The sequence below is a fragment of the Pantherophis guttatus genome, chromosome 5 (genome assembly GCF_059756535.1).
Source record: "Pantherophis guttatus breed Tessera chromosome 5, ASM5975653v1, whole genome shotgun sequence".
NCBI classification, from domain to species: domain Eukaryota; kingdom Metazoa; phylum Chordata; class Lepidosauria; order Squamata; family Colubridae; genus Pantherophis; species Pantherophis guttatus.
In genome coordinates this window covers 23,768,248-23,912,426 of record NC_142067.1, presented here as the reverse complement: position 1 = coordinate 23,912,426, position 144,179 = coordinate 23,768,248, and the positions used below count along the sequence as shown (strand labels likewise).

Genomic DNA, 144,179 nt, shown 5'->3' with positions numbered 1-144,179 from the left:
ACATACGGCCTTCCTGCATGGTATGGGAGCAGCTCTGTAGCGGACAAAAACGCTCTACAGAGAATCATTAAAACTGCCCAGAATATCATCGGACTCCAGCTACCAGCCCTGGATGACATCTTCGAATCTCGCTGTTTGAGAAAGTTGCATAACATTCTCAGAGACTCTTCCCATCCTGCTTACAATCTTTTTGGACTGTTGCCTTCTGGCAGAAGATACAGAACTATTAAAACTCGGACCACACGTTTTCTGAATAGTTTTTATCCCAGAGCTATAATTGCACTCAACAATGAACTAAAGGGCCACCATCAGTGAGCTGTTGGACAGCATTATTTGGTCTATTGTGTGGATCTTTGGGTGGTTCAGGGGTGGGGAATTGTGGTGGGTGGGCGTGTGTTTGGGGATTGTTATGTGTGTTGGACCTGGTCTTTGGGTGTTAAGTGAATTTCGTTGTATGGATATACTGTGTATACATGTACAATGACAATAAAATTATTATTATTAACTTCTAGCATTTGGGCAGTATTATCGTTGATTGTATGCTGTTGTAATTTAGGCTTGGAAATATAACCTGTCTTTGTGATCCCAGTGTTGTATTTATGGATGGCAAAAATCCATTTACAGCGCAAAAATGCCATTTCAAAAACAGCAAAAGTCAAAGGGATTTTCAACCAGAAATCTAGAATTGTTTTATGGTTGGTTGCACAGTCAGCCAGATGTTTAAATTGGACTTGGCATTTTTATCCGTCTATCAAATCCTTCTCAAAGTCCTAGGATAAAGGTACTGTTGCGGGATATAAGCTGTTCCAAGCAAAGCTGCCTTTTGCAATTGACTAATGGTGATTTTTCAGTGTCAACAGTGTTCAAATGGTGACGTCCTTACATTTAGCTGAATTAAGGTTCTTTGTCTTGATAAATGGAGCTCGGCCTAATCTTGGCTATCTTCTCTAAACTTGTTGCATTGAGTGATAAGAGCCAAAAGGTGTGTCGATACGGAGAATCAATGTTAGACACTCAGGGCCTGGACTACACGGTGTTTTGTGTTCAACCTGTTTACAGAAAGACTGTGCAAACATGATTACTCAGCCCTGCAGCCATTAATAATTAAGCTTAATAGCTTTCAATTGATTTTGAGGGTAGTTTCTTTTCTTTTCAAGGAAAATAGCAATATTTCATGTGTGCAAGATACTGTATATATTTTGGCCAGGCAACATCTGAGACACGTAACACTTCTAGTGAGGTAAGAAGGAATCTGCTATCGCTATCTTTTATCTGTCTCCTCTCCGATGTATGTGGAATAATATAGACTCGCACTTGCTCGTGTGCAACAGACATGGTAGAAAAAAAATACACATTTGGCCGCCTTACAGTCTACAAGCTAGATACGGTGGACTTTACACCAACTGAAGAATTATGGGAGCTGAGGTCTATCATATCTGAAAGCAGCAGTTTTGGAAACTAAGGCTGTATTTCCATTATCTAAGTCTCAGAATTTGGCCTGAATTTGGACTTGAGGACCAGAAAGTGAATGAATTACATCAATATTGGCCAACCACATCTAATGCAAAATATGAGAACCAGCCTTTTACCGTGTTGATGGGGAAATCTGGAAATTGTAATGTCTAACACCTGGGGAGAATATTAGGTTAAGGCTATCTTTCTTAAGTCTAGAACTGTTTCTCTTATTTTCTGTTGCATGTTACCCACAATTTATACTCTAATAATTCTATCAACGTCCAGTTCTTCACGCATTCTCACTTGCAATTTAGCTTGAAACCTTAACCCTTCCAGGCATGTATTAAATCTTTTCTCCTTCCATGTCAAAAAATTACAATTTCCTAACCATTTTGGAAATTGCAGAGAACAAATGCAGCCTTGAGACATCAGACTGAACACTTCTGAGCCAAGGCGGTGGCTACTGTTGTTGTTGGCATTGCTTTTATTGTTCTATAGCTGCCACCTTTCTATCCAAAAAATCTCTTTTCCTCTTTCTTTTTTGTATTTTGAGATAGCTAAGAGTAGGAATTTATGCTGTCATTTTTAAGCAGGGACACTCAAATGTTAGGGCAAAGACCATAGAAATGCTTCTGGACACACCACAGAAAGTGATTGGAACAGATGCTCCTCTTTCCCATTGTAGGCAATGTCCTTTGCCAATTTAGTATCCTGCATGTGATCTGGCTTCAACTTCTACAATTTCTTGCAATAAGTATCCTATGGATTAATTTGAACTTGGATGGGATGATGCAACTTCCTAATTACATCCATAGCAGTGGTGAAATCCAAATTTTTTTACTACCGGTTCTGTGGGCATGGCTTGGTGGGCATGGTGTGGCTTGGTGGGCGTGGCAGGGGAAGGATACTGCAAAATCTCCATTCCCACCCCACTCCAGGGGAAGGATACTGCAAAATCCCCATTCCCTCTCCACTCCTGGGGGAAGGATATTGCAAAATCTCTATTCCCACTCCACTTCAGGGGAAGGATACTGCAAAATCTCCATTCCCACCCCACTCCAGGGGAAGGATACTGCAAAATCCCCATTCCCTCTCCACTCCTGGGGGAAGGATATTGCAAAATCTCTATTCCCATCCCAGTCTGGGGCCAGCCAGAGGTGGTATTTGCCGGTTCTCCGAACTGCTCAAAATTTCCTCTACCGGTTCTCCACAACCTGTCAGAACCTGCTGGATTTCACCCCTGATCCATAGTTGTATAAATTATTTCCTGACAGTTAGAGCAATTAATCAGTGGAACAACTTGCCTCCAGAAGTTGTGAATGCTCCAACACTGGAAGTTTTTAAGAAGACGTTGGATAACCATTTATCTGAAATGGTATAGGGCTTCCTGCCTATGCAGGGGGTTGGACTAGAAGACCTCCAAGGTCCCTTTCAACTCTGTTATTCTAAATGGTAATATCATCTGCAGAACAAATGAGATTAAACAATCTAAAACAAACTAAAATGAAGTTGGCTAGGTAGTGCAAACCCAGGAAATATAACAATGTAATGTAATGTAGTTCAGTATGCTGTCCAAATCCAGCAACTGTCTATCATCCATCCATCCATCCATCCATCCATCCATCCATCTATCTATCTATCTATCTATCTATCTATCTATCTATCTATCTATCTATCTATCTATCTTCTCTCTCTCTCTCTTTCTCACATCTCTATCTATCTCTCTATTGCTCTATCTATCATGTCATCTATCTATTATATTTATTTCCTTCTACAATGATACACAAACTCTTACAGGCTATTTATTAGTATTTATTAAGTAAAGCATTTATAATTCATTAAGTAAAACATTATTTAGTTTATTATGTGTACACATTTTTTGTGAAGCTCAATGGAGCAACAATGAAAGCCATCCAGCACCTTTGGGCATTCATAAATTTCATGCATTTCCATAGAAAATAAAATAATTTTGATGATAATTACTATAACATAGACTTAGAGAAATATGTGAAATGTAAGGTGAAATATTCATTGACCGTGGGATTTGTCTTTTAGGCTGGTATCATTAAAGTGCTAAAAGGAAAAGCAATTCCCTTTAAAACCAGAATGGGTATAACCCTTCCTCCCTTTTTGGCCACGTATAGCTGATACCATTTTGAAAATATTTACCTAAATTTACTTCACAAAGATTTAAGCCACATTTTAATTAAAGAGATAAAAATGCAACATTTTGGGTCTGTGCTGAAAGTCATAGTGAATAACTAATTGGTTCTTATTTATTTATTTATCATTTAAATTTTTATACTGCCCTTCTCCCGAGGGACTCAGGGCGATGCACAGCCAACAATAAAACACACATATACATAAAATTTAAAAACAATTTAAAATATATTAAATAATTTGCCCCCAGTATTATTAAAAAAAAACTAAAACAACCATTAAAATTCATGTTTAGGCCAGCCCAGCTTGTTGGAACAATAACGTCTTGAGGGCACGGCGAAAGGCGCGTAGGTCAGGGACCATCCGTATCTCCCGGGGCAATTCATTCCAGAGGGCAAGTGCCCCACAGAGAAGGCTCTTATTAGGGGTGGGCTTCAAAAATTTTAGCAAGGGGTTCTCTGCCCGGTTGCTGGGTGGGCATGGCCATAGTGGGCGTGCCCTAGTCGGCCTCCTGCACCATGGTGGGGGAGGGGCGTTTTTGCCGTCCCCAAGCACCAGAGGCTTTCCTTGAGCCTTCGGGAAGGTGAAAGCGGCCTCCCCAGGCTCTGGAGGCCCTCTGGAGGCCAGAAATGGGCCTGTTTCTGGCCTTCCTGAACTTCCAGTAGTGCCGTTTTTTGCCCTCTCCAAGCCTCTGCGAGCATCCTGCACTTACCTGCATCCAAAACGGGCTACGTGGGGACTCCTGGGAGGGGTGGGGTGGGAGGGGCCAGCCAGGAGTGGATTTTGGGGGTTCTCCGAACTGCACAGAATCTTAGCTAGAGGTTCTCCCGAACCCCTGCAAACCCCCAGCAGCCCACCCCTGGTTCTTATCTCTTTTTTGCCTGCCAAAAAGTTTTTGCTGCCAAAGATTTTCACACACCAGTAATTTATATCTGCTGATTTTTGGATGTCTTACATCTTTTCCCTGCAAAATGGGTTAAAATTAGAGTTATCAACCAATGGTGGAAAGTTACTTCTGAGAATTTATGTACCAACACTGTAATTGCAACAAGAATTCATTCATTATGTCTGCAGTGAATAATAAATTTTTGGACGTCACATCTGAACCCCAGTGATGGGCAAAAAAAGAAGAGTTGGCTCATTGACATCAAAACAATGTTATTCATAAAAAAAGGTCACACTACTGTGGCTTTACTCAGAAAGTGAATAACTCTCGATGTAATCAATTATCTGCACTATGTTTGAAATAAGTGTGTTTTAGATTTAAGGTAGCCGGTTAACAATTTTATGTTTTATATATTGCATAACAGCGACACCTACTGGTAAACGTTATTATGTCTCTGCAATTGTGGGTTCAGTTACCATCAATTCTACTTAACATGATAATCTCAATGGGGGGGGGGGGCTAACCAGGAAGAAATTCCCTCATTAACTCCCTTGGAATATAATTGAAATGTAGAAAAGAAGGAAGTTGCAGACTTTTGGAAAAATAACCATTTAATAAAAAGAGGACATTCACCTTGACTATCTCATAACCAACTCACTGCAAATGCACCCCATTCTACTCATCAGAATTACACAAAATTGTCCTCCTTTTCAAAATACATTTTCAAAAGGAATTGTATTACATCAAATTGAATGAAATATGTTTAAAAAATATATATACATAGAAGGAATTTTCTGCAGGATCCTAATTGTGTTACCATGGTTACTTCTACCCTGATTTATAGGGCCCCAAAGATAATGACTTGCATTTTAACTTCGCTTCTGTGAATGGGAAAGAGATTGTGTTTATCAAGAGATAGTTCCCATCTTCTCTTTGCAAACTCTCTCCATTCTTGAAAACCTGTTCCTAAGATTAGGGTGATAGTAGCAGTATAGCACAATGGTGAAATCTAAAATTTGTTACTACCGGTTCTGTGGGCATGGCTTGGTGGGGGAGTAATGTGACTGGGTGGGCATGGCCAATTTTTTTAAAAAAACTTTTAAAACCATTTTTTCTACAACCTCTTAGGCGAAGAGGTTGTAAAAAATGCTTTCAAAAGGCTCTGACGATCCCAGCTGAGTTGCCTGATTGGCAGAGACTTTTTTTCTTTTAAATGCCTCTGACGATTAGGCAACTCAGCTTGGATCATCAGAGGCATTTAAAAGAAAAAAAGTCTCTGATGATCAGGCAACTCAGCTGGGATCGTCAGAGGCATTTAAAAGAAAAAAAGGTTTTTCTTTTAAAAACCTTTGACGATCCCAGCTGAGTCACCCAATCATCAGAGGCTTTTTTTTTTAACTTTTAAAAGCATTTTTTGGCCGAAGAGGTTGTAGAAAAAATGCTTTTAAAAGTTAAAAAAAAAGCCTCTGATGATTGTGCGGCTCAGCTGGGCATGGGGGGGGGCAGGGATTTTTGCTACCGGTTCTCCAAACCACCCGCTTCCATCGCTACCGGATCAGGCGATCCGGTCCGAACCAGGAGCATTTCACCCCTGAACTGCAATGATTCACTGAACAACACTGGCAAGAAAGGTTGTAAAATGGGGCAAAACTCACTTAACAAAATGTCACTTAGCAACATAAATTTTGAGCTCAATTGTGGTTTTAAGTCAGTGACTACCTGTACATGGTTACCCTGTTTTCCCCAAAATAAGACAGCCCCAGATAATAAGCCCAATTGGGCTTTTGAGCGCATGGCAATAAGGCCAAGCGCTTATTTCAGGGTTCAAAAAAATATAAAACAGGGTCTTATTTTCAGGGAAACCCGGTATAATGCACAAAATGAAGAACAACATAGAATCCAAGATAATCCAAGTTAGACTGTGAGCACTGGAAATTAGTGCTGGCTAAAAAAATTGTCTTAAATGGTGATTCTACAAGGACAAATTTATATGGTTTGCTAATGGAATCACTAATCTACTTTTGCATCATATAATCTATTCCATTTGTTCAGGAACAAATTTGGTAAATGAAATTATTTAAAAGCCACAAGAGGGCGCAAAGGGTCTATGCTGTATATCTTCAATTGTTGACAAAATGAATAGAATTAATTGCAGGAGGATGGGCTGAATTTTTAACTTCCCTCCTCTCTCTCTCCCTCCCTCCCTCAGCCAATTTTCTCTCCATTTTAAAATGATCAAACTTGGCAAAACTTTATATTTGATTTAAATAAAAATTAAAACAATGAGAACAATCAACCAATGGAACGGAAGTTGCCTTCGGAAGTTGTGGGAGCTTCATCATGAGATTTTCAAGAAAAGATTGGACTGCCATTTGTCAGAAATGGTGTAAGGTCTCCTGCTTGAGCGGGGGGTGGGGGTGGGGGTTGGACTAGATGACCTATAACAGGTGGCACGCGGAGCTGTATCTGTGGGCACGCAAGTGTTGCCCTAGCTCAGCTCCAGCACTCATGCGCACGCTGGCCACCTGATTTTCGGCCCTTCCAGGCCCACTGGAAATCAGGAAACAGGCTGTTTCCAACCTCCAGAGGGCCTTTGGGGGGATGGGGAAGGTAGTTTTCACCCTCCAAAGCCTCTGGAGCCTGGGGAGGGCGAAAAATGGGCCTACCGGGCCCATTGTGCCAAAAGCGTAGAGAGCGTGGGGGGGGGTCATAAATGTGCAGGGGGACAGGGCGCATTGAATTATGGGTGTGGGCACACACGCACACAAACCCGCACAAACCCGCGCGGTCCTCCCACTTTTGGCACGCAATGGTAAAAAGGTTAGCCATCGCTGACCTATAAGGTCTCTTCCAACTCTGTAATAAAACAACAATGATGAAGATGACAATGATGATGAAGGTGTTCTATTACTATACAATGAAATCAAGTTGTATTTAGTACTATTTTATTAAGCCTTACAAATGGCTGTTCACAGGCCCATATATCTCTGCATTTACATGACAGGCAGAAAGAAAAAGGGGCAGGATATTTGGAATAGGAAACCCAATATCAACATTGAGCATATTTGAGGACATGTGTTGTTGTAATATCCCTGAAACAGAGGGTCAACAGAATGGTAGATTTCAGTGGCCGGAAGCAACTATTGCTCCAAAAACTTTGTATAAAATTTGTGTGCCTGAAGTCTCAAGAAAATAGGCATTATTTTAATAAATGCCCAAAACATTTTTCACAATTCTGACATTTGAATCAGATTAGAGTTAGTTTGCACAGACCTGCAGTGTACAGTACAGTATAGTCCTTAATTCAGAGTTTTCTTCTTCAACTCCCATGGTATTCAAATGAAAGCTTGATCGAGCTTATCATGCTTCTGCCAAATATATATTTACCGGTCCTTATGATGTACACCTCAACTCATCCCAGCAGTTCATCACCCAGATGGTTTCAAAGGTCAACTCTCTTTCCCAGTATAATTTCTGAAATAGGCCTTTCACTTGCACTATGAGCCATGGTGACACAATGGTTAGAATGCAGAATTGCAGCTTAACTCTACTTATCCACTGCCAGGAGTTTGATCCTGACCGGCTCAAAGTTGATTCAACCTTCCATCCTTCCGAGGTGGGTAAAATGAGGACCCAAAGCGTTAAGGGCAATATGCTGACTCTGTAAACCGCTTAGAGAGGGCTGCAAAGGACTATGAAGTGATATATAAGTTTAAGTGCTAGTGCAATCCTTTCATGTTTTTGTCCTCATTTATGGACTAGATTCACAGGGGTGTCAAACTGGTGGCCCAGGGGCCTGATGTGTCACACGCAGGCCATGCTCACCCCAGCTCTGTGAAGGGGGAAAAAAATTGCAAAATGTCACGCAACGGCAATGTGATGCCATGAGTTTGATACCTGTGGACTAGAAGAATTGATGAAAATACTACCTATGTCTTTAAATTCACTTCTGGATCTTCAACCATGATGATACAGTTATAGTTACTTTAAGTCCTTAAACTTTACTTTAATATTACTTTATTAAATATTTAAATAAATACTTTAAGCAGTAACATTTGTCTCTGTGTAAATTAAGCCATACATAGGGACGCAGTGGCTCAGTGGATAAGACGCTGAGCTCGTCGATCGAAAGGTTGGCAGTTCAGGGGTTCGAATCCCTAGTGCTGCGTAATGGGGTGAGCTCCCGTTACTTGTTGCAGCTTCTGCCAACCTAGCAGTTCGAAAGCACCTAAAAAATGCAAGATGAAAAATAGGGACCACCTTTGGTGGAAGGTAACAGCGTTCCTTGCGCCTTTGGCATTTAGTCATGCCAGCCACATGACCATGGAGATGTCTTTGGACAGCGCTGGCTCTTCGGCTTTGAAACATAGATGAGCACCACCCCCTACAGTCGGGAACAACTAGCACATGCGAGGGGAACCTTTAACTTTACCTTAAATTAAGCCATAAAAGCAGTGGTGGGATTCAGCCAGTTCGCACTACTTCGGGAGAACCGGTTGTTAACTTCTGAGCAGTTTGGCAAACTGGTTGTTGAAAGAAATCATTAGGGCAGAGAACCGGTTGTTAAATTACTTGAATCCCACCACTGCATAAAAGGAATAATTGTCAGTGGATTTTATTTGGCCACAGACCTGATCTCGGTCCCAACAGATAGCACACTTCACAGGCTAATGGGAGTAGGCTCATCAGATATTTGTGCCTTATAATTCAGTGGCTAACTTCTATAATAATGTTTGGAGCAGCTGGATTTAAAAGGATATATTTGTATATTCATGATATATTCATGTCTCACAAATTTCGGTTCCTGTGCATAAGTAATAGAATTACAGTAATTATTTAGGAAGGCAAAAAGTCACTCCAAAGTCATTCAGTGAGTAAGGAATGGCTCATTATAGATTACTGAATTAACAGAGTTTTTGAAATGAATAAAAAATGAAAAATAGTCTGGACTGTTTAGAGAATACAGTACAATCAAATATTTTGTAAACAAGCCATCTTGAATATTGACCTATTTATCCTTTGATCAGAAGTTTCCATTTTGAAACAAAACACATTCAAAAATTTAGTTCTTTCAGTTCATATGTAGCTTGAGAGACTAGCAATTGACAAATATGAAAGAGAGAGAAAGAGTGAGGGAGGGAGGAAGAAGTATCGGGTTTTTTTGCTTTCAATCCAGTTGCAGTAAAGGCAATTATCTTTGCTTCTTCAAACATGCTGGCTAATTTAGTGAAATTAATTTCAGTGCAATTCATTCTCATCTTCTCTTAATATAGCACACGCTATTTTTCTTAAACAAATTGCTTTAATCTTTGTCCCAAAGAAGCTGCTGTGAAGTGTTTACATATCTCATACCCTACAAGGCCCACAGTGGTAGTCAGCCAACATTCTGAAACACAACATGCAAAGTACTCGTAGGCTGTTTTATTACATATATATTTATTTCCAATTTCATAATGACACATCTCTGCTCGGTTTACAAACCAAAACAGTCAAAACCATAAATTTTATAATAACGCTAAGCTTAGTCTCCAAAGTCTTTTTGATGTTTTCATTGCTTTTTCAAAGATGGCAAGGGAGAGCTAGTGAGATCTCAAAGGAACATATTCTATCAAATCTAGGAAATAACAGCTATGCCAGAGGGTGGGACAGCAAGGGAAAAGCATTGGATTTGGCCCATTCACCCCCTAATCTAGAACATCTCAAGCAGACTGGAGAAACACCAGAGTAGATCTCTCCTGAGTGTTTTTCCCTTATGGTTTTCTAAGTTAAAAGTAACACTTTGCATTGCACTTACAAACTCAGTGGAAGCCAATGAAGCTCTGTAAATTAAGTATTATATCAAGTACTACATAATCAGGAAGAACCAGAGCTAATATAAAATAGTTCTAACCACCCATTTCTCAGTTATTCAGTATTCACTACAAGCATTTTTAAAGGACTAAATCAAAGGAGAACAGTATAAATCCATAGAATTATTGGTCATGATGCTCTGCGAGTAAGCATTCCTTGGATTAATGTGATTCCTATCAGGCCTGAGGGAAATAACTATAAAAATGCATTTTCTCTTTCCAGGCTGACAGTGTTCTGACCTAGGCTTCCTTAGTCATTAAAACACACGAGTAATCCCAGAAACCTCTTTTATTCAAACAGCTGTGAATTCTATTCATGCACAGATGAGTTCCAATTTATAACTAATTGGAAGAGTCCTTCGTGAGAAGCCCTTTGGAATAATCACCCACCTTTATCTCCCTTGACACGCTGTCAAAGACCTAATTGGCAAAGCCACACGGAGTCCAGAATCAAACAGAACTTCAGGCTTTAAGCTGAACCGAATGAACAAACGTTGCTTCCTGCAAAGGCCCACGTGCCTTTGCTCCTCTTTTAAGTCTTATAGGAGGGGCCAATCATCTCCCAGCCCTACTCCTGAGTCGTCCCTTTTGTTTTAGCTGTTCTTGCCTTGTGGCAGCTCTGCGCATGCGCGCACTGGGAACAGGCTCCCCCTGTTCCTCTGCCTCGCTGAGATCCAACTCTGGAGGCTCCGGAGGCAGCACATACCTCCCAGATGGCCCTTTCTCTGCCTCCGACACAGAGCCCTCATCCGAGCCTTCCCCAGACCCCAGGATTGGCGCATGGTCCTCTCCAGCCTCCTCACTGTCCGACTCTGCTGCCAGCTCTGCAGGCTGCTGGCGGACCACAACAGGCAGGTTTAGTATAAACATCTCTCTCTCCTTCCCTCTCTCTATCCCCATCCCACTCTCTCCCCCCATTTCTCTCTTTTTCTCTCTCTCTGAAATACACACTGAAATATTTTAAATCACAATTTTCAAACATCTTTTAAAACAGTGTTCCTCAACAGTGTCTCTCCAACCAGCCATGCTGGGTAGGGAATTCTGGGAGTTGAAGTTCATCTTAAAGTCGCCAAGTTTGAGAAACACTACTTGAATTCTAACCCGCAATAACATGTCACGACAGGTAGTATTTAAAGTTATAGCTAATACAGTGCAGTCAAGGATTGCATGGCTTCTGGAATTCTTCCCAATTTCTTTGTTTATTTCATAACTTGTTTATTATCAGCATGTATAACCTGCTCTGGATCGTGAACAACGGAAAAATAAAAACCACAGAAACAAAACCTCCGAGAAGAGTATGATAGCATATAGTACACTCAGTTTCCTGGTGAAACTCTGACCCAAGGCACCATGAAGTAGGGCTAATTTACTTGTGAAATACAAAGAGGATTAGGGCAGATGCACTTCCAGGAGAGACATTCCAAAGAGTGGGAATTGCCACAGAGAATGCTTCTACCCTGGGTAGAAGAAGAAGAAGAAGCCATCTGCATATGGTCTGCATTAGATCACATGACAAGAATGGGGATGGGCTTAGAATGGAGGAATCTCCAACATTCCAAGCCATTATCCACTTGTCGGTACATAGGGATCCATTGAGTAAAATTGGGGATATTTTTTTTCTCTTCAGCCCCCATTTGGCCTAGGTGCCAACTAAATCATTCTTTTCATGCCCCCTGCCCCAAAAAGAACATTTGCTCCAGTGGTGAAATCCAATTTTTTTTACTACCAGTTCTGTGGGCGTGGCTTGGTGGGCATGGTGTGGCTTGGTGGGCGTGGCTTGGTGGGCATGGCAGGGGAAGGATATGGGGAAATCCCCATTCCCTCCCCACTCCTGCGGGAAGGATATTGCAAAATCTCCATTCCCAACCCACCCTGGGGCCAGCCAGAGGTGGTATTTGCCAGTTCTCCGAACTGCTCAAAATTTCTATTACCGGTTCTCCAGAACCTGTCAGAACCTGCTGGATTTCACCCCTGATTTGCTCCCATCTTGTTCAGCTTTTAGATAGGTTAGAAAGGAGAACATCTGCATTTTCCTACCAGTTCTGTTTCTATGGGATGAAAGCAAATTTGCTTTCAGGATTTTCTTCAAAGAAGATGATTTGGGGAGGGAAACTTCTATATTCCCTACTTATGGGTGAAATGTAGGATTCATACACTAATTTAACAGCAAGATGGCCAAGAGAAATGCGTCTGTCTGTGGGTGTGAATGTCTTTCCTTGCATAATCCTGCTGCCTCCCCAGCTTCTCACACACGTCAATTAAATCCCAAGGAGAGGCACTACCGAGACATCTTCTCCCGTTGGGCTTTTGCAATTGGAAGAGCACAAAGTAATGTGTAACAGAAAACAGCAGTCTCTTTATCTTTGATAATAAGAAAGCTCAAAAAATAAAACCCCAAAGCCAAATTCTTAAGCACTTTGAGAATAATATTGAAGCCAAATTTTAATTCAGATTTATTCCAGTCACATTATTTCCAATTTCTTTTCGCACTTTATTTTGAATTAATCCGTTCACTTTCTGTGGTCATTTTTAGGCACATTCCTCATTTCAAAGTTCTTATTGAACTCAGATTCATAAAGATGCTTGCTATTTCTCTTTTGTCTGTTTTTTTTTTAATTATTAAGCAATGGCATCCCAGCCAAAACCTCAGAAATATTATTATGCTTACAGTAAAAGGTATACAAGTCATTCTTCTGAGATAAAAGAAAAGTGAACTCAGTTTACTTGCATGGCTTTCAGTTGACCTGTGTGAATAAGTCCTTCTGGAAAATGAGACAGTGCAGACTCACATTCTTTGTTTACGTGACCTTTATAAAAAAAAATTAAAAAGATTTATTACCCAAAAGAGACACAAGCAAAATACAAGATACTTGCCAGCTCTACTTAGGTATCTTTTCTGAAAGATCGGCCTCTGTTTTTCAGTTCCAGTAATTCAATTTGGCTATTAGCGACTTTTTTTCTCACAGTAAATGCTACGGAAATACCATAGCAGGGACTTAGAACTCCTGTAGACTGGGACCAAATTCAAGGCGATATATCTTCATTTGATTTTGGAACACAGACAGCCGCTTTAAAAAGCCTACGGCCTATGCCAAAACAGCAAAGGCCAAAAGCAATCTCTCATCATTTCTTAGATGCCTACTGAAGTTTCAGACCCCTTATAGCAGGGGTGTCAAACTCACATCGTCATGTGACTATCGGGACTTTCCCCCCCTTCGCTAAATCGGGCGTGAGCGTGGCCAGCATGTGACGCATCCACCCCATGGGCCAGGAGTTTGACAGCCCTGCCTTATAGAGTACAGATATTACTGTTAGATAATAGCATTCCTGCAATCATTTTTGGTGGCAATCTTCCTTAACACAAGTGCCTTCAGAGTATGATAGGATATCATATAATTGGCATCACCCATGGGCAGTAAAGTCATTGGTTATGCTGGCTGGCAATGAGAAGACTTTGCCTGACAGTACAAATCACTAGCCATCCTTCACCTGCTACTTTTAATGGGAGGAATACTGATACTGAAACCAGTGGGAGCTTTCTTCCATAGTAGAAAAACAGGCAAGCAGAAGGAGAATCTGAAAGCAACATAACCAGAAAAAAAAGACAAAAAGGGCTCCAGAAATATCTGCAGGATATGGTCAAAAAAAATCAAGATGGTAACCATGACTGTAGAACTGAAGCTCTGTTCATCTTTATGTGCAGTATAAACAAAAACAGACAAAACGTCAATCAAAGTGTCATGGCTTTATTCCGATTTTTCTTTTAAACCATACCTTTGGACATCCTTGAGATGGTCCATTGCTTCTGTACTAGAGCTCCCATTTCCTCATATTTATTTTTTTTAAAAATAATCTATGTCAAGCATGAACATCAGAGGTGGGTTTCAGCAGGTTCTGACCAGTTCTGGAGAACCGGTAGCGGAAATTTTGAGTAGTTCGGAGAACCGGTAGTAAAAATTCTGACTGGCTCTGCCCCCATCTATTCTCTGCCTCTCGAGTCCCAACTGATCAGGAGGAAATGTGGATTTTGCAGTATCCTTCCCCTGGAGTGGGGTGGGAATGGAGATTTTACAGTATCCTTCCCCTGCTACGCCCACCAAGCCATGCCATGCTACGCCCACCAAGCCATACCCACAGAACCGGTAGTGAAAATTTTTGAAACCCACCACTGATGAACATGATATGAAAAGTATTATTTTTAGTCTCTAGCCACAGTTTAAATTTAACAAATAGATCAAATATTTTTTTATAAAACCCAGGAGTTTTCCCAGAAGTAGGCTTGTTCCTATTCTGTGTGAAATTGGAATGTGCTCTTGTGTTCTCATGTGTCTTGTGTTCTCATTGCCTCTATTTTTATTTATTTATGCAAGTGAAAAAAGCAAAAGAGAACATTTCTTAAGAAATATGGGCACATTGTATGTTTTTTAAAAAATATATATTATTGCTTCATTTGTCACAAGGAAAAAAAAATCCTGCTGGGGTTTGGGATTATCACAAAGGGATTTTGTGCTGAAATCCATTTCTGGCTTCTATTCCTACAGTTGTTCATAAATTCACAAATTTCTGCTCTGCTTTTTCATTCTTGTCCTCAAGTTGATCTCAGGGAACATGTATATGTAGTGATACATTGTGCTTTAGAAAAGGAAGTTGCTAGAGAATGTTTATGTTATAATTATTGTGCACAAACAGTGAATGATCAGTTTTTCTTTCTATATGTCTATAAATAACACATTGCATTCCTGTAATCCATTTTAGGGTTTGAAGTTTTTCAGTCATTCTTATGGCATTATCATGAAACAGGATTGATGGAGTTATGTTGGGAGCTAAAGTTTCTCAAGGCAGAAATGCCAAACGTGTTAATACCAATAGCCTCTCCACACCATCAGAGAGACCAAACAAGATGTTTGACCATACTTGGAATACCACATCCAGTTCTGGTCACCACAATATAAAAAAAGATGTTGAGACTCTGGAAAGAGCGCAGAGAAGTGCAGCAAGAATGATTAAGGGGCTGGAAGAGAAAGAATGGTTACAGGAAGTGGGTATGTCTAGTCTAATGAAAAGAAGGTCTAGGAGAGACATGATAGACATGATATTTGATGGGCTCCTACAAAGACAAGAAGGTCAGACTATTTTCCAAAGCACCAAAAGGCAAGACAGGAAACACTGGACAGAAACTAACCAAAGAGAGAAGCAACCTAGAACTAAGGAGAAATTTCCTAACAGTGAGAACAATTAACCAGTGGAACAGTTTGCCTTCATAAGTTGTGGGTGCTCGATCACTGGAAACTGTCAAAAAGAAACTGGACAACCATTTGGTTGTCCAAATGGTTGAATGGTATAGGGCCGTAATGGCGAACCTATGGCATGCATGCCACAGGTGGCACACGGAGCCATATCTATGGGCACACGAGCATTGCCCTAGCTCAGCCCCAGCGCACATGCACATGCCGCTCAGCTGATTTTCGGGCCTTCCAGGCCACCAGTAGTCGGGAAACGAGCTGTTTCCAGCCTCTGCAGGGTCTCCAGGGGGGTGTTTTCGCCCCCCCCGGCTCCTAGAAAGCATCTGGAGCCTTGGGAGAGCGAAAAATGGGCCTTCATCAGAAGTCAGAAAATGGGCTGTTTCTGACCTCTGGAGGGCCTTCGGGGTGTGTGTGTGGGAGGTGGGGGAAGGCCGTTTTCGTCCTCCCCAGGCTCCTAGAAAGCCTCTGGAGCCTGGTGAGGCTGAAAAACAGGCCTACTGGGCCCATCATGCCATCACGTGCCAAAAGAATGGGGAGCACAGGGGGGGGTCATGCACGCATGCATGGGAACACATTGAATTATGGGTGTGGGCACGCGCACGCGCGACCCCCCTCCCACGCTCCCCACGCGTTTGGCACGCAATGGCAGAAAGATTAGCCATCACTGGTATAGGGTCTCCTGCTCAAGCAGGGGTTGGACTAGAAGACCTCCAAAGTGCCTTTCAACTCTATTATTCTGGGTTCTGCATATTTTGTACTTTAAAGCATAGAAAAGATGGTAAAAAAAGCACTGTGGGGATACGAGAGAGAGCTACACCTACATTTTGTCAGAGGACAATCAATAGCTTTTACTCCAGTATGCAATAAACATTTCTTCACCAAGTCTTATCAAGCATCTGGTTGACTTCGGCCAGCAAAAAGAAAAGTTTGACAAATACTTTTATTGTTTTAATATATATATGGCCCTAATCAGCAATGTCCAACCTTGGCAACTTTTAGAACTGGGCACTTTGCCTCCCTGAATGGGAAATTCTTACTTTTCTCTTTTTCCCAAAGAGGAAGAAATTTTAACATTCCCTGTCCATTTCCCTTGTTATTTTTAAAGCAGTAGGAAAATGTGATCTGAAGTGATAGATGAGTGTGTGCATGTGTCTCTGATGGATGTGTGAGTGTGTGTATGTGTTCTATCCGGAAGGCTCTAGATTCTAGAAGGATGGAAACAAAGATAAGAGGCAAGACAAAAATCGCTACTTTCTGCCATCTTGCATTCATAAACTGAGATTCTAACTATGCTAAGTAAATGACAAAACAACAACAATAAAATCAGTGGTAAAATCCAAATTTTTTTACTGCCGGTTCTGTCGGCGTGGCTTGGTGGGCGTGGTTTGGTGGGCATGGTAGGAGAAGGATACTGCAAAATCTCCATTCCCACCCAATCCAGGGGAAGGATACTGCAAAATCCCCATTCCCTCCCGGCTCCTGAGGGAAGGATATTGCAAAATCTCCATTCCCACCCCACTCTGGGGCCAGCCAGAAGTGGTATTTGCCGGTTCTCCAAACTACTCAAAATTTCCATTATCGGTTCTCCGAACGGCTCAAAATTTCAACTACCGGTTCTCCAGAACCTGTTTGACCCTGCTGGATTTCACCCCTGAATAAAATCCCTTTTTAAAGGAAAAGACATTTTTTAGGAAATAAGTGAAGGAAAACATGAATTAAGACAATAGTCAGCAACTTCTTCCTGCCCCTGAACATGATTTTGCAATGTTATGTCATTCATTGTCTGGGCATCTGTCTCCTTCATTAAAATTTTGCGAGCCTGCTGAAATACCACAAGCTCTTGCATGAGGCCACAAAAATCTTCTTCTGTAATGCCTCTTTTCAAGTGCTGTATTACAGAATGCTACACTTATTAGAACTATGCAAAATGTCTATAAGAAATGCTCCACCAAGTCAGTCGGCTTTGAAAGCTGTTGCTGGGCATTTAAGTATGTGTATGCCTACATAGACAATACTTTCACTGGGACCACGGATGAAGCAAAGTGCCTGTGCTGGTATTTGTATGCAGAAGTGGCCATGGATGGATAACTTTCAAGCCATTTTTGCAAAGAATGCAGATGATGTAATCCTTTGAAGAGGTGATTTGTTCATTATTGTGAAGCACTGGTTTACGAATTTTGCATAGCCCTAATTTTTAGTCATATTGTATCTCACACTGTATGTGCAGAGAAGACCAATGAAGATGATAAGGGGGCTGTAGGTTAAACCATACAATGAACAATTGAAAGAACTAGGTATGTCTAGTCTAACAAAGAGAAGGACTAGGAGTGATATAATAGCAGTCTTCTAGTTTGAGTGGCTGTCATGGAGAAGAGGGAGTCAACCTATTCTCCAAATCACCTGAGAGCAAGACAAAAACAATGGGTGGAAGATCATTAAAGAGACATTGTCCCAAAGGTGCTTTTTCTGGAGGCAACTGGACTTTCAATTGGACTTGGCAACTGGACATTGAAGCATTTCAACGACTCTCTAAAAGGATGCAAATGACCAGCTGTCTGCAAGAAATATAAATCCTTCCATTCCCCACTATCTGTCAGAGCTGAAGAAGCTTTTTGGATGAGAAGCGAAACATCTTCAAAGAAAAAACAAGGAAGTCCAGTTGCCTCCTGAAAAAGCACCTGTTGTGACCCCGGCCCCGGAGGCTGATTTATCTTCGCATGCTGAGTCAGAGGATGATATGGAGGAGGAGGAAGCTGTCACGAGCTATGTGCCGGAGGGGCCGTCTTCACTGGTGAGTCAGCAAGAACTGACAGTTGCTGATGTGCCTCTGGACCCCAGCCAAAATGAGGGGGAAACAGATGAGGGGGAGCCCCTATTGGATGCAAGAGAGAGACGTAGGAGATGTCGTCATAGGAGAACACTATTGACGTAGGAGAACAGCTATTGCCACGTCCCAAGAGGTGTGGTCAAGAGACGAAGGGCCACACCCTACAAAATATAAAAGGGGTGTGACTGGGCTGGAAAGGCATGGTGAACAATTTGTTGGTGTTTTGGATGCAATGGATTTACAACTGTTAGTTTGGAGTTTTTTTGACAAGAGTCTGCATTCCTGCATTAGCTTGCTGGCCATCTGCCAAGACCTTTGGAACATTGCCCGGTAACTATTGGACTGATATACGCTTTGGAAGAGAACTATTTATTAAAGGGCCAGCTTTAGTCTCTCTAGCCTGCGTTTGTTACTGCCTCTGCAGGCAGTATTTGAGCCTCTGCAAGGCCACTCGTGGGAGGGGACAGAACAGCACCTTCGGGACAACCATGACCTGGATGACTGAGAATCTCTACAGAAATAAAGAGAGATCCAATCTATAACTAAGGAGAAACTTCTTGACAGTGAGAACAATTAATCAATGGAACGGCTTACCTCAGGAAGTTGCAGGTGCTCCATCACTGTAGGTTTTCAAGAAGAGACTGGACAGCCCTTTGTCTAGAATGATAGAGGGCAGTGATGGCTAACCTTTTTGTTGTCGCGTGCCGGAAGCACTCGTGCGTGTGCACGACAGCCCGTGCACGCTCCTGCAACCATAATGCAATGCGCACAGGACACCTCCTGCACGCCCCACTCCCTGCACATGCACGTGGGACACTCCTGCACTCCCCCACCCAATGCATGTGCATGCGACTCCTTCGTGCTCCCCTGTCCCATACATGCAAGTGCGACCCCTCCTGCCCTCTGCGCATGCACATGTGTGTCCCGCATGTGCCCCGTTCCCTGCAGATGCATGGCAGACACCCAAAAATCAGCTGGCCAGCAGGAGGGGGTGCACATGCGTGGTGGTGTTGAGCTGGGGCGATGGCTCGCGTGCCCACAGAGAGGGCTTTGCATGCCTCCTGTGGCATGTGTGCCATAGGTTCACCAACATGGATATAGGGTCTCCTGCCTGAACAGGGAGTTGGACTAAAAACCTCCAAGTTCCCTTCCATTCCCTATAATTCTAAAAGCCCCCTTTCAGGTGTCTTCACACTGGGCCATGGAAACAACCCAGCTAGATTAAACTGAAATGAATGCAATATATCCGTGATGGCGAACCTATGGCATGCTTGCCACAGGTGGTACACAGAGCCATATCTGTGGGCACGTGAGGGTTGCCCTAGGTCAGCTCCAGCGCGCATGTGCGCACCAGCCAACTAATTTCCAGTCCCACCAGAAGTCGGGAAACAAGGCATTTCCAGCCTCTGGAGGGCCTCCGAGGGGGTGGGGAAGACAGTTTTCGCCCTCCCAAGGCTCCAAGAAAGCCTCTGGAGTCTGGGGAGGGTGAAAAACGGGCCTACCAGGCCCACCATGCCATCGCGTGCCAAAAGTGGGGGGAGTGTGGGGGAGTCACGCATGCATGTGTGGGGGGTTGGGGCGCATTGAATTATGGGTGTGGGCAAGCACGCGTGTGACCCTCCCCTGCTCCTCCAGCTTTTGGCACATGATGGCAAAAAGGTTAGCCATCACTGCAATATACCATATGTCAAGTTTCGAGGTCGTCTCAAATAAATTGCATTTCAAACAAAGTCTTTGAAGAAAAACTCCTATTTATTAAGCACGACATTCTAAACCCGGCTCCATCGAAGCCAACACTGACTTCCAGCCCCCAAACCCTCCCTTTCCGTTCCCCACTCCCCTGAACTCATTGGCCATCTTCCAAGTCATTCTATCCCTAATCTACTCCAGCTCAAAGGAATTTCCCCCCTCCCATCCCATCTCCTAGGGGATATTATCTCCAGGGAAAATAAGTAGGTGAAAAGTCAAACGTCCCTTTCCAGATGCCTTCGCTTCTCCTTCTTATGTCAGCACTAGAGTAAATGCAGCTTGAAGTGCTGACACCATAGTCTGTGTTACATTATATAGCCAATGTGGATGTTGCATTATTTAAAAACTGGCCAGGTTTAGTCTCTAACATGAAACTAAGAGTAATTTCTGCCGCCGCCCTTGAAGAGCTGGTTATTATTTATTACTTATTAGATTTTTATCCAACCTCTATTGCTTTATAAATAATTTGAGTCAGCAAACTTATGTAATCCTCCTCCTATTTTTCCCACTTGTAAACCTGACTGGTGGGTTGGATTGGAAGAGAATAACAGCACACTGGTGCTGATGTCTCCTTCAATTCAAGCTTCATGATTCATCAGTGTTGGGAAATAATGATTTATTTTGTTATTTTACATGCACATCTCAGGCTTAGTGTGCACATTTCATAGACATTCCTTCTAGGTCAGAGCAACCTGACTTCAGATTGGCATGGAGGTTATCAGTTAGCTGAATAGTATTTCCCATTTTGAACTGAGAGATGATGTGTAACCATATAAGGGGAGGAGGTGGAAATGTAGTGATTATAGTGATAGAAATTGTAATAAATAGATTCAGGTTACTGTCTGCTGATCTCATCCTCCTTGGCTCTCCTCTCCTCTCCTTCCCTTTTTTGTTCCTCTAGTTAATTGTAGATATTTTTATAGTCATATTTGTAAAAGTAGTGCATTCAGTGATCTAATGTAGTACGGGCAGACTACTGACCTTCTTGTCATGCAGAAAAAAAAAAATCATTTACTGTGCCAGCGATTTTATACACTGTACTGCTGGTGACTCACGGCTTTGCGTAAATGATGCATCTGTAAAAGCTTTGATAAACAGTGAAGATGTGGTAAACACTTCTTTCTCAAAGATTTCTCTGTGTTGTGGCACTTTGTAAGGATTTTTTTTTTTCCCAAGAGGAAAAAGGAAACACTACCTCCATGCAAATACATAAACAGATTTCAAGAGATGTTTTCAATACAATTTCCCCCCCATTCTAATAATAGAAGCATGGAATTGGAAGGAGCCGTCATAAGCCATCTCTTTCCATTCTCTCTGTTTGGTAGGAGCAGATGTAGGCAGCTCTATTTGCAGCCAGATAATTTTGTAGATGTGCAGTTTGTCATCAGCTACAAACATGGGAAGGCGGCCTCTTTGGATAGGTCTCCCTTGTTGGGAAAAGATGAATTTGAGTAAAACTTGAGGATTCATCCTCTTATGTCTTCCTCATGTCATAACTGTCCTGTTCTCATGTTATCTGGGCACTGGGCACTTCCACATGAGGCTTCTGCATCATCATTATTAGTGCAGTTGAGACTTCTGTGATCATGAAGAAAGCAATTTTATAGGACTGAACTGGTTTTCTGTTGCCTTTTCCTTCTTTTCATTCCGCATAGAATGGGAATAAGGAGAATTTGTCTTTTTGTGGTATACAACCTGCGACATTCAAGTAAAGCATGGACATTTTAGCTAACGGTTCATTTCAAAGTAATAGAAATAGCAATAGCACTTAGATTTATATACCGCTTTACAGTGCTTTACAGCCTTCTCTAAGCGGTTTACAGAGTCAGCATATTTTCCCCAACAATCTGGGTCCTCATTTTACCCACCTCGGAAGGATGGAAAGATGAGTCAATCTTGAGCCTGGTGAGATTCAAATTGCCAAATTGCAGGCAGCCGGCAGTCAACAGAAGTAGCCTGCAGTACTGCATTCTAACCACTGCACCACCATGGCTCTTAGTACAAGTAGTTCTCAACTTATGACTGTTCATTCAACAACTATTTGAAATTATAATGATGCTGAATGAAGAGACTTACAACCCCTTCCCGAAGTTACGGCAATTACAGTGCCCCCGCAGTCATGTGAACAAAATTCAGGTACTTGGCAATCCACCCGCCCTTATGACCAACACTGTAATGGTACTCCAGGTTATCTTCGCCCCCCCCCACATCCTCCCACCCCCGCCTTGGGCCTGCTTCCCACCCATTGGGTCCTAAATGTGTTCCTCCCCGGCCCCATTACAGCAAGTGCTTGATACAATGTAGATAAAAGCATCCACAAACAAAGCAAGCAATCCAGCCCAGCTCTGGTATAATGCTGTGAATGTATCTTAACGTTTTTCCCTTGCAAATGTTTCTTTTATTTATATTCAGAATATAATGCTTTTTTCAATCCTTATACATACTGTTGTGGTCCGCCAACGGCCTGCAGAGCTGGCAGCAGAGTCAGACAGTGAGGAGGTTGGGGAGGAACATGGGCCAGTCCTGGAGTCTGGGGAAGGCTCGGACGAGGACTATGCGTCAGATGCAGAGAGGGGGCCAGGGCCATCTCGGAGTTATGTGCTGCCTCCGGAGCCTCCAGAGTCAGACATCACTGAGGCAGAGGAACAGGGGGAGCCTGTTCCCAATGCGCGTATGCACAGAGCTGCCAGAAGGCAAGAACAATTAAGACAAAAGGGACAACTTGGGAATAGGGCTTGGAGATGATTGGCCCCTCCCATAAGACATAAAAGAGGAGCAAAGGCACTTCAGCCTTTGCAGGAAGCAACTTTGTTCATTCTGGTCGGTTTAAATTCTGAAGCTCTGTTTTGACTCTGTGCTCCGTGTGGCCTTACAAAGCTAATTTCCAATTAGGTCTTTGGCAGCGTGTCAAGGGAGATAAGGGTGGGTGCTCATCAGCCTTATCCCGAAGGACTGTGGCAGACTTCTGTCGGACTCTTTACAAACTATTTGTGACTCATTACGGGCTGTAAATGAACCTAAATCACAGCCGTTGAAATAAAAAGAGGGTTTTGGGGACTAATTGTGTGCTTTTTACTGTCTCAGGAAGCCTACGTCAGAACACATACATATTATTAGATATCTAATCTTTCATGAATACTGGTTAGATTATTTTTCCTAATCCAATGAACTTTAATTTTGAAGTTTCTGTGTTGTGCAAACTATAAAAGTAAAGGTAAGTCTTTCTTCCTCTAAGGCAGGAGTGTCAAACTCGCTGCATCATGTTGTCGTCACATGATGTATCATGAATTTTTTCCCCTTCGCTAAACCAGGGGTCGGTATGGCCAGCGCATGATGCATCCAGTCCATGGGCCATGAGTTTGACATCCTTTCTCTAAGAGAATCCTTTTTAATTGAAACATTTCAAATAAGTTGTAAATTAAAATGGTGTTCCTTGTCTTGATTGCTTAACTGGGGTCCAGCATACCGAGGCACAAACCTAGAAGCCTAGGCACAAATATATTTTTAAATATATTTGGCCATCACTGAAGATGATCTACAGAGTGGTGCGGTGGTCTAGAGGCGGAGCTCTCACCTCATAGTCAGGAGGCTGTGAGTTCGATCCTAGGTAGAGGCAGCTATTTCTCTCTCTGGGCACACTGAGAATATATCTGCTGAACAAAAATTCCGCACTGGTGACAGGAAGGGCATCCGGCTATTAAAACACTCTGTTAGCTCCATTCAGTTGCCCAGACTTCAGGGATTATGGGGTTGTTAAAAGATGATGATGACTGAAGAGGATCTACAGTACAGGAAAAGTTGAGAGGAGGGTGTGAGACCTAATGAAGTGGAAAGCAGGCCTAAGGGCTACAGGGACCTAGCTGGACAGGTTGGGGGGAAGATAAATGGGCGGGGGTGGGCACTGCAGCATCCAGTCAGACATAAAGGCTGGTGGATTGCCAGCCGCCCAATTTTTATTCATGTGACCACAGACACGATACAGCAGCCATAACTTTCAGCAGGGTACATAAATCCATTTGTTCATAATTGTTGTGGTAACTTAATAGCCATCAGCCAAAATATTACCTGTAAATTCTCAAAATATAAAATAAATCACTTGTTTTCTCTTAAAAGTGTCTTTTTTAAAAAATTTCAGGTAGACTTGCATCTTACTTTAGTAGCAGACAGCCTTCAGTCTCTTCAAACTTCTCTAACAATGTTCTATTATTTTTAAAGGTCAGGGAGGGGAAACTAGAACCAACAAATTGAAGGAAGGGTCTTACAGATTTCCTTTTATGATCCATGAATCAAGAATAATAGCGAAAGAAAAAGTCATTTGCTGCAACATACTGTATTCTTAATCGCTAAATGACTGGGAACTGCGATGCATTCAGCCAACTGTGTTCTCCTTGGTTCCAAAAGAATCAATAAAGAAACATAGCTTTATAAAATGAAGCACAGAAGATGACAGATTTATAGTATTTTCCCCCACCCACTCCTCAAAACTCAAATTATGTAATGTGTTTGGCCTTTCCATTGCCATACAGGAAACCCCACCACTCTGCAAGGATTTGCTGAAAAGGCATGAAAGTAGTTTAATCTTTTCTTTTATAGTTTTTGCTTTTGAAGAGAGCTTTTTCTGGAATTCCTTCTTTTGTAAGGTGAATGGTTGATGATCAAGCCCTACAGACAAGGTTATTTTTCTTTTCTTTTTGTTATTGTTCCTGCTATTATTTTCACAAAGAGATGGAACACCAAGCAGGAACAACATACTGTGCTTATAGAACATTCAGAGAGAGAGAAAGAAAAAAAACATCAAGTTGTTTTCACCGCCTAGCTACAGTAGAAGATTTTAACCATGAATGTGTGTATGTGCAGGGGTGGGCTTCAAAAATTTTAGCATGGGGTTCTGTGCCCAGTTGCTGGGTGGGCGTGACCATGGTGGGTATGGCCTAGTCAGCCTCCTGCACCACGGCGGGGTGTGTGTTTTTGCCCTCCCCAGGCTCCGGAGGCTTTCCTCAAGCCTCTGGGAGGGCGAAAATGGCCTTCCCAGGCTCCGGAGACCCTCTGGAGGCCAGAAATGGGCCTTCTGAACTTCCAGTAGGCCTGTTTTTCACACTCCCTGAGCCTCTGCACGTGCCCTGGACTTACCTGCATCCAAAACAGGCTGCGTGGGGACTCCTGAGAGGGGAAGGGCAGGATGGGCGGGGCCAGCCAGGAGTGGGATTTGGGGGTTCTCTGAACTGCACAGAATCTTAGCTAGAGGTTTCCCAAACCCCTGCGAACCCCCAGCAGCCCACTCCTATGTATGTATGTGTGCGTCAGTGGTGGGATCCTCTCAGTTCAGCCCGGTTCCACCGAGCCAGTAGCGGTGACGATATGACATCACCAAACCAGTTCTGCCCCCCTGACTCCCCACCCCCAGGTTATTCTTACCTTTTATTTGGCCCTATCCCCAATCTATTGCTGCCTCCTGAGTCCCAGCTGATGGGCTATAAAGAAAAAAACTGTTTAAACTCTTGCCGTGGGGCTTCAAAGGGACGCCCTACAGCTGATCAGTGGTAAAAGGCAGTTTGGTGGTACACCGGTGCCTCCAAAAACAAATGAGTAGACCGGTGCCTGCAAAAATAAATGGGTAGGTCAGTACCTGCAAAAATACATGAGTAGACTGGTGCCTGCAAAAATACATGAGTAGACCGGAACCTGCAAAAATAAATGGGTAGACCAGTGCCTGCAAAAATATATGAGTAGACCGGTACAGCTCTGCAAGCAGTTAAAAGCCTGGTAGACAAGTACCTCTGCTAAATCCAAAAGAATTGTCACATGACCATCAAGCCACGCCCACAAAATAAGCCACGCCAACAGAACCGGTAGTAAAACTTTTTAGAACCCACCCCTGGTGTGCGTGTCTTTGTATATCTTCTAAAATGCTTCATAAATTTTATTCCCAGAAGACTGTAACATAGTGGTGTTTATGGGAAAAAGAAAAATAGGTTGGTTAATTCCAAGTTATTTGAGACATATACTTGAGTGTTGAACTAAGAACCAAGAAAGACCTGGAATTCTAAGCAGTTTCCTTTATTGTTCCTCACCTAGAGACAGAAATATTGCCAAACTAAAGCAACTATTTGCATCACTGTAGATATCTTCTGAGAACTGCTAGGGAAGATCCTTCTTAACTCTCTTTCTCCTGACCAAACCATCTAAGCTTCACTGCCATTTGGCCCTCTGCTTCTCCCTCCAGAGAATCCAGACTAAATTTCACCACCGGTGGCAGCATGAAGAACAATGACTCACCCATTCTGCAGTCCTAACATTCTGTGGACCAGCCTTATCATTAGGAAATGCGAAGCAGCCACCTGGAAGGGTTAATCAGAGAAGGTGACAAATTGGGGTCAGCTCCATTGTCTGAAACCACAATTTCTTTAGATCTGAGCTTCAAAACCCTTTTATGTTAACTTTCTGAGCAGTTTGGCAAATTGGTTGTTGGAAGAAATCATTAGGGGAGAAAACCGGTTGTTAAATTACTTGAATCCCACCACTGCTAAGGCAGGACTAGAACGCACTCTCTCCCAATTTCTAGTCTGGTGTCTTAAATAGTAAACTAAACTGGCTCTTTGAATAATGAGAAGAGTGGTTAGGTCTCCTTCCACTTCAAAAAAGGGCTTTTCTAAATTTGCAAGTATTATGTTTGCCAGGCTTGTGTGGTAGTTGGATGAGAAGCACACCTAGGAATACTCACTCTATCTTTAGGTTAAAAAGGTAAAGGTTCCCCTCGCACACATGTTCTAGTCGTTCCCGACTCTAGGGGGCAGTGCTCATTTCTGTTTCCAAGCTGAAGAGCCAACACTGTCCGAAGACATCTCCGCGGTCATGTAGCCAGCATGACTAAATGCCAAAGGCACACAGAACGCTGTTACCTTCTTCCTGTTACCTGGCCCCTATTTTTCTACTTGCATTTTTTTTTTTTACATGCTTTCAAACTCTAGGTTGGCAGAAGCTGGGATATGTAACGGGAGCTCACCCCGTTATGTGGCACTAGGGATTCGAACCACTGAACTGCCAACCTTTCGATCGACAAGCTCAACATCATAGCCACTGAGCCACCGTGTCCCTTTAGGTTACATTACCAGAAAATTACCCAGAAAACAAGATTTAGGTCGAAAACCTATTGAGCAATTAATGCAAAAAGAAAACTGGTGGACATTTCTACTTCAATCTTATTATTTTAAATTCAGGCTTCTATTTTGCAATGGTTGGTTGGTTGGTTGGTTGGTTGGTTGGTTGGTTGGTTAGGAATGCTTTCATATAGTTATTTAAAAGACATATATAGGTACCAAACGTATAAACACAGTTCTCTGGATGGAAGGGTATTCCAAAGGTAGGGCCAGCTATGCTTCCTAAATAATCCCATTAAATTTAACAGAAGGGACTGGAGTATGATCTCCCTATTTGACCTGGTGGATCAGGCAGGGAGAAACAATCTTGCAAATAACTTGGTCCCATGCCATTTAGGGCTTTGAAAATGATAACCAGCACTTTGAATTCCACCTAAAAAATTCTAAAAGTCAGTGCAGCTCATACAGCAGCAGTGTAATTCAGCTAAAACTATACAACCGAGAGTAGTTGCATTTCTTGCCCTGATTACTTAAAATGATCAAGATCCTACTGGAATAGACATTTTTATTTTTTTGTGTGTCTGCAGAATTCACAGAAGTTGTCCTTCCTCGCCCCACCCCTGTAGTTTTGCATTGAACTATGAACCCTTATTTTTTCTCTCTTTGTAAAAGAATAAAAAGTAAAGAACACGTGTTTTGAATTCTCCTTGAATATACCAAATTTTATATGTTGTCAATTATGGCCCTGTTTGCAACAAACCTCTGGAATGCACCAGAGGTTTGTTGGAAGACGAACATTGTTATCTGATCTACTCTTTGTCAAACTGGAAAGCCATGACCATTGAAACATATGGTTGGCAATTCCTCCTTGGTGCTGTGCTTGTTCTTATGAATTTTCCACAATGAAGACCAAATACAACGGTTAATGCTTCACAAGAGCATCAAGTGATCAATGGAAGCTCAAAGCCCTTTAATTTTGCAGCCACACTCTTCTCTGGAAGACTGACAGATTTCATTGCTAATGTAGTATTTAATGATGTTTTTAAAATAACTTCTGCTCGCTGTTGCTGGGTTTTTGTAAAAAGATGGCATAATAAACTTTAAAGCAATCAATTCTTGAGATGGTTGTACATGTGTGTGGGCGGGTGGGTGGGTGTATGTGTATTTATGTGTGCATATGTTTGTTGTGTGCATGCGAGTGTGTGTGTGTGTGTGTGTGTGTGTGTGTGTGTGTGTATAGTCTCCCACTGGGCAGCAGAGTGTTTACTGGCTGCCAGAAAAAAAAAAGCCTAGAAACTAGTGGATTGTGATTTCACTCAACTAGGGCTGCATAAAAATCTTGGTTTACGTAGGAAGAACCTGGCTAAAGATATGGGTTTTTTACCTACTTTGAAACCTGTGCATTTTATTTAAGAATGTGTGTAGTTAGATAGATAGATAGATAGATAGATAGATAGATAGATAGATAGATAGATAGATAGATAGATAGATAGATAGATAACTTCTATATATATTTTCAGGAATGGGGGCAGGGAAATTGCTATTTCCCAGAAATTCTTGAAAGAGTCCTGTTGCAAAATGAAATCTATGTACACTTGGAATCTTCTCCCACATTCTATTTCAATACTGTGACTAAATATAGTTTCCATGGTATCAGCCAGCATCAATTTTCCTCTCTTCCCTGATTTTGCTTTATTTCAGATTTTTTTTCTTTAAAGAGCTCTCAAAGTCCCAGAGGTTTACCCTTTATTCTGTCATATTTCTTTTTGGAACACTTTTTGGATTAAAATGGATTTTTGAAATTTTCATGTGAATATTCCAAATAGATAATTTATTATATTGCTCCATTCCAAAAGACTGGATAGCTGAGAGCATCCAATCTACAATTAGAAAAAATGAAAAACACAACCCAAAGCATAGTAGCTCAGATAAAAACAAACATAATAAAGGAAGGAAGGAAGGGAGGGAGGGAGGGAGGAAAGATAGACAATGGCCTAAGAAGCAAGAGACTTCCAGAACCTTAAGCGTGGGTATCATATCTCTGTCTGGGAAGATGCTATTCTGGAAGGCAAGGTTTGCAACAGACCCACAAAATGACAATATTCAATTGAGAAGACCTGGAGCACAGGAGGACCCAAAGTTGTGAATGAGTCTCAAATGGGGAAATGAAACCCGATCCAAGACCACTGATGAAATGCTCCTCACCCGGAAGGTCAAACAATCACAGCCACAATCTTGTTAAAATTTGACCCAAAATCTATTCTTCCCCATTCAATCTTGAACAGCCTCCAGACCCTGACTTAGTGCACTGGCAGATTCATTTGCATAGCCTAGGGTTAAGAAGTATAGTTGAGTATAATCCACATACTACCAGTAATGGTACTGCAGGAAGTTAGCACCCACCCCTCTCCTAGGAAAATGGGATATTTTAGGAAATATTAAAAGGCCAGAATATTTCCCCTAAAAGGGAGGCAGAAACTCAGCCCCTCCACCACCTTTGTCAATGGGCCATTAAGGCCTGGGCCAGTCTATTCTACATGGGGCTGCCCTTGGGGTGCACCCGGAGGCTCCAACTGGTCCAGAATGCGGCCGCGCGAGTAGTTATGGGTGCGTCCCGCTACTCCCATATAACACCACTATTGCGCGAGCTGCACTGGTTGCTGGTGGTCCTCCGGATCTGCTTCAAGGTGCTGGTACTCACCTATAAAGCCCTTCATGGCATGGGCCCGGGGTATTTGCAGGATCATCTCCTACCGGCCTCCCACCACCCAGTGCGCTCACATAGGGCTGCCCTCCTCCGGGTCCCCTCGGTCAGACAGTGTCGGCTGGCGGTCCCCAGGATGAGGCTGTTCTCTGTGGTTGCACTGACCCTCTGGAATGGGTTGCCAACCGGGCTCCAGATGGCCCCCGACCTCCGCACCTTCCGCGCCGACCTAAAGACATGGCTCTTTCAGCAACTTCCCTGATCTGCCGTGGATTTTAACTTGGGGATTTGGGGATTTTAAATTGGTTTTTAATATTATTTCATCTTTATCTATTGTCTGGTTGTTTTATTGTTGTGAGCCGCCCCGAGTCCTACGGGAGAAAGGCGGCATATAAATCTGACAAATAAATAAATAAATAAATAACAAAGATCTACCTCCTTCGGGCAGAGCCATAGTAAGAATTGCCCAAAGCTCTTTCATTACATCATCACCCAGCAGGAGTCAACTAAGCCTGGGACTCAAAAGACAACCTACAAAGTTACCCCTGCATGGCCCCATGGAGTCTGACAACCAATCAGAACACAAGCTCAAATTCAAAGCCCAACAGAAGGCATAAAACCCAGGCACTCTCAGCATCTCTGCCCTTTTTTGCCCAGGATCTCAAGCCATGTGATCCTATTCATCAATAAACCTTCTTTCCAAGCAACTTCCATGAACCCAGTGTCTTTTCCCCCACTTGGAACTGAACCCAGATGGACATTTATTTCAATAGTACCAACCCCTAATCTGATGAATGATCTCACCCAACAATTGCATGTAGAGGTTAAATGGGAGGGAGGACAATATTGAACACTAAAGGATCCCACACATTAGGACAATCTCGCCCCTCCTGTCAACACTGACTAGAAATGACCACTGAGGAAATGAGCCACTGCATCACATTTCTCTCTCTCTCTCTCTCACACACACACACATGCGTGAGTAACACTCATTGCTGATCCAGAAGGATATTGTGGTTGACAGTTATTGAAAGCCATTAAAAAATCGAGGAGCGCAAGAAAGAATGCACCACCCCATTCCAGCTCCACCAAAGATCATTACAAGCTCAACTGGTGCTGTCTCTATAGCAATACCATTTAGACTTATATACCACCTCATAGTGCTTTACAGCACTGTCTAAGTGGTTTACAAAGTCAGCATATTGCCCACAATAATCTGGGTCCTCATTTTAGCAATCTCAGATGGACAGAAGGCTGAAAGGCTAGATTCACCTTGAGCAGGTCAGGATCAAATTCCTGGCACTCTACCCTGGTCTTAAACCAGTGGTGGGTTGCCCCCGATTCGCACCAGTTTTATAGAACCGGTAGTAAAACCGGTGGGAGGCTCTGCCCACCGATCCCGACATCATTAAAATGCTTCTGCACAGAAGAGCGTGTGCGCATGCGAGCGAAGACAGAGAATGTGCACAGCCCCATTGCAAACCGGTAGTAAAGGTAAGTAGAACCCACCCCTGTCTTAAACCCAAATGTAATGGATTAGAAAATCTTACTTGTTCATATCTTGAAGCAGCTACTATAGAGACAAAGAACTAGCTACTTTACAGTACTATGGTACTGTGCTTTTGGGGGAGAGCCAGGGGTGCTATTCAACAGGTTCTGACAGGTTCTGGAGAACCGGTAGCGGAAATTTTGAGTAGTTCAGAGAACCAGCAAATACCACCTCTGGCTGGCCTCAGAGTGGGATGGGAATGGAGATTTTGCAATATCCTTCCCCCAGAAGTGGGGAGGGAATGGGGATTTTGCAGTATCCTTCCCCTGCCATGCCTCCTAAGCCATACCCACAGAACCGGTAGTAAAAAAAAATTGAATTCTACCACTGGAGAGAGCTATTTAAATATAATACTTCATCTTAAATTTCAAGAAAGTTTGTTTCTTATTATATCCAAAGTTGAGTTTTGTATTGCTAGATTTCCTGAAATGTTTTATTACAAGTACACAGTTGCTTACACTTTCCTCTGAAGTGACTATTATCTGCCACCTCAATTGTACACTATTTTGAAGGTACTTTAAAGATTATTACACAAAAGAATAGTTTAAAATAGGAAAGACAGCAATAACCGTAATTTGAAAACAGTTCTGAAACTTTAGAGTGGCAAAGGAAATATTCACTGAAAGAACATAATATGTTTGTATCCAGGAAGGATTATTTTAAAATGTTTAAATCTAAAAATTGTAGATAAAATAGTTCACAAATAGTTCACAAATAGAACCCAAAATGATTCATTCAGCCTTTGAAGACAAGTAAATGGTCAGAAAATTACTCTTCAAACAACTGTAGGAAGTTCGCACCCACCCCTTTCCTGGAAGAAAGAAATATTTTAGGAAATATTAAAAAGGCAGAATATTTTATTTCCCTGGATGAGAAATGGAGAAACATTCCCTGGATGAGAAATGGAGAAACATGTTAAAAGACAAGCAGCTTTCTGCCTCCCCCCCCCCCCAAACACCTTTGTTAATGGGCCATAATCTGCAACAGAAACTAACACAATGGGACCCATCTAGGACAGAAACGCACCATATGGCACCTGGGAAGATTACATCAGCCAGCAAGGCTAGCTAAGACCCCACCCCCTGGGAGTCTGACAACCAATCAGGATACTCTTTCTGGGTCCCAGGAAGTTCAAAGCCAGAGAGAGCATAAAACCCGGGGACTCGCTGTAACTTGCCCTTTTCTGTTCAGGAACTCAAACCATGTGATCCTGTCCACCATTAAACCATCTTTCCAAGCAGTCTCCATGTTTCCAGTGTCTTTTCCCCCCACTTGGAGCAGAAACCAGAAGGATATTTCTTCCTACACAACAGAATATAATAAATAGAGAACTTGCTTGCTTTAATGTCAAGGATATAGCAATGTACAGTATATTTCTAGCCAACCTCTAATCAGCCAGGAGTCAAGCTCATCTTAAGGAAATATTTACCTTTTTTGTTTGTTTTATGTACTTGTCCTTTCAAGTATACTGTAATGGAAAGATGATAAAGTCCTTTTATTTTAGAGGAAGTGTAGGAGAGGGTATTCTTCTCCTCTTGTCCTTTCTCTTCTTAAGTATCTGACTTTAAGAAACACCAATTTTAACAGGACTGTAAAGGGAGCACTGGTAGGTCCATGTGGTGTATTGATTACCTCCAACAAGTCCTCATAGGTCAGTGGGTGGAAGGATTCTTTCTTTTTCTCCTAATCATTTTTCTCACAGTTGGTTTGTGAAATAATAATAATAGAAATAACAAACCGGTGGTTAAAGTAGATATTGGGGGATGCTTGAAGTAAGCTTAACTAGTGAAAATCTGGAAATATTTTCCTCCTGTTAATTTTTTCCCCACACGAGGCACTAAAAAACCTACAGGTAGGTTGATCTTATGACCATGGTTGAGCCCAAAATTTCTGTGGTTAAGTGAGACATTTGCCCCTTTTTATGACTTTTCTTGCCATAATTGTTAAGCGAATCACTGCAGTTGATAAGTTAGTGACCCACTGTTCTGCCCCAGCTACGGACCCCAAAGAATGCAGCACACACAAAGTCCATTCAAACCTTAGTTTACTGAATAAACCAGTCTTTTACAACAACGGCTGTTAATTAATGGCATTAACAGCCGTCAAGAATTCAAAGAATAATAACTGAAAACTTACTATGGTTGGCAGAATGCCCAGAAGCAATTTGCAGAAAGCTGATAAGATAAAGCAAGACAAGACAGGAAGGTATGTGAACCAAGTTGTTCCCTGCAAATTGCTTCAGTCGGCGTTTCTCCTTAAATAGGCTAAGGGAGTGGCCAATTAGCCCCAAGCCTTACTCTCGAAGAGACCTCCTCCTGAGGAGCCACTCCTGCCTTTTGGCAGCTCTGCGTGTCCTTGCATCGAGAAGAGGCTCCTCCTCTTCATCCTATTCACTTAAGGAAGCTTCTGGAGGTCCTGGCTGAATCCCCGCCTCTGGCACCACATCTTCTCCAGCCTCCTCATTGTCTGACTCGCGTGCCAGCTGCACAGGCTGCTGGCGCAGCACCACACCAGCCTCCTCGCTGTCTGAATCAGCTACTAGCTGCACAGGCTGTGTATGGGCCACAACACCTGGTTGTTAAGTGAACCTGGCTTCCCGATTGACTTCACTTGTCAGAAGGTCGCAAAAGGGGATTACATGATCCTGGGACCCAGCACAAGTCATAAATATGAACCAGTTGCCAAGCATCTGAATTTTGGTCACATGATCATGGGGATGCTGCAAACTATAAAAAAGGGTCATAACTCACATTTTTCAGTGCCGTTGTAACTTGGAACAGTCACTAAACAAACTGTTGTAAGTTGAGGGCTACCGGTATTTTATTGAGTATGTATACTTAAGGCACACATGGCATATACCTTTTCTTCCACTTTTAATAACATTAATTATTCATTAACTTTCCTTTTTGTAATATGGAAAGTTGAAGAACTGGAATCACCTTCTAAGCATAGGCAGTTGTTAGTTATGTGTTTAAATATAGGCATAAAAATGGGGACAGGGGAGAAAACTCGTATCAATTCAAAGGATAGAGGGGAAGTCAGTAGATAATACAATACAAATACAAAGCAATGCAATCCGGTGCAACGCACACAATGCAACACAACACAATATAATACAAGGGTTCTGAATTAAAACAAAAATGGCTTCTCTTCTCAATTGCAACACTCTCTCTCATCTAAATTGCATTCTCTAATTTATAATGTCTTGCAAGATTGCATGCGTACATCAGCGGTGGGTTCCTCCCAGTTCGGTCCGGTTCGGCTGAGCCGGTAGCGGTGACGATATGATGTCACAGAACCGGTTCTCCCCCCCGCCCTCCCACCCCACCCACCCACCCACGTTATTCTTACCTTTTATTTGGTCCCACCCCCAATCTATTGCTGCCTCCTAAGTCCCAGCTGATGACTAGAGGGAAAAAAACTGTTTAAACTCTTGCCACGGGGCTTCAAAGGGCCGTCCTACAGCTGATCAGTGTTAAAAGCAAACAAATGAGTCAGGTTGTAAGTGCGAGGACTGGTCGTAAGTGCAAGGACCTTCCAGAAATGACTCTGACCAGCTAGCCACGCCCACCTAGTCACATGACCTCCAAGCCACACCCACAAAATAAGCCACGCCCACAGAACCGGTAGTAAAAAATTTAGAACCCACCCCTGGCGTACATTCTATCTAAAAAAAACTCTGACATTTATTCATTCTTCCTAAAATGAGTACATTTTTCTTTTTACTGGACATAGCTGTTTTCCTTTTAATGAGCCTAGTTTCATATTCTTTCACTGATTTATAAGAACAGGAAATCAAAATGTCAAGTATTTCATTAATATCAATTTCATCCAACTCTCCAGCATTTTATAATATGAATTACTGGCTTCAGAGCTTCAACTGAATTCTGGGGAACTCTAGGAGATGAAGGCCACACACCTTAAAGTGGCCAAGTTTGAAAAACACTGCTTTAAACATTTTGCTGAATGTCATTGACCAAGTTTTCTGGACCATCAGTAGTAACCTGTAACAGATTTCTGTTGGAGTAGTATTGAATTACACTTCAAATATTAGCATTTTAGTGCTTCTTTAAATATGTAAGTAGAAAGAAATTATCTACTTATAGAATTGCGACCCAGCTTTCCATGCTTTTTTGGAAGCAATAGGAGCAACCCTATCAGCTATCAGACTATACTCTCTGTTGACCAGGGAGAAAAGCAAGTTAGTCTTTCCAGAGTCACAATGGCCTATAACAGGAGTCAGCAACCTGCGGCTCTGGAGCCGCATGTGGCTCTTTCACCCCTCTGCTGCAGCTCCCTGTCAAAATATGTGTCACAACCGCCAATGTGCGACACCTGCCCGCACGCGATTTATTGAGCTTTTCAACCCCCGGTAGGCCAACCATGGATAAATCCAAAAAAAGAAAAGTTTCAGAAGAAAACAGAACGTTTAATTCAACTACATTTGCTAGTTTTGTGGCCGCTCAAGAAATAGTCAGGCACGGGAAGGGTTTTGTGGCTCCCAGTGTTTTCTTTTCTGTGGGAAATGGCTCTTTGAGTGTTTAAGGTTGCAGACCCCTGGGCTATAAGCTGTTTAATTTTCCACTGTGACTTACGCAAGGTATCCAGCTAACACAAGAATTGTACCCATTCCTGGTAATTTTTCAACATCAGACCAATATCATTTGAACAGAACAGTGTTTCCCAATCTTGCCAACTTTAAAATGTGTGTGTCAGGGTTCCAAGTAATGGATCCGTATCAAGCAAAACTCCAAGGCAAGGAGATTCCTCAACGAATAGCTTTATTGGAAAGAACTTATTGGCACATATCTGGTGAAAACCGACTCTGAAAAGTCCCCACAGTTTTTCACCTAATTAAAAGTAGACATTTTCCTCTCAACCCCAAACTATCAGTCACATGGTCCAATCGGGCTGTCTAGTAGTCTGGTGACATCACTCCTCCTTCTTCCAATCAGGTGTGCGATTATCCTTGGTTCCCAAGAGAAAGTATTTTATTTACACAACCCCAGGTATCTCTAATCCTGCCTCCCTATCCCTCAGCTCCAGTGTGGCAGCACTGAAGCTCCTAGGGTTGCCAGGTCTGCTTCCAAAAAATAGTGGACAAGCGGGGGGGGGGGGGTGTTTAAGTAGTAAAAAAATAAAAAAAATATTTACAATTAAATTATATATTTTCTTACAAACATTTTAACACGTATTAAAATAATCACTTCAAAACTTTATTTAAAATTCAAAACATCAAATATATTATAATAATATGTAAAATATTAAATTACATTTTAATTTCATCATAAAGCTTTTGAATAATAAAAAATGTCCACTATTTTGTGAAAAAAAATAGTGAACATAATGTGAAAAAAGTGGACTGTCCGCTCAAATAGTGGACACCTGGCAACACTAGAAGCTCCTTCAAGATGGTTTCAGCCAGGCCAGTTTCAGGGTTGACAGTGTGGACTTCAACTCCCAGAATTCCCCAGCCAGAGTTGAAGTCAGTGGTGAAATCCATTTTTTTTTACTACCGGTTCTGTGGACGTGGCTTGCTCGGGGTGGCAGGGGACAGATATTGCAAAATCTCCATTCCTTCCCCACTCCTGGAGGAAGGATATTGCAAAATCTCCATTCCCTCCCCACTCCTGGGGGAAGGATATTGCAAAATCTCCATTTCCACCACACTCTGGGGCCAGCCAGAGGTGGTATTTGCCGGTTCTCCGAACTATTCAAAATTTCCGCTACTGGTTCTCCAGAACCTGTCAGAACCTGCTGAATTTCACCCCTGGTTAAAGTCCACCCAGCTTCATTTTTGGCAAGAGTTTAGTAAAGGGAATAAACGAAGCATGTCTTCACAGGCTCATCAGCCATACCTCTTTCCTAAATCATTTTCTATTTTCTGAAGAAAAAAAACCAAGTCTGATCTGCCTGCTAAGTTATATTTCCCATTGGGGAACAACCAAAGCAACTATGCCCACGTCTGAGTTGAAATGGGACATGCAAAAAGTATAATTATTTACAGTAAAAGATGACAATAAGGTGTCATGAGTGTAAAGCTGTTACCTCATGCTCTTCTGTTATTGAAGGGAGAATACACCTGTTTCATTCTCTCATCCCTCTTCAATAATAAGAACTCCATTTCAGTGACAGGAAGAAAGGCGGGAGAACACTTTTTCTGTCAAGGACTTCACACAACACAACCTGCTGTTAAAGCTATGATTATATCCCACTCAATTCCTCCTGGTGTTTATTTTTCTCAGAATTGCCTCTAAACACTTCACAGAAGTTTCAAACAAGGTTAGAAAGGACAATCAACCCTATGCATACAAACGATAATGACGTTTCGATTTCCCGTTTTTAAAAAATGAAAACTAATACAACATTTCTGAATAAAAGGGTTTCCCCACCCCCACCCCCCCATCACTATCCCTGTGGTCTTTCCCCATATTATTTTCCTGCCCTAGTTTGCCTTAAGGGACGTGGTGGCTCAGTGGCTAAGACGCTGATTTTGTCAATCGAAAGGTCGGCAGTTCAGCGGTTCAAATCCCTAGTGCCGCATAATGGGGTGAGCTCCCATTACTTGTCCCAGCTTCTGCCAACCTAGCAGTTTGAAAGCACGTAAAAAATGCAATCCCATCCTCCAGCAAAAAAAATCTGCACTCCTTTGCTGTCTCTCTATTCCTTACTCAATCTAAACCAAACCAGGTCAGGCTTCCTTCACTCTTTATTTTTCTGCAGAGGGAAAGCATTTGAACAGGTGTTACTTGGCAGCCTAGGTTTCATCACTCATGTTCGTTCCCTTCACTATATTGCAACAAGCAGGATTTTTGTTGCACGGAGAGCTTATGTACATACAAAGGATCTGTTGTAACAGCAAGGCAAAGAAATTGGCAGGTATTTCTTATCTCCGAAGGAAGCCTGACAGTGGCAATGTCTCTTGCTGATTAACACATTTATTCTACAGTCTCCATCTTGAAACAGATTATAACACTGCAGACTTCATGGTTTGAGACCATTTTTGCCTCTTCATATTTTTCTTTTGAGACATTGTGGAGAGAAAGTCTGAAGAATTTCACACTCTTATTGAACACTTTTGGGTAACAAAGGGATTCTGGATTTGTCCCAAAGGTGCTTTTTCAAGAGGCCATTGGACTTCCTTGTTTTTCTTTGAAGACGTTTCACTTCTCATCAAAGAAGCTTCTTCAGCTCTGACTGGGTGGTGGGGAATGGATTGATTTATATTCTTTGCAGAGAGCTGGTCGTTTGCATTCTTTTTAGAGTGTCGTTGCGGCCACTTGGAAGTTTGCCTGTGTCCTCAGTGGTGCAAATGGGTATGGAGCAGTAGTGGGTTCCTCTTACCTTCGCTACCGGTTTGGAATCATGGAGTGTCCGTGATGACGTCTGGGTGGGTGGGCAGAGCCTCCTGCCACCACCACTACCGGTTCGCCTAAACTGGGGCGAACCGGTAGAAACCCACCACTGGTGTGGAGCCTTCTTGGAACTGCTGAAAGGACTGTGTTGTGGAGCTGTGGTTTCTGCAGGATGTTTTCTGCCCTGTGTCCCTTCACTGTTGAACATAGACATAGGCTGTTGGGGATGAGTCTGTCTTGTTTGCAACTCAGACGAAATGCAAATGCTTCCTGTACTCTGCAATTTTTTTCTGTAAATCTATTCATACTGGATTTCTGACTGTTTTCTTCTATGTACCACCAAGCTTGTCTTTGACTTTTTTTTTAATGCTATGGACCCAATCCTAATGCAAGACCTAATCATGGAGGTCAAATGGATGCTAGAAATCTGAGCATTTTATCTTCTCAGTGTCAAACCTGGAAGCCATCTTTTACATTTGGGCCTTCAGGCCTGCCACATTTTCTTCTATGGGAAAATGGGAGGGGGGATTGCATAGAGTATGGGTAATATGTAGTCAAAATAACATTCCTTTCTCAGAGAGTCAAGGATGTATTGCCCTGGCATCTGGAGTCGGATGACTGGGAGGTGCCCCCGTTTGGATGGTGGATGATTGGACCATGTGATGGATGTGGGTGCTGGGCAGGGACTTGAACTTTCACTTGGGTGGGGAAAACCTGGAAACTTTCAGATTTGGGTTTTCCCAGATGTGCCAATAAGACATCTTCAATAAAAAGGAACTTTGAGGAAATTCAAGCCTTGGAGTCTTCTTTCGTTGGGGGTGTTACTTGGAACCCTGACACTCAGGCAACTATTTGGTATGATGTGGGGGGGGGATTTTAAACAGTGGCATCATTTCCTTCTATTCAGTATTAGTTTGTCCTTTTCTGAAGCCAGACAATGAAGCCTCTGAGTCAGCCCCCTCTTTAAGCAGATGAATTGCTTCATAACTAACTTGCCTTTTTGGAGGTGTGTTAAGGCAGTGCTCTTTATTTTTACATAAGACACAGAAATGAATAGGTCTTTTTTTACCCTACAACATATCCCAAATTAGAAAATGTTTTCATCTCTTGAGATTTGATTGGCAATCAGCTATTCAAGCCTTGAACACTGCTTGATGAAAAGATGAGAGGGCCAAGCAATGCATTCTCCTTAGTTCATGCTGTGTAAAATGCAATGGGTTAGAAAATAACCACAATACTGAAATCTTATTGTATATAAGGTATGTATTCATGGTATGCATTGATTTGATATAGGTAATCCTCAACCTGCAACCACAACTGAACCCAAAATTTATGCTGCTAAGTGAGACATTTGTTAAGTGAATTTTGCCCCATTTTACAACCTTTCTTGCCACAATTGTTAAGGGAATCACTGCAATTGTTAAGTTAGTAACATGGTTGTTAAGTGAATCTGACTTTCCCATTGACTTTGCTGATCAGAAGGTGTTCCCATGATCAGAGGATGCTGCAACCGTCATAAATATGAACCAGCTGTCAAGCATCCGAATTCTGATCACGTGACTATGGGAATGCTGCAATAGTCATAAGTGTGAAAAACAGCTGTATACAACATTTATATACTACAGGGGTGTCAAACTTGACTTCATTGAGGGCCGCATCAGGGTTGTGTTTGATCTTGGAGGACTGGGGGGGGCATGTGGCCAGGGTGTGGGGGTGTGTCCATGTTGGGCGTGGCCATGGTGGGCATGACATAGGACCGCACCTCCACACACATGGTTTTATACACTTATAAATATAGAGAGGCATACATTTCTGTGATTTTATTTTTTTAATACATACTTGATCTACTTGATCACCTTATGAAAGAGACCAGATTAAGAAAATAGGAAAACTATAAATTATTGACATAGGCTACTGCCATGGGGCCTATATGATTCCTAATGATTAAAAACAATCAAATAGCCAATTGGTAAGAGTTATTAAAAACAGCAAATTAAATAATGGTGCTCAGTCCCAGTTAACTGTCAGTTAACTCTCAAATGTTCCCCAGAACAAGGGGTGAAATTCAGCAGGTTCTGAAGGTTCTGGAGAGCTGGTAGTAGAAATTTTGAGTAGTTCGCAGAACTGGCAAATACCACCTCTGGCTGGTCCCAGAGGTGGGAATGGGGATTTTGCAGTATCCTTCCCCTGGAGTGGAGTGGGAATGGAGATTTTGCAGTATCCTTCCCCTGCATGCCCACCAAGCCACACCATGCCCACCAAGCCACGCCCACAGAACCGGTAGTAAAAAAGTTTGAATTCCACCACTGCCCAAAACATTCTTGTTTTTACAGTCTTTCCAGGATAGGGGTGCCAAAGGAAAAGGGCTACAGGGGAGTGGGGGGACTGCTTCCAGAGCCTCCCTGTATGGTAAGATTTTAAGCTTTGCTTTCTGAGTTAACCACATGGAGCAGGCTAGTTCTACTTGAAAGAGGCAGTCTTGATGATTGTTGAGAATCACACCATGAAGGGTTCTAGAGATTAAAATCAGCACTTGGATCTGAAAACTACAAATTTACTGGAAAAGTTGGTCGGATGAAATCCCTTACCAGTAAGAGAGAAGACGGTATCAATGGTATTTCCAAATTATTTTTAAAAGCAGCCCTATATAAATACATTGCAATAGACTAGCTTTAAGAAACCATGACAGGAATGACTGTCTGTTAATTCTCTGAGCTTATCATTCAACTGAATGATTCACACAACAATAAACAAAACCAAGGATTAGATTGGGAATTTAATAATGCCATTTGACATATATATATGTTAATAATAATTATATTATTAATTATTATATATTATTATATATTATTATATATTATTAATATTATATTAATAATAATATATATATATTATTGTTAAATATCAACTCCTATAAAAATTGCTAATTACATACATCAACTTCGTTAAGATTTTGCAACTTTGTGACAATGCAAATAGATCTATATTTAATCTTGGACATTTTATATACTATTGAAAATCTAATTGTCATGACCTTTAACTGGGCAAAACGATGTATCACAGGGCAACAAATTTTAAATCATTATGAATGGGATAACTTATGGAATGTTAGTTATCTGGGATCCATGACTCCCAAGGGAATGAAATTTGGGGAAGTAGTGGCAACTTCAGTGCTACTGGCTGTTGCTATGCTGCTGGCTGCTGGGGCAGTCATGTGATTTTCATTTTCAACATTCTGTGACAGTTTCCCAGCCAATCTTGCAATCCCTCACTTCCTTCCCCCGCCAGGCAGCAACTGCTTACCTGTCTGTGGGAAAGGGAAGGGGAAGGAGAAAGGGAAGGGAAGGGAAGGGAATCCGTGCCAACTTCCACATGCACTCCCAGACTTGTGCTGTTCTATTTTGAAAGAACAGGCAGGGAGACTGAGGCAACAGTTAACAGGAACGGTTTATTAACGTATTAACAGCAACAGCAAAATGTCAGAACCAACTCAAACCTCTTTCTCTCACAGCCGCTATTTATATGCCGGCTGGTAAAAAACAGCAGCCAATGGCATCTCTTTTAATTGTCCCGCCGGCTGAGCTGTCAAGTCTCAGCCAATCGGGAGCGCTTCCTTGTTGCCGGGTAGTGAAACGTCGCGTCTGTAACACTCCTTCCCCCTTGGATGGCACAAACGTAATCCTTAAGGAAATACGGACGACTGCGCATTCGTCCTGACCGACGGAGTTCGCTGTCCTGGGACAGGGCTAGTTCCGGACTCTCAGAGAACGTCTCTGCAGGTTGCGCTAGCCCCTGAGCCATTGGAACTACCGGCGACTGAGTGGATGCAGTAGCAGGAGGCTCAGAGGACGGAAGAGACACTGGTTCATCAGGGAAACAGGATGGCCGAGGCACTATTATTGGTGAAGCATCGTGGGCCTTATCGTCCCATGGAGGTGGGGGCGAGGTCGTCTCTGGCGGATGGTCCATGGTCGGATCCGCATCTTCCGGGGTCTGGTTGGAAAGACGACCCCTTAATTGATCTATATGGCGCCGCCAGGCTCGTCCATCCTCGAGCTCGACTCTGTAAGAACATGGTCCTGTTATTAGAATGATGCGTCCAGGCAGCCACGGAGGGTCGCCCCCATAGTTTCTGGCATACACACAATCGCCAACCCCGAAAGACCGGGGGCGGCTAGATGAATCTACGGGGGCCTCAGGCGTGAAGCATGGGTGTAGCCTGTCCAAGGTGGTCCGTAAACGCCTGCCCATAAGGAGTTCAGCAGGGCTTCGATTGGTCAGCGGGCAAGGGGTAGAGTGTTGCGCCAAGAGATATTGCGCCACCTTTTCCTGCCAGTCCCCTGGGCCAAAACGGGCTAGGGCATCCTTGGCCGAGCGGACGGCCCTTTCAGCCCGGCCATTACTGGACGGATGATAAGGTGCCACCAAGGCATGGCGGATGCCCAACCCCGCAAGGAACAATTGAAACGTGGCCGAGGTGAATTGGGGCCCGTTGTCCGATACCACCACATCGGGTAAGCCGTGGGTGGCAAATAAATTGCGGAGGACCTTAATCACAGCGTCTGAAGTGGTTGATGCCATGCGAGCTATCTCCACCCACTTAGAGTACGCATCAACCACAATCAATAAGTTCTGTCCTATGAAAGGTCCAGCCAGGTCTATGTGGAGCCGGGACCAGGAGGACCTGGGCGTTTCCCACTCTCTAGGCGTGGCAGCAGGGGGCACAGGTCGGGACTGCTGGCATCGCTGACACCTGGCTACCCATTCAGAAATGGCCTGGTCCATTTTTGGCCACCAAACATAACTGCGGCCCAATGCCTTCATTCTATCGGTGCCTGGATGGCTCTCGTGCAAACGCTGTAAAACAGGCCTACGTAGTGTGGGGGGAATCACCACCCTGCTACCCCACAATAAACATCCCCGGGAGATGGAAAGTTCATGCTGACGGGTGGTAAAAGGTCGGAATTCCCCTGGGACCGGGCCCAGTGGCCACCCCCGACGAACCCAATCCAGGACCTGCACTAGAGTAGGGTCTTTAGCTGACAGTTTGGCAACGTCTGATGCTGTTACTAAATCAGGGAAATCATCGATTAACAAGACGGAGCGGTCAGGAGCAGGGTCATCAACAGCTATGGTAAGAGGACAGCGACTGAGACCGTCAGCATTCCCCAGATGAGCCCCTGGGCGATAGACCAGCTGGTAATTGTAGGCCGCCAGAAAAACTGACCACCGAGTCATGCGGGGGGACATAATTTGTGGGGTCTGTTTATCGCCTGCCAACAAACCCAAGAGAGGCTTGTGGTCAGTGACTAATTGAAAAAAACGACCATAGACGTAATCGTGAAACCGCTTTACCGCGGCCACGAGCGCCAATGCCTCTTTATCCAATTGCCCATAATTCCTCTCAGCAGAGGACAAGGTTCTGGAGTAATAGGCAACTGGAGCCTCGGTTCCATTTGGCAATACGTGGCTCAATACAGCACCAATGCCGTATGGAGAAGCATCGCAAACTAATGTGAGGGGGAGGTTGTCATTGTACTGTATTAGCACAGCATTAGATGTGAGTAGGTTTTTTACAGCCGTGAAGGCTGTGGCATGGGGTTGTTCCCAAACCCAGGGAGCCTTACTGTCCAACAAGCGATGAAGGGGTTCTGCCACAGAGGCCTTATGTGGAAGGAAGATGCTGTAAAAATTAAGCAGGCCCAAGAAAGCCTGTAACTCCGCTTTGCACGTGGGAGTCGGGGCCTTCTTAATGGCCTCAACCTTTGAAGGAGTAGGGTGGATGCCAGACCCATCCACAAGGAACCCTAAAAATTCAACTTGTGGCACTCCAAATTTGCATTTGGCCTTCTTGAGTTTCAGGCCATTTTGTTGGAATCTAATTAGCACCTGACGGGTGCGTTCTAGGAGATCTAGTTTGTTGTTGGCAGAAATTAAAACGTCATCAAAATAAGGGATGACACCGGGGATTCCCTGTAATAATCGCTCCATAAGGCTTTGAAAAATGCCGGGTGCAACACAGACCCCAAACTGCAGGCGGCGACACTTAAAAGCGCCCCTATGGGTAACAATAGTCTGAGCGGTAGCCGTGGCGTCATCAACAGGAAGCTGCTGATATGCCTGGGTCATATCTAATTTAGCGAAGATGGTACCATGACCCAAAGAATGTAGTAAATGTTGGACTACTGGGACTGGATAAGGGTGTGCCTGCAAAGCACGGTTGAGGGTGCACTTAAAGTCACCGCATATGCGGATAGACCCGTCCTGCTTAGTGGGAATGACAATGGGGGTCTCCCATTTGGAATAATCGGTGGGTTCAAGTATTCCCTGGGCCAATAGTTTGTCTAATTCCGCATCCACCTTGGGGCGGAGGGCAAAAGGCACCCGTCGGGGCTTGAGTCTTATGGGTGCCACCTGAGGGTCAAGGTTAAGGGAGATGGGGGTACCCTTATAGTTACCCAGAGAGCCATCGAAGACCTCAGCAAACTTGGAGGTTAGGGCCTCGAAACCATCAGCGACGGTGGTGTGGACGCCCGAGACGGTGAGCCCCAACGCCTCGAACCAGTCTAACCCTAACAAACTGGGAAGGCTACCCTTAACAACAAGAACTGGGAGGGACCCTGAGAAATCTCCTTTCTCAACTAGGAAATTGCCACAACCCAAAATGGGAATACTATTCCCCTGATAATCATGGAGCCTGGTGTTGCAAGGCTGTAGCTGCTCAGGTGAGATGGTCGGCACCAGCTTCTTTAGTGTCTGCCAGGCGAGTATGGATTTGGAGGACCCGGTGTCCACTTCCATTCTGCACGGCCTTCCTTCAACCTGGACAGTCAGGAAGATCTTCTTGTGCTGTCCCGAAGACGCATGGCTGACAGACACGGAGGGGATTGTTCTGTCCCGGGAGATGGCAAAACAATAGTCCTTTGAGGGGGGAAACCCCTTCCTGCCGAGTCTGCCGTTAGCTGGAGCGCTCGTGGTAGCGTCCTGAGGAACAGAACGGCAGACCTTGGCCAGGTGCCCTCTCTTCCCGCAGCGTCGGCAGACAGCATTTTTAAAACGACAAAAAGCGCGGGGATGTTCTTCCCCACAGCCGAGGCAGGGCGCAGAAGTCAGTCTCTTATTCGGTGGCCTCTTGTTACCCCCAGCTGCTTTAAGGCGGTTCACCTCGTCTTCGTCATCAGAAAGGTTGTCGGGGCAAGCATCCCCGATGTGAATAGCGGCACAGCGGGTGGCTGGTAGGGCGGTTGGAAGTCTACGCATCTCTGCCGCCGACCTGTCCGACATTTCAAAAGCACGAGCTTCGTCTACAGCCGACTGCAAGGTGATATCAGTTTTGGCTAAGAGGCGGCGCTGCAGCCGCAAGTCGTGCACCCCGCAGACCAATTGTTCGAGGAGGGAGTCGTCAAGATTCTCGAATTTACAATTAATTGCTTCCTCCCGGAGGGCAGCAAGGTATGTGTTAAGGGATTCCCCCTCCTTCTGCAATCTCTGACGGAACAGGAACCGGCGGGCAATTCGAGAGGGGGCGGGTGCGTAGTGGCCCTTCAGTTTCGCCAGCAAGGTGGGCCAGGGAACCGTGGACACAGAGAGGGGAGCTACTAGAGCCCTGGCCGTAGCAAAGATTTGAGGCCCACAAGCATTTAAGAAGTGGGCTCGCTTCCTGTCATTAGAAAAGTCAGTATAATCATTGGCTTGTAGGAAGCACTCAAAACGCTCGATGTAAGCGTCCCATGTCTCTGAAGCTGGCACAAAAGGAGCGAATGTTGCCGGGTTAGCCATCGTGAGAGAAGAAAACTGTCACGAAAATTTTTTTTTCCCTCAGAATCAGGAAATATCTACCTTCCGCAGTGGGAACTGAGTTCAGGATACGCGATGCCGTTGCTCAGTGAGAGTATCCCATCCTCGTCGCCAATGTTCTATTTTGAAAGAACAGGCAGGGAGACTGAGGCAACGGTTAACAGGAACGGTTTATTAACGTATTAACAGCAACAGCAAAATGTCAGAACCAACTCAAACCTCTTTCTCTCACAGCCGCTATTTATATGCCGGCTGGTAAAAAACAGCAGCCAATGGCATCTCTTTTAATTGTCCCGCCGGCTGAGCTGTCAAGTCTCAGCCAATCGGGAGCGCTTCCTTGTTGCCGGGTAGTGAAACGTCGCGTCTGTAACATGTGCCATCACCCAAGTTCCTTCCCTGATCTATCCCACCCACCTGAATGCCTTCCCTGACCCATGCAGCACCTTTTGGGTACCTCCATGCACCTTCCCTGACCCATGCCATCCCCCGAGCACTATCCCTGATCCATGTAGTACCCAAGTGATCCATGCCATACATCTTGCACACCACTCCCAAATCCTTACTCCTACCACGCACCTTCACTAACCTATGCCTACTTCTTATGCACCCACACCTTTCTTGATTACCCCTCCTCCATGATTTCCTGACCTGCATAGCACCTCTTGTGTACTCAAACCACACCAGGCCCCAGCACACCTTTCACATACACACCGTTGTGACCCCCATGCATTCTTCTTGACCCACACTGCCCCAAGGAAGGAAGGAAAGATTTTTTTAATGATCCCTGCCAACTTCTCACCAGGCAACTCAATGTGCAGGCCAGCAAGAAGTTGGAAGTCGCTCCCACTCCCCCTTCTTTTTTTGCCCACCTGTTGTCATTCTTTTCTGTTTAGATAAGGAAATATCGTTGAAACAATGACCCAACAGGTAACCTAGAACAGAAGTTGAGTTCAAAGCACTAAAAGTTTATTATATGCAATTTATACACAAGAATCTGATCTACTAATGGTCAAACCAAACTGGCACTAATTAAGGGTTAATGGAATTCATAGGGTGTTGCACTTGGGTCTCTTGTAGAAGCATAGCAACTCCAAACTAATGATGCATTTGACCCCTACCCTCGGGCTCAGCCTATTCACCTTCTACAGACTCATTCTTATCTGATACTTTGAACAGATTCTGCTTTTTAGTATAGTCCGATGTAGGCAACCTATGGCATTCCAGATGTTGCTGAATTAAAGTTCCCATCATCAGCATCCAAATATATTAGACTATAATTTCCATAATTCCAAACAGCAATAATTGGCCATGTCTCCTAAGGATTCTAAGAATATAATTGAGCAGCATATGGAGCCAGTTTGTCTATCTAGATGTCTTCTAAGCTAGCCATATTATATTAATTCCTATTATCTCAGGCAGCACGTTGTCTAGGGAAAATGGGCATTCCAACATATCTGGAAATTATAGATACTAGCTGCAAGAGCAGATGTTGAAAATGCTGAGCTAGAAAAATAAGGGACTGATTCAGTATTCCCTGAAGAAAGCACTGACTGGATAACAGATAATGACAATCTATAACATTGTGGTTTAGAAATAACAATGGTTTGGCAAGATGGATATTCCAACACATTGAGGCAAAACAAAATATTCAGAGTGGGTTTTTTTGAAGGATATTTATGTGCTATGGTTTATGGTTTTAATATTATTGTAAGTGCATACTGAGTTATAATAATGACTCCATCAAATCATGGTTAAAAAGAAGCATGGGTTAGCACCAGACAGCTTCTTATATTCCTGATAAGATTAGATTTAAGGATAAAGTCTTTGCAAAGGCTATCTAGAGAACCTGATGGATGAACATGGGTGTTTAAAATAGTACAGCTTTCTCCTGAGTTTGATAAGGCATTGCAGATTTCAACTGAAATCAATCAGCAACTATGGGAGTAATATTCAGAATACTCTACAAATCTACTAAAAATACTACTGATTCATAGAATTTATTCCTGGGTAATATATTTACATGTAGAAATTTTGCACACTCATCTGTCCACTGACTTTGTTTGGATGTTAGTTCCATTGTTATGGGGCGCATAAAAAAATAAAAAATAACCTTTAAAATTTTCCCTTTAGTTTAGAGAAGCCTGAGCTACTGTACAAATATGACAAAATTGCCCTATAAATGAAACCGATAGATACCATACAGCTGTTTGAATAAACTGTAAAATACACATCATAGGTCAGTGACTAAGAATTTAATCCCTATTTCATTTTGGAAGTCCATTGGCCTTTGCCTCAAGTAAGTGCACATATGAATTGAAGTCTTAATCTAGTATCTAAAATCATTACTCAGGCACACTACTCAATTCCAGACTTTTTCCCTTTTAAGAACAAATGCTGGAAGCTGGAAAACACTTTGAAATATCATTTAGCTAAATCAACAAAATAAGAAATACTACTATAGTATCCCATTAATTCCCCCGATTCATACACAGCCCTGGATTATCTTGCCTATTTTCTGTCCAACTATTATGCAAGTACAATCTTGGTTAGCTTTCTCACAACCGCCCCAAATCAGCTGGAGGTTGAATTCAGTGGCCCTTTTAGAGCATTTTGCAAAACAAAGCCTGTTGCCATTTCTTTCTACGTAGGGAGGAACCAGCTTAAAGTATAATCAATCAAAAGTCATAAATGTATCTTATAGACAGAGAAAGAATTTAATCCTATTGGCTATCCAAGGAAACTGAAATACTAGATCCTACATTTTGGAATTATCAGAATTTGACGAGTTATAATTGTATAATTGTAGCAGTTAAAGCATTGAAGAAAGAGGAAGACCCAAATTTTAATCACTGTCAACCATGGAAACTCTCTGACTTGCTTGTTTTCTTCCAGATGTTTCATTACCAAACTAGGTAACATCATCAGTGCTAGTTTGGGTAATAAAAAGTCTGCAAGAAAACAAGCAAGCTCAGAGAGCACCGACAACTCATTTCACACCTGAGCTACAAATATTCTCCTTTAATGGAAACTCTTTGAGTGACCTATTGGTTATTATTGAAAGAGAGTGCTTTGAGCTCCTGGAGAAAAGTTGGGGTATAAATCTGGTAAATAAATAGTTCCCTTCCCTTATTTAAACAGTAAATCTCTATGGAACAGAAATACAGCTTTCAATCATTCAATCATTTTTTTATTTTATTTTGTTCCAATAGGTAGGGGAGGAAGAAAAATTCATATGAAAGTAATTCCAAGGACGTTGTATATTTTTATCTAGATAGATAACAACAGCATCAGTACAAAAATAAAAATCTTCTTATAAAGGTGTAATCAATAAAACAGTTTTGAGCAAAGGTCATTTCAAGTTTATTTCACTTTGGATGAAAGAGCCTGTTTAAAACGTCTCTTGAGGTCTTGCACATTTGGAGATTTGGGACGCGGGATGATGGATGACCTTCTTTTGTCTCGGCTGCCATAACTGTGCTGTTTACTAACTTCTTTACAAAGGTATTGAAAGACATCGCATACACCTTGATAATTATCACTTGTCGAGACTTCCAGAAACACAACACCCAGTTCATTGGCCAACTGTAGGCCATCATTGGCTGCAACCTGTCGGGAATGCATCAAATCCCCTTTGTTTCCTACAATGATGACTGGGATTTTTGAGTCAGGGCGAATCTTCTGGATGTGTAGAAAAAGTGGCCGAATGAACTGGTAGCTATGACGGTCGGTAATTGAGTAGACCAAGAGAAAACCATCTGCCCACTTGAGACAACCAGAAACCGAATCCAGCACTTGCGGTAAATCTTCTTGGATCTGAAAAGAAGGAATGATTATTTTCATACATTTATAAAGAAGAGAAAAGGTTTCAGTTGCAGACATAGTTTCAATAAAGAAGCTCATCTCACAGTTGAACTATTCAGTGTTCAACCTTGATCATCATAATACAATGCAGTTGGATGCCTGGATGGCACAGCCTTGAAGCATCAAAAGAAATAATGCTCTTGGGAGTGTTCACATTTAATCCCAAATGGATCATTTAAAGGTCAGATGCATTTCTTCCAGCATTACCCAGAACGACACATAACTATAATTCCTATTAATGCTGCAATGAAAAGCAAGTATTTCTTGAATCGAGCCCAGGAGCTTTGTACATATTAAGGCACACATTTTAAATAACCCAAGAAATGGTAAGATGTTCCAGGAATTGCAGTCCTAGGAAAATTGATCTGGGGCACTTTGATTATGTGGGATTTATTTCTAATATATCTAGAATGTGTATCTGCAAATTACATCCTAATTTAATTGGAAATCCCAATTATTATTATGGGATACTTCAGATTGAAAGTTCTGAGAACAGGTAAAACTATTGGCAGTGACAATATTTGACTTCCTGGCTCTTTGTTAATGCAGTAAGAATTATAGCTTTATAGGTAATCCTCTACTTACAACTAGTCACTTAGCAACCAGTCCAAGTTACAACAGTTCCCCCCCCCAAAAAAGCTACTTCATCCCAGTTCTAAAGTTACAATGTCCAGTGCCCCCCAGTGTCACGTAACATAAATTTTGGGCACCCGGCAACCAGCCCACATTTGCTCTATGGTCATCTGACCACAATTTACCACGTTTTTTCTGGAAACTGGTATTTTTTGTTTCCACAAGAAAACACCCCGTAGCAAATATAGATTTGCTTAATGACCACAGCATTCATTTAACAACCAATGTGTTCATGTAATGACCATTGCAAAAAAAAAGTCATAAAATCGGGTCTGGTCACATGATGACCAGCTTTACTAGTGTCAGAACTTATGACCATAATTGCATAGCTCAGTTCCTATCAGTTGGAGACTCTTTAACAATGGAATACTGCTTTAAGCAGCAAGAAATATTGAATAAATGAGGCAGGATGACTGCATAATAAAAGCCTAATTAGCTTTTCCTATATTTGTTTCCCCTTCATAAAAAGTAATTTGAAGCAATGAGCAAATAAAAATAAAATGAATAAATATGCAAAATGCCATAAAGAGCCCACTGTGTTTCTGCAACATAGAGAGAAGCAATCCCATTTGGCCATCAGAACCAACATATTTTAAGATTATTTTGTACCTCAGGGCATCCCGGTGTATCTTGGATCTGCAGAAACATTTGGTCACCTTCTATATGAACAAGTCTTGAATATAGATTCCCTGGAAAAATGAACATGAAATAAGCAAATGACAAACTTGTACTTATATTTGGCAAGAAATAACCTAGAGAAACAGGACAACTACTGGTCTCCTTCATATTGGCCCACGACACCCCAGAAGTGGGAAGTCCAGAAACCCAATACTGATTGGGTTAAGCCCACCTAAGAATATGACTGCCAACAATTATACTGGTTTAATTGCTCCCCATTTTGAGTTGTCTGAAAACTGGTGTAAACCTTAGACACGAAACATCTGACCAAGATTTCTTAAATTCCACCCAAATCTTGGGGGAGGGGAAGGAAAATCCTCCCCTCGCTTACTTCAGATCACTATCCTACCTGCTGCAGCTCTTGTACACCCCCCCCCAAACATTAAGTACAGCCCCCCCCCAGCCACCATAAACCTGCTTCCCAATTTATGCAGAAAAATCAATGCGGTGTAATGTTAAGACTAAGCTTCAGAATGGGATTCTGGCGCTTTAGTAAGCAGTTTTCAGTCTGATTTCTTTTTTCTCCTCTTTTCTAGGACGGCTAGGTAGGAAAACATCTGCACTCCCAAGCTTTCTAGAGGTCCCTAAAGGAAGGGGGCCAAAACAGATTCCTCATGGCATGGATGCTACCCTCACTCAGACCTCACAGCTGGCTTGTGGGAAGGAAGAATCCTTAAGAATAAAACTCACCATAACAATGTTAGCATGAATTGAATTAATATAAATGAAACTTAGTTAAATTTGTTCATATATAATAGAGAAATGTTTATATAATAGAGAAATTATATTATAAATTATAAATTATGAGCCTCGGTGGTGCAGCGGACTAAAGTGCTGTTAAGTGCTAGCACTTAGCTGCCAGCTGCCTGCAATTAGTGCAAGTTCTAATCTCACCAGGCTCAAGGTTGACTCAGCCTTCCATCCTTTCGAAGTAGGTAAACTGAGGACCTGGATTGTGGGGGCAATAAGCCAGCTTTGTATAGAACAACACCGCTTGGGGGGGCCGAAAGCCCTAATAAGCAGGTATATACAAAAAACTATGCAGGCTATTGCTATAATGTATTGTAAGCCACCCTGAGTCTACGGAGAAGGGCGGCATATAAATTGGACTAAATAAATAAATAAATAAATAAATAAATGTTTAGATAGAACAGGAAAGATATAGATGAAGGTAGAGATCAAGATGAGGAGTTAGGCATTTTTTGAATATGTATGTTTGAACAATATAATGAGGATTACTTAAATTTGAGAAATGTGACAGAGATTACTAATATTGTTATTGTGAGTTGGATTAATATGAATGATACCCAGAACCAATTCCCTTGGTTCACAATATAAATGTATAATTAAAAATAATAGTAGTAAAAAAATATTACCAAAGAAAAGAAAAAGAAAAAAGAATAAAACTCACCAGTGTTGGGTTCATAGTCTCCAATAAACCTTTTGGTGAGGAACCGGACAATCATGGCTGGGGGAAAAAAAAGAGACAATTTTTTGTTTGTTAAATGAAAACAGCTGGAGAAAAGACCAATCTTAACCATTTGTAGCAAGCAGCATGGCTTCCCAGGAGGCGACTTGGGCTGCGGCATCTGGATTTAGGAAACCTAATGAAGAGCTTTGGATGCCTGTGGAAGCATGATGGAGGAATTTTCTGCTTAACTGAAGAGTAATTCATGTTCTGCTTGAAAAGGGACGGTTTAACCCACCCAACCAGTTCACCGCTTGCCCATCCCGAAGTCCTTCCAGACAGCTGGGTTTTCATTCACCGGCTGATGGGCGTTGCATTCCTGCATATCTGGACGGCATTGGGATGGGAACGGTAGACAGGACTTCACCTATCAGGGTTTTTTCCCCCTCGACATTCCCACCTTTTCCCGGCTTCCACACAGAGCATCCTTATTTTATTATTTCCAGACCCTCATTTTTCATCTTCTCTCTTCATCTTCATCTCGATCGCCGCGCGGGATCCACCCTTTCCCCTTCGCCCACCCAGATCCCCCAAGCAGCCGAGCCGAACCTCGCTTCCTCGGCACTTACCGCTCTTCCCCACGCCCCCTGTTCCGAGCACCGCCAGTTTCACCTCCTTGACGAGGAACTCGGACGGGCATTCTTGGATGGGCGCTAAAAGATAATTTTGGGACATGATCGAGGAGAACCGCATGGGAAAAGCCGGCCCTCCAGCCCCAGAAAGAGAAAGACGGGATCGGTGGCGGCGTTTGCCCCAAAATGCATTCAGAGCGCGGAGGCGAAGAACCGGCACAGCATCCAAGCGAAGCCCTGCAGCAGCTGCCGGGGACCCGCGGATCGCGCGGCGCTTTTAAAGTCAAGCCCAAGTGCGACAAAAGCGCCGCCTCCATCCTCCGCCCCTCTTTTGGGAAGGGCCGGCCCTGAGTACGCACAAGGGCGGTGAGCTCTACGCACGCCCCGCAGCCCTAGACAATAGAAATAGCTGGCGATGGTCAAGAGATAGCAAGCGGGCGAGCTTATGGGGACGGCTACCTGCCCAAGGATTTCACCCGTGCATCGTAAAAGCCGGGTTTTATTTTACGGTACTTGGGCTGGCTTCCGGTGGGAAGGGGATGAAAGGGCTTCTCGTTCGGAAAAAAACCGCAAATGAATTTCCCCTTCTCCATTCGTGTGAAATGGGCGGGAACGCATCCTTGGCCCGTTCTCTACAGATAATATAATGTATTACGCACAGGGCCGGATTTTCCTATAGGCTAACTAGGCTTCAGCCTAGGGCCTCAAGATCAAGAGGGGCCTACGTTCAAATTGTTAGCAAAATTAAAATTGCACTTTCACTATAGGTGAAAGGGCCTCATAAGTGGAATAGCCTAGGGCCTCTTTTCATCTAAATCCGGCCCTGATTACGCAGTATGTAATGTAGATACAGATATCTACAGTACAGACCCCTCATATCCTGGGCATAAATCGTTTCAACTTCTACCCTCAAAAAGACGCTATAGGGCACTGCACACCAGAACAACTAGAGACAAGGACAGTTTTTCCCCCCAAATGCCATCACTCTGCTTAACAACTAATTCCCACAACGCTGTCAAATAATTTACTAAGACTGTATTACTATTATTCTTCTCTTTCTTACTAGTATCTATCTCTTCCCACTTATCACTATAGCCATGTTGCTTGTATCTTTCCATTTATATTGTTTTTATTTGTTTCCTAGTACGATTTGATAGCTTATTAGTAACCTTGACTATCACTAAATGTTCTATCTTTTTATTCTTGGTGAATTTTATTTTATTTATTTTATTCTCCTTATGTACACTGAGAGCATAGACACCCAAGACAAAATCCTTGTGTGTCCAATCACACTTGGCCAATAAAGAATTCTATTCTATTTAGGTTCTCCCGTGTAGTAAGCATCACTCGCTCCTCAATTCACATGAAATGAATGAATTAAGCTTCGGGTGTGAAATTAGCCCCGTTTTGTTCACGTGTTTTGTTGCTTATCTGTGGGGACATCACTGGTAATGTGATTACTGTCATTGGTTTCATCTGTTTTTTTGGTTTTTTTTAAAGGAGAGAAGATATAGCTTACTTTAAGACGACTCTTCTGTGTTTTATAAGAGGAGTGTCTTGTCAGGTGCAGAGATGTGTCACACAGGTAATCTTCAAAACATTTCATTTCCATTTTTTATCTAATTTCCCTGAGTCTGAATAAAGGCAATGTCCTTGGGAAGCTTACATTGCTTTGCAGTTGTACATCAACATTGCAAATAGTGTAATTGCCATGGAAACAATAGTAGGCATAGCTTTAAAAGGCCTGGGGGTGTGTATGTGTGAAGGAAAGAGAGGTTACTCAGAATACCATTTGTATGCGAATTAAAAGCATAGTAATGCATTCATGCAAGGAGAATCTTACTACAGAGACAAAAACTGAAGGTCATTCACAAAAGCATTTTTCTAGCATCTACTAGCAAAACCTTATCAAATGGATTCCAAAAGGAATCATGTATATTGGGATGGGACTATCTATAAATTATTTTATAAATTAAATTATTTAATTTATAGGTATGATGACCATATTTTCTTAGGGGGAAAAAAAGGATAAACTTGAAAGGGGCAAATCTGAAAGAGGTTCATTAGAATAAAAATAGTCAAGGATTACCGGTATATTGTTGGAAGATCTGAAGGACCAGATCCAGCTAGGATCAGTTTGTCATGTAGAAAATTTAAATGTGTGGTCCCTAAAGATGAACAACTTGATAACCCATAATCCTATTGCTTTCATTTTATAATAAACCTGTATCACAAGAGATACATCGCATGACTAAGTATCACTGCCCAAGCTAAAAAATTTTGCTGAAGGATTAAAATTACGAATCACATTTTCTCCTATGAATGAAGATAATAAGCACACATCCAATCATAATAAATGAGGCTATATCCCTCCAGAGAAGCACACTTCATGGCAGCAAATTTCACTGAAATTTTCAGGAAATGTTGATCTAAAATGGATGGAACTATCATAATATCAATCCACATCAAACATCATAATCCACAGAGACTCATATTCTGAGAGGCAGCCTAATAATTGATCAGTTCCCATTCTAAATTGTTTCAGTATGAACTCAGTGTTTGGCTATGGAAATCATGATAGTAGGCTACAAATGTGGGATGTACTAGCAGTTGCCAAAGAAATGGAAGAGGGGGAGAAATCTCTAGAGATAAAGAAGAAACTCTTCAACAGAATGCAGTATGAAATGTTCACATTCCCGATTCTAATGAGTCATCTAAGTCCTCTTCCCGGGCACTTCTAGAGCTATTTTCCTGTCTCTGGTTTGCTCTTCAGCAATTAGTATTTCATGGCCACTAAGCATTCTCAATTTTAATAGGGCTAAATCAGAAGTATATCAACCTTTTTCAGCCTAAGGGCCACATTTTGCAAAATGTGATTGGTGATAAAGATTACTGTACACCCAACATTTTATGGACATCTACCGTGTTTCCCCGAAAATACGACCTACTTTGAAAGTAAGTCTTAGCTTGATTTTTACATGTGCACCCAATATAAGCCCTACCCCCCAAAATAAGCCCTAATTAAGACCCCACCCACTCCAGAGTGCACAGGTAAAAATTAAGCTAGGGTGGGGATGGACCTGCCCTACTACTTACCTTCGGACAGTTGCAGCCAAGCCTCGCATACCCCGACACCTGCCTTGCCAGCCCATTTCTTCTGCAGCTGGCTTTCCTGAAGGCCTCTGTAGCCAATAACAGCGCTCCGGATCGATCCAGAGGTCTGTTATCGGCTGCAGAGACCTTCAGGAAAGCCTTGCTGGCCGAAGAAGTTCCTAAAGCAAAAAGGAGGCTGAGGGCAACGCACGCAAGTGAGGTGAATCAATGGACGACATTTCCCCCTCCCCTGAAAATAAGACCTGGTGCCTTTTTTGGTGGCAAAAAAAAAATATAAGACAGGCTTTTATCAGATTGAAGGCCAATAAAATACTTAGGTGTTGACCATGGAAACTAACTAGAAATCGACTTATTTACTAATTTTACCAGGTTATATAAATTATGTAAGTTATGTAAATAAAAATACAAGAGAGAGGACTGTGTACTGTATACCATATAAAAACTAACACATTAAAACATAATCAGTAGGGGAGAAAGCCTTCAGATAACATGAATATGACTTATACAAAGCCATTAGTTGCTCTCTATGTAATCTACTTTTTATGGTTGATCAGAATTACATTACTATTTTGTTATTGCTCCTAGCAGTAGTAGTAATACTACTAACGTCAAAATCAGGAGAGAAATAACCATATTGTAGAGGGAAGATGTTGTAAAGCCTCCAACCTTTCCGCCCCCAAATAATTTTTATAGCAAAAGAAAAAAGAATTTTGATCAGAATTCCAAAATGCATTTTAATTGTCCAATCACAGAACGTTGTCTCCAACCCTGTACCATGGCAGAAAAATCAGAGTCATGTAGTTTCCATGGCATATACTGCAAACTGATTTTGTATATAGTTTTCATAGTGTTTATTACATCATATCAATTAATATCGCTGCCCAAATATATGACTCTGGATGGCTCACAAGCCATTTAAAACAGCAAAACAATTCAAAAAGCTGTACAAAAAAGCGAAAATATATCCTGTTGTTATCATCCATCAATCGCAGCTGAAAAAATTATTACCTCACTCTTTTTCCCAAAGTACTCTAGCTGTGTGAAATTAGATGAACACACAAATGGGTATTATCATCTTTTTTTAGTTTATAGTTAGCATCCACTTGCTTCTGTCCACAAGCAGATTCAATATAGCTTGTTATCAAAGATTCAAGTCAAATGACTATTTTGGAATATTTTATAACAGGAAATTTCCAGGTACATGGAAATACATGACTTAAAACATAAACATGACTTAAAACATAAACATAGGAGCATGCATAAGATAAGCCATGATTTGATTTGGTTTGTTTAGGTATTGCTTAGTGTATGTTTAGTAAGCTCAGTAAATCATGGTTTATTTAGTGAACTCTGGTTAAGCAAGCAGACTTAGTGTACTGTATGAACACTGGCTTTGCATGGACCAGATGTGCATCATACTAGCATTGCAAACGCCCAGTTAATGCTGCTGTAACAGTCACCTAATAAAGTATCCAAGGAGGAAGCCAATTCTTCACACTTTAGAGTCTAAAATCTTGTTTTTCCCCAAGAAAAGCTCTTCCCCTTTACAAATGCCTTTGGCTTAGCCTGCCCTACTCGTTCTCAACAGCTGCCTTTGTAGGTAGATGTTCTTGAAACATGCATAGCCCAGGAAAAACTGCCTTTTCTTTTATTGCTGTTTTGCAGTAACAAAATTAGCTGTCTGTTGTGTGAGAAAGAACAATGACTCAAGTTCAGAAAAGAAGGTTAAGTGACAGATGTGGGGGTGAGAGAAAGAACTGATACAAAATGAGATGAAAGATACAATAGGAACAAATAAGCAGGAGCCTGTGAAGATTCAGAAACATTAAAGAAGACTTGAAAATGTGAAGTTCAGTGAAGAATACAAAAGAGAGATTCACAGAGACAAAAGCCTACAGGTGACAGTGTACACTCTCAACGTTACAAAACATGACATCAGAAGTTCAGTGACTAATCATTACAAATTAAGCTCTCCTGCAAGCTTCCTATGCAGCTTTTTTGCAATCACCACTCCCCACTCCCTAATTTTCACTAATGATTCATGCCAATTGGGACTAATATATGTATGGCTTTTAGTAATGGGGGGAAGCAGTGGTGGGATTCATTTTTTTTACTACCGGTTCTGTGGGTGTGGCTTGGTGGGCATGGCAGGGAAAGGATACTGTAAACTCTCCATTCCCTCCCCACTCCAGGGGAAGGTTACTGCAAAATCCCCATTTCCTCCTGATCAGCTGGGACTCGGAGGCAGAGAATAGATGGGAGCGGGGTCAGTCAGAGGTGATATTTACCAGTTCTCGGAACTACTCAAAATTTCCGCTACCAGTTCTCCAGAACTGGTCAGAACCTGCTGAATACCATCACGGGGGGGAGGGGGGGAGGACATATCAAGCAACTTTTGGAGCCTTCTCTGATATTCCAATTTCAACCAGATCAGCATTTCTTTAAAAAAAGTGCTATTGTTGGGAAAGGTGTAACAATATATTGAAAGATCTGTGGCTCAAGAATGAACGCTTCAACCATTCTAGCCATAACTCAATGCAGTGGTATTTTGTTACTACTTGGCAACAATGGACAGAAATTCCTTAGAGGCCATATATCTAAATTAAGGTGTGCATCAAAGGTAAATCGTAAATCAGTTCTAACCGAAACAAGAATTCATCTGAAATGAACTAAATGCAGGCCTCTGTGATCTTGGTTAGGGATAAGAATGGCAGTGTCCTGATTCACACAATATAGGAAATTGTTTGCTGGATTTAGGCTTAAAACTTTTGAATCCAATCATTATGATTTGTGAATCAGTTTATGCCTTTGTATTGAATGAATTGTACCATACTCCATAAACCATGAAGTCTTCAATTTATGACTGTAATTAAGCCCACAATTGATTCCAAGTAGTGACAATAGAAAAGCAGACACAGATTTTACAACCGGTTTTGTGGCAGTTATTAAGCAAGTGCCATGGTCATTAAGCAAGTCCAGTTTGCTATAGGGTTGTTTTTGCTATAAATGAGAAGTAAACATGGGTTTCCATCAGGTGAGCATGGGGCACTGCAAACAGCCGTAAACGTGGGTGGATTGCCAAGTGCCCCCAAAGTGGTCATGTGATGTGTACGTGTGCTCACGTGCCAAATGCCAGAACTTCAAATCCGGGTCATAAACTATCTTTTTCAAGTTATATTTGGAAAAAAAAAGTTGCTAAACAACCAGTTGTAAGTCAAGCATTACTTGCAAGGTTAAAATATTATGCACAACTGTATCATGAACATTTTCTATCACTCTTAAAATTTCATTTTTTGTGACTTGATTGCCCATTGACTGTTATTTTGCAACTGTCCAAACCTTTCATTTTTTTGTTTCCTGACCCAACTACGATAGCAATAGTACTTTACAGTCCTAAGTGGTTTACAGAGTCAGCATATGCATATATTGTCTAAATACATATTTGAGGAATGAGGATAAAAAGCCATTCCATTTTTCTCTGCAATTAAATGTTTGAAATATTGTGGGATTATATAATTTCTATACTGTTCTGACATGCTCTTAACTGCTCAAAACCCCCAAATCAGCTAAGCAACCTGTTGAAGTGTAAAAAGCTTGTTCCAAAACTTGTTCTGTCAAGGCGGTTGAAGTCCCACCATGAAGTCCCAAGGCACAAAGCACAAACACCTGCATTTATTTTGCTGGGAATCAAACATTGTAGTTTTATGAAGCTTGCCTGATTTCAAAGTTTCAAGATCAGAAACCTTTCCTAGGTCTCCCACAGTAGAAAAATTGAAATTTGTGTGAAGAGGATTGCCTTATGTATAGTAACCAGTCAGAATACCTGTTTTATATGCACATCACTAAAGTATAATCAGGTTTACACATTATATATGCATTAATCAGGCCAAACATGCAGTTTAATGGTAGATTCCAGTTGAGTTCAACTTTATGAAAATGTCTGTCTTGTCAGATGTAGTAGAGTTGGGGATTCTCTTTGCCATTGCTTTCCTCTGGAATATTTTTTTGGCTTTCTAGTCTAGTCCCCACCATAACATTTCCTGGGAGAGTATCCCATTAAAGTACTAACCTGAGTTAACTTTGAGGTAAGTTAATATGTGCTGCCACTTTTGGCTTGGCTTAAATTTGCCTGAATGTTACCACAAAGGAAAGGAATCTTGTCCCCAGATGGACTATCAAACAATGCTGTCATATTTGATATCAAGCATAATAGATGTACATGATCTATTCTTTGATTAGTAACACTTTATCAGACTTGCTAACTTATAACAACACATATCTTATCCATATTTTTTCTTAGATTAGAAAATTAATTCATCTTCTCAGGGTTTGCTTCTACCTGTCACTCATTCCTGTTAAAACTTAAAAAAACAACAAAAAAACCCTAGAGCTATTTTTGAGTTTTTCATGTTCATCCATGTGGGGTATGAAGCTTTTAAATGGGAAAACATTTTTTGAGTACAGAATACAAGTGGACAATATTTTTTTTTTTTTTTTTAAATTTGATTTATATGCCGCCCTTCTCCGGAGACTCAGGGCGGCTTACAGTGCGTTAAGCAATAGCCTTCATACTTTTGTATATTTATACAAAGTCAGCTTATTGCCCCCACAAACTGGGTCCTCATTTAACCTACCTTAGAAAGGATGGAAGGCTGAGTCAACCTTGAGCCTTGGAGAGATTCGAACCAGCAGTAAATTGCAGGCAGCTGTGTTAATAACAGGGTGCTTTAAACCACTGTAGTACCAAGGCTTCATTTAGTAGTTCTCAAGTCAGATTTTTACAAATACTTGTGATCTGAATTTCAGGGTCAATTTCAGACTAATTCATACTACTAGGATTCCCTGACATTGGTGGGTGAGGAACAGAGAGGGGAGATATTTTTAGTAGTTCATGGAAATAACAGAAAGCTATAGTGCCAAATCATCAAGAATGGAGAGTATCTTATTAGAAAACCAAGAAAAGAATTTGAGAAATGTGCTACTTTTGTCAGAAACAATTGAAATAGAAGCATTTTTATTTTTAAAAACCTCATTCTTTAGAATTATAATTCCAGTATTTTCTATCTGTAACGTATTTTTCATTCAGAAGATACTGGGGATTAATTGTTTATATATAAAAACTAGTTGCAGGCTACTAACAGACAACTAATTCATGGTTCACAGAAACATAGCTGCCTCTTAGATGATAGTTTCTGCCCATAATTAATTGTACGCTGAATTATAACATATATAATAAATAATAGGAATACAGAACTTTCAATTCAGAAATAACAACTTTGAATACACAAACAAATACTTCAAAGGTATTTTATTTTGTTCATACACACTATGCCATGAATTCATAAGGAATTGGTTCCAGCAACTCTGGCTCTTTGCCATTGGTTCTAACAAAGTGAGCTTCTCTTGGAGGTGCAGGCTGTAAACAAGAATACAAAAGAAGTGTGAGTTATAACAGTGCAAGATATATTTAAAAAAAACTGTTTTAGAGTGTTTTCTACCACTACACACTTAATAATTAGGTCACTTGTCTTTCCTCAAAATTAGGAACGTATCTTAAGAGCAAAAACAAAAAAATTATATTGTCTTTTACATTTGACAGATTAAACTAGTTCTTTTAGTAAGGACTGACCACTCTAAAATCTATTTTTTGATTTTATGCAGCTTTATTTATTTTATTTTATTTTATTTTTGAATTTGTATACCGCCCTTCTCCCTGAGGACTCAGGGCGGTGAACAGCCAAATAAAAACATCAAATACAAATATTAAAACACAGTTAAAAAATATATATAGATTTGGCCCCATTAATTAAAACGATAAACAAAACAAAACAATTTAAAAAAACCCTTAAAAAGAAATTAAGCCAGCCCGGCTTGTTGAAAAAAGAAAGTTTTAAGGGCACGGTGGAAGGCACTGAGGTCATGGATTCTCCTTATCTCAGGGGGCAACTGATTCCAGAGGGTGGGTGCCCCCACAGAGAAGGCCCTCCCCCTGGGGGTCACCAGCCTGCATTGTTTGGCTGATGGCACCCCGAGGAGGCCCTCTCTGTGGGAGCGCACGGGTCGGTGGGAGGTCGTCGGTGGCAGTAGGCGGTTTCGAAGATAGCTAGGCCCTATGCCATGGAGCGCTTTAAAGGTGATAACCAACAGATTTTAAAAGCTTTGTTTTCTGATTTAGCTTGCTATGACAGTAGACAATAAATTAAGTCATGCAGTAACATTTAAACACTATATAAATTAAATTTATATATGCCATTTATAGCATCCCATAGTCACCTAACTCCAAACTGCTACATTTTTCACTGGTTTCCAGCAAAAAATGCCCATTGGGGAAAACTGATTTGCTTAACAACTATGATATTTGCTTAACCATGCAATTTACTTAAAAATCAGGTCTGGTTATTTGACTCATGACTGCACTTCCAAGCTCAATTATGATCGCAAATTGAAGACTACCTGTATGTCAACAAGCTCTCCCTTGCGTGAGATCTGACAGGGATAATATATATGACATCAGATAATGTAACATTTTTGTCTTGCTACAAATTTAAACAACTTTCAACCTTTTTGCCCAGTTACACACAAGGTGTTTCCCAAAGTAACTTTAGATTTCTTTTAGTACCAACTACTTGAGATATATTCTCAATGTTACCTGGCGTTTTAACTCAAACCAAGTGCCCTTTTCCTTTGCTTCCTTTTTCTTCCTTTCATTTTCCTTCACACGCTGCAAAAAACTGTCTCTGCTCTTAGAATGCTTAATGTGTTCAATGCGCACGTTGATTCTCTTAGCAAGGATTTTGCCTCTAGGAAAAAAAGATATGGGCACAGTCAGAGGTTTAGCATTTTCTTTTTTTAATAACTAAGAACTACATCACCGAGATCAAGTTAGCAAAGTTCTATTGACTGACATTCTATATAACTATATTCTATATATAACTATATATTGTTGCAGAAGAGACTTAGCATCTGTTTCCTCTGACAGGATCCAAGCCAGTTAAATGTAATCTGGCTGGGTTTTAAAAGGATAGTTGCTGTAACCCCCCCTGAATGACCAATTAAGACAAGAAATGTCTAATTGGTAAAGTGAAGGGGGAAACAGACATATTTTAACATAACATTCAGTAATAAGGAATAAAGTCGAAAATAAGGAATGTACTTACTTAACCTTCTTGTTCACAATAATGCCCACAGCATGCTGAGTAATGTTATATACTCTTCCAGTCTTGCCATGGTAACATTTGTGGGGCATGCCTTTTTGAACTGTTCCTGTGCCCTGTTAGTACAGAAAGTTATACCATTAATAGCTATAAATAAAAATGCCTGGGAATGTTTATTGAAAAAAACCTTGGGAAAGGACATCAATGAATTATTTACAACTGAATGCCTGTGTTCTTAAATTCATGAATATAATTGCTGCTCTGCCCACAATATAAGCTTTTCTAGTCAAACCAGAACAAGCTTACTCTCTAAGTCAGCTACTCAAGAATGCTTAGACTATTTTCCGTTTTAACTGAACTCCAGTCTTCCAGTAATTTTATTAATCAGCCACCAAATTATGAATGGTATGGGCATAATTTATGAGCCCAATGAATCACACATGGCTTACTAATCACATCAAATCTTTATTACATTATAAATCAGCATAACCCCCTATCATAATTTTATTATTTTGTCTGAGGGCCTAAGTTTCCTGGAGAGCTAGATAATGTCTCTGGTTTGCTTTCAGTGCCGGTGAAATGTTTTGCTCAGTTTGCTTTAGTTATTACAAAGCAATCATAGGAGAGAGTCATCATCAAGCACCAGAGCATTAAAATAATGTAATGCAGCCTTACAAAATCAGACAGCCAAATTAGACTTTGTACTAAGAGTTCAGCAAAATTTTAACACAGATCATTTGATTAAACGTATACGTTAGAAAAAATATCACTAGTGTTTTTCAAGAACCAAAACTATATCCAATCTCAAGTGAAGTACTGCACATCTGATTACAGATGCTCTATTACAACCACAAATTTTACTTTTTAAAAAATGTATATTTTTCATATTTTTTAAATAAATATTAATACAACAAATTAAATATTAAATACCCAAGCACTCACGAAGCTCAGCAATATAATTTCAAGGCAACTGTTTATCCTTTTATATTATGGTGCTCTACACTTTTATTTTAATAAGGTAATAAGAGCTGAGTAACATAATTTGTTTCAGGAAAATAATTTTTAAAGAAACATACCTTAATATCAACAATATCACCCTTCTTATAGATTCGCATGTAGGTAGCAAGAGGGACAACACCTTTTTAAAAAATGCAACAATTATTTTATATTTTAGTTAATATAATTTTAATTTCATGCACTTTAATATCCCAATCCCGTATTAAGGATTAAAATTAAAAATAGAATTAAATTATTTCCCCCAATAATGATCAACAGTAGGCATTAGGCAAGCTTAATGGTGAACTTTAAATTATGTGATATTGGTATTCCTTTAACTATAGTGCAGGTTATATAATTCACACAGGTTGGGATTCAACCAACATTATTTCCATCATTTTATTAAATTTAACTGGCTCAATACATTTTACTTACCATGTTTGCGAAAGGGTCTTGAGAACATATAACGTGTCCCTCTCCTCTTTCCCTTTGTGTTTGTCATCTTGACAGATCACTATAAGAGTAAACAATTTACAACAAGTCAAGACAAAAGAAATATAAAGATAGTGATGCTTCCTTGTTATTGAAGACATGACTATAATCAAGAGAATTTATGTCAGAAAAAAACATTTTCAGCTCTCGAAATCTTGTTAAATTAGATTGAGTTTGGTATATGAAATAAGCAAGCCCTGCCAAATACAACTTCCACACAAAAGAGCCTTGGTGGCGCAGCAGACTAAAGTGCTGTTAAAAAGCACCAGCTGCCTGCAATTACTGCAATTTCAAATCTCACCAGGCTCAAGGTTGACTCAGCCTTCCATCCTTTCGAGGTAGGTAAAATGAGGACCCGGATTGTGGGGGCAATAAACTGACTTTGTATAAAAAAGAACACCGCTTAATGGGGGCCAAAAGCCCTACTAAGCAGGTATATACAAAAGTATGAAGGCTATTGCTTAATGCATTGTAAGCCGCCTTGACTCTCCGGAGAAGGGTGGCATACAAATCGAACCAATAAATAAATAAATAAACAATAAATAAAATCCTTTAAGTGTCAAATTCTTATCAGGTCCCCCAAGTATGATTGGGCAATTTTTTATGGCTTTCTCAGAAGGTAGAAAGATGGCCTATTGTAAAGACAGACTCTGACTTATTCAGCTAAAATGGATATACTATACACATGGGATTTGCCTGTGACAGCCAACACTAGATCAACCTTTCCGTATTCAATACCCTGGATATTTGTTGTCCTACATCACCTACCATACCCAGCAGCCAGGATGGAGTAACCTAGTATACAAAGCAAGTGTCTTAAATGTTAATCTGTTCAAGATACACTGTTCAAAATTTAATTCTCTCCATCCCAAACTATCCAACTGAATAATTTGAAAGCGGACAAAGCTTAATAAAATGCAAGTACAGAAAAACAAAGTTTTTGGTTTAGTAATCTAATTGTACTTACTTTGATGTACACTAGAATTGTAGCAATAATTAGGACTCAACTGAATGCAACAAGTATTTCTTAAATTAAAAAGAGCAATGTCCATTCTGATCCAATCACATCAGACTAACAAGCAAAGGATTGCAAATGTAGCCTCTCACTTAAGGAGAGGGAGCCTTTATCGCCTAGGAAAAAAACATTAGAGATCGGAGCTTTGTCTTTTCTGAATGCTATAACCCAAGGGTCTCCAACCTTGACAACTTTTAAGACTTGTGGACTTCAACTCCCAGAGTTCCTCAGCCAGCTTTACTTTGCTGGCTGAGGAACTCTGGGAGTTGAAGTCCACAAGTCTTAAAAGTTGTCAAGGTTGGAGACCCTTGCTACAACCTATGTAAATTTCCTCTTGTAACCTCTCCCCACACTTACTGCAATGCAATCCAGAAGAAAACAAATGGCTTTTTCTATTAGCAAAAGAACTTAACTAAACTTCAAGCAATGCAAAAGATCGTGGATTGAAGCATAAAGGACATCCATATTTTTTAAGTCTTTTTTTTTTAAAGTTCAACCGATGCGATGGATCACTTCCCAAGACCTATGATCATGTCCTTTGCACCTTGAGCAGGAATATTCTCCCAGTGGATGGCCTCCCAAACAAGCCACATCCCAACCTACCCTGTTTTCCCCCAAAATAAGACATCCCCTGATAATAAGCCCAATCGGGCTTTTGAGCGCATGGCAATAAGGCCAAGCACTTATTTTAGGGGTTCAAAAAAAAAATATATGACAGGGTCTTATTTTCGGGGAAACACGGTATCTGATGGCAGGCACCAGGTTAGAGAAACCTACATCGAGCACTTTTAACTTCTTGGAGGGGGGGGGAATACACGGCACTCTGCCATGCCAAGATAGCAGACTGGCTCATGATGGACGGGTCGTGTTTGTGCAAGGCTCTGATTTTTGTGATTTCTAGCTTTCGAGGCTGGAGGGGACATCCCTTCCCCCTTCTCCCCCCCATGCTACAGGGTCCCCTGCATTCAAACTACCTGCTTCAAACTACTAAGCTTTAGTCAGATAAAGCCGTTACATTTATTAAATGTAAATATAAAGCTATACTCTTCCTTCTATCCTGCTCTACGGAGTAGAGAGCTGGTCTCTGACAGAAAACCATTTGAAGAAACTAGAAGCATTTGAAATGTGGATTTACAGATAGGTTACTCCATCCTGGCTGCTAGGTATGGTAGGTGATGTAGGACAACAAATGTCCAGGGTATTGAATAGGGAAAGGTTGATCTAGTGTTGGCTGTCACACGCAAATCCCATGTGTATAGTGTATCCATCTTAGCTGAATAAGTCAGAGTGCAAGCCTGTCTTTACATTAGGCCATCTTTCTACCTTCTGAGTATAAACTGGGTTAACAAAATCACAACTGAGGTGGTGATAAGAGCCTTGGTGGCGCAGCAGACTAAAGTGCTGTTAAGTAACACCAGCTGCCTGCAATTACTGCAAGTTCAAATCTCACCAGGCTCAAGGTTGACTCAGCCTTCCATCCTTTCGAGGTAGGTAAAATGAGGATCCGGATTGTGGGGGCAATAAACTGACTTTGTATAAAAAAGAACAGCGCTTAGGGGGGGCCGAAAGCCCTACTAAGCAGGTATATACAAAAGTATGAAGGCTATTGCTTAACGCATTGTAAGCCGCCCTGAGTCTCCGGAGAAGGGCGGCATATAAATCGAACCAATAAATAAATAAGCAATAAATAAATAAGCCGCCTGGGAAAGCCAAGGGAAATAATCAAAGCCATTAAAAAAGCGAAAGTTAAGAGTATTTATTTTGGACATGTGATGCGACACCTAGAAAAATACAGCATCCTTTCACTTAATCCTCCAGGGAAAAATTGAAGGCAAAACGAGGCCCAGGCAGAAGAACATCATGGCTTCAAAACCTAAGGGACTGGTTTGGACAAAACACAGCAGCACTTTTTCATACGGCTGTTGACAAAAAGAGGATTGCCAACACGATCGCCAGTTTGGCACAAAAAGAATAGTCTTCCCAAGCGCTGGGCTACCAGAGGGGGAGGAAGAGGAGCAGCAGCCCTGCCGCCAGCACGGCTTTTGCCTTGGCCACGTGCGCCTGGATGCCATCCCTCTCCTGCCGCTCTCGGCCCCCGTACTTCGCTTTTGGCTCGGTCGAACTCGCCCCTTTCTCTCGCTCTTCTGCCTTTCTAGCCTCCCCCACCCGCTCCTCTCCTCTCCTCTCCCTCGCTTCCCTCAGGTTCTCCCCACGCTCCTTGCCCGGCCTTGATCTCTCCGCGCCGCCCCGACCCCACGTTCTCAACACCGCCCAGGCCGGCTTCCCGGATTCCAGCGAGCCGAGTTTTCTTTCACCCGTTTCTCCGGCCGGCCTCAAAGGTACCGTTCCCTTCCCGCCACCCTCCGCATACCGGGCCCGACGGCAAAAAAAGAGGAGCAGCCGAACCGCCGCGGGTACCTGCAAGATGGCGTCCACAGGCCAAAAAGAAAGAAGGCGGGGCTTCGCCGGGTCTCCGCGCCTTCCTTCCGGTTTAGCGCGTGAAGGGGAGGCCTGACTTGATCCGCGCTTGTCCTACAAAGCGCCTGATTGAAAAACGGGTCAGCGGTTGGCGGAAGTACCTGGTTGGGAAAAAAAACAAAAAACCCCGAAAATTGACTATATTCGCGCAGCAAGTTAAAGAAAATAGGAAGGAGTCGAACAGTTAAGTCGCCGCAAAATAAATGTTCTGGGGTTTCCTTAGATGTTACGATACTGAAGCTGAGCAGGCACTGTTTTAGACAGCTTTCTGCGAGGGCAGTCAGGAGGCTAAGAAAGAAAAAGCGGGGTGTTTGTACTGTCGGCGGGTAAGCTGGGATGGGGTGCGATAGGGAGCAGTTGTGCGGTCCTGTTTCTTGCATAGTGGATTAAGGTTGAAGATCTCTCAGACAGGGTTAAATAAGCCAGCACTTGAATAAATTAGCTCAAAACCAATGCCTATGGAGATTCTCAATCCATCCAGGTCAGGGGTCTCCAACTTTGGTCGCTTTAAGACTTGTGGACTTCAACTCCCAGAGTTCCTCAGCCAGCAAAGCTGGCTGAGGAACTCTGGGAGTTGAAGTCCAAAAGTCTTAAAGCGACCAAGGTTGGAGCCCCTGATCCAGGTCATGGTTGTCTCAAAGATGCTTTTCAAAAGGCAGCTGGACTTTCTGGTTTTTATTTTAAAGACGTTTCACTTCTTATCCAAGAACAGTTCTGACTGAATGGGGGGAATGGAAGGATTTTTATATTTTTTGCAATCATCTCATTGTTAGCTCTCTGAGAGTCGTTGAAACCACTTGGGTTTATCTGTACTCTCAGGGTCACCTGAATCAGAGTGCAAATACAGGTAAATACAAATATAGAGGCCAAGTGGCCTCAACGACTCTCAAGAGAGCTAACAAGATGATTGCAAAAAATATAAAGCCTTCCGCTCCACCCCCACCCATTCAATCAGAACTGTAGAAGCTTCTTGGATGAGAAAGGAAAACATCTTCAAGAAAAAAACCAGTCCAGTTGCCTTTCGAAAAGCACCTTTGGGATAGTTTTAAGTCACGGCATGCAAATCGCAATGGTTAAGATTCATGCAATACGCTATGCCAATATGCTATGGTTCACTCTTCATAAGTGAATCCAGCTTAATACAATATAGTATGGGCTTTTAGGGATTGAAAGTTGGAGGTTTGCCTCAATAAACGAGGTTTTAATGTAGGTTTATTTTTGGGTTAGCATAAACTAACCACTAATTTGTAAACCATGGCTTCAGATTACATTGAATCAGACGTCTACGTCTTCATTGACAAAACAATGGGTTAGAGTGATTTGAATCCCGTGTAGATTTTACAGCAAGGTTGGGCAGAAATTCAATTACGATTTAGCAGTAGGTATAGTGTTTAGGTAGATGCTAAATAATTTCAAATAATTTGATATTCTGAGTGGACTTCTAGTTGAAAAATATTGTCGGGAGAATTCTCCTTTCAAAATTAAGCAGAGGACAATATTTCAGATTTGTATTTGTAAATGCCTGTCATAATTACACAATGTTTCACAAATGTTTCACACGTAAAAAAAAAAGGAACTCTAACAACAACATGGCATTTTACAAACTTATAAAACTAAGTAACTTATTAAGATTTTATTCATTTCATTGCATCCATTTCTCATCTTATTAGTGAAAGCTATTACGCACGTTCATACTGTATATAATGCCAAATTATAGACCATGTTAAAAAATGCAAACAGAATTCACAACACATAGGAAGCTGAAACAAAACAGACCATGCTATAGCAGCCTACAAGTCACTCACTGCTTTGAAATATTGACTTTTTAAAATTGTACATCTGTCTTTATTCTCTTTATATAGCTAAGCAAAAGGATATATTATCCAATGAAGCTTTCTCCCAGTTCATTGTACATGGGAATATATAGCCTATTCTTTCCATGTCCAATATTAAGATATTTAATAAATTTTAACAGCTTCATCTGACTAAACTCTCAATGTTCATATGATTTTGGAAAATTCAAATTAATTTTATAGCAAGTTCATGAGCATATCTTTAATGGGGGTGGAATTTGATTAAAACGCTCTTATGAATTGCTTGTACAATTGAATAACATCCCAATTTTGTCAATGGTTTTTCATTTTGTAGAAAAATAAAATACATTTATTTATCCATATTTGCATTATGTAAGTTATTTAGGAAGGATAACTTATTACTTCATTCAAGCATTGTATACTAAAAGCCAAAAAAGGCTGCATTTTTTTTGCATAATGTCTTTCAGTCAATTCCAAAAATCCTTAAAATGCTAGAAAAAACATATTAACAACATTCCAATATTTTAGAGAGCTATTTGGTATAAATAAGAATTTGCACAAGCAATACTTGACTCCTTCCAATCAGTGTTTTGATGGTCTTTCATTTAGTTTAACAGTAGCATTTCTGATACAGATATGTAAAGAAAACTCAAACAGATAGAATCTGTTCATCAGGGTGTATTCATAACCAATAGAGATTTTTATCCTTGAATATAGCCAGATGGGAAGTTTAAATTAGCTGACCATCTGCAAGTAATTAGGAAAAAAAGTACAGCAGATTTTTTTGAGAGGAAATAGTATAGTATAATCAATCAAGATTACAGTCTTCCACTTTTCTTCATAAGGAAGACAGCATTGCTTAAACATTTATTGTAGCATAAACATAATAATGGCTGAACAATCAGCAAAGAACAAACTCCTTCTAATTAACATGTTTTGTGTTACAGGAAAAATTACGCCAAACATCAGCATTGTATCCAAGTAGGAAATTTTACTGAATATATAGCATAATCCTATGTATATTCCAAAGAAATTAAAATAACATATAAGGAAAAATACATGACCATATAATTCAGTACATATTTTGCTTAGAGGACATCTAGGACGTAAGGAGCATTATAAATTAAATTAATATTAGTTCCAATAGTTATATTCAATTACTGACACTTCCAAATAAATTTAAGTAATCCCTGGTGCTTTAAATTAATTAGGTGCTATCAATTTGAGTTGACACCTGATGACTGTATGGGCAAATAACGTCTGTCCTTGTTAGTTTTTCCAAAGACATTTAAGCAAACTTTTGAATCTGTCGTCCATCTTATCACTCAACCTAAGTATCTCCTTTGTCTTGCTGTTTTCAGTCAGCAATATTCACAATTATATATTAACCCTGGAAAAACAACTGGATGGTAGTTGTCATCGAAATGCCCCTATTATTCATGATCTTGTCTAAAATTATCATTACAGGTAGACCTCGATTTACAACAGTTCATTAGTGATGGTTTGAACTTACAACAGCACTGGAAAAAGTGACATGACCGTTTTTCACACTTATGATTGTTGTAGCATCCCCATGGTCATGTGATTAAAATTCAGCTGCTCGACAACTGGTTCATATTTATGATAGTTGCAGTGTCCCAGGGTCATATGATCACCTTTGGAACCTTGTGAGATGCAGTCAATGGGGAAACCAGATTCACTTAATAATCGTGTTACTAATTTAACAATTGCAGTAATTCACTTACAACTGTTGCAAGGAAGGTGGTAAAATGGGGCAAGATTCATTTAACAACTGCCTCACTTAGCAACATAAATTTTAGGCTCAAATGTGATCGTTTAGTCGAGGACTACCTGTACTTTCTCCTCTAATCATTTTTATTTCTTCAGCACATTGTTCAGCTTTCTATTCTTAAGCCTCAAAACCAAAATTATTGCTATCCTCTATAGATTCACTAACCACTTGGGATGACAATATCTGTTTTTGCCATGTCTTTAATATTAACATTTTCACTTTCATTGTGAGCTATCTAAAATCTTTACTCTTTGCTCACAAATGCTACCATCTGTATATTTCAAGGTGTCTTTAAACATTGTCACTATTCTATTCATATTCTATAATATATGTTACAGGGTATGCTCATTATCAGATTTCAGTTCTGTCTTCTTTGGAAATCTGTTCACTTCACATTCCTCTCTCCATATATGCATTTATGTTTATTCACAAGATCTTAAAGAAAACTTTCCTTCCTCTGAAATTCTATTCAAGAGAAATTATTGTAATAATTTACAATAATTATTTGATTTATACATTCAGTACTCCATTTTTACTTGGGGAAATACTCTCTTTAGGATATCCTGCATTTTCTGCATTATAAGGAACAAATATGTCCTTTTAATCAACAAAAATAAATTGGTTGGTAAAGAAATTTATTTCTTTTTTGCAAGTTTAAACAGTTTAGTGGATATCTGTACCTGACACTTTCTCATTTGAAGCCTAATCACAATTCATTAATCAAACCAAGTAAACCAAATCTCCCCATGCAGTTCATTCATTTCATTTCATTTCATTTATTAGATTTCTATACCGCCCTACTCCCGAAGGACTCAGGGCGGTGCACAGCCAAACAATAAAAACACATACAATACAAAATTTAAAAAATAGAATAAAATCAAATTAAATAATTTTGGCCCCGACAAATTTAAAACCCCAGACTTTTAAAACCAATTTAAAATTGAATATATAAATACTAAAAAATGTTTAAAATTTTAAAAATCTTTTATAAAAGAGGGGGAAAATTAGGCCAGGCCGGCCTGGTGAAATAATAAGGTCTTTAAGGCGCGGCGGAAGGTGCGCAGATCCGGGATCCTCCGTATCTCTGGGGGGAGCTCGTTCCAGATAGTAGGTGCCCCCACAGAGAAGGCTCTCCCCCTGGGGGCCGCCAGTCGGCATTGTTTGGCTGACGGCACCCGGAGGAGCCCCTCTCTATGGGAGCGTACCGGCCGGTGGGAGGCTATTGGTGGTAGTAGGCGGTCCCGCAAGTACCCGGGTCCTAAGCCATGGAGCGCTTTAAAGGTGGTAACCAAAACCTTGAAGCGCACCCGGAAGACCACCGGGAGCCAGTGCAGCTCGCGCAGGAGAGGTGTTACATGGGAACGCCATGTCGCTCCCATTACCACCCGCGCGGCCGCACTCTGTGCCAGTTGGAGCCTCCGGGTGCTCCTCAAGGGGAGCCCCATGTAGAGAGCGTTGCAATAGTCCAGGCAGGAGGTGACAAGGGCATGAGTGACCGTGCGTAAAGAGTCCCGATCCAGAAAGGGACGCAACTGGCGAATCAGGCGAACCTGATGAAAAATCCTCCCGGTCACGGCCGTCAAGTGCTCTTCTAAAGACAGCCGTGAATCCAGGAGGACACCCAAGTTGCGAGCCCTCTCCGTGGGGGCCAATGATTCGCCCCCAATAGTCAGTGATGGCGTCAACTGACTATATCGGGACGTCGGAAACCACAGCCACTCAGTCTTGGATGGGTTGAGCCTGAGCCTGTTCCTCCCCATCCAGATCCGTACGGCCTCCAGGCACCGGGACATCACTTCAAGGGCATCGTTGGGGTGATCTGGGGTGGAGATGTACAGCTGGGTGTCGTCAGCGTACTGATGGTACTCCACCCCGAAACCACGGATGATCTCGCCCAGCGGCTTCACATAAATGTTGAACAGGAGAGGCGAGAGGACCGACCCTTGCGGCACCCCACATGAGGGGCCTCGGGGTCGACCTCTGTCCCCGTCAACACAGTGTTTATAGTGCTCCCGAATTAAGAGGGAGATGGGTCCTTAAGTAACATGAAATATAAATAAATCCTACCCATCTGATCCCATGTTAATGTCTATGGCAGCTGAGCTGATTTATTTATTAATTTAGCTGCAATTTATTGAGAACTGTACAGGGCTTTGGATAGGCCATTTTCTTATGGTAGAATCCTCCCAGGCTGTCTTTATTCCCACATATTAAATGGTTTACATGGTTTGAGGGCCTGGGCAATCGAGTACATGGAAGATATTTATATTTATACCCTCTCTTGGGCCCTGCCTTAGAGCTTCCTGTTCCTGTGTAAGGGCAGGTATCCTGACTGGTTGTCAGACTCCCATGGGGCCATGCAGCGATAACTTTGTAGGTTGTCTTGAGTCCCAGGATTGGTTGATTCTTGCTGGGTAATGATGTAATGAAGAGGCTTTGGGCAATTCCTATTATGGCTTAATGGCTTTGTCCTGGTTTGGATCTTGAGTGAGAGCTAATCCTATCGTCCTGAGGACCATGTCTTTTGTTTTGTAGATAAGCTGGCCCAGTCTTTGTCTTGTAGATAGGCTGGCACTAAAATATCTGTTGGGGGGGGGTGCAGAGAGCTGAGGCTCTGAGTTTGTCTTTAGAAACATGTTTCTCCTTTAGGGAAAATATAATATTCTGCCTTTTTAATATTTCCTAGAATATTTCATTCTTCTAGGAGAGGGGTGGATGCTAACTTTCTACAGTAGGTATAAACACAGGTGATATACATGTCATTTAAATCCTTTCATATTGCTAGACTTCGAAGTACCTGAGGCTATCATCCCTGTCACCCCAAAATCTTCCTTCTGTACGAATATGCATATATTGATACAGGTTATCCTGTTTAATTAATCAGTAGATTTGATGAAACCGGTGGAATATATTGTGCCAGTTTGTATAAAACCATGATTAAGCTGTAACTTAAACTACTTGCAATTATATTTCAAGAGTGCAAACCTATTGCAAGAAATCCCACACACGGAGAGGACTATAGGTAAAGGTAAAGGTTCCCCTCGCACATATGCGCTAGTTGTTCCTTACTCTAGAGGGCGGTGCTCATCTCCGTTTCAAAGCCGAAGAAACGTCTCGGTGGTCATGAGGCCGGCATGACTAAAGCCCAAAGGTGCACAGAACACTGTTACCTTCCCACCAAAGGTGGTCCCTATTTTTCTACTTGCATTTTTTACATGCTTTCGAACTGCTAGGTTGGCAGAAGCTGGGACAAGTAACGGGAGCTCACCCCATTATGCGGCACTAGGATTCGAACCGCTGAACTGCCAACCTTTCGATCGACAAGCTCAGCGTCTTAGCCACTGAGCCACCACATCCCCATATATTATATAACATATTATATATTATATCCCCTTATAGTCAAAGCTAAGCGGATAAATAAACCTTCGGCTGATAGAAGTGAATCCTTGTGAGGATTTTATTGGCTGTGATATTTCATCATGCTAAGCCAATGGTCAGATAACACGCAACTGGACGATTATCCCATAGCCTATTAAGCCATAAATCATGGCTTATACACTCCACGTTAGTACCCAAGCAAATTTGAGCACGGCTTGAGGCGCGATCCCAGATGTTTCGCCACCCCCGTTGCCATTAAAACAAGACCCAGCAGCTTGGAACCGGGTATCTCTAAGACCTAGAATAGCAAGGCCGGACAGGGAGAGCGCTAGGTATAGCGAAACCCGATTGGTTGAGTTCGAGAGCCGGGGCGAAATCCAGAGTGCAGCCCGCAGAGACGACCAGGCGCGCGCGCATGTGTGGGCGGAAGAAGGGCCGGTCCGCGCAGTGGCGCGCGCGCGGGCGCGTGTGTGCGTGTGAGTGTGCGCGCGCGCGGATCCTGCCAGAAGCGAAAGCGGGGAGGGGACGGTTGGTCCCGAGGGCAGGACGGGGAAGTCGTCGAGCAGCGCGTGCCGCTCGCCTTTCGACGGTCGGATCGGTGACGGGGCCGTTTCGTTCAGGCGGGCGGAGCCCTTGGTGGGTTCCGCTCTAAGCTGCTTTTGAGGGTGGCGCCGCCGCCGCCGCCGCCGGGCTGCCCTCTTCCTTCCTCCTCAGGCGGGACTCCCCCGGCCGGGCTCGACGTTGTGATTGGGTGGGAGAAGATGGCGCTGCGCGGATGGAAATCCTAATGACAGTCTCCAAAATAGCCTCCATCTGTACCATGGTGAGTGTGAGGGGAGGTGGCGCCCCCCCCTCCCCCGTTCGCTCGCCCTTTGGGGCCCAGGCGCCGCGGCGGGGTGAGAGGCGGGCAGGCGGGTGGGGGAATCTGGGCGGAGCCCGGGCGAAGGTGTGCCTGCCTTACGCTCCATTGAGAAGGGCGGGGTGTGTGTGTCAAGGGGATGTGGGGGGGGGGCGTTGGGGGTCCCCTTTTCCCTGAGAAGGGTTTCTTCCAGGCAGCAGAAACTGGAGACTTGCGTCCTCCTCGTACAAATTTACTCCCAAGTAAAAAGCCCATGGAATCAGACCAGTCTTACATACCTGTCAAAAAGGGCACCTTAGACTTAATAGAAGGCGATCTCGAAACAGGTGTGCAATGATACCTGATGGGATGCAATACCTTGATCTTGGGGCAAAAGGCTCGTATCTAAAGAAATCCAACCCTGCAATTTGGTATGGAATGGATTTTGCGAGATTTCCTCATCAAAGTCGTCTCTAGGAATTCAGTTTTAGCCAAATTAAAGGTGGGGGGGGGGAAAGGGGGGAGAGGAATAACTTCGTATTGAAATTTGGTGGGGGGGAAAAAAATAACTTGTTGATGCCTTGGAAATTATCAAGAGCATTTCCCAGGAGATGTTGCTCAATTTTGCTCAAAGCTCTGGAGACAGTGAAGAGGCAGGAATGATACAAAAACAGGAAAACTTGAGGAAAGGAGAAGAATTTTGGAGGTGGGTGTGGTGGTGAAAGGAGAAGTTTAGGTAAGACAAATTTGGCACACGTAGTAGTAGTAGAGGGGTCGTGTTGCAATATGGAATTTTAAACAAGAAGAATGATGGGATCTGTCCCAACTTGTTGAAAATGGTTCAGTAGTGCAGCAGAACAGTGAAGTGTTTTTATGTTTATATACACGGCATTTCTGGATTTTTAACCAGTCTGCAATTTTTTAAAAGTATCTTCCTAATCACGTCAAAGTCTCTTAGTAGCAGACCTTCTTATGAAATGTGATTTAGAAGGTATTATATACACCTTTGGGTGTGCTGATTGTGTTTTTTTATTTCATCCTTTACTCTTTGGCAGTATAGTTTAAAATAAGTATGGAGATGTTTAGAGCGATTATACTGTTGTTTCTTTCAATGTAATGCAAAAAGTTCTTTGTGAAGCAAAGTTAAAAGCTCCTTTTCCTCAGGAAACAAAATAGTTATTATTTTACAGAAGTTTGTAAATTATTATCTAGATCTAGTTGATTCATAATACATTTACCTTACACAGTCCCCTATTTCTCAGACAAATTACTTTCTCTTGTTCATTCTGCCCTTTAAACAAATCCCATACCCTAGAGTGACTCCAAGAAGCATAAATGGGTTGCATAAAGATTGTAGGTTGTGTGCCCTTCATTTAGATTACTTTTTCCAAAACATAAATGAAACAATCATTTTTGTTAGTATTAACTTTCTCAGATTAGTTAGCAATATTTTATGAAAATCAGTATTCTCAAGACAGCTACCCAGATCAAAGTGGCTTGTAAATTATTATATTGAATTATCAGTTTTCTGCAGCTATATATAATCTTCACAATAACAGTCAACAAGAAGGGATTCTGACTAGTTATTCGATAAAATACCAAAAATGCTTGGTAAGTAACCAGGAAGACAAGGATAACTACCATAACAGGTGCTTTTCAAGTGAAGTAACAAGAAAAAGAGAAGATAGGGACTGCAAAAAACTACTATATTCTCTGATAGATTATGTGCTGAGCTGTGAGGAACTGTGAAAAGGTGATTTTCTTGAGTAGCTGTGGATTGTAAGTAGAGTGTCCTGAGAGCTGCTGATTGCCAAATAGGAATGGAATTATTGTTTCCTGTTTAATAAGCAAAGACTAATAATGATTTAAATAAACAGGTTCCAGAGAATGAGATCACTTAATGAGAAAACAGTGAATAACAGCAGATTGGTGAAAAAGTTTAGGGAGGAAATCCCTAAGAAGATTTCTTTCTACATAGAGTTAGACATTTTTGGTTAAAATAAGAACCTGTAAATGGAATAAGAAAAAATAAAAGCCTTCCTATTGGGGTGGCCCAAAAATTGGTGAAGATGAATGAATATGGATATGCAGTTATGACCAATAGCACACAATTGCCAAGAATTCCAATTAGGAAAAATGGAGGACAATAGAACACATCAATATAGTTACATAAGTTTAATAAAAATAAAGTTATATTAATTGGGTTTCACAAAGATACATTTTGAGTGTACTTCATCAACAATTGTGTTAATAATTGGATGAAAGGAATGCTTCCTAAGCTGCAAATGGTACAAAACTGAATGAGAGTTAATAACTTAGAAGACAAACCTCAAAATGATTTTAGCAGGTTAAAGAAATGGATTGAAGTAACATAATGAAATTTACCATATCTTTACAACTTTTTCAAGTAGGAAACAAAATGAAGTATAGGATGGAGTAGTTGACTTAGTAATAACATTAAGTAGTTGATTGTGAGCCAAAAATATGATAATGTGATGGACTGCAAAAAAAAATGTACTTCTAGCCTGGGTTAATAGAAGAATAATTTCCAAATTATGTGCGTCACTTGGAGTAAGGGTTAGGGTTCCAGTTGCCGCCATTAAGCAAATCCTACACTGTTACAGCATCCTGTAGTCACATGATTGCCATTTTCCATCTCCTCTTGGCTTCCCCATTGGCTTTGCTTGTTAGAAGCCAGCAGTGAAGGTTGCAAATGGTGATCACTTGACTGCAGAATTCTCTGGCTGTTGTAATTGCAAGCTGGTTGCCAAGTGCCCAAATTGCAGTCACGTTACCATGGGGATGCTGTGACAGCTGCAACTATGAGAAACATTGTAAGTTCAGCACTGTCATTACTCCAAATGGTAGCTAGAAAAGTGGTCACTGAACAAGGGCTGCCCTTATCATATTTCTCCTTCCTCTCCTCTTCTTCAGGCTAAACACACCCAATACCTTTAACAGTTTTTCTTTCTAGTCCCTTATCATGTCTCATCTAGACATAATCTAGGTTATTGATGTCCTTCTGAAAATATAGTGCCTGGAATTGAATCCAGTATTGAATCCAATATTCTAGGAGCGGTCTGACTAATGCAAAATGAAGAAAAGGAATGACTTCTATTGGTCTTGATTTGGTACCACTGTTGATGCAGCCGAGGATTTTGCTTATTTTACATCTGAATCATAATGTTGGTTCATGTTCAGGTTGTGATTCACTAAGGTGCCCAGATTTTTTTCTGCATATACACTTCAGATGTGCCCTTCTCATCCTGTACGTATGTCTTTGATTTGTCCTACCCAGATGAAGAACTTCGCATTTGTTGCTGTTAAAATTCATCTTTCAGGTTTTTGTCTAGTGTTACAACTTATTAATGCTGTCCTCTAAAATGTTAGCTACCTCTCCTCCTCCTATCTGCAGAATTTATTATCATATTTTATGACTCCTCATTCCTTCAGGTCCTACAAGCTCTGATATTTCCCATGATGTTTCCCTTCAGTTTGAAGTAGGGTATTGTTGTACACTCATTGAATATGATTGTACATCCAGTTCTGTATCCATTTAATGATAGTAAAGCCCAATCCACATTTGTCACCTTCTCTAGTAGAATATCATGTGAGACTTCGTTGAGTGTTTTGCTAAAACTACTCACTTGCCTTTTTACAAATCTTGTCTTTATTCTTCTAATACAAGTAGTCCTTGACTTAAATTTAGTGCAAGTTACAACAGCACTGAAAAAAAGTGACTTATGATTGTGTTTCATACTCGAGCATCCCCATGGTCATGTCATCAAAATTGAGACGCTTGGCAATTTATTCATATTTATGATGATTGCAGTGTCCTGGTGTGATCACCTTTTGTAGCCTTCTGACAAACAAAGTCAATGGGAAGCAGGAGTCACTTAAGAACCATGTTACTAAAGAAACAACTGCAGTCATTCACTTAACAACTGCGGCAAGAAATTTCAGAAATAACTTTAGAAAAATATTTCTTTTTTAGAGATAGCCTGATATCATACGTTCTATCTAGAAACATTAGTGCAAGAATGATACATGTGTGCAAACACACGTTATTAGGGGGGAAAAGTTCAAAACATAACAATTTGAAATATTTTTATTAATGTAAACATTACCTTTTGGATTCTTATTTATTTAATCTAAAAATTCATATTAATTGACAATTTGTATTTTCATTTTTCTTTATACATGTATAAGTGAAAATACCTTGTGGTATAAATTATGTTATCCATATCAGCTCCATTATGTACTAAATATAGTTCCAAAAAATTTTTCTAGTGTTTTTTACCTTTGGGTTCTGATTTTTATCTTTCAGCTCTATAATATATTTTGGTTTTTTTTTAATTTTAGAAAAGCATGTAGTCTATTAATGTTAGGTATATAGTTGATTGGAAAAATAATAAGTTTACAATAATAACATTAACCATAATTATAGATGCCTGGTAGAAGATTCATCTACCTATATACACACAAAAGCTAATTACATGGATAAATATTCTTTATACTGTAACTAATATTAACAATTTATGGGTTTGTATTAGTATTATAGGAAAAGTTAAGCTGGGAACAATGGCCACGCCAGTCTAATTTCCTTTTTGGTATACCATGAACTCTATTATTTATTAATCAAATTTGCTTGAAATTTTATATCTTACAAAATGTTACAAATTATACCATTATTATTGCTTCCCACAATTTATTTAGTTCTTTCTTCAATAAACTACTTAACTTATATAATCAAACTGTGCCAGAAAATAATTTAACAATTGCTCCTAAATACTATTTTTTTCCTCTTAGGGCGCTAATGCCTCAGCCTTAGAGAAAGAAATTGGTCCAGAACAATTCCCAGTCAATGAACATTATTTTGGTTTAGTAAATGTAAGTTTCATGTTTTGCTTGCTTAGAAAAAAGTGGAATTAATAATGTAAAATAAGAAAGTTGTTGAAAAATGGTTTGCCAGTACATTAGAGATTGATAGTTTTGAGAAAATAATAATAAAAGTGACTATAATGTTTTAAAATTAATTTTAATTAATTCAATGTAATGAACAATGCTTAATGTATTTAATCTTGATACAGGTCACAAATTATCCATAACTGTAACTCTAATTTATATGCTAAGGTAATGCTTTTCAGAACAGTATAATTTCTACCAAGTCAATTGGAGAATCCTTAAGGAAAGTAAAAATTCATAATATGCTTTAACAAATTTCTGTCTGCATGCCATTTGCTTACTTAGTCTAACTTAATTGACAATTTGTTTTCTAGTTTGGAAATACATGCTACTGTAATTCAGTTCTTCAGGCACTTTATTTTTGTCGACCATTTCGAGAGAAAGTCTTGGCATACAAGAGTCAGCCCAGAAAAAAAGAGAGTCTTCTCACCTGCTTAGCTGATCTCTTCCACAGTATAGCCACCCAGAAGAAGAAAGTTGGAGTGATACCTCCTAAAAAGTTCATAACAAGACTACGAAAAGAGAATGGTAAAGTTTTATTTTGTCATTGTGAAGACTTTGCCTTTAACTAATTTAACCATAAAATGGGCATTTTCTCTCCATTATTCATTGATTTGTTCCCAGTATTCTTACTTGGACTTATCTTCATAATCCAAACCTTTAAAGTTTTGTCATAAAAGTCCTATACTTTTCTTTCTAAATCCAATCTTCCTTACAACACATTTATTTTAAACAAATAAGATAGTGCTTGATAGCATCTGATTGAAGAAAGGTTGAAAATGCCTGAAGACACAGTTTTAGTAAAATAGCAGTCAGTAAAATTTTGACTACAAAATAATTGAATTTGATTAGCACAACTAATATAATAAAAACATTCTGGTAAACAAAACCAGTCTTAACTTGGTGTCTAAATGGTAACACAGAAGATGACGTTGAAAATCCCTAAGGAAGCCAAAGTTGTTATGATTTACTGTAAACACCAGTGTTTTGAATAGAGTTTAGAAATGGATTTGTAGATACTGAAGATTTTTCCTATTAGTAAAATGCAATCACAATAGGCCTCTGAATAACTTATTGAAAATAATTGCTCACAGATATAGGTTGCTCTCTCCCTTACTCAAGAATGCACAGCTAGCACACTAGACTAGGTACTCTATCCAATACAAGTGAGACATTATCATTCACAACAATGGGATAATTCATTCAAAGAACTTCTGTTATCTACTAATTCCAGGCACCTATTCAGTTTATTCTAACTGAAATGAAAATGAAGTGAAACTGTGTTTTTAGCTTGCCGATCTTCAGATGACCTTTCCCTCAGCTTCACACAAATATTATTAACAAGGAGGGAGAAAATGAAACAATATATTGCCAATAACAGAAGCATAAATTCTCCAACTTCTAAAAATAACTGTACAACTGGAATTGAACATTTGTTAAACTGATTCAGAAAGATACCATGCTTATTTATTTTATACATTTGCAACTTTCTCCTTTAGTGAAATTCTTCAGTTCTGCTAGGATGCAAACTTTTTTTTTTACAAGCGACCAGTTGGAGACCTATTTGTCTCTTTGGTTTATTGTTGCTCCTCAAATACAATTGCATTGTGAAGATGTTTTGCATGGAATAAGGAACTCATGACTATTTCATTTGACCAACCTTTGAACAAATCATTTATATCTTGGGGTACACCACCTGTTTATTCCTAAAGGATACCATTTTATTAATTTGATTCAATGTCTACTTAGTTAAGACAAGCCCATAGGTGAATTACAGGTGTAATTATTAAGCAGTTGTGAGGAGCAAAACATCAGGCAATTACTGAAAAAATTACTATTCTCATAGGCATTGGAGCTGTGCATTGTTTTGGATTGGCTTCTAGAAAGTCCTTTGAGCACTCAATCCAAGAAAGCATCTATCTGTAGCTCTTTAAAGCAGCTACATCTTTTCCCAGCATCATATTAAATAATAGATCATATCTACTATTGGGTGGAAGGCTTGGGTACGGCAGAGATCCTTTTCTGTTGTTTGAAAAATATTCTCAGTCTTCTTCAATATTTTTTTTTTTTATTTGATTTATATGCCGCCCTTCTCCGGAGACTCAGGGCGGCTTACAATGCGTTAAGCAATAGCCTTCATACTTTTGTATATTTATACAAAGTCAGCTTATTGCCCCCACAAACTGGGTCCTCATTTCACCTACCTTAGAATGGATGGAAGGCTGAGTCAACCTTGAGCCTTGGAGAGATTCGAACCAGCAGTAAATTGCAGGCAGCTGTGTTAATAACAGGGTGCGTAAACCACTGTGCTATCAAGTTTAAGTATATATAGAACCAAGTTCCAATAACACGCCTGAAATAATATAAAGTATTGGAGTCTAGAATATACGTTCCATCCTGTTGCAGTTGGTTTTAGGGTGTTTTGGATCACACTAAATGTATGAAGTAAAGTTGGGAGATTTTGGTTGGAATATTGAACAAAATTCAATCTCAAAGCTTAGATAGCTCAACATTCTGCTTTATATGAGAGTTCTAAGATATAGAAAGTTGGTTTGGCAGGATGTGTGTAAAGCTTTCTGACATTGTTCCCAGCAATTGCTTTTTAAATGTACTTACAGTATCTATCCAAGAAGTAGATTAAACGTATCAATTTTTTTTATAGAGCTGTTTGACAATTATATGCAGCAAGATGCACATGAATTTTTGAACTATTTGCTGAATACAGTGGCAGATATTTTGCAAGAGGAGAAAAAACAGGAGAAACAGAATGGTCGTCTACCTAATGGCAGTATCGACAGCGAAAACAATAATTCCCCAGATCCAACATGGGTTCATGAAATCTTCCAGGGAACATTAACCAATGAAACAAGGTGTCTCACCTGTGAAACTGTAAGCATCTTCTACAAATCTGTCTTAATTTTCAATATTTATTCATCAAATTTTGAAACTGGCCATCTCCCTTGCAGACGGACTCTGGGTGATGTACAAATAAAATATTAAAACAGTATATAAATTTAGAAAGAGCCAAGACTGATTAAAATTCAAAGTTAAAATTTAATTAAAAGGGGGAGAGGGCTTTCGGGATGCCAGCCCCATGGTTATGTATTCCTCTGTGCGCCCAAAGCAAGGCCTCAGAGCCATGTTTTCACAACCTTCTAAAAGGCCAAGAGAGAGGAGGCCCACCTGACCTCTGGGCAGGGAGAATGTCTGCCCAAAGGCAACAGGAGACAAGTCTCTCTTCCTGGATCCTGCCAGTCAGAATTCTTTGGCTGAGAGAGTCCACATTATACCTTCCCTGCCTGATCGAATAATATATAAAAACAAAATATTGGTTTTGGCCATGGATCAAAAGCTGAGTATAAAATATTGGTACGAATTTGAGTTGTGTGTGATTTCAATAAACTTTTTGTCATAGCCTGACTTAATAGAATGGTACCACAGATGTTTATTTGTGTGCAAAGATTTTTTTATAGTAACGTAATCTAAATTTTTAATATAAAAAAAGTTAGGTAACATGACATATAGAAAAAGTGAGTATGGAAATACTATTCCTTATGGGAAAAAATTGTTTGGCACTCATTGTTTTTGGTACTTATTGTGCCTCCCAGAACCGATAAGTACCGAGATACCACTGAATTGCCAAGAGAAGTGAATCAGTTTCTTTCAGTGTAAAAGGATAAATCAAGAGAAAATCCCTGAAATTATATGGCATTTACTGTGCTTTCAGTAATGGAATATTAACAAATGGAGAGATGAAAATAATAGCATTCTTTCTCTAAGAAGAGTGAATTTTGTTAAAAGTTTCATTACCATTATTAATTACCATTATTGCTTTAAGCTAGTTCATCTATTTTTAGTTTTAAGGTCTTTCAAAAATATATATAAATGGATAATTATACAATTATTTTTAACATGCAGATAAGCAGCAAAGATGAAGATTTTTTAGATCTTTCTGTTGATGTGGAACAAAACACTTCAATCACACATTGTTTAAGGTATGAGCAATAACTTATCTCTGATTCTGTCCTCATAAGCATATAAATTTAAGATTAAGTAAAATGGTTTTATTAAACCAGTTTTAGATTAATAGACTTCATAACACTTTTTATATTCTCCCTTAATTGAACTTGAACACTTATCTACTTAGTGCATATGTTTCAAATATGCCATATACATTTCAGTATGAAAAATATTTCAGTGAGTAATAGTAGTTGGACTTTAAATATAATTTATTCAAAAATTATTCATTTTTTTTTAAATTCCCATTTTAGGGGTTTTAGCAACACAGAAACCTTGTGCAGTGAATATAAATATTATTGTGAAGAATGTCGCAGTAAACAGGAAGCACACAAAAGGTACCATATGCATTTATTTTGAATATTAGCAATATATAGGAATATAAATTAACTGCATATTTTGAGTTTTTGCATTATGTAATTGCCTTGTTTAAACTTTCAGCAACTGGTAATATTGAGATAAATTGATAACAATTCTATTAATTTTTTGTGACTTTGCAGACAGGTAGCAAAATAGATTTTGAAATCTAATTAAATATGGTGATCAGTTTAATTTTGTTTCAGAATGAAAGTAAAAAAGCTGCCCATGATTCTTGCTCTCCATCTGAAAAGATTTAAATACATGGACCAGCTACATCGATATACAAAACTCTCCTATAGGGTAGTATTTCCTTTAGAACTTCGGCTGTTTAATACGTCTGGTGATGCCACAAATCCTGACAGAATGTATGATCTTGTGGCAGTGGTAGTTCACTGTGGAAGGTAATAAAATATATTACAATCTGTTTTTGTTGACTTATTGGAAAATAGTGCTATGTATGTATATATGCTAAAAGTCCTAAACATAAAGTTTGAAATTTATTACATATGTAAAGTGACATTAGTGCTAGGTGTATAAATGAGATAAGGAAATGCATCCATGTAACTCTATCCTTTTAACTCATGCCTTATTCTTATCTGAGTGATACAGATTTATTCACCGTATGTCTGAGTAATATGGAATGGTAATAGGTGGTTGCCTATGATGTAGCAACCAATTGTATTTCTTCTTCAAAAAAATTTTCTTCAAAGTAATAGTAAGCAGTAGTCATGCTGTTAAGGTAGAGTAGAGCAGCATTTTTATATAATAAAAGGTAAAGGTTCCCCTCGCACATGCTAGTCATTCCCGACTCTAGGGGGCGGTGCTCATCTCCGTTTCAAAGCCAAAGTACCAGTGCTTTCTGAAGACGTCTCTGTGGTCATGTGGCCGGCATGACTAAACGCCAAAGGCGCACAGAACGCTGTTACCTTCCCACCAAAGGTGGTCCCTATTTTTCTACTTGCATTTTTTACGTGCTTTCGAACTGCTTAGTTGGCAGAAGCTGGGACAAGTAACGGGAGCTCACCCTGTTACGCGGCACTAGGGATTTGAACTACTAAACTGCCGACCTTTCGATCAACAAGCTCAGCGTTTTAACCACTGAGCCACCGTGTCCCTCCCCTTTTATACAATAGTCCTCACTTAACAACACACATCTCCCCTCCCCATCTCTGCCCTTTTGGCTGTCCTGCTCTGAGCTGCCCTAGTGCCCTATGTTCTCTGCCGTCACTGTCCTGGATTACAATACCCCTGCCACCCTCATGGCTCTTTGGTTCTCCTTGCACCCTCATCATCTTGCACTCTGCCACCTCATACACTGCTGCGCATGCCACTCTGTGCAATACTCCCCCTGCTGCCCACCTCTCCCTGTATCTGTGGCCTCTCCTTCCCCCAGCTGACCTTCATTGGGTTCTTTCTCCTATTGCTAATGAGATGCATTCAGCCTGGCCTATCATGAGCAAGACAGCTGCGTAGGGCCTTCCCAAGGCCTTGCATGGCCTGCAGCCACCTTGCAAAAAGCCAGGCCTGGTACAACTTGGCAACTGAAGGAAAGAGAAGGTGATGGTCAACTGGAGGTGGGAGAGTGCAGGATGGCCCAGAGGACGGACATGGGGAGGGTGATAAATGGGTAGGGGAAGTTAAAATGGAGGTGAGTGTAGCAGGGCAAGAGAAGCATGAGTTTCTCATCTAATGATGTTCAATCCTGGCCTAATGATCACAACTATAATGACTGAAACTACACTAAATGTTACTTTTAACAGCCTTATAATCTCTTAACATACGAGTGCCATTGCAGGACAAAAGTTGTATTTTTCATTTTTTAATAATCTCCTAAATATTAATAGATAATTTTAATTCTCATTATTTCAAGGGCTTTTATGAGTGACCCTTTTAATTGCCTTCATTTGAGTATCACTTTTTGTCTGAAAGTTGCATTTTAAAAGATATTAACTGTCATTGTTTGGATGTATAATTTTCTATACCTTCCATAACAAGAAAAATATTTGTTGTTACTTCTTTATTTATTCATTAAATTTTTATGCAGCCCATTTTTTAGATTAGATTAGATTAGAATTCTTTATTGGCCAAGTGTGATGGGACACACAAGGAATGCAGCCCATCTAACCTATACGGTAATTTTGGGTAGCTTATAAATTACAAGATAAGTAAAAAAAATAATAATTAAGATATTAAAACATTAAAATTACACAGATTATGATTTTCAAACCATACTGGAACCAGAATCAAGAGATGGACGGGGATAAGATATTCTTACCCTGTCAGCCATCTCCAGTAGTGAGCGTCCCCCTTGGGGGTCCAGGCCAACCAGTAAAGGCAAGTTTTGATACCCTTCCGGAAGTCTAAATGGGTGAGAACCATTTTTATCTCCAGTGATAGAATGTTCCAGCAGGGTGGAGCCACATTTTTTTCTTTAGAAAAATCTTCAAAAAAGGTTATATTGGGTTTTTTTAAGAAAAAAGCTGTATAGCTAACCAAAGATTCTCTTTAGTATCATTTTATGTAACCCCTCACCCACATAATATTGAATTTAAAGATGACATAGCATTAATTGCTTTCTTTTCACAGTGGACCTAACAGAGGACACTATATTGCTATTGTAAAGAGTCATGATTTTTGGCTGCTCTTTGATGATGACATTGTAGAGGTAAGAATTGTTATGGTTCATTGCTTGCATAATGTATTGGCTGTATGTTTTTGCTATTTGGTTTTAGATAATCAAAACTAGAAATATTTGGGAGCAACTTAATTTGTTGCTCTTGATATAGATCTGTTATTTACTTAAAAAAATTGATAATTATGCATGTTTTTCTCAATAAATATTTCTGTTGCTGCAAGTGACAAATTATTTTTAATATGCTGGTGCTAGAGTCATAGTTTTGCTACAAAATTACACATTATTGTTTTTGATAAATGTATACACCTCTATTTTGTTTCAGAAAATAGATGCCCAAGCTATTGAAGATTTCTACGGGTTGACATCAGACATTTCAAAAAACTCAGAATCTGGTTATATTCTCTTCTATCAGTCCCGGGACTGAATGTGTCTAGGCAAAAAGTTACTTCCTGCCTCACTTTTCTGAATAACATGAAAACGACTTCATTAGAAGACAGTAAAAGCAGAGACAAAAGAACAATAATGCGGTTTGCGCTGCGACAAACCCAGTTATTCAGAGAGGCTTTCAAAAATCTTCATATTGTGCTCCATGAATTTGCTCAGGGGTCATAAGGACAAGGCTGATACATCACAAATCCACTGGAGAAACAGATCAGCTACTCTTGTAAGAATTTCCCATCAAGCAAATTGTATCTAACAGACTTGATCAAAAGTCCAATTTTGTGGATATATTTTCATAATCTTTGGCATCTTTGATTTCTTGTCAGTGTTGCATCGAATGCAAGTGCAACAAAGCAATATAAATTTGGCACATTAATTTATTTGGTATTACTAAAAATGCACATGATTCTTGATCTTGATTTTACCAATATTCAGTTTCTAGATTTTTTTGCACACATAAATAGAGAATTAGCCTAACAGTTGCTTTCTTGGCCAGAATAAATTTTAGCATATGGTTTTGTGACTGGAACCAAGAAGTCAAATGTGTTTTGCTTCTTGTAAGAAGCTTACATTACAGTAATAAGTACCTTTATGGGAACAGTTTTGAGTTTTAAACTTTCTATGGGGGAAGAACTTGATTTATAATTATAATTTTATTTTTATTTATGTGTTACTGCAACTTCTAGAGTTTCTGTGTTTTATATTTCCACAATTTTTGGAACCTAGATTTGTATATTAGATTTTATTGGATTTAAATACTCTTTTACATTGTTCATCTACAAGATTTCTCAGAAAATATACTTTCAAAACCTAAACTAACCAGGGGAAAGTATGGAATTTGCTTCTTTAATAAGGAGCCAGTGTCTCTTGCTATATGTTTCATGTGTGTTATTTAAAGAATTTGAAGTGTCTCTGATGGTATAAAACAGATTTTCTGTTTTATCATTGCTAAGATGGTATAGGTAGCCCACTGTACCAGTTTTTCTTTTCTTTTAAACACTCTGACTGCAATATAGGCCAGGATTGCCCATGCTGAATAGAACCAGGAGGGCAAATATGTAATTTTGGTCTTCATTGTAGGGTTAATTAAAATGTAAAATAGCTTCAGGATATCTCAGTTTCTGTGAATGCAATGGGTATGGATAGTTGAAAACTCCCAAAAGTCTTGTGAAGGTTTTACCCACTAAAATTTTAAAATTAAGAAAAATAATATTCTAAATTTGGTTATTTTGATCCTGAAAGCAAGGGATCACTACATCATTGTTATGTTGTCTGAGTGACAGTGGCTGAATGTAATTTGATGAAATAAAGCTAAATGCATATTTCCAGTTAGATCAATTGTGCCTTCATATTTTGGCACTCCTTCCTTTTCATCATAGTTTTGTTTTGCTGGCAGTGTTAGTATGAAACTGTTTTTGTCTGCTGCTATAATTAATGCATTCAGTTTACCTATACAATTTAGCTCAGGAATTTAACATCATCAAACTGAACAGATTTTTAATGTAGGTTGTCTTATTTAACTAATGTGAAAAAAATCATGTTAAATTGTAAAGATTTTTTTATTAAAACATGTAAAGCTTTGTTTCATTTATTCTATCATCTTGCTGGGGGGAATTCCACTATTACAAAGACTTCTGTAAGAACTCTTGAGGAGAATGAATATTCATTTTTAAAAGGAATTTATATAAAAGTACATATTGTTTGGATTATTTATGGATGTTATGACTGCATAAAACTTGAATTCGGGGTTACTGTCTTTGTCTGGTTGGAAACAACAGTATAATTTATTGCTTTCTACACATTTTGGAATATAACAACCATAATCCCTAAATATTGGCCATGCTGTGGACTTGTGTTGTTGTGGTTAGCATATGGCATTGTTACAATAATCAGGAGACCATAATGCTGTTGCAGAGTAGTAGTTTGGCTTGCCAAAGCACCAGCCCTGTTATAGGACACGTTTGCATGCTTCCCAAAGTGCGCCACAGGAGGGCGAGCTGGCTTTGCACTGGAGAGAAAGTCCAGCGGCTCTTTCTGCAGCATCACCCAAAGCCCCCTTCCCTCTCAGAACTGCCTCACATATGGGCATTGCAACGGGAAGGTTCAGAGCTGCTAGGAATCTGATTGCCTGCACAGAGCACCAGCTCATCTCCCCACCAAAGTAGTACCTATCTATCTACTTGCATAGAAGAACATGCTTTTGAACTGTTAGATATACAGAAGCTGTGACACTCTGCCATCAGAACTGAGGTCATCTCCACTGTCATTAAGCCACTGAGCCACTGCGCCTCTTGAGGGTTGTCTTGACTCCTGGTGAGTTTCCTAGGCAAGATTTCAGAAGTGGTTTGTCATTGTCTTCTAAGGCAGAGAGAGAGAGAGAGAGAGACTGGCCCAAGATCACCCAGCTAGTCTCATGCCCTAGGCAGGACTATAACTCAGAGTCTACCAGTTTCTAGCCTTAATCCCTGCACCAAACTGGCTCTTTTTTTATCCTAAATATCACACAAATTGCTTATCTCTTAACAATATGCTCAGCTGTATCCTTGCTGGAAATCAGAAGATGGTTAACTAATTTTGGAATGATTCAACAATTTCAGTTTAAAATGCTGTGTGTGACTCACACAAGTTTCATCAGACATGTTTAAAATTAGTTACATGTATTTTTTTGATATTAGATACCTTGATGGTTAATCTAAAATGAAAGTAGGAGTTTCTGCTCAATCCATAGAGAATTCAAGATGAAGGTCTGCTACAGTTTGTCCAAGTAATTTTAAATTATAAAACTCTGTAGTATGTCACATTCAAATGGAAACATTTGGAACACTGACACCCATGTAGGACTTTTAACAGACATACCTTAAAATAGATGCCTTTTATTTATTCATAATTTACATGTGAAATGTTTACATTGCCTTAAAGCGGGGTTCAAACGCAGCCACAGGCCAGATGTGTCACATGCAGGCCACGTCCACCCCAGCTCCGTGAATGGGGAAAAATGTGAAATGTCATGTGACACGGCAAGTTTGACACCCATGCCTTAAAAGATTCTGTGCCATTCAAAAGGGCAATAGCAACAATCCAATGCGATAATAAATTTATAGAAATATAATTGACAATATTTACTCATCTAGGCATCAATTATTTCCTTCTAATTAAGGCCATTAAGTTTTAGAATAGCCATGATTTACTAGCTTCTTTTTTTTTTTTACATATCAATGCGTGAACTGTGGCACCTGGTTGTCATATATTCTAATACAAATAAAACTAGTAAAATTAATCATAGTTATTACATTAAACCAATTTATTTTTAATAATACACATTTATATTAATGTGTATTATTAGAAATAAATTGGAAATGATAAACTACATTAATTATTCCATGTTTTTATATATTGATCTAATGCCACTCACCATATCATTTGATCATACATCATAATAACGCCATTCAATTTCTAAGCTTCCGTCTTGTTATTGCTTTTATTTTATTATGGAAAAATGTATACACTACTATTCCCCCTTTCTCTTATTTCTATCTCTCTTCTAACTTCTAATCATGTCACCCTTTTATTAAAAGGTGTTTTCTTTCTATCCAACATCTCTTGCCCACTTTGGTGCTTTGAATCCTGTAAATTTTTAACTTACCTCCCATATTTCACTCTTTGCATCTATTTGTATTAAGATTCAATCATTCATTATTTCATATTTCAATACATAATTCTAATACCAATCCCAATATTATTTAGATATACAAAATTATTCTAATCATATTTTTACAATCATCAAATCTATATAATTCTGATAGTAATACACATGTTTACATTAAAGTATATTCTTTTTTTTGTAAAGTTTTATTTTTTTAAACACACACAAACATACAATACATCTTTTCTGAACAGAATATTGGCCCAGTCTTAAATTTATACAGATTTTTGTTCATCTTTAACACAATTTTATATGTTCAATTTTTCTCATAGCATTTATTCTAATTTTAAGAAACCAATATTACCCTTCATCTTAACTTCTCATCCTATTATAGTTCAATTTTTCTTTTCCCTCCTTAAAATTTGAACTCCTAAATTTAAATTCACATAACATATTACAATCCCCAATTATTTCCTTAAAATCACCAATGATTCTTTTATCAGCTATTCCAAATGATACAATTAAATATATATCTTAACCCAAATGTACCGACTACTACAATTTAATATATTAAACTTCTTATATCTGGGTCTTATTTTTAATTCTTAAACATCCCTACATTTTGTCATTTCTTCATATTGACTTAAATAATTCATTATTACCATTCTATTACTTCATCAATTATTTGTATTCTTATTTCTTGTTTTAAAAATAATCCATTTATCATAATTTCACTAATTAGTTAAACATATTCAGTAAAAAATCAATTAAGTATCAATGTAACTCCTGTACCCCTAAATTTTAACTCAAACAACATTATACAATTCCTAATTATTTTCTTAGAATCTCTTGTTCCAATCTCAAATATTTTTTTCTTTATCAACTGTTCCAAATAATACACTTCAACATTTTTATAAAAACCAGTTAATTATATCTAATTAATTCATAATCCAATATCATTTCAGCTTTCTTTTCTTATTTAGTTAAATTCCAAATATGTAATTAAGAATATTCCAGTTATTAAAGTCCCCTTCATTAATTAAAAATATTCCAATTATTACATTCATCATACATCCATATAGTTTAAAGTATATTCTTTATTTAATTGCTCAGTGTTTCAATATGTTATTACAATGCTAATCACAATATTATTAAAACATACTTAATACCATCATTCAATCTCTAGCTTTCCCATTTTATTGTTTCTTTTACTCCATCATATAAAGGTATGTATATACAAATATTTCCCCCTTCTCTTATTTCTACCTAACTTCTAATCATGCCACCATTCTAAAAAAGAAGGGAAACAAAGAGAAAAGGAAAAGCAAATCAAAACATCAAAGAAAAAAGAGAAACCCTTTCCTTTCTAACCATTGTCTCTTGCCCACTTCAATACTTTAGTTGCTATGCTTTTTTTGACTTGCCTCCCATATTCCTCTCTTGGATCTTTATCTCTGTCTGCATCTACTTCTTGACTATACTGTACAATTTAAGTAATTCTCCCATTTCTACCCTCTTCCACTGCCTAGCTTCCAAAGTACCTACCCAACCCCTATCTCCCGTTCAAGAGTATCTTCCTGTATTCCCAATTTTCTTTGCAACTCTCTTAAAATATTTTTCCCCTGGTTTAATTCATCAATCACTGTTATTTTTATTATTATCTCCTCCTTGTCTTCTTTTGTTCACTGGTTCTTTGGTTCTATCTTTTCCTCCATTCCTTCTGTTGGCTCCTCCCTTTTCTGAGCGTCTACATCTTTACTCAACATCCTTTGTATAGTATTTTCCATTTTTTCCATAATCTCCTTAAATCCTTTCTCCATGATGCCCTTTGTGCTTTGGAAAATCAACTAGCTTCTTTACTAGCTTCTGAATGGCCATTAAAATGGGAGTTATCCTCACCTGAGAGGTGTAGATCCTATTTTTAAGTCCCCTCCTACCATACTTCTCATTAGGTGGGAACCAGGAGGCACTCTGTTCATTAGGATTGGTCAGGAAGAATCTGTTTGGGTTAGGCAGAATCTTCTATCCTTGATTAGGGATTGGAACCAACAACTCGGTTGTTGATGATATGTGATATCTAAGTGAAAAATCACATGACTATATATGATTTTACTTCCCCTTGCGTTACAGCATCAGGAGGATTTAACTCCAAACAGGGAAGGTTTCTGGAACTTGTTTCATGAGGATACCTGCTAAAAGAGCAAATCTTATAGTCCTTCTTCCCTACTCTCCTACCCTTCGGAATCTCAGACCCTTGGAATACTTAGCAAGAAGAGAATTGATCTTACATTTATTGGAGAAGAAATTATTGCAAGAGTTTAGTAGCAGCCACATACACATTGGATACACATCAAATCCGTTAGGATCAGCTGGTTGCCTAGTAGAACCTCCATGAGCTGCTTAAGAATAATTAAAAACCTTTAATATGAAACTGTTTAGGGTCTTGTCAATTTCAGGCAATACCTGGGACCTGGCTGGAGGATTCTAATCAAAAACTGTAATTAAGGTCACTGAGCTGAGCTTATTAAATTGCCTTTAGCTCACAAAGTGATACCTTGTTTAAGCAATTTCTCCATCCTGACAGGAAAAAGAGTGGGGGGAAACCACGGGGTATAGGGCAATATGTGAACCAACTGACTGTAATGTTGAACATGTGACTCGGGAAGAGATGCTACGAAGGTCATAAATGTGGGCCTTGGTAGTAAATTTACATTTTCATCACCACTGTAACTGCAAATGGTTGCCGTCTGAGGCAGTTGCTAAACCAAGACAATCTGTACCAGTACTGTTGCAATCCCTAAAAAAATGTGTTTAGTTAAGGTATTCCTAACAACTGTTATGTACCGTATGTACCCATTCATTCTGTGAATCACCACCACCATTTGAATCTAAAGAGCTGCACAGTCTTACTAAATGTAGTTGAGCATTTCATAAGAACACTCTTGCATATTTGCTTGATCACAATTGGCTGGATCACACAACATGCTAAGTCAAAGTTAAGCAAACCATGTTTCCTCGTATCTTAAAATACAAGGACAAATGCTTTCGAGTATACAAGAAAATGATTGAGACTTGCATTAGAATTTCTGCTGAATAATAAGATCAGTGGGAGTAATTCAAATACAGTTATCAAATACACTTGATGTTGGTTTTTAATTTTTGGCTTATTTTTGAACTTTAGAACATTTTGATTTTTATCATTCATTGAACATTACTATTGTCATCATTTCAGTATAATATGCATATAAGTATCTACAGTGAATCTCTCCATTCTTTTCTCGCTCTCGCTCTCTTTCTCTCTCTTTCTCTCTCTCTTTCTCCCTCTCCAAATGAAAGACCACCTGTCTCCCTCCATCTATTCTAATCGAAGACCATGGGGGGGCCTAGTGATGGAACAGGCCACCTGTTTAAGACCACACAAGGCTTCCTGACCCAATGAAATACGTCATGCTCCCCATAATTGTTTTCCCCCCTGCCGCACCGGGTCACTTACCACGCGAAGATATAGCAAGCTGTCTCCTCTCCAGCCTCTCAGCCACATGCGCCCCTCTGCAGCTCTGTTTAGACTTACACAGGCCTCGCTGGCACTTTGCCAGCCAAAATGAACCTCAGTAGCTCAGCAGACTGACAAAATACTACTACCTAAATCAGTGGTGAAATCCAATTTTTTTTTTACTACCGGTTCTGTGGGCGTGGCTTGGTGAGCATGGCGTGGCTTGGTGGGTGTGGCTTGGTGGGCATGGCAGGGGAAGGATATTGCAAAATCTCCATTCCCACCCCACTCCTGGGGGAAGGATATTGCAAAATCTCCATTCCCACCCCACTCTGGGGCCAGCCAGAGGTGGTATTTGCCGGTTTATTTTATTTTATTCATTTTATTAGTCATATTTCTATGCCGCCCACTCTCCAAGGACTCTGGGCGGCTTACACCAAAGACAATATACTAAATAGCATATTGCCCCCTAACAATCTGGGTCCTCATTTTACCCACCTCGGAAGGATGGAAGGCTGACTCAACCTTGAGCTGGTGAGATTTGATCCGCTGATCTGCTGAACTAGGGGTCAGCTGAAGTAGCTGCAGTACTGCACTCTAACCACTGCGCCACCTCGGCTCTCGGTTCTCCGAACTACTCAAAATTTCCGCTACCGGTTCTCCAGAACCTGTCAGAACCTGCTGGATTTCACCCCTGACCTAAATTCAGGACAGGGGTGGGCAACCCCCATTTTTCATGGAGCCTCCATTCTCATCAGTAAAAATACCTTTCTACTTTTTACTTTGCTCCTAAAATTTCAAGCTGAAATTTTCAGTTCAACTCATTCCAGTAACGTTATTACACATTAGCTCTGTCCTTTGACCTTCAATAACCACCCCCAAGTCTTCCTGCCTATATTTTGGAGAGTTACATCTGTTGGTGCGTGCCAATGTCATTATAATGTAAACTATGAAAGAAACTCAATTACTTCTGATAATATAAGCAAGCCATGAGCTGAGACATCATTTAGATAAAACAGACACCATGCTGTGCAAAGAATTTTCCAGAAAGACAGCAAACAATTTACAGAGATGAGTTGACTCCTCACACTTGCAATGGTGACTAAACAATTTAATCAAGTTTTTGTCTGGATGCCATACTCATTTTTCTCCCAAATGGAAAAATGCCAAACTTATTCACTCTTATGATCATAAGCAGCAGTTTTGCCCAACACTTGGTTTAAAGCGATCTTCTAAACAAAATGACAGAAGTGTTTATAAAACAGACTTTTTAGAAAAGGTCTACATTTCGTCTAACTTGCTGCATGCTAAATTTAAACCCAAGACTTAGCCATGGCTTCTTTCTCATTTACAAGTATTTTTTCTTAGTTTGGATAAAGAAACATAGATTATGGTAAGATTTCCTCCCTGCTGAAAAATTTGCATGTGGCTGAAGGAAGATTGGGGAGGGAGCTCAGATTGGGGAGGAAGTAAAAAAGAGATGAGGGCAAAAAAAAAAAAAAATGGCCCCAAAGGGATTGGCCTATCCCACTTGTTTCATTAGAACAAGTCTACTTCAGATCCTGTCTGCCAAAGAATTTCAGCTAGAGCAGTGGGTCTCAACCTTCCTAATGCCGCGACCCTTTAATACAGTTCCTCATGTTGTGGTGACCCCACAACTATAACATTATTCCAAAGACCATTGAAAATATATGTTTTCCGATGGTCTTAGGCGACCCCTGTGAAAGGTTGAGAACCACTGAGCTAGAGGGTCTAGGAATAGAACCTTTTCTGTTTTGGCCCCCAGCCTCTGGAATATTCTCTCCCCACCTCGGAGGTGAGGTTGTCTCCCACACTCCTGGCCTACTAGAAGAGCCTTTAAAACCTGGCTCTGACAGCTAACCTGGGCTCCAAAAGGGACCCTCAATGTTGGGATTGGCTGACAGGGTACGGAGAAGATGGGGCCTGGTGGCTCAGCAGACTAAAAGCATTGTGATTAACACCAGCTGTCTGCAATTACTGTAAGTTCGAATCTCACCAGGCTCAAGGTTGGCTCAGCCTTCCATCCTTTCTAAGGTGGGTAAAATGAGGACCCAGTTTGTGGGGGCAATAAGCTGACTTTGTATAAATATACAAAAGTATGAAGGCTATTGCTTAACGCATTGTAAGCCGCCCTGAGTATCTGGAGAAGGGCGGCATATAAATCAAATTAAAAAAAAAAAAGATCTGCACCCTCATGTAATCTGTCCTCTTGGTTTATAATATATATTTCATCTTCCCTCATTTTTAATTATTTTGCATTATCTTTTTATTATGCTGTAAGCCACTCAGAGAGGTGTAACAGGATGGCATATAAATTTAATAAATAAATAGACAAACTCAGTGTGTCAGGCAAAGAGCCAATGCACAGCTGCCAAAGTGCTCCTCAGACTCTAGAAACATCTGGCCACCAATCCTTTTATAGTTCCCGGAGCCACCTAACAGATAGACAGATTAACAGAGTTGGAAGGGACCTTATAGGTCATCTAGTCCAACCCCTCCCTCCGCTCAAGCAGGAGACCCTTCACGATTTCTGACAAATGGCAGTCCAGTCTTTTCTTGAAAGCCTCAAGTGATGAAGCTCCCACAACTTCTGAAGGCAACTTCTGTTCCATTGGTTGATTGTTCTCACTGTCAGAAAGTTCCTCCTCATTTCTAGGTTGAATCTCTCCTTGGTCAGTTTCCATCCATTATTCCTTGTCTGGCCTTCAGGTGCTTTGGAAAATAGCTTGACCCCTTTCTCTCTGTGGCAGCCTCTCAAATATTGGAACATTGCTATCATGTCTCCCCTGGTCCTTCTCTTCACTAGACAGTGACCAAATATTGCCCTGCTTGGCATTTTCTGGTATGCAGTGCAAGCATCAGAGGTGGGTTTCTACAGGTTCTGACCAGTTCTGGAGAACCGGTAGCGGCAAAAAGAGTGTTGAATTTTTTTATTTTTTATTTTTTACTTTCTTGTGGACACTCCCAATATCCAGTATCCAGGCCAAATGTTGGTCTGAGGGTTGCATGCACAATTCACATTTTATATCGTTTATGGAAATGAGAACATAAATCAAATACGGGAAAACTAATTTGATTTAATCTGTCAATTTGCATTTTAATAAAAACATTGAATCGGGATAATTTTCTTTTCCACTCTGTATGAAGCAGCTGAAGCAAAATAGGTCATCTCCGCTGAAGGACTACAATTCATTTGAGGCAAATCATCCAACAGAGCAAAGAGATTTCGCCTCCCCACTTTCAGGAAACCAGCAGCATTTAAAGAGGGCATTAACTATGGAAATGTGACTTATCTAATTGAAGCCAATTATACCTTACGATAGCTGTTGAAGTCAAACATTTTAGGAAGTCATAAATAATTTGTTTCTAATTTAATATAATGTGCAAACAAAGCCAATGAATTCACCAAATGCTTTAGGTCAGCAAGCCCCAGCCTGAATCCATATTTATTGTTGCTTCTGATTTATTTAGTGAGATACCTCTAATACTGGATTGCATGGCTTCATTTGATTCCTGGCCCTATGCCTGGTTGATGACTCCCATCACTGCCTGTAACTCAGACATATACAGCCTTAAGTACGGTTCCGGATCCCTTCCAAAAGTTGCTGTAAATTATATATTTATTGTTAATGACAGGAGGACCAGTAATATTAAAATACAATGCAGAGATCAGATTGAGAGACAATTTGGTGCAGTGGTTAAAGAAATAAACCAGAAGATGATCTTAGACACAAAGCCAGCTAGGTGACCTTGGACCAGAGGTGGGTTCAGCAGGTTCTGACCAGTTCTGAAGAACCGGTAGCGGACATTTTGAGTAAATGCCACCTCTGACTGGCCCCACCCCCATCTATTCTCTGCCTCCCAAGTCCCAGCTAATCGGGAGGAAAAGGTGATTTTCCAGTAACCTTTCCCTAGAGTGGGGAGGGAATGGAGATTTTACAGTATCCTTCCCCTGCCATGCCCACCAAGCCATGCCCACCAAGCCATGCCACGCCCACCATGCCACATCCACACAACCGGTAGTAAAAATTTTTGAAATCCACCACTGCCTTGGACCAGTCACTCAATTTCAACCCTAGGAAGCGGGAAATAGCAAACTACTTCAAAAAAGAAAAAAAAATACTAAGAAAACTGCAGGGACTTGTCTGGGTACCTATCAGAGTTAAAACTTTGGAGTAACTTGCTTCCCCTGCACCAGTTGGCTATGTCCAACCCTTGGCTTAAAGAAAGTGACAGATTAGGGAGCAGTCTGCCAGTTTCAATTGTGGAGAACCACAAGAGGGAAAATGCCACCTTTTGTGAATTGCCCAGAGACATTTGGCTCATTAGCTTCAGGAAGGGTGGTAGGCTCACTTCCCTTCCAATCAGGGAGTTTGTAGATGTTGGACTACAACACACACATTGGCTATATCATTTCCCAATTTGGCACAACATATTACTTCAGTAGGGCAACAACCAGTTTGTGCATTGTGTTAAAGCCATTTTTGCAAGTGACATTACGTGAGAGTGGTCAAACTCTTTTTTTTTCAAAGTAGTGAGACTCTGCTTGGAGTTTGGAAAAGTTTATTTTTAAAAGTCTGGAAAAGTAAACAGATGGGTTATTCCCCAATCATTCTTCTCTTAGGAATACAGGTAGTCCTTGATTTACAACAGTTTGTTTAGTGACCATTCAAAGTTATAATAGCATTTTTAAAATGTGATTTATGACCGTTTTATATAGTTACAACCAGGGGTGGGTTCTAATTTTTTTTTACTACCGGTTCTGTGGGCGTGGCTTATTTTGTGGGTGTGGCTTGGAGGTCATGTGACTAGGTGGGCGTGGCTAGCTGGTCAGAGTCATTTCTGGAAGGTCCTCGCACTTACGACCAGTCCTCGCACTTACGATCAGTCCTCGCACTTACGACCCGACTCATTTGTTTGCTTTTAACACTGATCAGCTGTAGGACGGCCCTTTGAAGCCCCGCGGCAAGAATTTAAACAGTTTTTTTCCCTCTAGTCATCAGCTGGGACTCAGGAGGCAGCAATAGATTGGGGGTGGGACCAAATAAAAGGTAAGAATAACGTGGGGGGTGGGGGGGAGGGCGGGGGGGGAGAACCGGTTCGGTGACGTCATATCGTCACCGCTACCGGCTCTGCTGAACTGGACCGAACCGGGAGGAACCCACCACTGGTTACAACCTTTACAGCATCCCCATGATCATGTGAGCAAAATACAGATGCTTGGCAACTGGTTCATATTTATGACTTTTGCTGTGTCCCAGGCAGTGGTGGGATTCAAATAATTTAACAACCAGTTCTCTGCCCTAATGACCAGTTTTATAAGCATGGCTCGGTCATGTGACCGTGTGGGCATGCCCAACTCAACGTCACTCACGTCGATGGACGCTTCACCTTAGCTGTTACAATGTAATAAGTGTTAACCAGAGAGGCAGTTTCTGTAAGCAGGGCAATGAAGATTAGGCTAGAAACAACACCAGAATGTTTCCTTCCTGCCTTCTATACAGGATTAGCCCTGTAAAGTGAAAAAACAAAACAAAAGAAGATTTCTTCCAACAACTGGTTCTCCCGAATAGGTGCAAACTGGCTGAATCCCACCACTGGTCCCAGGCTTCATGTGATCCCCTTTTGTGACCTTCTGATAAGCAAAGTCAATGGAGAAGCTGGATTCACTTAACAACTGGGTTACTCACTTAACAACTGTGGCAAGAAAAGTTGTAAAATGGGGCAAATCTCACTTAATAACAGAAATTTTGGGCTCAATTGGGGTCATAAGTCGAGAACTACCTGTATTGTGGTTTCTTCCATTGTTTAAAAATTGTGCAAGCAGTAGAAAGTAATTTTCAACCTAGTTGGGAGAAAAAATATAGTAATGTTTGGGTTGAGAGCAAGTTAAATAATAATAAAAAAAAAATCTGAATAATTATTTCAGTGAAAAAGAAGCAGCAGACAGGACCAAGAATGATTTCTAAGAAAACTAAAAGGAAAAAAAAAAAACCAGAAACAAGATTGTAAAGGCAATGTATTCCTCCCCCTTCCATTGAGATCTGACTCATAGCTTACTGAAGTCAAGAGATTAATTTCCATGGTCTAGAAAGGGTTTTGAGGAAGGCTTGAGATGCTATAAGGTGGTTACAGGAAGAATTTGAAAATGAGATTCCCTTAAATGGATTTTGCTCTAGGCAACCTAGAAATACTTCATAGAAAGTGTCAATAATTTGTTAAATATAAACCCACATGGAGATTTTTTTTAAAAAATTGGTTTGTTGAACAAAATTTGTAGTACTGTATCAGCACAGAGAAAAGGAAGAATGAAAATACTAGGTCAAGAATGAAAGGGGAAATCAAATTGCCTATCAATTAAAATTGTCATCTTAAAGCTTTCCATAGAACAGCCAGGAGATTTTGTAAACATAATTAAAAATCCTTCCACTCAAAGAATGAAGCAAATTACTAATAATATTTAATAAGAAGAAGCAGAGCCGCAGCACACAGCTAATTGCACATTTTAAAATTTTAGTGCGTTTGTCATCATCTTCCAATTAAGCAGTAATTCCAAATCTGCTATTCTACCCCTACCAAAATCCCCTTGATTAATAAAGCAGCCACTTGTTTACAATCAGCCTAACTTTATTTGTTGTAATCTTTTATATATGCCATAACACTGCCTGTGATTATCCAGCTTCCACAGCAATAACGCAGTATGCTTCTATTTTTTTTTTAAGAGAGAAAGAGATCAGGAAACTGTCAGTTGAAAATTACACTCATTATTTTCTTCTCATAGTTGATATCACTCACACTTTCCCCCTCCCCCAGCTTGAATAAACTCCATGACCACCCAAAATGCTCTCTGTGCGCCATCGCTTGTTTGGGAAATCAACTAAGGAGCTGCAGTTTATCATCCCAGCTGGGGCTTGTACAGCTGCAACTGTAGAAAGCTGCTAATTGCCTTGGATTCATTCATGATATAGTGTGCAGAAAGCAAGTGTTGTTAATCTTTGAGGCTGGGGTGGGAGTAGGTTTACCCTGCAACCTCCTTCAATCTGTCCTCTTCCATATGTTTTTAGATTGGAAACCCATAACCCTTCAACCACTGGGATAGTTTTGACTATGGGGAGGTGTGATTGTTTAAGGGCAAGCCAACTGAAAGGGGAATTGGTGAGAAACAGGGGTGCTATTCAGCAGGTTCTGACAGGTTCTGGAGAACTGGTAGTGGAAATTTTGAGTAGTTCAGAGAACCAGCAAATACCACCTCTGGCTGGCCCCAGAGTGGGGTGGGAATGGAGATTTTGCAGTATCCTTCCCCTGGAATGGAGTGGGAATGGAGATTTTGCAGTATCCTTCCCTGCTACGCCCACCAAGCCATGCCTACCAAGCCACACCACGCCCATCAAGCCACGCCCAGAGAGCCGGTAGTAAAAAAATTTGAATTCCACCAGTGGTGAGAAAGGCTACATTGGAAGATAAATTCGGTTTTGTTGCCAGACGGTGGTAACCAAGTACAACGGGATGGTCACATTTTATTTCTTTATTAAATTTATATGCCACCCATTTTTCCAAAAGCGACTCTAGGCAGCTTACAATCATTCGATTTTTAAAAAGCCATATAAAACATTAAAACGCTACAAAATACATCTTAAATTTAAAATTCAGCTAAAATTAAGCTGGCCAGATGGGAGGACAGGAGCAAAGTGTGCATGGGGAGGAGTTGGGATGTTGTCTAATCCAGGGGTCTCCAACTTTAGCAATTTTAAGCCTGGAGAACTTCAACGCCCAGCTTTGCTGTCTGGGGAATTCTGGGAGTTGAAGTCCTCCATGCTTAAAGTTGCCAAGGTTGGAGACCCCTTAGCCAGAATGCCATTCCCCCATTAGGGCCTCAAGACAGTAGGCAGAACCATGTCTTCAAGCCCTTTCAGAAGATCCATAGGTGAATACAAATCTCAACCCAGGAGTCATAATGTTCCAAAGGACAGGAGCCACAGCAGAAAAGTCTTTTCTCCTGGACCCCAGCAGCCAAAATTCCATGATTGACAAGGTCCGCAGCATGCCTCTTCTAATAAATCTATTGGGTTGCTTCTTTCTTTCACTCTGTGATGGTGCATGAGAGCTGTTTTATTTCCTGCTTATTTATATTAATTTGGTCTTATCACCAATAACTCTCCATGACTACTTCACCACCACTACTATTACTATCATCATCACTACCATCGTCATCATCATTTAACAAAAAGACTTTTTTTGAGTAAAACATGAGAGGCTCAGGGAAAAATGTTTACCTGAGCTTCACTGCTTCCCATCCTATTTCCTTCTCAGAGCTTCTTGCATCAATTAGTCTCTTTCTCTGTTTTTTTTCTCCATTAAAGGCAATGAGTTATGAACAAGATTATTCAGGGAAACAAACCCAACAACAATAAACAATAATTTTCATTCATTCATTCATTCAATTTAGGCATTGCCTGATTCCAAACTGATTCTGGGTGGCTCACAGTGCAATACAATTCTTGAGGTTGAAATTGAATTAGAATCATTGCTATGAATTAAATATATCAATCCATCAAATTGTTTCAAATACTGAACCATATGTTGGATGGGGCCATCGCCTTCCATAGCACATTGTCCCTATTCTACTTACCTTGCCCTGCCACAAACGCCTTGTACTGGTGAAGAGATGCAGTGAGGATCATACTTACAGTATACTTTAAGATGACTTCACACAGAAAGTTGTAAAACAAGTCACTCAATAAGCCAAAAAAGGCATAGAGCACATGGTAGCAAAAATCTGGAGAACAGAGACTTGCTTCTAGCATTGCACTGAAAATATATTCTCACCTTGTATTAGACTAAGATTTTACTTACTCCTCCCCCATTTCCAAAAATCAGCCGTTGAATACCTTGATTTTCTCATACTTTGTATATCTAGAGTCTTGTTTCCTGTTCTTTTTTCTTTTTTTCCTTTCTTTTTATAAAATCACATAATTACACCAAGAGTAAAATACTACACTGGCAATTTTAGAACTATTTTAGAGCCTTTATTTAATCTTAAATACCGGTAAATCACTCATTGTTTTGCCAACTGACAGTTACTTCATAGAAAGTTGTGTTATGGGTTTCCCCTTCTAAATTCTTTATTGTTGTATTCTAGTGAGTCATTCTTTGGATAAAAGGAAACCATTTTTCATAGAGCACATGGCATTTAATTATCATGTTCTCTACCACAAGAGATAGTGATGGTCACCAACTCAGTGACTTGAAAAGGAAGTATGACTGTCATGCTTGGATCATCAGTAAATGAATGATTAAGAAATCCAGGCAATTGTGGACACATTTCATAATGCTAAGAATTACATCTGATTTCCTTAAATCAACTTAAGTGAAAATGATATAGTATGTCCAAATCAATGTGTCCTAGCATATTTTAGAAGTTGTGGTCTGGACAGCATTGTTGTCCAGATAGAGGTTCTACTTCATTTCAAAAAGAAGATAGATTTTTAGGATACGTTGAGCTGAGCTGAGGGGACAATTTCATTGCGATAAAAGAACACTTCGTTAAGATTGAATTACCGTAACTGTGCCACTGGCAATGTACAAAGATAAATTGATTTGATCCAAGAACAATATGATTCAAAATTGCTATTAGAACTGTAATTTTCACAACATTTGGCTAAAACTGAAATGATGAGTAGTATGTAGCTCACATCAACTGCAAGAATGCAGCCATTGTTTTTCATGTGCCAAGTCATCATGGTAAGCCGTAAAACAGTTCATTTTGGAAGATCTATCCTGTTATGTGGCCACGCAACCATTGTGTTTTCTTCATCAGGTTTACAGCTTAACATGTTGTGACTTTACACATTCTGTATGTATCTTTTCTTCCTCAATGTGACATGTTTCTCTTAAAATTCCTCCCATAATATGCAGAAGCATATTATTCTGCTTCGAAGTGAAAATCTAATGACCCAACTCTTCAATATCCCATGACCTTCTTCTCCATCCCACAATGGGATGTGGAAGGCAGGAGAATGTAGAAAGAGTTAAAATGTGACCCCTCTTTGTCCTTCACTCTAGTGCTCAAGTCTGGTTAGGAACTCTGGAAACTGAAATCCACATATTTAAAAATTGCCAAGGTGTCTAAAAGGTTGTTAGAACATCTAAGTGCTTTGATGTTCTAACAACCTTTTAGACCAGTGTTTCTTCACCTTTTTTATCCATCCATTTAAAAAAAGATGTAGTGATTCAAGCAGATGTGTGCAATATCTAGAACATAAATTATATATGTGGTCACAAGACTTGAGTAGAATCCATCTACTGTCAACTCCATATTCTGCTTGGTTTGACCCAATTAACATTCACTGTTCAAGATAAACCTAGGATGAAATATTTTCATTCCCATTCTTAACCTTTCCCCCATTCCAGTTTCCAAAATTGCACCATCCAAGATTGACAAATTGGCTAATAAATTTCAGTGATTTCTTTCTAAAGGGTGAAAATTGAGTTGCCTGTTAGAAGCTTTGTTTCCTCATTCTTTTCTTGTATGTACACTGAGAGCATATGCACCAAGACAAATTCCTTGTGTATCCAATCACACTTGGCCAATAAAAAATTCTATTCTATTCTATTCTATTCTATTCTATTCTATTCTATTCTATTCTATTCTATTCTATTCTATTCTATTCTATTCTATTCTATTCTCCACTCTTGTCCATACATTACCCAAACAGCTTTTCAGCTAATCAAGGGAATAAATTGTGGCCTCCAGCCAGTGGTGGGATTCAGCCAGTTCGGGCTGAACTGGTAGTTAAATTGCTGGCTGGCCCCACCCCTTCCTGCCCCGCCCCTTCCAGGAGTCCCCACATGGCCCATTTTGGCTCCCAGGTAAGTGCAGGGAGGCCTCCTAGGCCCAAAAAGGGACAGGGGGGCACCCCCATGGCCCGCGTTTGCTCCCAGGGGGTGCCGGAGGCCGAATGCTGCCTGTCACACCCCCTGGCCACACCCACCCAGCCAGTCATTAGGGTAGAGAACCGGTTGTTAAATTATTTGAATCCCACCATTGCCTCCAGCCTATGGATTTTGCCTACCTTAGACTTAGAATCACTTTATTGTCACTTTGAATGTACACTAATTGGCATACATTAAAATGAAATTTCATTGCACAACTATGAATTAGATGAACAAATAGCCTCCCATGCTGTAAGGAGGCATGTTTTCATGTTCTTATGTTTGCAGCTTCCTTCTGCTATTTTTCATTAAAACAAATACAGTAGTGTCACACTTGGCCCTAAGCTACTCGCCTGGATAAGACATGATGATCACCCACTTCCTGTTTCTGTATGATGAAACCATCTTCCAGTAAGGATGAAAGGTAGTTAGAGTCTTCACAGATCTTTTGTCTCACCATGACATATTTATCTAACACAAAGACGTCTGGCTGGCTGGAGCTGTTGCATTTCACAGTCTTACTAAGTGATTCATGTGGAATGCTCTGGTTTCATGCTGGGTGAGATGTTGACTGGTTCCTGGTTTCATGCTGGGTGTGATGTTGACCAGGGGGTGGATCCAAGGATATTTGATCTTAGTGCCATTCAGAAACATTGGGACTTCTATGAAAGAGCTAGGCCACCCAAAATGCACCCTTGCCTTTGGGAGGAAGAGCAGGAAGGAAATTATCCTTCGGTACTTTTGATAACTGTTAAAAGGAAGAATGGGAAAAAATGACCAGGGGGTACTTACAGTTAGTCCTCAACTTAAAACAGTTCATTTAGTGACCATTCAAAGTTACAACTGCACTGAAAAAAGTGACTTATGAGTATGATCATTTTTCACACTTATGACCATTGCAACATCCCCATGGTCATGTGAGATTTACATTAGGATGCTTGACAACTTACTCACATTTATGACGGTTGCAGTGTCCTGCGGTCTTTTCGTGGCCTTCTCACAAGCAAAGTCAATGTGGAAACCAGATTCACTTAAACAATCATATTACTAATTTAACAACTGCGGTGATTCATTTAACAAATGGGGCAAACAAAATTCACTTAACAAATTTCTCACTTAGCAACATAAATTTTGGGCTCAATTGTAGTTGTTAAGCTGAGGACTACCTGTATTTTTAATATTACTATTTAAACAAGGATATGAAAGCCACACCCACCCCAGCTGTTGTGAAAAGCACAATTCTTTAGGTAAATAGATGTGAGGCTATGCTTGTGAAGTTGTGCTAAATGGCCAAACCATAAGCACTGTATACATCTGGAGAATTTTCAAACATTTTCCTCAACAATCTGGAGAGTAATGCTGTTGATTTCCTTGCACACTTCTGGAACACAGAAGCTAATAGGACACGGAGCAGAATTGCCTCTAAGCAATTTCTCTACACCCGCTGATCCTATGCAGCTCTTTGTATTCCAAGGAATTCCTGAAAATGAAATAGGCGAACAGATGCCCAGATCAATGCTGAAAGAAAAAATTAGAAGCAACTGTGACCGACCAGCCATGGATGCCAGCTCAAATTCAAGTGTATATTATGATGGTCAGGACAGTGCTGGTGGAATCACTTATCCATCCTCATTGCATCTGAGGCACCTCAACCAGATTTACTATGAAAGGTGTCCCAAAAACAGGCTGAAGAAGAATCTGTTAGTGTAAATTGTGATTGAAATGTAGCATCTCATGGATAAAATCATTTTCATTTGCTTTGAGTTAGAAGTGAGATGACAAAGATGAGACCTGGGGAACTTCCCTGGCTGCTGCTGCTGTTGTTTTGCTCATGAATCTTGAGGAAATGGACAGAGATCTCTGTAATCACAGCTTTGCCACCTGTGGAGTGGATCCCTGCTCCAGCTGGCTGGTGGAAGCTAGGGAAGGGACTGTGTCCTGACTATAATCAATGTTTCTTTGATTACTTCTTAGCAGTCTTAAAAAAATATTCTAGGCTGCCCGGTCCTCAAAAAACCAGGCCAGGAACTAAGAGATACAAATAACTATTATCCTATGTACAACCTCCTCTTCTTGGAAAAAGTTGAGCAAATGGTGAGACTGCAATGACAGAGAGGAATCTGGAGGAAACAGATTATATAAACACATAGCAATCTGGTTTCAGACCTGGATATGAGAAGGAAATAGCATTAGTCAGCGTAACTGGAATGAAAGGAACATAATCTTAATTTTTCTTCCGAGCTTTCCTAATGGCTAACGTTCCTGTTGACTGTAGTATCCTTGTGAGCCCTCTTAATAGTTGAGACTGGAGGGTTCCTGAATGATGATTGCAGAAAGAGGGGGAAAAGTTCGGCCCTTGGATTCTCTGTTATGAAATATGCTAGAGCTTTCCCCCTTTTCTTTATCTTGTTTAATATCTAAACGACACCACTGGAGAAGTCATCTGTTGATTTGTGGTGAAGTATCATCAATCTGATATATCCCTGCCTTGGTTGCAGAGGTGGGTTTTAGCAGGTTCTGACAGGTTCTGGGGAACTGGTAGCAGAAATTTTGAGTAGTTTGGAGAACCGGTAGTAAAAATTCTGACTGGCCCCACCCCCATCTATTCTCTGCCTCCCGAATCCCAGCTGATCAGGAGGAAATGAGGATTTTGCATTAACCTTCCCCTGCCACACCCACCAAGCCATGTCCACAGAACCGGTAGTAAAAGTTTTTGAATCCCACCACTGCTTGGTTGCAATAGGAGATGCAATGGAAGTTCTGATGCCTGGAAGCTGTCTGGGTCATGATGGGAAATAACAAACTTCAATTCAAACTCCAGCAAGATGGAATATTTGTTAATATACCGTGTTTCCCCTGTCTTATATTTTCTTGAACCCTGAAATAAGCGCTTGGCCTTATTGCCATGCGCTCAAAAGCCCAATTGGGCTTATTACCAGGGGATGTCTTATTTTGGGGGAAAACAGGGTATTAAAAAATTATTCTGAACTCAATTTTGTACCATCCTTGATTATTGATGGGATTGTACCCTATACCCCTCCAAAGAAGAGATTGATTATTTGGATTCGGGGCTCTGGCTCAAGCAACAGGTGGAGGCCATGGCCAGGGTCTGCCTGGGTCCCACTTCACTTGAGACACCAGTTAAAACCTGTCTGGGAACCAGATTTTGCCGAGGAAGGTCTTTGATTCATTCAACTGCTCAAGTATGCAGCAAACCATGTACTGGCCTACTATGGTCCTGCCATGTCACACCGCTGCTACATGAGTTCATTGGTAGCGAGGCTGTTTCTGGGTGTAATTCAAGATGCTAATCCTGCCTTTCAAATTCTTTATGGTTTGGGAATGGATAGAATGGACATATAGATTCTAGAAGCAACGCAGTTACTAAATCTCCCCATTATCGACAGATAGACTAGAAGAAAACACAAGTAGCCTTCGGCTTATGATGGGTTGCTTAGCAACCAGTTCAAGTTGCAGTGGGACTTATGACCAGGATTTGAAGTTCTGATGGCCAGCTCCTCCGTGGTCACAGGACTGTATTTTGGGTGATTGGCAACTGGCCTGCAATTATGGCTATTCGTAATGCCCCACTGTCACATGACTGTGAATTATAATGTTTTTGCCAAAATCTGGCATTTACTTCCAGTTTCCTGCAAAAATCTCCTCCCAGCAAACAGTGAATTCACTTGTCCCAAAGGTTCTTTTTCAAGAGGCAACTGGACTTTCTTGTTTTTCTTTGAAGACATTTTACTTCTCATCCAAGAAGCTTCTTCAGCTCTGATTGGATGGTGGGGAATGGAAAGATTTATATTCCTTGCAGACAGCTGGTCATTTGCATTCTTTTAGAGCAGGGGTGTCAAACTGGATTTCTTCAAGGGCCGGATCAGCATTGTAGTTCTCTTCCGCGGGCCGGTGGGGTGTGTGTGGCAGGGAGGGTGGGACGGATGCCTCCTGCAGCACCCTGCCAGCCAAAAGCCTCTGATAATTGTGCGGCTCAGTTGGGATTGTCAGAGGCTTTTAAAAGCATTTTTTCTACAACCTCTTTGGCCGAAGAGGTTGTAGAAAAAATGCTTTTAAAAGCCTCTGACGATCCCAGCTGAGTTGCCTGATCGGCAGAGGCTTTTTTTCTTTTAAAAACATTTTTTCTACAACCTCTTCAGTCAAAGAGGTTATTTAAAAAATGCTTTTAAAAGCCTCTGACGATCCCAACCGAGCCGCACGATTATCAGAGGCTTTTTTTTTTTACTTTTAAAAGCATTTTTTCTGCCGAAGAGGTTGTAGAAAAAATGCTTTAAATTTTTTTTTAAAAAAAGCCTCTGATGATCGCGTGGCTCAGCTGGGCATTGGGGGGGGGGCAGGGATTTTTGCTACTGGTTCTCCAAACCACCCGCCTCCATCGATATCTAATCCAGCGATCCAATCTGAACCGGGAGCATTTCACCCCTGTGTACAACTGAAATTGTGGGATCAATTAGTTTTAAATAGAGAACTACCTGTAACTCAAGGCAAAAGGCAAAATGCTGTCATTCAGTAACTAAAACTGATTGCACTCAGAGCTATTTTCCATCACGTTAGCACATCTCTGTAATGTCCAGCAAGTGTGGACAAGTATGTATATCATGCTAGCTAACGGTAGAGATGCCCAAAGCAAAGTTTTTTACATATTAAAAATGAATACACACAAACACATTTGGTTGTAAAGTATAGAGAGGAAGGAAGGAAGGAAGGAAGGAAGGAAGGAAGGAAGGAAGGAAGGAAGGAAGGAAGGAAGGAAGGAAGGAAGGAAGGAAGGAAGGAAGGAAGGAAGGAAGGAAGGAAGGAAGGAAGGAAGGAAGGCCTGAATAAAATCTGGATTGCTACATTCTCTTAAATTACTGCCACTTCGGATCAGAGAAAAAAAAAGAAACTACGTGATCTGGATCAAGAAAACTAAAAAATGAAAAGTTACTATACATATGAGGTTTGAAGAAACCTAAACTTATAATGTTTTATTCTAATATGATTACTTCATATCTCAATTTTTATGTACAGTTTTAAAAATGGTATTTCATTAGCATTCTGGTAGTCCAATACTGCCCACTGGTGGTTTGTTTATTAATTACAATATCTTTACAAGTTTTTATGCATTTTCATTCATGAGATTCCATTTTACTATGCATATTTCTCAAAGTTCTGAATTCAACATTTCCTCTGCTTTATAATTCAAACATGATAAGGCTTGTGAAGGGCAGGGCAACTGAGTTTCTTTATTCCAATACCTGTCAATTTTCACCTGCTAAAATTACTCTCCATGATCATTTTCCAGTGAGCAAAATAATTCTTCTGAATTTTAGGACAGGGAGAACCTTTAAACTGAGTAAGGATAGGGAGTGTGTTGGACAATATGATGGACAGAAGGAACCTTAACTTCTATGAATAACATTTTTTTCCTGTAAATAACATTTAGTTATAGCTATTACATTAATATGAAAAGTAGATCTGGGAATCCTGCATATAATTGTACACTAGAATCATGTAGTGATAAGATTCAGACTGAGATCCTACAATTGAATGGATTCCAGCATCACACCAAGCCATAATTCATGGTTTACAGGGGCTGTGTTCTCAGAACATGCTGTCAAAGCCAGCCAAACCCTGTACTGGCATAGCAGAGTATGATTTTCATAGCTCTTATGATTTTCATAGCCACAAAAATGGAAGTTCCATGATTTGGCGTATGCTTCCTGACTCAGACAATTGACTCATCCACCTCAATATTTATGAAATTTTATTTATTTAAAGATACAAACAAAACAAAACAAGTAAAAACAAGACATACAAAACATATACACAGAAAAAAAAGGTATAATCATATCAAAGTTATCGCAACTGTAGTCTGTTATGTAATTCTCATTTGTATGTTTGACTCCTCTCTCATTGGGTCCTTTATGTTGTATTTAAACTTTTTTAAGTCCCTGTTGGCCTACGGTAAATAGTGATCCACCTCAATATTTATTTATTAAATTTATAGCCCACCTTTTCCTCAAGAGCTCAAGCTGTACATAGTGCTCCCTCCCAACTAGCATCCTGGAAGATATATTGGACCGAGTGACCAGTCTCAAGTCACCTGCTGACACTCCATGGCTGAGAATGGACATGAACTTGGTTGTCCCAGGTGCGAGTCCAGACCCTTAAGCCCTACACTAATTGTTTGCAGCAGAAATGTATGAAAATCTCTTGAATCCGAGTGTTGTTTGGTTACTCAGTCAGTGTTGAGAAACACTGGTCTATGTTGGCATTCAGAATGAAGATCAATTTGAGGTTTTATCCTGCTATCACCCATTTGTTTCCAGTCCAACCCCAACCCTTCATTTAAATGCCACCTGACCCATATAAACCCTGCAGACGAATTAGATTTTTACTCCATAATCCTAAATCATCATGGCTGGGAAAGGTTTCAGCACAGATCTTTCCCAAACTTTCCTGGATATGGACACATTCTTATAGATCAGGATTTGTACATGCTAACCTATATAATACTAAGTCCATCCTTCCAGTCTTCAAATTAAAAAAAAAAACATATTCACATGCACAGACAAGCATGTACTTTAAAAAATCACATTTATTTTTCACTGGTTTTGTTACTGAGATAGAATAAGACTGGGCAGTGAATATGTGCCAGCATAATTTTGCCTCCAAACTGGAACTGGAAGATAGCACTGTAATACTGCTGTGCCTTTAGAACTGTCCTACACCCCCCAATTTTACACATTCCTCAGGCTTCCTGAATACCTATTCTCAGAATAGAAGGGTACATTCACTACAATGATCTGCAGTCACCCTTAGCCTATGCCAGTGATGGTTAACTTTTTTGATGCCGAGTGCCCAAAGCGTGCGCGCACGGGTGCAAATGCACACACTCATGCCAGAACACCCAAAATACAATGCGAGCACCCCCGTGCATTGTCCCCCTGCACATGTGTGCATGTCCCCCGTGTGTTCACCCCACCCCCCGTGCTTCCCCCCCCCCATGCCCCGTTTTGGCTTCCAGGTTGGTGCAGGAGGCTTTCCAGGCCCAAAATAGGAAGCGAGTGCCCCCCACATCCTGTTTTGGGCCTGGAAATCCTCCTGCACCAACCTGCACCCCTCCTGTGCATGCGCCCCGCCCCCCCATGCATGCATGGCAGAGACTCAAAGACCAGCTGGTTGGTGGGAGGTGAGCGTGCATGCGCGGTGGAGCTGGGCTGGGGTGACAGCTGGTGGGCCCGCAGAAAGGGCTCTGCATGCCACCTGTGGCATGCATGCCATAGGTTCATCATCACGGGCCTATGCGGTATTGTCATGTACAGCCAGACACGATGTTCTTTTTAACTGTTAGCCCATCGTGAGAGGGGGAGAGTAACATAGTTTGCATAGGAAAGTGAGGCTGCCATTGAATATCAATAAGGATAAGGCAACTCGCAACTGTTGGCTGTGGAAGGATTCTTGTTGATTTCAGGAGAGCCTGGTAGAAGATGCTTGAAGTGAGGGGGGGGTGGAATTCCTCTGAAAGATAGTTCAAATCATAACAGGTGGTCTCTGTGGGAAGTCAGAGGGGGAGATCACATTCTGTTAACTGGCAAGAGATAATGCTGGCTGAAGAAAGAAGCAGCCAGCTTATTGAAATACCTTCCTTAACTCTTTATAATATTGTAGTAGGAAGTACGACTGTACAGATCAGAGTCTGTCAGATCCCCAGTCTGCAGACTGATACTGGTCGTAGCCTGTTAGGAACTGGGCCGCACAAGCAAGCAAAGCTTCATCTACACATATGTGGGATCTAGGTAGTATGTGAAACCATCTCCACGGTCCATGGAAAAATTGTTTTCCACAGAAAAGGTTCCTGGTGTCCAAAGGGTGGGGACTGTTGGTACTATAGATCAGGGGTCACCAACCTTTCAGACCTCAGGGACCACTAAATTCATAATTTTAAATCCTGTGGACCACTAATATGATCTATCTAATGACTGGCTGGGTGGGCGTGGCTAGGTAGGCATGTGACTGGGTGGGCATGGACAACTCAATGTCACTCACGTTGAGGGGAGCCTCACCAGCCTCTACTCACCCCTCCCCTCCCACCCGGGCTCCTTAGGACCCCAACAGGAAGCAGTTGTTGGAGCTAAGCCACCAGCATGAGAAAGAGTTGGCAAAACAGCTGTTCAAATTGGATCTGACCGAGAAGGAGGCTCAGTAGAAGCACCTCACTGAGGACTAGCAGCATAGGCTTTCAAAGCAGAGGGAAGGCCTGCGGGAGTGCAAGGCCAGGTACAGGCGCCTGGAGGTTCAACGGGCTCAGCTGGTCAGCCAGTTCCAGGCCAGATGCAGTCCCACTGGAACAAGGTCCTCCGGCTTTTCACCACCAGCGGCACTTCCCTCCAGCCTTCGCCCAAAGCGCTGAACCAGGAGGCCGAAGCAGACCCCAAGTCAGAATTTCTGTCATCCTTTGACCCACACAAAAAGACCCCAAGGAGGGAGACTCTCTGCAGAAACACAAAAGTTCATTGCACGTATCTGTCCCAGGGGCTGTAGTTTCAGGACCCCTGATTTAGTGCAATATAAAAATGCAAATAATTTTTCTGCGGACCACCAAAATTTTCTCATGGACCACCAGTGGTCCACGGACCACCAGTTGGTGACCGCTGCTATAGATCATGCGCTGGCTGAGGAATTCTGGGAGTTGAAGTCCACAAGTCGTAAAGTTGCCAAGGTTGGAGACCCCTGCTATAGATGATGCCTGCACTGTAGCTTGAGACATATCCAGTAGAAGGAGTTAACTTTCAAAAACCTGGCTAGTTCTATGTAAGTCAAGCCTTTGTAATCTCTTTCCCTTTGGCTTATCCTAGTGCATGGGATCAGACTGAAAAGAAATTTAATGCTGAAATTGTTTTCCTGAAAATGAATCTAATTCTAAACCTCTGCTTGATGTGATGATAAAAGGGGGGAAATTATAAGAAGATTTGTGGTGTGCAGTCAGTTGGATCACAGCCCATTATTGCTATCTTTAGTATATGGATTTGGACAGGGCTTACCTTTTCATGTTGCAGGAAAATCAATCAACTTCAACCATCCCTGTAACGAGGGGGAGTAAAATGAAGGTAAATGGAAGAATTTGATGTATGTGTGATGACAAAGTATTCCTAAAACATGAGCATCATTAGAGATGAAGCATCAAAATGTCCAAAATTCCGACTGTCAGTGGAGTAGGATAATTTTGTAATTTTTCTTTTAACCAGGTAAACACACATCCTTGTCCCTCTAAACTTCCACAGGGAAAAAGATACATTCTTATACTTTAAAAAAAAAGCTAGAATTAAATATTTATAAGGGCAAAATTTGAGACTAGTAATAGCGTCATTGGTGCTAAGATCACGCTTGAAATACTGCATCCAGTTTTGGTCACCACAATTAAATGTCGAGACTCTGGAAAGAGTGAAGAGAAGAGCAACAAAAATGATTAGTGGGGTGGAGGCTAAAAGGTACGAAGAATAGTTATAGAAATTGCGTATATCTAGTTTAATGAAAAGAAGGACTAGGTGGGACATGCTAGCAGTGTTCCAATATTTGAGGGACTCCTACAAAGATGGGGTGGATGGGTCAAACTATTTTCCAAAGCACCAATAGGGAAGACAAGAAACAGTGATTGGAAACTAACCAAGGAGAGAAGGAACCTAGAACTAAGGAGAAATTTCCTAGCACTGAGAGCACTTAACCAATGGAATAACTTGCCTTTAGAAGTTGTGGGTGCTGCATCACTGAAGGCTTTCAAAATACTCTTGATAACCATTTGTCTGAAATGATGTTGGGTCTTCAGTTTGAGCATGTGGTTGGACTAGACTTCCACATCCCTTCCAACTCTTATTCTATGTTCTCTTGTTGTTTTGCAGCAGATGTTTCATTACCCAAACTCAGAGGTGAAATGCTCCCGGTTCAGACCGGATCGGGCGATCTGGTAGCGATAGCGATGGTGGCGCAAGACTCCGCCCACCCACCCGGGTGTCATTACTTCCTGCTTTTAAAAGGTAAAAAAAAGGCTCTGATGATCGCGCGCCACAATTTGATCGTCAGAGCCTTTTTTTTACCTTTTAAAAGCATTTTTTTACAACTTATTCGCCCAAATAGGTTGTAAAAAAATGCTTTTAAAAAGTTTTTTTTAAAAGTTGGCCACCGCCCACCCAGTCACATTCCCCCCCCCCCCACCAAGCCACACCCACAGAACCACTAGTAACAAATTTTACATTTCACCACTACCCAAACTATATAACATCACTGATGATATTATCCACTGCCAGTTTGGGTAATGAAACATCTGCAAGAAAACAAGCAAGATCAGAGGACCCCTCATTTCAACGCTGAGCTACAAATATTCTCCTCTAGTACCCATTACCTGTCATTTGAGGCAGCTGGTAGGGCCCAGAGCAGAGGTGGGTTTCTGCAGGTTCTGACCAGTTCTGGAGAACCGGTGGCGGAAATTTTGAGTACTTTGGAGAACCGGTAGTAAAAATTCTGACTGGCCCCACCCCATCTATTCTCTGCCTCCCAAGTCCCAGCTGATTGGGAGGAAATGGGGATTTTGCAGTAACCTTCCCTTGGATTGGGGAGGGAATGGAGATTTTACAGTATCCTTCCCCTGGAGTGGGGTAGGAATGCAGATTTTACAGTATCCTTCCCCTGCCACGCCCACCAAGCCACGCCCACCAAGCCATGCCATGCCCACCAAGCCACACCCACAGAACCGGTAGTAAAAAAATTTGAAACCCACCACTGGCCCAGAGAGGGGTCGTCCCAACACACACACACACACACACACCTATACCTGGGTTTTCTTTTATGCTTGGCACTCCAAGTAGTGCCCGGCAACTTTTAAATTCCCACAACTCCACAGACTTAACCTTATTCTGGAACATTCTGGACATGCAAAATATGGCTCAGCAGCAGAAATGTCAGTCTCTGCTTTGAACACTGTAAAAACACCCATGTAAGTTCAGCTGCAGAACATGAAATGGATTATTTTGCCTATATTCTTTTAAACCCAAAGTCAGTCAGAGAAGGGCCGCCCTATTCTCCTTCTGTGAAATGCGAGAAGGTGCAGCGGAACGTGAGTGCAGGTTATGTGAGCCGAAAATAGATAGCACACCCAGGAATACGTGCCACTAAAGTGTTTACTAATGTAAACTCCCCTTCGGCTGCATGCACAATATAAATATAAATATGCCATTTATAAAAATTATGGCCTTTTTATGGGCATCTGCAGCTCAAATAGTGAACCTTGGAGCGGTTACTCATTGCCGCTTATCTCTACACCTTAATGATTTCAAATGGCTGAGTGAATGTAAAAGATAAACTGCAGATAAGTTAAATTACAGACTGAAAGACGCCAGGGGTGTAGTTCAAGTTTTTTTTTCCCCCTTCTTATTTTAAGAGGAAGTGCCGTTTGTTGGTTCTGGATCACACAGGGTCACCACTCTGCTTGTTCAAAGAGAAGACTCTGGTTAGGCAAACTCACTATGCAGAGGGAATCAAATTGAAATGAAATGCTTGTTAAACTGATAGAGCAGATAAATTGTATTAAATCTGCAGTTCTTTATTCACACTGGTGCAGTGGTGGGTGTCAAAATTTTTTACTACCGGTTCTGTGGGCATGGCTTGGTGGGTGTGGCATGGCTTGGTGGGCGTGGCAGGGGAAGAATACTGTAAAATCTCCATTCCCATCCCATTCCAGGGAAAGGACACTGTAAAATCTCTATTCCATCCCCAATCCAGGAGAAGGTTACTGTAAAATCCCCATTTCCTCCTGATCAGCTGGGATTTGGGAGGCAGAGAATAGATGTGAGCGGGGCCAGTCAGAATTGTTACTACCGGTTCTCCGAACTACTCAAAATTTCTGCTACCGGTTCTCCAGAACTGGTCAGAACCTTCTGAAACTCACCTCTGCACTGGCGCTACATCCCTCTGGCAATATATAAGAGGTAGTCCCCAACTTACAACTATAATTGAGTCTGCAATTTCTGTTCTAAATTGTGACCATCTTAAAGTGGGTTAAAATGTGCCTGGTTCCGATTTTATGACCTTTTATGCGACAGTTGTTAAGCGAATGCCACAGTTGTTAAGTGAACCCTTTTGTTCACTATGGGGTAGTTTTTGTGGAAACTAGAAGTAAACACCAGTTTCCATTTTAAAAAATGATGTAATTCACAGTCATGTGATCGTGTCTGAAGTCTGAAAATGTGAACTGGCTGCCAAGTGTCCAAAATGCAGTCATGTGACCGTGGGGGGTGGGGGAGGTGGATGTCAGAACTTCAAATTGGGGTTGTAAGTAGCTTTTTCGGGAGATGTCAAAACTTTAAATGGTTGCTAAGCAACCAGTTGTAAATCAAGGGCTAGCTGTAATTGTACAGGTGACAGGTATGAACGGTGGAACAAAACTTTGTTGCTCCCATATTACAGAGTGTACATTTTAACTTTGTGTTCAGTGATAAAACTATGCTCAAATGCAAAAGCTGTTAATTGCAACTGCCAATCAACTTAATTCTACCAGGTAAAAATCTGCATTCTCACCCCCATTGCCTATGTTGCTGTTAATCGGTTTAGACCAGCCTTCTATAATCTATTGCTCTCTGGATATAGACTATTAAGATGTAAAATTTGGAAGGGGCCTTGTGAAAAAACTAAACCTATCCTCTGCCCATGGTAGGGATCCTATACTGGAAGTCCTTACTCATTGTCTCCTTTAGTAAGTTAAGACAGTTGTAAAAAAAAGCATTTTTTTTTTTTGGCCAATCTTCACATTTACAACTGTTGCAGAATCCCCTCGTCACATCATGAACCAATTTAATTGTCTAATTGTCACTGCTTGATGAGAGGCTGCCCTTGAAAACGGTTGGACAATTTCTTCTCCTCCCACAGAACTTCAGAAAAATTGTCAGCCCAATTTCTCAGCCCACCAGTTGGATGGACATTTCTGAAAGGACATTTGTGCCCACCTTCAATTTGAATATCTTATTCCTAATCTGTCAGAGTATGAATATTCATAGACTAGAATAGGCAACAGATCAGCCAATGGGGACTGTTTGGATAGGCATGGTAACAGGTCAGCCAATGGGGACTGTTTGGAAACTGAAACATAGTATTTGTTTGTATGGGGCCATAAGAGACAGTTTGGAGTCTGGGCATGGCTTAGACTTGCTGAACTGTATATAAGAGTTGGTTTGGCCTCTGTAATGGGTGCCTCTAATACAATATATTAGCCTCTGTATACCTCTACTCTGTAATGACTTGGTTCTATGAATATTGCTTCTGTGTTCCTGATTTTGTATGCTGACTTCTGATGTATGGTATTATATATAAAGAAATTTTCTTATGTAGTTGAATCCTGCTGAATTGTCCGATTGTGTGTGCTGCAAAAAACTCTGACATAATCTCCCAATACAGTTCTACTTCAGTTCATGCTTACACTGAGTTCTCCTACAGTATTTACATCAAAGAGGGTTGCGTACTATCCAGTGGATGGTGCTGAGCAGTGGTGAAATTCCATTTTTTTTGCTACTGGTTCTGTGGGCGTGGCTTGGTGGGCGTGGCTTGGTGGGCATGGCAGGGGAAGGATATTGCAAAATCTCCATTCCCACCCCACTCTGGGCCCAGCCAGAGGTGGTATTTGCCGGTTCTCTGGACTACTCAAAATTTCTGCTACCGGTTCTCCAGAACCTGTCAGAACCTGCTGGATTTCACCCCTGGTGCTGAGGAGCACCACTATTTGAAGCAGATTTCCATTCTTCTCAACCCAAAATCCTTCAGATATGCTTCCATGGCTCACATGATTCCAGTCAGAAAATCCTGGTATCATGACCTAACACCTCTGGAAGGTGCTAGGTAGAAGAAGTGTCCCATGAACGTTTTTATAAGCTAAGCATCACATGACTCCCAGAGAGATTACGTAGGACATTTTTAAAGTAAAACTGTTCTAATCCTTGTTAATGAGAAGAAAGCAAGCCAAGAGGCTGGTGTCATGCCCTGTTAATAATTACTAGGCAAGAGGTGTACTTTTTGACCTTTCTGTAGCTCTGAAGGGTTTATTATAGTCAGCACAACCTTGGCTGATGTTTGGATTATGTGTTGAAAAGCAGCCAAATTGGCTGCTATTCAGAATTTGGTGATAGGCTCAGTTCCTGCTTGATGGATCTCATGGAACTCAAACTTCTGCTTCTCAGGTGGCATTAAATGGTCCTCTGGACCTAGCAGAAGATAGGATTCTGCAAAGGTTAACCAAGGTCCATACTGGGGATCCACTGATTTCTTATACCTTTCTCCAATCTGTTGCTTCCTAGATATGATGCATTACAGCTGCCACTCTCCCCAGACAGACTCTTGCTGAGTATTTGGGGACTTCAGCTCTATTACACAGAGTGTATAGTATCCAAAAATAATAACATTACGTCAATAGTTTGGATTTGGCCTCCAAAGCTCTTCCTAAATTTGCAGCCCAATTGTATCTACAATAGTAATATGAATTGTATTTGACTAATATAAGTTAATGTTAATTGAGTTAAAATTAAAGTTAAATTATATCAAAATTAGGTTTTGTCCTGCCTCCTACTTTTATGATATAGTTTACCATAGTCTAAAGTTGCCTTTAATGTGCTGTCAGTCATAGGACTGCAGAAGTGCGGGCAATTTAGAATTAAAGTGTTGACAACTGAGATTTCTTGAACTATAGTAGGAATTGCTTGCAGTTACTCCTAGTGTCCCATTTGACTCTTAGGCAGAGCAAGGTATATCTCACCTCCTATACTTCCAAAAATCTAGGCCATTTCTCTTCTGGAGAGGAAATCACGTGACTGCAAGGATGCTGCAACAGTCATAACTATGAGGACCGGTTGTAAATCAGGTTTTTTTTAGTGCTATTGTAACTTTGAAGGGTCACTACATTAAACTAAACCATACTAAAAGGCATAAGGCATTGCCTATCTGATCCATGTTTCTGTTTACTCATCTTAGGGCCCTAGAGAAGAATCTGACTTCTGATTATACACTTTTGTGGCAAGGAAAGCCCATTTTTTTTACCCCAGAAATCAGGATTAAATGTTGACCTTTATGTGCTTTCTGAGAGGCTGGAACAGCAGGATGGGACCGTATAAGCCACTTAGTAGATGTTTCATGCACCTGTACATGACTGGCTGGGAAATTCTGGGAGTTGAAGTCCATATGTCTTAAAGTTGCCAAGATTGAGAGACAGTGAAGTAGGTTATGCTTTATTGAAACTTGCATAGTTTACAAGGGAGCTGTGTGTTCCCTCCCTTTTTTTCCTATAAAAGAGGCACTTGGAATGTCTGGACAACAATTGTGTCTTCCTTTCAGACATCTGTGGGAGAATCGGTTGCCTCTCCATTATTTTTATTTGGGATAAGATCAGGGGTGAAATGCTCCTGGTTCGGACTGGATCGCCCGATCCGGTAGCGATGGTGGTGGGTGGTTCAGAGAACCGGTAACAAAAATCCCTGCGCGCCCCCCCCCCATGCCCAGCTGAGTCGCATGATCATCAGAGGCTGTTTTTTTTTAACTTTTAAAAGCATTTTTTCTACAACCCCTTTGGCCGAAAAAATGCTTTTAAAAGTAAAAAAAAAGCCTCTGACGATCAGGCAACTCAGCTGGGATTGTCAGAGGCTTTTAAAAGCATTTTTTCTACAACCTCTTAGGCCGAAGAGATTGTAGAAAAAATGCTTTTAAAAGCCTCTGACGATCCCAGCTGAGTTGCCTGATCGTCAGAGGCTTCTAAAAGCATTTTTTTCTGCAACCTCTTCAGCCGAAGAGGTTGTAGAAAAAATGCTTTTAAAAGTAAAAAAAAAAAAAAGTTGGCCACGCCCACATTACCCCCCACACACACACATCAAGCCACGCCCACAGAACCGGTAGTAACAAATTTTAGATTTCACGCCTGGATAAGATGTCCCACATAGCTGCCCTATGGGGACGGAATGGGGCTTTTCAGCTCGAACCCTTGGCCCTGCCTGTTTCTCCTCCAGGGTTTCACCTCTGCGTTATTATCCTCAAGCTTTTCTCCTCGGCTGGCCCTCCCCCATTATTTCACCCCGGCACATGGGCCACGGCCCCTCCATCCCAATCCCTTCACCGCAGCCCATTCGTCAAAGTACAGTTCGCATCGGGCATTTGGGCGCCCAGGACAGTTCGCAGCCAGCCAATCGGTGCAGAGGTTCGGGGGCTTTGGGAGAGGTGCTGCTTGGGGGGGAGATGCTGCAGGGGAAGGTGCTGCGCTTGTTAGGAGAAGAAAGGGGACGGGTGAAAGAACGGGGTTGGGGTAAGCATAGCTGCAGTTCAGAGGGAGGCTCAGGAACAAGAAACCACAAGAAACAGGCAGGGCCAAAGGTTCGAGCTGAAAAGTCCTAAACCCTAGAAGGATACTGATTTGGGCCACACTTGCCAAAGCAAGTAATCATAATGCTCTTTGCTCAAAGATCTTTATGGTGGGTGAAATTGCTGGAGTTTTGTTTGCTGTTTAAACAGAGGCCCCTTGGTGTGACAGGGCCTTTGGCTGAGAAGCTGCTGACTCCAGAAGACATCCTGCTTCCTTATCAACCTTTTTTTTTTTATGATAGGTTTTGTAAATGTTTTATGAGTTGCCAATGACTGCATCAGAGAAGAAGAGGCTATTGAGGACAACATGGGAACATGTTGCTTGTGACTTTCTTCGTATTATTGACAAAAGGATCAGAGGGCAGATTACTTCCGTGATAAAATGGGTAGAGAGCAAACCAAAAAAAGCCAGTAGTGGCTCTTTGCACATTTAACAAGCTAAAAAGAAGAGCCTCTCCTGCATAAGACACCAGAAATCTGGAGAACCTAATTTACTCAGCCCATTTATTTCATCCCCATTTACTTACACGTTAGAGCTCGACCTACCTGAGGTAAAGATATTTATTAACACATTTTGACCTTCAAGTTCAGCACAGTGACTACACCTACACTCTGACTACTGAATATTTTAATAATATATTTTCAGAATGATCTATTACTGCAGTCCAAGTCGGAATAGAAATCCATGGCTATCTTGGTACAGCTGAACTATAATGATCCATGACACAGCCAGTGTAGCCATTGATAACAGCTTATTAGGGGAGTTGAATAGAAATATGTCTATTGCAGATTGCAATTAATTTAATTAAAAACACTATACCTAATAATTAAATAAATATTAAGATTATATAACCAAGGGGGCTACGAACAAACATGTACCTGAATTCCATCCCTGAAGCCACATAATTCATAATTTAGGCATAAATTAAGATCTTTCCACTGACATAAACATAGGAACAATAGAGGAGAAACTGCCTTGGGGCCTGCAGGCGCATTTGGCCTTACTGAGTTCCCCCTTGCTGCCCATCTCCTGTGTTTTTAATAAACCTGACCATAAAGTGTGGGACTACCAGATTTATGATGCAAGAATCCTATCAGTTTAGCCAGGATAAGGCAGAAAACACAGCTAGATAAGCTAATTCTACTTTATTGTGAAACTACATTAACAGAATAGCACCAGCACTAGCACTTAGACTTATATATCACTTCACAGTGCTACGTGGTTTACAGAGTCAGCATATTGCCCCTCAACAATCTGGGTCCTCATTTTACCCACCTTGGAAGGATGGAAGGCTGAGTCAACCTTGAGCCTGGTGAGATTTGAATTGCAGGCAGCCGGCAGGCAGCAGAAGTAGCCTGCAGTACTGCATTCTAACCACTGCGCCATCAGAGCTCAGAATCTTGCAAGTCTGAAAGGACAGTTCTTCTATCCTCACTTTTAGAGCTCAATGTCTTAGAGAGGGTCTTTCTGACCCACTTGCTCTGCCTACTGTGCAGCTGTGGGCCATGATCCCTCTTCTCTGACCACTCCCTAGGCAAGATCTCTTCACCTGGTCTCCCACACACCTTTACAAATCTAGGTGATTACTTGATGCTTAGCAGGTTCCTAGTGCTCCTGTGTGTCTTTACTGCCATGTCATCAGTTTGCAATTCAGACATAACAGCCTCAAAGTGGATAAGCAATTGAGCCATTGTAGAAGAGCAGCATGGCAGGAAAGAGCGAGCGAATGAAAAATCAACTGTTGCTGCACCAGTTCCTGATGGGCTTCCCCAGTTATCACTGTTGGGTGATGTGTACAGTATTCCTTTCTCCATCCTGTTTACATTTGTGCATGTTCTTCCATGTGTGTCTTTAATTATTTGAATTAGGGGAAAGAAATGGACATATATTTTTTGGATTGCAAACTTCTGGATGACCACTGGATGGTAGTGGACTGGCTGGTAGAAAGCACTAATAACTTTACCATCTAACAATTCTCTAGCGTTTTGGATGCTGCATGCCAAGGAGGCTCTACCCTGGATAGGAAGGTGAAAAGGGGCCCCTCCAGACTTCTCTAGGAGAAGGGAAGGAATACTTGGGGTGACTGAGATGAAGAGAGATCCCCAGAGGGCTCTCTCTCTCTCTCTCTCTCTCTCTCTCTCTCTCTCTCTCTCTCTCTCTTTCTCTTGACCTGGAGTAATAGTGATTGATCCTGGAACATAGGGCATGCAAAGTAGGTATGGTACCACTGAATCATAGCCTAGAAACATCTGTGAATGGATATAGAGATACGATATCCTATCGATTCAAAGATATTTCATTCCCCAGTGGATCTAGTTCATTTCCAATTCAATTCAATTCCACCACTAACACCAGATTTTTTTGGGGGGGGGAGGGGAAGGGTGTTATCCCTCTGTTTCCTAATCCAAAATGTTGAAAATAATGGAAGGTGTTAGGCTAAAGTGCCCTACAAAATGCCCACCTCTAACTCTGGTCAGCAAAAGCAAAGGAAAGAATGCAATAACAACAGTAACAGAGTTGGAAGGGACCTTGGAGGTCATCTAGTCCAACCCCCTGCTCACACAGGAGACCTATACTAGGGATTCAAACCACCGAATTGCCAACCTTTCTAATCGACAAGCTCAGCGTCTTAGCCATTGAGCCACCTAGTCAGGTCATTCCTACCATTCCTGTCTTTGCTATCATCATTTATCACAAAATATGGGACAGCCATCTTCTGATGCGCCCTTTTATACTGAGATTGTAACTCCCAGATTTACTCTCCTAGGTGGGAATTCTAGGAGATGCAACCCCAAAACATCTGTACAGAATTTGATTAGGAAAGTTGGTTTAGATGTTTATTTACTTATTTTACAAGGTCACACCACCATGGTGTGTTCTAATCTCAGGGAAATCACAGGGCACAAGAGGTGTTTGCTGTTGGTTTGGGATGGATCAGTTTGGATTTAAATAATGAACCAAATTGTATGTTGTGCCAGTCTTTTCCACTCAGGAGTCTTGCAGAGGTTGGACTGCAATTTCTACTGACTATACTAAGAAACCACCATTAGGTCTTCAAGTGGAGATTATTTAATTTTGTTAATATTGCTAAATGTATAGCAAAGATGATGGAGTTTGTTAAGGAGAATTATATTTACAATAGTTTGCTGTGAATACACAAAGGCAATCTTGATTTCTACAGGTTGTGTTGGAAGTGGGAGAAAAGTTAATTGGAGAGATTGTCCTGGGGATTACCAAAGTTTAAGATGCAACTGTTGTCCCAGCCATCTGTTAAATCATTTTAATAGCAATCTTAAATGCCATTGAACTCACAGATTGAAAAACTATCTGTTGGCACATAATTTCGTTGATCGTTAGTGGATTTGTACACATAGTTAAGGAATAAATAAATAAAATTAATGGTATATCTTTTAAAAATTGGGAATCTGCCCATGTGTGAAATTAAATATTTTGGCAATCAAATTATATCACTGTACTAATTCATAAGGCTTTTAATTTTATTTATTATATTCAGAATCACATTGCTGACTAGGTGATCACTTGATTTGGCTTGTCTTAATGTATATTACAACTGTCAACAATTGTTTTGCATTAATGTCAAAAAATAAATTTGACCCAATTTAAATAAAACTAATTACAATTATTTTAAATAAGCTACAGTCATTTCAACTATATAAATCACCGTTAATATGCAGTTCTTCATGCATTTAATAATTCTCTTATGTCAAATTAAAGATATTAAGACTGCTATCTTTTAGAAGAGTGGATTGCATGGACCATAAGCTGTATATCTCAATTGGATAAGACAGACCTGAATGGACAAATAGTTTCATTTGATGGGGGGGGGGGGAAACTCCAGCTTTTAAAATGTCTTTGTACAATGGATTCATTGTGGGGTTTTTAAAAATTCTTTTTGTATTTCAGTAGATTGAAAATGGACATAAGAAAGCCTTGTGGCAGCCACTTTTTATACCAGGTACCATTGGATATCACCACTTCCCAGCACTTTTATCTAGCAGCCATTTGGTATAGTGCTTAAGGCATCAGGCTAGAAACAGGACGACTGTGAGTTCTAATCCTGACTTGGCACAAGCCAGCTGGATGGTCTTGGGACAGTCACTTTCACACAGCCCTAGGAAGAAGGCAATGGCAAACCGCTTCTGGAAAATATCGCCAAGAAAACTGCAGGGACTTGTCCAGGCATTTGCTGGGAGACAATACTGACTTGAAAGTGTACACACACCCATAACCTGCTCCTTTTCCTCCTCCTTTTTTAAAAAAAAATTTAAGATCTAGTTTATATTGACAAATTAAAAAAGATCTACACAGACAATAAAGTCCACTTTTTTTTTCTTTTTTAAAAAATTTGATTTATATGCCGCCCTTCTCCGGAGATTCAGGGCGGTTTACAATGTGTTAAGCAATAGCCTTCATACTTTTGTATATTTATACAAAGTCAGCTTATTGCCCCCACAAACTGGGTCCTCAATTTACCTACCTTAGAAAGGATGGAAGGCTGAGTCAACCTTGAGCCTGGGGAGATTCGAACTTGCAGTAATTGCAGGCAGCTGAATGTTAATAACAGGCTATTAGTCTGCTGTGCCACCAGGCTCTTTGATTTGCTATTTTACCACGCACAAAGTAATGTCTTCTTGATGTGTTTAGCCACCAGCAATAATATTGTTGATTGGAATATGGATCGATTTTACGAAGAAACCAATAAATCCCATTATTGCAAAACCTATTGCTGTTGCCATGGCCATCTTCTGGAATTCTTTTCTATCTGGTTTTGTGCATCTTTTAACAAGTCTGATGGAATCTTTCACAAACTGGCGGCTGGGCTCTACAAATTGCATTACTTGATCCATGATGAAAGTTGCTCGCTACCCAACGAGGCCCCTTAAGACATGTAGCAAAAGAGAACGCGGCCTTTTCCTCCTCCTTTTTGTAGCTTTTAATATCCCTTATCTTCATATGGCAATACCAGGGGATTAACCAGACATAATTTTTTCCATCACTGATGTGGATTGCAGGAGCTTAAAAATTATTTGGAAGAAACGCTTCCCATAAGGCATGAGATGGCACGTATCTGTCTTCAGTTAAAATATCTCAACTTTCTTCAGTCTCACATGGAAGATGTGTAAATCTGAAAGAAAATGCTACAGCTTTAAAGAATAAGTTTTATTAAATTAACATGCTTCTTCAAAGAGCAGCACTTTTTTCCCCAAGGTGATACCGAAATCTGAAAAATGTTGGGCTGTTTTACCAAATAACAGTACTGTATGCTCGCAGATAGACCAGTGGTGAAATCCAAATTTTTTTACTACCGGTTCTGTGGGCGTGGCTTGGTGGGCATGGTGTGGTTTGGTGGGTGTGGCTTGGTGGGCATGGCAGGGGAAGGATACTGCAAAATCTCCATTCCCACCCCACTCCAGGGGAAGTTACATATAACACTGTCAAATAATTTACTATTTAATAGACACATTTAATAGATGTCTCAGAGTTTGTGCAGTAATATAGGAAGCATTTCTCATATTCACACACACTTATCTTCTTTAATGTCAGATAGGTCTTCATCGGAATACCCCCTTCTACCAGCTGCCCTTTATCTTTGAATTCAGATGATTCAGATCATTTAAAAAGCAGATAAATGCATTAGAATCTAAAACTTCTTAACCTATTCGATTGATACAGTCCTGTAAGTCCATTAAGTAATGGTCAAAATAATCTCTGCAAATCCCATTCAAAAGATCTGTGGTTCTCGGCTAAGATAATGTTCTCTGACCTCTGTCGGTATCTAGAGAACATTGCCCCCCCCCCACTCCACCCCAGCAAAGTACCATAATCTGTAAACTAACATTGCTGAAGTTAGATTTACCAGACAACATAAAGATTTTTTGCTCTTCACCTGTGAAGTCATAGAATATAATTCTGTGCTTTGTTGATAGCAGGGAAATTAGATGAAATTTAGATAAACAGACTGAGTAACTAGCTCAAGGTCGTTTGCCTTCTCATAAGTCTGATCATATGGCTTTGCTTAGGATATATTAACTAAAGCTAGTTGTAATATGGAGAGCTTTCCAAAGCTTGTTTCATAATGCAACTTAATTAAAAAAAGGTAACCATGGTGATACAAGTTTAGAAAGCATATTGGAGGAGAAAAGAAGGCCTTTATAATTAAGAGGGTAGCCCGATTACTTTTCACTTTTGTTTCATCACTGTCTATTTGTGAAGAGTTTTTGCTTTCTAACTTAGTAAAATGAGCTTTGTAAACAAGTGAGACTGTGGTATAAGCATACTGTCATCTGGAAATAAATCCCAGTGAATTAACTGAGAATACCTTCTAAATAAACATTCAGGAGTTCAAGTTCTTTTACAACATGTTCCAGTTTTTGTTTCTTGGGAAGTGAATTCCATTGGGAAATGTTGGGTTTACTTTTGTAAATTTCTTACTTTAAGTGAGAAATGTGCGTTGTAGTCTAAATTCATGAAAAAATTTACAATGATATCATAAAAATAAAGAGCAAGTTGGTTTTTTGGTCATATTGAACATTCATAACAAGTGAAGACAAAATCAATATCAGCGATCGATTAAAATTATCTTACGATAATCCGAATTTCTAAAGCTTACATATCAGAAACATTTGCACAATTAATGAAATAAATTTTGTTAAAAGTTCATTCTCTTAACCTACCAGATATCTTATTCTGATAACTTTTCCAATATATTTCTTTTCAGCCACTGGTGATCTGGAATTTATTTAATGCTTTTATGCATATAAAACTCTGCAGAGAAAACCATATAACCATCTTATTACTCCTGGGTACTACTATCACCTATTTGTGAGGGAATATATTTATGATTCTTCAACAAGATGCACACCTGATTTGCCTCTAATTAAGTCTGGATTTAATAGTTTCCTAAAGAGTACAATTTAATTGAGATGTCAACAGTTGTCACCTCTTTAAATTAAGAGCAATTCGCTTTTATAGCAGTGTATAAAGATATCACCTGGGAAAGACCAGGCCATCAATGGTGCTATTTTCCTCCCCTTTATCTATTGATATAGCCCTAATTTGACACTTCTGTGCTGAACAAGCTTGTAAAGAGAGTTGTCAACCCAGTAAGTTGCTTACATTTAGATTAGCCTTACGACTCACTGAAAGAACCAATAAAATGACAAATTAACTGATGCCGCTGTAAACATTCAAGTATATGAAGTAACTTCCATGTTGACATGTGTCAATACAGACCCATTAATAGTTTTTTTCAAAATAAATATTGTGTTTGAGAAGAATGTTGCATCTTCGACATATATGCAAGTATATCAGTTCTGGAGACTACCTATCTCCAAATGAATCCCTGTAAATTATTTAATTTCACCAGTCTCTCCAAGCATAGCACCCTCCACATGTGCTGCATTATAGCCCCTTTGGTCATTCTGATTGCCAAGTGTGAGACTCATAGTCCAACATATTTTGGGCCTACAGGAGGAGGAGGATTGATCCAAGAAACGAAAGAGAAATTAAATGTCTTCTGATGCTTCAGCTCTGCCATTGTTGAAGGCTTTGAGGGATCTGGTAAGAAAATGTCTCTGAAATAATGATCTAATGGGTCACAGGTTATTTAGATAGCCACAAAATGTAGAGTGCAGAAAATCTGCAAATACAGAAATACGTAAGTAACTCTTGGCGTTAATTGATGATTTTTACTATTTTGAATGAGAAATATCCAAACATCTAATGGACACAAATACAAATCCATATTTTGGATGGGGACCCTAAATGGGAAACTGCGTGCCTCTGCCAAGTTCCCCATGGATTTTACTCAATATTTATTTTATTACTGAATAGCATCTCACAAGTTCAAAAACAATATTTATTTAATGATGGTGGTGTTTCTGTTTCTGACATATCACTTGAAAACTGGAAAGCTGTAAATTTTCTTGTCCACTTGAAAAAAAAAAGGAAGAAGGTCAGTCCTTCATTTTTATCTCTATTTATCCAAAATATTACTCTCTTTCTGATTTAATACAGGGAATTTTAATTATTTTCAGATCTTGTCCTTTAGGTTGAAAACATCCATGGTTAATTTTACAGACATACAGCAATACTGCCCTCTTTTGGTGAGAGAGAATATGTGCACCAAAAGCTAGTCAATAAGCAAAACGTTACATTAAAATAATGAATAAGTGAATTGATTTATCCTGTTTGTATCAATACAGAAATAAATCCCAGTGAGTTCAACTTTAATTGGTATGCATAGAACCTCAGCCTAAATCACTATCTCCTATCTTTGCATCCATTCTTTATTGATATTAAATTAATTAAAATATAGTTATGTGTTTTATTCTTCCATCATTTTTCTTTTTTGAAGCTAAAATTAAAATTCCCGTTCATAAAAGAAAATAAAAATCATTTTCTGCAAATAAAAATTATAATTAAGTAAATATGGTTGGAGATATTGAGAGGAGGTACATCCAGAGCTGGGTGGGTACCTGTGGCCTCAAAGGAGACCTTTCTGCTAAAGTGTTCAAATTTGGATTAATCTATGGAAAGAGCTCATCAAGCATCTTTTTTGGAGGAAGCCTCACAAAACATTCTCAGAGACTCTTCCCATCCTGCTTACAATCTTTTTGGACTGTTGCTTCTGGCAGAAGATACAGAACAATTAAAACTCAGACCACATGTTTTCTGAATAGTTTTTATCCCAGAGCTATAATTGCACTCGACAATGACCTAAAGGGCCACCATCAGTGAGCTGTTGGACAGCATTACTTGGTCTGTTGTGTGGATGTTTGGGTGGTTTAGGGGTGGAGAATTGCGGTGGGTGGGAGTGTGTTTGGGGATTGTTATGTGTGTCGGACCTGGTCTTTGGGTGTTAAATGAATTTCATTGTATGGGTATACTGTGTATACACGTACAATGACAATAAAGTTGTTGTTGTTGTTGTTGTTGTTGTTGTTGTTGTTATTATAACAAAATTTCTATCTAAAGTTTGTATTTCTCTGAAATTAATTCACAAAAAACAGCTTTCGTTTTCTTAAAGAATCATTGCACATAGCCTTCAATCTGCAGCCACAATTGAGCCCAAAATTTATGTTGCTAAGCTAGTTTTGCTCCATTTTACAACCTTTCTTGTTTAGCAGTTGTTAAGTGAATCATTGCAGCTGTTAAGTTAGTAACATAGTTGTTAAGTGAATCTGGCTTCCCCATTGACTTTATTTGTCAGAAGGTCACAAAAGGGGATCATGTAACCCCAGGACTGCAACCGTCATAAATATGAGTCAGTTTCCAAGCATCTGGATTTTGATCACATGACCAGGGGGATGCTGCCATGGCTGTAAGTGTGAAAAATGGTCAAAGGTCCCTTTTTTCCAGTGCCATTGTAACTTCGAATGGTCACTAAACAAAAGGTGGTAAGTTGAGGACTACCTGTGTGAAACTTTAATTCTGGCACAACCTGTAGTTCACAAAACTGAAAGTGTCTTCATTATTCTAAGTTTCATCCAAACATTCCCTGCAGCAGCCAACCTACATCTCACCATTTCTCATTCTTTCCTCACTATATATGATTTTTCACCATGATAAAAACCGATCAGTAGATGGAGGATAGGGTAGCAATAGCAATAGCACTTAGACTTCTATACCACTTCACAGTCCTTTACAGCCCTCTCTTAAACGGTTTACAGAGTCAGCATATTGCCCCCAACCGGTGGTGAAATCCAATTTTTTTACTACCGGTTCTGTGGGTGTGGCTTGGTGGGCGTGGTGTGGCTTGGTGGGCGTGGCTTGGTGGGCATGACAGGGGAAGGATACTGCAAAATCTCCATTCCCTTCCCAGTCTGGGGCCAGCAAGAGGTGGTATTTGCCGGTTTTCTTTCTTTTCTTTTCTTTTTTTTGGGAATTTTTTTTTATTTTTAAACAAAACTTAAAACATAAAACAATTATCATCCATTACAATTACAGAAAGTGTATTGATCGGTTACAAATCTTTTGTGCTTAATCCTCTATCCAACATTTTCTTATTTAACAGTTTATTACATTATTATTCTCATTTACCAATTATTTAACAGTAAATTATCCTCCATAAGGGGGAAAAAAAACCCTTTATATGTTTTATTATCTTATCCATTTCATATTTCATTTCCATTCTTTCTTGTCTAACCATTGATAAAATAAATCCCATATCAAATAATATTGTTTATCTTCTTGTTCCCTAGTTTTCTGAACTACTCAAAATTTCCACTACTAGTTCTCCGAACGGCTCAAAATTTCCGCTATCAGTTCTCCAGAACCTGTCAGAACCTGCTGGATTTCACCTCTACCCCCAACAATCTGGGTCCTCCTTTTACCCATCGGAAGGTTGGAAGGCTGAGTCAGCCTTGAGCTTCGAACTGCCAAATTGCAGGCAGTCGGCAGGCAGCAGAAGTAGCTGCAGTACTGCACTCTGACCACTGCACCACTTTGGCTCCTAGCAAAAAGAGGCCAGAAACAAACAAACAAATAAATTAAAAAAAGGTATGGTGATAAGATGTTATAATACATTTTCCTTAAGAAGTGAAAACTCTTAGGAGCCAAGAGTTGAAACAAGATAAAATTCCCATCCAGAGGAAACCCTTTGTCCCAAAATTCTGGCGGAAACATTGCACATTGTGCTGCCAGTTAATCAGCTTATCTTATTAAAACTTTCCCAAGCCCCTTAGTGTCATAGACACAGGGTTGTCATTGATCTCAGATCTGCTCTAGCTTGTTAATGGATAAAAATATCAAATTGAAGATGCAGTAAAAGATCACCTTTAAAAAAGAATCTGTACTACATTTTAAAAAGATATTGCATGAAAGATACCAACAAAAAAGTTACATATATATAGTTAATACAATAATGTTAATATAAAATTTGATTATTCAGAGGAATCCAATATAAGTCAAATAGAATTTCATTTTTAGATTATGACTGATGATAATGATCATTAAATCCAGAATTTAAAATGTTTAAAATGTTGAGGAAATTTATGATAAATCAAAAGCCACATTAAAAAACTTTCAAAACAGGCTGCAATCTATAGGCCAAAAGTATTGTTAAATCTTATTCATCTTATTTATATTCATCAAAGAAATAATTGGAAAAATTAGTCATTTTGGGAAGGACACTAAAATATTTACTTCTGGAATTAATCTTTTAAGATACTAGGTCACTGGCTGGGATTTTGCATTTTGAATAACAAATTACCCAATTTTTGTATTATCCTAGTCTAGCATGTTGTATAAAACCCTGATTTTTTTATTAATCATAATCATCATAACTTATAACAAGTGAATGGTCTGTTGTTCTGTCACCAAGCTACATTTAAAAAGACATATATTATTAATAGGATTTTTTTTAGAGTTCTGCTTTTTCTTTAGATGAAAATATCAATCTCCTTGTTGGAGGTTAATATATTCTGTGTGTAGGTATGAATTTTCCTGAGAGTGGGAATTTAAGCTGAACAATGATTAGCGAAACAGCTTTTATAACTACAACAAAAATCAGATGTATTTATAGGAACTACATTATAGGCACAAAGTCCATGTGACAAACTGTCATTCAGCCAAATCTTCCTGCTGTGTGCTAATTTTGTTGATAGCAAGAAGCAAAGAATAGTTAGTTGTTAATTTAGATTCTCACAGGGATAGAAGGAGAGTTTACAGATATGGTTGGGGTTGAGATTCTGGAAAAAAAAAGAACTGAAAGAGAAAATTGGGAAATGGCTGGTAATTAAAATAGACAGCAATGACTGTTGAAGCTGAATTGTTAAAGTACTGCATAGGCTGGTAATCAGACTGGGCTGTATATGCACTACTTAAAGATAATTGTTGGACCCAATCTGAAGATGCATGTGGAAGATCAGAATGGTCACGGGAAAATGATAGACACAGAAGGCAGATAGATCCAGTCAGAAATAGCCCAAGTGACAAGTTAGCAGCAAGTTAGATAGCCATCACTTAGGTCAGGGGTGTCAAACTCGATTTCTTTCTTTCTTTTTAAATTTTATTTATACATTTTTTTTCTTAAAAAACACATCAATGCTCATTAAACAGTGTATTGTCTGGATCAATACAAAGTAATAAAATACTGGTAGTGATAATGATAATAATGATAATAATAACAAGCATAATAATGATACTAATGTTTGCTTATATATAATAAAATTCTTACATCATTTATTTATACATATCAGTAATCTTTCATCCTCTAGTTTCTACTCCTTTTATCTATTTGATTTCATTGAGGGCCACATCAGGGTTGTGTTTGACCCTGGGGTGGGCGTGGACAGGGTGGGCATGGCCAGCTCAACGTCACTCGTGTTGGGGATGCCTGTGGTGGCCTGAGTGCTCTGCCAGTAAAAACGGGCTCCCGAGCTCCATTTCGGCTATGACCACCTTCCTGCAACTCTCTACCAGCAAAAATGGAGCTTGGGAGGGCTCTGTGTGGCCCTCCCGAGCACCGTTTTCACTAGCAGAGGCACTGCAGGCCGGTTCTTCACTGTTACTGTTCTGCCCAGCTACGGACCCCAAAGAACACAGCACACACAAAGTCTATACAAAACTTAAATTTACTAAAATAACTCAGTCTTTTCCAAACAAAGGCTGTTAATAAACTTTCTTAACAGCCTACAAGAAACCAAAGATAAAGTAATCACAATCTTACTAAGGTTGGCAGAAAGCCCAGAAGCAGTTTGCAGAGAATCCAGACACAAAGGAAAATGAACTAAAGTTGTTCCCTACAAATTGCTCCAGTCGGCGTTCCTCCTTAAATAGGCTAAGGGAGTGGCCAATTAGCCCCAAGCCTTACTCTCGACCTCCTCCTGAGGAGCCACTCCTGCCTTTTGGCAGCTCTGCAAGCCCGTGCATTAAGAAGAGGCTCCTCTTCTTCATCCTCTTCACTTAATGGAGCTTCTGGAGGTTTTGAAGGCCCTGGATGAATCCCTGCCTCTGGCACCACATCTTCTCCAGCCTCCTCATTGTCTGACTTGAGTGCCAGCTGCACAGGCTGCTGGCGCAGCACCATACCAGCCTCCTCACTGTCAGAATCAGCTACAATCCGCACAGGCTGCTGACGGGCCACAACAGTTTCCAGGGGGGCCCCACAGGCCAAATCTAAGCACCAATGGGCCAGATTCGGCCCCCAGGCCTTGAGTTTGACACTCCTGACTTAGGCAGTTTGAAAGGGGGCTGCCCTAGGATCTGTTTCCCCACTCTGAGCACATTTTAAAAAGACTGTTTTTTCCTCTCCAGCAGTTGGTGATGCTGGGTGGGAGGGAAACACAACCAGAGGAGTCCACAATCTGATGCCTTAAACTGCCCTGCGCTAAAGCTATGAACATTGAAAGACTTGTAAACCTTGCTGCTAAGAGTTCTATTCAATCAATCGAAGGACAGAGATAGGCAGCCCTCAAGAACAGCCTTTCAGCTGATATATGACCTATGGTACTGCATGTATCCACCGCTAGAGGTTGCCATAGATCTCTTCCCGGTAGAATAACCTCCGTAGCACTTAGCATGCTGTACAGCTGACTGCTTTCCCTCTGCGGAAAGATTTCCAGTCTGCTGTGCAATCAGGCTGACAATGGAATAAACTTGCTCAAGCAAAGATCTCAGATAACACATCACAAACATCCAGCACACGGAAGCAACACTATTCAATGCATCTCATTTTCCCTGTTCAGTATGGACCTACAAATGAATGATAGAAAATTCAGGAAAAAAAGGAAGACATTGTTATGCATGTAAATACAGCTGCTCGGTGCATGAGAAGAAAAATGTATATGGAGGCCAGCAAGTGGAGTGAGAAAGATGGGGGCTTAGTTACCCAACATTGCAAGATTCCATGATCCTTAATCTGAAGCTATAATATATCAGGTGACAACCCTGCCCCCCCCAAGCAAACACCCCCCCAAACCTCCGGAGTGTTGCAGTCCTACCAATAAAGGAGAATATTTGTAGCTCAGGGTCGAAATGAGGGGCCCTTGGAGACATTTCATTACCCAAACAAGGTAACATCATCAATGCTAGCAATACTAGAGCTGATGCTGTTTCCTAGTTTGGTAATGAAACGTCTGCAAGAAAACAACCAAGCTCAGAGAGCACCAAGGCCCCCTCTGTTGCAGTTGTCTCTGTTCTCACAAAATGACTGCCATAGTGGCATGGGTGAAATCTACTTACCTTCCCTACCGGTTCGGAAGTGCATGCATCACATGCGTGCGCGGACCCTCTGTGCATGCGCAAAACCCTTCTGCGCATGTGCAGAGGGTAAAAAACAGGTTACTTCCTGGTTAAAACCAGGAAGTAACAACAACCGGGCAGGTGGGCGGAGCCTCACGCTGCCATTGCTACCGGTTCTCCGAACCACCCACCACCATCGCTACCAGTTCAGCCGAACCGGTAGCATTTCACCCCTGCATAGTGGTTGTGGACCCTTATAAAATAGCTCCCAAAGAAGTGAGCACGTAGCGCTTGTTTACTGCTTCAAAAAGAAATGGGGCCTCAGTGCACAGAAAGAGCAGATTGGCCATTGATTAGAGCACAATCTTCCTGTCTCTTCGACTGTGGCACTGTGGCATCTAAAGCCATCAAATGCTACTTGCAATGACACAGCTTTGCTCTGCTGGGCATTAAAAGGCTAAGCCAAGAGAAGGAAAAGGGCTTCAGAAAGGCAAAAGGAGAAAATACATGAATCAGATGGACAGAAAAGCAGAAGGAATGCTGGACTGGTGAACCTGCAAGAAAGCGGGGAAGATTGAATGTACAGGGCTAGGGGAGGGTAAAGGACATTTTGGACAGGGTCATTCTAAAACAAGCGAGAAGGAAAAGAGAGGAAGAGCTCGAGTAGGCGTGTCAAACTTGATTTCACTGAGGGCTGCATCAGGGTTGTGTTTGACCTTGGGCAGGCGGGGGCATGGCCAGTGGTGGGATTCATCCGGTTCGAGCCGGTTTGGGGGAACCGGTAGTTAAATTGCTGGCTGGCCCCACCCCTCCCCACCCCGCCCTTCCAGGAGTCCCCACGCGCCCCATTTTGGCTCCCAGGTAAGTGCAGGGAGGCCTACTAGGCCCAAAACGGGGCACAAGAGGGGTGTGGTGCACCTCCCTGTGGCTCATTTTTGCCCCCAGGAGGCTGCAGGGAGGCCTCCTACACCCAAAATGGGGCCTGGGGGTGGCATGCCCCCCCATGGCCTGTTTTCGCTCCCAGGAGGCTTCAGGGAAGCCTCCTAGGCCCAAAACAGGGCACGGGGGGAGCGGGGTGTCTTCCCCATGGCCTGTTTTTGCTCCTAGGGGGATGCAGGAGGCCGAGTGCTGCCTGTCACACCCCTGGCCATGCCCACCTAGCCGGTCATTAGGGCAGAGAACCGGTTATTAAATTATTTGAATCCCACCACCGGGCATAGCCATCTCGATGTCACTCATTGAAGCTCTATTTTCTACTGCGATGGCCTCCTGCAGCCCTCTGCCAGCAAAAATAGAGCTTGGGGAGGCTGCGTACGGTCTCCCCGAGCTCCATTTTCACTGGCAGAGGCACCATGGGCCAGTCCTTTGCTGTTTCCAGGGCGGGCCTGCGGGCCAAATGTAAGCACCCTGCGGGTCAGATCATTTTCAAAAGGAATGCTACATGTCTGGCTTACCACAAGGTTGCACCAGCAAAAGAGGTCAGGACAACCTTGGCAGGATATCCTGTATCACTCTCAGATTTTCTACTGTGGTAAGGGCAGGACCACAGCTGCCTCATCTGTATCAAAAGACCACTGCAAAGGAATTCAATGTGAAATGTTATGCCAAGTCCCTAATTGGATGCTGAAATGTGTCTCCTGAGAAACCCCATTATATTTCATCCCAGCCTTAGCCAGCAGACAGATGGTATTCTTGTACTTCTTCTAGGTCATCAGGAAATGCTTGCTGAGCCTCAGAATTTATGTCCAGTTACAACTGACTTTTACTGAGACTCTTGCTGCCAAATTGTGCAAGGCTTGGTAACCAAAGGGAGATTTGGCCTAATGCACACATCTGAACAGAAATCATCTGAGGTTTACAGTCACTAGTTGCTGCCAATTCTACAAGCAATGGCCACATCAGAGTTATTGCAGAAAGAAAGCAATAAAACATTAGTCTCAAGACATATTGCCAATAACTGGCATTGGATTCTGCAAGGCAGACAGACATTTTTAATATATCTCCTTCTCCTGGGACATGAGAATGTGCCTGCAGTGATTAAGAAGTTAAATGTGCTGTTTAATAAGAATATCAAAAAAGCTGGGAAGGGCTTGCCAATAAATCCCAAAGCATAGGAGCAGCTACACTCTGAAGAAACCTAATCAATCAGAGTTCTAAAAACAGGTCTTGTAACAGGTGAGCGTTCGCCATCCATGCAGTCATTCACGGCTGACTGGGAGCAGAAAGAAGGAAGGAAGTCAAGTGGTGTCAGATGCATTACAAGCTTGTTGTACTTGTGATATTTATGCAGTGACATCCTAATGACCTTGGCATCATTAAGGCTTGTTCCAGATACTTACATGTCTTAATCAGAGGTCAAGAAAGAAATCTTATGGAAATCTTTTCTGAATTCCTTCCTTGACACTGACAATTAAAGGAAGCACGGGAGTATTGAGGAAGGGATTATTTTATTATAATATTGTATCATTGTTACATGTTTTTATGGTTGTTACTTCAGCATCAACAGAGGGATCGCATCAAGATCATGAGAAGTGATAGCACTTCTCTGTACTGCACTAGTGAGGCCACACTTGGAATACTGCGTTCCAGAGGTGGTATTTGACCGGTTCGGACCGGTTCATGCGAACCGGTAGCAGAAATTTTACCTGGTTTGCCAAACCGGTAAATACCACCTCTGACTGATCCTGCCCAAGCCTGCCCGGTCATCCAGTCGCCACTCACCCCACCTGCCCACTCACTTGCCCCGCCCACCCGCTCACCCCACCCACCCCCACAGTATATATGTTGCCTTCGCTTTGTCCCGCAGCCCTGCTAATCGCCTTGCTTGCATTTATTTCTGGTCATTGTAATACAAAAAAGATGCTGAGACCCTAGAAAGAGTGCAGATAAGAGCAACAATGATGATAAGGGGTCTGAAGGCTAAATTATATGATGAAGGGAGTTGGATTCGAAGACTTCCAAAGTTCATTCCACCCTATGAGTCTATGTGAGGAATGATAGCCAAAAAGGGTCTTTCTATGTCCTTATGCAGTTGTTTGGAAACTTTTCTAAGGAAGAGGTCTTCAATAACCCTTGGAGCAGATGACCTCTGGTCTATACATGGCCTACAGCCTTTTAAAGGTGGCAATCCTAGTAGATTTTATGGAGATAAAGGGTACCTTAACTTTAAGGTAAAGGTAAAGATTCCCTTTGCACATATGTGCTAGTCGTTCCCGATTCTAGGGGGCGGTGCTCATCTCCGTTTCAAAGCCAAAGAGCCAGCGCTGTCCGAAGACCTCTCCGTGGTCATGTGGCCAGCATGACTAAACACCAAAGGCACACAGAATGCTATTGCCTTCCCACCAAAGGTGGTCCCTATTTTTCTACTTGCATTTTTTACGTGCTTTCAAACTGCTAGGTTGGCAGAAGCTGGGACAAGTAACGGGAGCTTACTCTGTTACGTGGCACTAGGGATTCAAACCTCTGAACTGCCAACCTTTCGATCGACAAGCTCAGTGTCTTAGTCACTGAGCCACCGTGTAACTTTAAGACCTCCATTTTAATCCTTTAAAAAAATCCAGGTAATTGTTCTTGGAGTGTGAAGTTAAGGAACAATTAATGTGTGCATCAATTTTTCATTGGGACATCCACCTGATTTCATTCTTGATCCCAAAATTATCCTCACCTCCACAAGATAATATAAATCAGAGGTAGACAACATTTCAACTGTTCAGGCTGCAAGAATAGCCTGTCATTTCATGACAATGAAATGATATGACGACATTGAAAAGAGCCAACAGTTTTCTCTCTTTTTAACATGAAATAGATAGTTTTAGGTTAATAGAGGCTTTGCAGAAATATTGTTGTTCTATAAAAAATATTAATCAACAAGTCTGCTGCCAAATTTTAGTGGTATGATCTTGGATGGAAGGATTTATGGATAGCAAAAATAGGGTGGAGCTTCATGTAGCCCCACAGCTAAGCTGTTTCTATTACTGTACAAATCAAAGTTGTGGGAGTTCATTAGAATTCCTGTACAACTCTCTTTCTCTTTCTTTCTTTCTTTCTCTCTCTCTCTCCCTCCCTCTTCCCCTCTCGCCCTCCCTCTCCCTCCCTCCCCCCACTCTCTCTTACACACACATTATCCAAGGGCAGTTCCAAGTGTGAAAGATCTGTTGGGCTTTCTCACCCATAACCTTGAAGGATAATTGACGGTGTCAGGAACAGACACAAAAGAATGAACACAACAGCGAAAACAAAGAGCAAGATGCCAGTCATTTTTCTGCCAACTTAAAGATGAGTGAATTGAGCCTTGAAACTCAATAATAATGGGGAAAGGCTTTTGTATCTTCTTCCTAAACCTTGACTTATTAGAAGATGAACTCAAATTTTTGTTAATTGCTCAAAAATAATGAATTGTTTAGCTGTCAGTGCTCACAAATCAAGTACTTCATCAAAAAGAAGAACCAGCTTTCTACTATCTGCAACTTAGCATAATGGGGACATTTCAGTAGACCTGATTATAAGTAGCCAATCAGCAGCTCACTGAAGATATAGACTTCTAATAATAGAAAAACTTTGAAAAGTATTTGGAGAAAGCATGACTCTGCTTTTTTTGTCAATTTGTAAGTAGGTTTCCATCCAGTTATCTAAGCATCTTTTATGGGTTCTGTAGGATGCAAAAGAGCTAGATAAGCTGCAAATTTCTCATTAAAAAAACACCAGCTATATAATATCTGGCATTTAAAGTTACTATTATTGTTTAAGGTTATTATTATTTATATCTATTATATGCAACTTTACAACTATATATTCTAAGAAACCTATAATTGTAGTTTTCTTGGTGTTGTAGTTACAAATGGTGTAGAAAGTCAGCACCCACCCTTTCTCCTAGAGAATGAAATATTTTGGGGACTATTAAAAAGGCAGGATAGAATATTTTGCCTAAAGGAGAAATGGGAAAAATCTTAAGGGAAGCAGAAACCAGCCTCAGTCTCCCTGCAAGCAGAAACTGGGGAAACCAGCTTTTAGAAATGCAGATTTGGTAATCCATTCAGAAAGACTGGGTCAGACAGAAACTCCAGATAAGCAACACAATTAGGCAAGCCAAAGGTTGACAAGATTAGTTCAGACAAACACCTAAGATTTGCATTTCCCCTTTTGCCTATAGAGGCAGCCATGACTCCTACATGACTCCATAGGAATCAAGAAAGTATAAAAAACCACCCATTCTCAACTCCATTTTCTCAGCTGTCCCAGAACTGCACACTGTGTGTGTTCTGCTCATCAATATACAGAATCTTTCTTTCCAATCAGCCTCCATTTTATTCCCGGCTTGGAACTGGACCTAGATATTTCTTCCAATAATGGCTAAATGCCATCCTGTAAAAAACAGAATGAGAACTGTATAGACAGGACAGGAGGCAGCCAAGGCAAATAGCTCTCCAAACAGAACAGATAGTTCACAAAGCATGATAAACTAAACATTAAGGTAAAAGTGGAGCACTCAGTGTTTATTTTCTGCAAAGTAATTGAAATCCACACAACCATCAGCAAACAGATACAGAAAATTGGTAACTCTACCATTTAGCAGTTGTTCAGAATTTTGCAACCCATAGCAGGCAGGCTTGATTTAGAATATAGGTTGTTTCTAGCAAAAACAAAATTTGCCCCATCCTAAAACATTACGTCTTAAAAAGCAGTTTAAATGTTTAACATTAAAATTATCTACAAATAAAGAAACAAAATCAGGTGGGTTACAGAGCCTGGTAGACATCCAGAATGGTGTCACCAGACGTGAATATGTAATATGCAATAACCACATGCTGTTCACAATTTTTCAGATCTTAAATGCATCAGAAAAGAGGATTATTTTCTTGTGGGCTGCAAAGCACTATGTACAGTGATGTAGCCTTAGTGTATTTGGCATCTCAGAGCTTAAAATAAATCTTCTTCAAAATCCTGAGTCCTTGTAAATCAAGCCTTTTGATTCAGCTCAAAGTAATGTCAGGAAATCATGTTAAAATGTTAATAAGAATACCAGATATGTCAGCTTCTTCAGATGTACAGGAATTAGGTGCTTCCCGTTAATTGTTAACCAGAATTAACTAAATGAAACAGAAAGCATCATTTGTGTGTATTCAAACATCT

At 40.7% G+C, this 144,179-nt stretch overlaps 3 protein-coding genes, 2 non-coding genes and 1 pseudogene across 9 annotated transcripts; 1 reads left to right on the top strand and 5 right to left on the bottom strand.

The window, feature by feature from the left end:
* Positions 1 to 49,836: 49,836 nt before the first annotated feature.
* Positions 49,837 to 54,216, bottom strand: RASL11A (RAS like family 11 member A). The gene is made up of 4 exons (XM_034415093.2): positions 53,881 to 54,216; positions 53,255 to 53,311; positions 51,775 to 51,854; positions 49,837 to 50,484 (listed from the first exon to the last, which is right to left on the bottom strand). Exons 1-4 carry the CDS (start codon positions 54,002 to 54,004, stop codon positions 50,032 to 50,034), a joined length of 714 nt encoding a protein of 237 aa, XP_034270984.1. The 5' UTR covers positions 54,005 to 54,216; the 3' UTR covers positions 49,837 to 50,031.
* Positions 54,217 to 62,278: 8,062 nt separating this feature from the next.
* RPL21 (ribosomal protein L21) lies at positions 62,279 to 77,616 on the bottom strand. 4 transcript variants are annotated; one of them, XM_087894723.1, is made up of 7 exons: positions 77,254 to 77,616; positions 69,073 to 69,233; positions 65,583 to 65,661; positions 65,228 to 65,289; positions 64,155 to 64,267; positions 63,647 to 63,797; positions 62,279 to 62,413 (listed from the first exon to the last, which is right to left on the bottom strand). In XM_087894723.1, the coding sequence occupies exons 3-7, from the start codon at positions 65,647 to 65,649 to the stop codon at positions 62,324 to 62,326; spliced, it is 483 nt and encodes a 160-aa protein (XP_087750849.1). In that variant the 5' UTR covers positions 65,650 to 65,661; positions 69,073 to 69,233; positions 77,254 to 77,616; the 3' UTR covers positions 62,279 to 62,323. The 4 variants fall into 4 exon arrangements, with proteins under 4 accessions (XP_087750849.1, XP_034266584.1, XP_087750850.1 ...); XM_034410693.3 differs by lacking the exon at positions 77,254 to 77,616 and having other exon boundaries at positions 69,073 to 69,664; XM_087894724.1 differs by lacking the exon at positions 77,254 to 77,616 and having other exon boundaries at positions 69,026 to 69,101.
* LOC117664472 (small nucleolar RNA SNORA27) lies at positions 63,959 to 64,091 on the bottom strand. Its single transcript, XR_004591070.2, has one exon. It is a non-coding gene; the product is annotated as a small nucleolar RNA SNORA27 (small nucleolar RNA).
* Positions 64,712 to 64,793, bottom strand: LOC117664449 (small nucleolar RNA SNORD102). The gene has a single exon (XR_004591059.2). It is a non-coding gene; the product is annotated as a small nucleolar RNA SNORD102 (small nucleolar RNA).
* USP12 (ubiquitin specific peptidase 12) lies at positions 76,067 to 91,119 on the top strand. 2 transcript variants are annotated; one of them, XM_034410682.3, is made up of 9 exons: positions 76,067 to 76,939; positions 81,764 to 81,844; positions 82,234 to 82,447; positions 84,582 to 84,808; positions 85,838 to 85,914; positions 86,191 to 86,274; positions 86,500 to 86,697; positions 88,883 to 88,961; positions 89,254 to 91,119. In XM_034410682.3, exons 1-9 carry the CDS (start codon positions 76,892 to 76,894, stop codon positions 89,353 to 89,355), a joined length of 1,110 nt encoding a protein of 369 aa, XP_034266573.1. In that variant the 5' UTR covers positions 76,067 to 76,891; the 3' UTR covers positions 89,356 to 91,119. The 2 variants fall into 2 exon arrangements, with proteins under 2 accessions (XP_034266573.1, XP_087750848.1); XM_087894722.1 differs by having other exon boundaries at positions 76,489 to 76,939; positions 84,645 to 84,808; positions 89,254 to 91,063.
* A 37,342-nt stretch (positions 91,120 to 128,461) lies between these two features.
* Positions 128,462 to 128,769, bottom strand: LOC117664225 (protein transport protein Sec61 subunit gamma pseudogene; annotated as a pseudogene).
* Positions 128,770 to 144,179: the final 15,410 nt, after the last annotated feature.

Coding starts and splice junctions, on each gene's coding strand:
- RASL11A (XM_034415093.2), bottom strand. CDS start 54,004: ATGCGGTTCTCCTCGATCATGTCCCAAAATTATCTTTTAGCGCCCATC. Junction 53,312..53,880: donor AGGGGGCGTGGGGAAGAGCG/GTAAGTGCCGAG, acceptor TTTTTCCCCCAG/CCATGATTGTCCGGTTCCTC. Junction 51,855..53,254: donor AGACTATGAACCCAACACTG/GTGAGTTTTATT, acceptor TCATTTTTCCAG/GGAATCTATATTCAAGACTT.
- RPL21 (XM_087894723.1), bottom strand. CDS start 65,649: ATGACAAACACAAAGGGAAAGAGGAGAGGGACACGTTATATGTTCTCA. Junction 64,268..65,227: donor GTGATATTGTTGATATTAAG/GTATGTTTCTTT, acceptor CTGTACTAACAG/GGCACAGGAACAGTTCAAAA. Junction 63,798..64,154: donor ATTGTGAACAAGAAGGTTAA/GTAAGTACATTC, acceptor TTTTTTTCCTAG/AGGCAAAATCCTTGCTAAGA.
- USP12 (XM_034410682.3), top strand. CDS start 76,892: ATGGAAATCCTAATGACAGTCTCCAAAATAGCCTCCATCTGTACCATG. Junction 86,698..88,882: donor GTGGTAGTTCACTGTGGAAG/GTAATAAAATAT, acceptor TTCTTTTCACAG/TGGACCTAACAGAGGACACT. Junction 88,962..89,253: donor TTGATGATGACATTGTAGAG/GTAAGAATTGTT, acceptor ATTTTGTTTCAG/AAAATAGATGCCCAAGCTAT.